This window comes from Phyllostomus hastatus, unplaced genomic scaffold (genome assembly GCF_019186645.2).
Source record: "Phyllostomus hastatus isolate PE091 unplaced genomic scaffold, TTU_PhHast_1.1 phas_contig_1, whole genome shotgun sequence".
NCBI classification, from domain to species: Eukaryota; Metazoa; Chordata; class Mammalia; order Chiroptera; family Phyllostomidae; genus Phyllostomus; species Phyllostomus hastatus.
In genome coordinates, this window is record NW_025333498.1 from 11354206 (window position 1) to 11498384 (window position 144179).

The following is a 144179-nucleotide window of genomic DNA, read 5'->3' on the forward strand; positions in this document are numbered from 1 at the left end:
ACATGTAGCTATGAAATTAAAGGCCCACCTAGATGGACAATTCACTGATTCATTTATTCTCTCGACAATAAATGACTGACTACCCTACTGGGCACAGAGGAATCACAGACACCTGAGCTCTGGTGCCTCATCCTCACTTTCAGGCAACAAACAGTTTCTTTTCATGGAAAAGAAGCAACAAAGACAGCTTCCTGAAGTGACATCTACCCTCCAGCCTGGACCTACCTCCTTGTCCTGTGCCTGTTCTGTTACCTATGGATGGGATGAGATGTCTTAGTTCCTAGCAAAGGCCAACTACTTTATGTGTTAGAGCCTATCCCCTCCCGCCTACCTAGTAGAATTCAAGAATCTGGCAAAGGCCAACACTGCTGTGGGTACTATGCTTCCCAGAGTTCCTACTCTAGACAGGAAGAGAGACAAATGTCCAAAGAAAGTGCAGAGAACTTTGGAAACACCCTGAACAAATGGTGCAGCAGATGACTTTCTCCAGGGTACTTCCTCTCTGCCCTACATCATTCATTGCCCTTTTTCACATCAACATACAAATACACTGAAAAGTTTCCATCTTAAAAAAGCAAAAAAAACTTGTTACTCATTTTCTACTTTACTGCAAAGTTGTCAGGAGTCTCCAATCTCTTCCCTTTCTTTTATCATTGGCATCTACTCCACTCAAGATTCTGACCTCACTGCTCCAACAAAACTGCATGTAAAATTTGCCAATGACCCCCACCCAAAGCTGCTAAGTAAGATGGACATTTCAGTGCTCTTCTTACTTATCAGTAGCATATGGTGCAGATCATTCCTGACTCCTTGAAACATCCCTTCCTTTCCCAGTCCCCACATTCTCCTGGGGTTTTCCTTTTACTCCTCTGCTCCTCCCTAGGTTCCTTTCTTGAACCAGACTCTAATCAGTTTTTACTACCTACACTAATGCCATCAAGCTTGAAGTCACCAGTATGCCTCACCAAGTCTTTTCCCTAAGAGTAATCAGAGATTCTGAAAGACACTATGTGACCTGGCCTCCTATCATCTTCCTGACCCTGCGTCCTCCTCCCCTCCTTCTTGCTCACTCTGTTCCACCTTTCCTGGGGCATTTCCTGTTTTTTTACATGTGTCAGCCATGCTCTTGCAGTGTGGTCTTTTCCATATGCTATTCCCTCTGCCTGAAAAACCCTTTCCCTGTGTGGCTAATCCCTCAACATCTTCAGCGCTTGACTCATCTTTTGGTGAGGTCTTCTACCACTACCTCCCTCTCTCCCTCTCAGCACACACTTCTATTTCTCTTCACTGCTTTAGTTTTCTCTATAGCACTTACCACTGTATATGTATTTACTATTTTTTTTTTTCAACTTGGTCTCCTTGAACTAAAAAGTAAATGCCATACAGGGATTTTTGTGTCCTTTGTTCACTGTTAATCGTAAACACCTAAAACAATATTTGCCAGAGTATACAACTAATAGCTTGATTGGGTGAATTAAATCCCTGATTTCTAAGGGCTGGTGATCAAGTTGAGGGAGATAACAGAGCACAAATGTAATTAGGTATTAAAAAAAAACTATAGAAGAAAAAGCATTGTCTCATATGTACATTTGAAATGACCTTTTACTATCTGGGCATTGTGTGGCCAGGGAAAGACTTTAGCAAAGAGCTAAAGTGCTCCTAAAAAACAATGAAGGCATCAGGTAAAGGGTGCCAGTGACACCCCTATATATATACAGGGTCCAGCAGAAGTAATGCCTGCTTGAGTGTGGTTGGTAGGGTAATAATATGGGTATAATAATTTAATTTGAACATTTCACCTGAAATGTCATATGATGTGCTTGAGTGTGATAGTTATGTTACAGAATTACATGCTTATGATTTTGTCATATAAGATTTTGTAATTTTTAAAAAAGGCGTTATTTGTGCCAGGCCCTGCATATAAATTCCCTCACTCCTGTGTGTTCCTTGTAATTCCTTTTTTCATCACTCTGGAGATAAAACTGTGACACGTAACAACTGTCATCATCACCCCTTATACACTTGGCCCCACAATTGTCAGTACTTCTCTAGGTGTTCAATGCCTCTCAGTTTTTCTCTACAGGTTTATCTTTTTTCCCCTCTTGGTCTGACATGGGCCCAGAGCAATAAGCAGCCAGCATACCTGAGTTCACTAAGCTGACTTATGAAATACGCAGGTTACAATGAGTGAGTAGTTGCTGGAATTACACTTCTAAGATGAGGAAGCCTTGACCCAGTAATCTTTCAGTGTTACCTATCGATGGAGGAAAACGTGAGACAACAAAAGAGACTCGGATACTACCTCAATAACCAACCTTCAACACCCAAGGACTGCCCCTTCCACGTTAGTGTATATGTAGTATAGTAGTTCCTCTAGTTCCTTTTCCCTAAGATATTTCTCTTGAACTTTTTCATAAGCCATCACTTTCCATGCGCTCCCATTAGACTCCCCTAAAAGAATATGGTAAGCAGATACACGTATTCCTTTGTGTCCTTTTCTCTTTTTAACAGAAATGAGAATAGGAAAAAACAAATCAATTAGGAAGACAGTAACGATAACGGAAATTATGTAAATTTTGTAGGGCAAAAAGCATTTTGGTATATTTAAGGACTTTTTAGAATCACTAAATTAAATCATTCTCCATTTTAAATAAGTAGACATTAAAAATGGGAATAACCCACTTCTATTTCTCATATATTTAGTTAACAGGAATATATCCAGCACCTACCACATATAAAGCACTGAATCAGTATAATGGGAAATTAAAGAAGGCACGACTGATATGCTTCACATGGTTTCTGAATAACCTTTTGCAGACGACATCCCCAAGTTATAACATTCATTCATTCATTCAGCAAACATACATCATGTTAGATACTGGGCTGACACAGACACAAGAAGTATAGAGATTATCTTCCAAGAGCTCACTGTCCAGAAATATGCATAAGGTGTTAAACTAAACATAATAAAATGCCAAAATGCATGCTAGAGATGGTGGGAATTAAGAGTTGTTTGAAAAACAGAGAGTAGTTATTTTAAAAGCATTAAATAGTATTAAATATGTTTAATGTCATATTGATTGGGTAAAATTTAGCACTAAATTATACTAATATTTTCAGCAGGAACATCTGTTCAATTGCAACAGAAAATGGATACACATTAGCAAAGATGTGTTCTCTACTAAGAAGAGGGAAAAATCTTTCTGAACAAGAAATTATAAATTAGGAATGTGACAATGTATTCTCTGTATACATCTAGTGTCTGAAAGGACCTTCAATTAGTAAACACTTAAAATTTGTAGAATAAACTCACCATGGAGGTCAATAAAGAAGTTAAATAGCACAGCCACCCTCCACATACTCCCTTCAATAGCAAAAAGAAAAATAAGGAAGAAAGAATTCCTGCAAAGAAAGTATAACCTGGCTTGTTGTTTATACTTGGAAATATGCACATGCCTGAATTTATTATTTCTGAGTTTGTGCAGACAGCTTCTCAGAGAAACAGACAGACTGACAGACTCAAGGCACATGACAGTAAAATGGAAAGGTTTCATCAAAGGAATAGAACTTGAGATAAACTTTAGGAACTGAAAGATTTGGGGGAAAATCCAAAATTCAGTTTTTAATGTTCTGAATCAACAGAACTTTAGTCTCACTGGATTTCAACATGATAACCTAGAGATAGGGAAGATTTAAACACACCCAGAGCTCTGCTGCCTAATCACAGTGAAATCTCTCTTTCTCATATAATTAAATTAATGACAAAAGCAAATATTGCTAAGAAAGTTTGCACTGTACTGTCCCTGTGCCTGAATCTGGGTAATCTGTCACCTATTTTTTTTTAATTTTCAAACTTAGCTTCTTATGTTTGGTCTAATATATAGAACATTATCATTTAAATATCACTTTGGACTTCTGTCACATGAGCTACTGGAAACCCAAGAAGCTGAGAGCACAGGAGGTAGCAAAGTAAAACAAGAGAGATACTGCTACGAATCCAAGATACTCCCTTCAGAGAAGTGCTTATGAGTTTAACAGTCAGGGAAAAAAGGGGGAAATGAGACTAGGTATGATACTATACATCCACCATAGAGGATCATTTGTCATTTTTAATTAACAAGGCTGATTCTAAAAAAGCGTTAACACTACCTAACACTACTGGCAATGCAGTTTATAAACCAGTCCCAGAAATTCACTTCATAACCATTTTGAAAGTACTATCAGTCCACTGTAGAAACACTGTATTAAACATCCTAGTACACAAGTAAATCAATGAAGAATTTTACCCCTCCAAAAGTTGACAAACTAGTTATTAAAAAAATGATGTTTCAAATAATGCCTGCTTACTCAAATGTAATTATAAATTATTTTTTCTGGGCATAACCTGAAAAGCTTTATTTAGACATGAAACAAATGGATTTATTTATATGTCCTATTTAGCAAAAATAAGGAACACTATGTGAAAAGATTGTAAGTAGAATATAATTATTAGAAAATCATCTCAACTTTTAAAAATAATTTGTAATGGATTCATAAAAATAATTAGTTTCATTATCATACCATAATCTTTCCAGAGAACACAATATAAATGTCAACTGAAAATGTGTTAATGTTCACATTAACATGATTATAATGCAAGCTAACATATGAAGTCACATGACTGAAACTGACTTAAATTTTACAATGCAGTCATTCTTACATTGGACAAGAATACCCTTGGACAAGTTAATGGGCTCACTTCAAGTACACAACACCTCAAAGTTCTTATTAGAAAGAGTAGCATATAGATGGGTCAGTTCTCACAATGTATTTCTACAGAATTTTATCCCTGTGATTATTTAAGATTTCCTGGCTTTAAGGGGACAAAAGAGGCAATGTTTAGATAACTAATACATGTTGTTATTTTGAAAAGAGTAGTCAACAAATACTTATAAATTTCCTAATGTTATGTGATATATAGTTAAATAAATCTAAAATAACACCATTTTTCTTCAAAATTAAAAAAAAGGACATCAGTGAAATTAAAAGTATTTTATGACAAACGCCTAAGGCAGAAGCTAAATAAACATACTTTAATATTCATTGAAAACTATCAATAAAGCCTTATTTTGTAAGATTCCATTTGAGACTTTTAAAATAAGGCTATTAAAATAAAGATTTACTAAAATACAAAAATGTACTTTACCTTACTGAATAATTTTCAGAAGTTATTAAGCTATGTAAATCTGCTTTTACATATATACATATTCAATATTAACTATGACGTTATACCAAAAACTGTTAACATAGCTGTAAATAATGGGTGCAGTACCTGCACATCATACTGGCTGTGAAATCTGGGATAAGCTATTTAACCCATCTCTGCATCTGTTTCACTGTCAACTGAGGATCACCAGTCTTTCTCCTAGAGCTCTTCAGGGAGGCAGCGAGATGTGGCTCTTCAGTAACATACCTGGCATGCAGCAGTGCACTGCCCACCTCCTCTGAGGGCACGTGATCATAATTAGAACACTCCAGGCTCAATGGGATGCATGGTGCCAGGACCACTCCTGAATATTTAAAGTTACATTTGGACTCTAACTTGTAAAATTTGCTCTTAATAGATGAGAAAAAGTCTCAGTTTTGAAATATTACAATTTATATCTACAGCACAGTTTCAAGGGGAAAAATATGCTCTGATTTATAATATACCTTATTTTAGTATAGTATAGTATAGTACAGATGAATACCTATGTAACTGGGAAGCGGATCTATATTTTTTCACTAGAGAAGATTTTGAAAATTTTGGATTTTTAAGAGAACCTAGTTGTTAAAAAAACCATGACGACTGGTTTTTATTTCAGTCCATTTGAAATTGTAGCCTGTTCCCTGAAAGAGAAAGCAGACAAGCCTAACAAATTTTACAAGGTTAGAATCACCTGTTTGAGGGCTAAAAGAGAATAAGGAAATAATCAAATTCAACTCTTTTGTTTCATATATGAATAAACTGAAACTCAAAAATGTTAGTATTTACTCAAGGCTAACAAAGGTAGTTTGTATAAGAATCACAAATACTTTCTTTCAAGTAACCAATTCCCTCCACTGTCCTGGGTGAGTAGAAGACACAGGCCCCACAATACACAAAAGAACGGTTTGGTGGTAGGAATGAGGCTGATATAGTGAAAGAAGGAAGAACAATGACAGCACCGCCAAACATCCTACCATTCAGTAGGATGCAAGTTTCTAGCACAAAGAGAGAAATTTGTTACTCTAGGGCAGTGATTTTCCACCTCTTTCATGTGATGGCACACGTAAACTACTAAAATTCTGTGGCACACCAAAAAATGTATTTTGTTTGCCAATTTGACAAAAAATAGGTTTAATTTTGATTCATTCACACTGGATGGCTATTGTTGTGTTGGTTGTTGTCAATTTTTATTTGACAATCTAAGGGAAAAGAGGTCAGTACCCCTAACTAGTCAAGTACTGCATGTTCTAAAACTTCTTGTGGCACACCTGTTGAAAATCACAGCTTTAGAATACAGAATGTAGAATACTGGAAGTGGAGAAAAACCACTTTTTGCAGCCAACCTACACAGAAAGCCTTGTAGCTTACATAAAAGGTCCTCACTCTCATCACACTGACTTGAACTCCATTATAGATTATTAGGCACCACTTAAAATAGTCAAAGCTCAGAGGTTTTATGGGCCTAGGCCTGAATTTTCAAAATGCTACCTTTTGTTTGCTGCTCCTTTGTAGTATGGGAAGATTTCTTAAGGAGGGAGTTTAAATAAAAAGTAGATATAAATAATTTTATTTTTACTCTTACTTAAGACTTCTATTGACACTCAAGTCAAAAGAAGACCACTATTCTTAGCAAGGATATATGCAACCATAAAGGTTTTACTTTGTTTTTGAAGCAGTGTATTTTTATGCTAATAATTCCACTCTACAAATTTTAAGATGGTATTCTATCTCCATATTTAGGACTAGAGAAAACACCTGCCTCGTATTTCACAACCTTGGTTACATGACCAAAGAAATACCTCTATAATTACCCCAGTCACGGGGGGAAAAAGAGCATTTTATTGTTTACCATACATGAATAATGCAAAGTAATTCTAACTCCTTTAAGAAATCTAATATTTAATAATTATAACTAGAAAGAAGGAATTTATATAACCTGTGGAACTCTTAAAATGTGGGATTTTTTTTCAACTGAGAAATAATACCACATCTGCACACCAATGCAGAGTTCTATTCTGCTTTCAGGGCAGAAAAGAGTTTCTGCGGTCAACTCTGTCTCTGGCTCCTGGCCAAGTGCCACAACAGGAATGGTAATACATACCACACACCACAGAAATTCAAGACCAAGATTAGAAGTAAAGTGAAAAAATGCACCAAGACATAGAAAAGCTACCAGATTAGTGTTTTTGACAATATTGTCCAGTGGTGGACAGAAATCACCAATTTGGAAACAAAATGTTCCATAAGACAATACACGATAAGACTCCTGAGTGAACCAGGATTTCATATATTTTTATCTTATATATCATATTACCAAAGTAGAGCTTTATGTTTTTGAGCCCAATGGTTTAAAATCCAGTTCTGCATTTTTAACCTCATTATATTCTCTCATTTAACCTTAAAAGAAAAAAAACTCTACACATTTAGTAACACTTAAATGTTTTCTATTTAATAATTCATTTATTTGTACTAGTCTTTAGTAGTCAATATCTTCATATCTGCAATTTTATTTCATCAACAATCATCTCAGACACACCTTCTAACAAGATAAACTTAAAATATTACGACAGGAAACTATGCCTTCAGGAGCATGTTTATTGTGTTTGAGATGATACATCAGGTGCTCTCTGAGCTACAAAGGGTAAAAGGAAATCCTCTCATTACAAACTGACAAAGGTAAAAGGTAAAACATTTTTCACAACAGCATTAACCACATACTCAGAAATAGATCTGGGTTTAATACAAATGACATAATTCCTAGTCATCTACGGCTACTTTTATAACTTCATACAGATAATGAATTAGGCTAAAATGCACTATAATATTTGGTAGACTTCAGGACCAGTATCCTTAGTACATCACAAAATACATTTTGATATCCCAAAGAAGCAAGACTTGCAAGTAGGCATTTTAAACATAACTAATCTACAGCTACAAAGTTCTACTCTTGATAGCATTTACCTTTTTGGGGAGTCTCCCAGTCTCCAAAGGATAAAAGCAGAGAGTAGAATCAGTATAACATATACACAGAAGTCCGTATTGTAAAGGCTATAAAGATTTGCAGCGCAGTGAGAAGATGCCTCTGCTCCTTCACACTGCATACAAATTACGTGAATTATGTTGCGTATCTCTTGGTCCACTGTCTGGCTATCCTGTCATGTTCTGCTCTGTTGGTCAAATACTGAGTGGCTATGCTTCCAACCAGAGGATCCGCTGGAAAAGTGAAAAGAATAATAGAAGATATTATAAGTCTTAAAGGTACAGTTTTAACAGTTTATTCAACTGAAACATGAATTTTTTAGCAGCATCTTAATCTTCAATTTTGTTAAAGGACTTTTTAACTAAAAAGTGAATGTAGAGTTAATAAATCATTTTTATACAAGATATCTACCTTTAATATACAAATATTTTTACTCTTGACATTTTATTCAATAATGAAAGAGTACTAGATATTTCTGCCTTCATATGAACAAACACCAAAAATGTAATTTTAAAATAAAAACTCAGATCTAACAATGCAATGCTATTCAGAATAAAATGTTTCCTTCATTCTATGCAAAAATGACTCAAATAACTATCCTTATCTTCATTTGAAAACTTACTATTTTTTAAAAATAGAATTCTGAACTGGAAATTCAATCTGAGATACAGACTTTTATTACTCAGGAATTCTTTCCCCTAGCAAAAGACTGTCAGCTATTTGCCACATTTCCATCCAGAGATACATACATGTACATGCATTTAGAATATATTGTTACACATATATATTTTTTCAGTGCCTTGCTTTTTTAACTTAATATATCTTAGAGAGCTTTTCCTATCAGTTCACAGAATGCTGTCTCATTATTTTTAACAGGTAGGTCCTCTATTAATGGACATTGAAGTTATTTCCAATCTTGCTGTAATACTGGGTTGGCTAAAAAGCCCGTTTAATTTTTTCCTAAAACAGAAGAGACTTTTCATTTCCACCAATATCTTGATTGATTTGGGTATTTTGAGTGTATAGGCTATCTCTCACATGGTATAATGTTGATCATTCTCAATTAATGTCTCAATTCCATCACTATCAACTTCAACTGCTTTATAACTGACAGTGGAGCATCATCTAGTGAGAAACTTCCAGCATGAAACTTTGCAAACCCCTTTAATAACAAGTCTGATCAGTCACAGCACCTTCTCTATACATGGCACAAATCTTTTTTGTGTGTTTTAGTTGCATTTTTACATTTCTTTTTTTTTTTAAGATTTTATTTATTTATTTTTAGAGAGGGAAGGGAGGGAGATAGATAGAGAGAGAGAGAAACATCAATGTGCGGTTGCTGGGGGTTATGGCCTGCAACCCAGGCATGTACTCTGGCTGGGAATCGAACCTGGGACACTTTGGTTCCCAGGCCGTGCTCAATCCACTAAGCTACGCCAGCCAGGGAGGCATTTTTACATTTCTTGAAATAATAAAGCATAATATGCCAAAAAAGTTGCGTATTTTCTTCCCTCTTCAATATTAAAATGGCTACACACAAATTCACCAATTTTAGTAAGTTTTTTTAAAAATGTGCACTGATATGACAGCTGTCACAATAAAATCTAGCAAAATTGTTTCAAGTGAAATTAAATACAACTAAGCACTACCAGAGCCATCCTACTGGCAGGGGGGGAATGAATTTTTTTGGCCAACCTAATAAATGATGTTACAATATCTATCTATCCAACCATCCATACATCCATCTTTGGTATATGTACAACTGCCAGGCTGAAGATAACAGTAACAGCCTCCAGTGATTAATCAAAGCTTTAGGAAAAAAAAGTCAACTTCTTTTAAAAAGTGACCTCCTAGTAAGGTAACATGTAAAATCCTGTCTTAAACATCACTTTTTCAACTCAGCTACACATGTTAAAGATCATGCGTGGAAGTTATGTATTTCTTTAAATTGTTATAAATTCTGCACTAATGACTTTACCTCTAAGTATAGATAATCATAATCTTGTCCAACTATCTCATTAGCTACCATTTTTTAATATCTTCCACTATTAACTACATCCAATACAACTAACTATAATCCAAAAGAGTAAGAAACAACAAGTTCTTCATCACTAAGTGGCTGCTGTAGAGCACAATACAGCACAGAAGAAGAAATGGAGGCACTGGTGTCAGAGACATTGCTTTACTACTGTCAAAGTAGTTTATACAGTACAGAATTCAGAAAACAGCACATCAATGACAGGGAGAAAATAAGTATAGGGTAACGTTCCATTAACAAACTAAAGAGAAATTTACTGTGAAACTTTTGGTCTATTCTAATTGAAACAGCATTGATAATTTCCTTGAAAAATATTTTACCCGATCTTTTCACCAGTAGCACTTCTCAAATGCACATTTCAGCTAACCAAGAAAATCCACTGATTTCTACAGCTTCACTGTATGTTAATAAATATTTTCTTACCAGGGTTGCAGTCTGTTAAAAGAGAACAAATTGACAGCAAAACCTTTGAAATAGTCAAAGCAGGACTCCAGTTGTCTTTTAGGATGTCCAGACAGATGACTCCCTGACTGTTGATGTTGCAGTGATAGATTCTGGTGCGGAAAGTAACCTAAGGGCAGTCACATTAAAAACAGGAAAAAATGAAATGCTTTCTTGGCAACTAAAACCCTCACAAGCAAAAATGAAGGGTAAAACATCACAGATGACACTAAACAGCAAATAATTTAAAGAGCTAATCAAATACTAGGTTTAAGTAATAACAAAATCAAATGGTTTTATTTAATTTGGTTAAAAGAAATTTTCTGGTTTTTACCAGTATAGGAAGAACTACAATGATTTTAAATCAAAGTAGTAGCTGATTTGATTAGCTTAATCAAAATTAATGATACAGTACTTCTAGGTTACGTACGCACCATATAAGCATGCATGTTGTGCATACAACACCCATTCTAAAGACGGAAAGTGAGGAAGGACAAAAATGTTTTGATGTCAAAGATAAGAAGAATTGGTAAAGAATTTTTTAAAGATAAAATAAAAGTTACAATAGTTTGTTGTAGAAAAGATCAACGTCACCTCAGCTAATTCCTGGCTACAAGTCAGAAAATACTGGAGAACAATTTAGAGGAAGGTTGGTAAAATCACCAGCCTATTTTGTAGTCTTTTATTTCCACAACTGCCTCGTTGTCTTATTAAACAAGAAAGTAAAACAAAACAAACCAGGTCCTAAGCTACTGAATGAAGGAAAAGAAACTAGTATGTCTGAGATGGGTGAAAAAAGATGATAAATCATAGGAACAAATACTGTTAAATTCAAAACAATCACCAACATTGAGTGGTTAGTTTTTAATTTGGAGTTGCAGAGGGGAAAAAAAAAAGATAGTTTCTGAGCTCTTGGAAATAGCAGCTTACTGTGATCTCCCAAGTGGAGTGCAGGAAGAAAATATTACAAGCCCTCAAAAGTATCTTTCTGATAAGAATGCAAAATTAAAAACAAAAAAGGAGCCACTAATCTAACAGGACAGAAACCACTGGTCTTACAGGGGTGAGGGGAGAGCTGACCCTGAACGTCTAGAACTGCTCTAAATACCATGCACACTACGTAGTTACACAGAGCTCTTAAACTATGGCTGCTTGAATTAAAAAGGGCTAAAAGTGTAAAATACACATCAGATTTCAAATACTTAATACCAAAAAGGGAATGTAAAATATAGCATTAATCTCTTATAGTGGTTACTGAAATGACAATATTTTCAATATACTGGGTTAATAAAATATTATTAAAATTAATGGTTTCTACTCCTTTAACGTAGCTACTAAAAAATTCAAAATTACATGTGTAGCTTGCACTATATTTCTACTACATAGTTCTGCTCTAGAATATGGGAATAATACATGCTCAGGTTTTGGCAGCTGACTGTATGCATGGCTTACAAGCACAGTATAATTAATACTTTGAAGTTCAACCACTTTATCTGAACTTCAAAAATATGCAGCACTGTAGAGAAATAACTGTACCTAACACTAAGATAAAAGCAGAAGGCTTATTTCTTTTTCACTTGGCCAGCTATAGATCTAAATAATGCTTTACAATACTGTATAAGATAACCTTGGGCAAGAGGAATTAACATTAAAGGGTTAAAAAACTAAAATACTGAGACCAGCAAAAAATTAACATGCTAAATTATTTTTAAAAGTCATTACATTAACCAAAACAACTATGATAAATCATATACAGAAATATAATTTGAAACCCTATGTTAGTCAATTTGTTTTCCAGTAAGAGATCCTAAGAAATCTTTTTTTAACAGATTTTCCCTCATGTACAAAGACAATCTGGTAAAAAGTAAATCTTGTAAAAAATTTTTCCTGCTAATTTTGCTATCATGTTAAAACCACTTTTCCAACATGAAAAACAAGGCATGTGAAAGTATAAAGTATCACTATTTATAGAGTCATGAGTTCTTTTGCTTATGTTTTTATTTGTTTTCTATCATACAGAAAACTACTGAATGCAAACTGAGTGGTCAGTGATATACTGCCATTTAACATGTCATTTTGAATGTGAATACAATTTGTGTTATTATTAACATGAGGGTTTTATGCTTTCATTTGATTGATCTAGCAAGACATAATCTATATACTTGGGAGCACTAAGACAATCATTTAAAGATCTTAAATTCTGATGGGACCAGAGTAAAGCACTCAAAAAACTAATAGCTATATTTGAGAGCAAATACCTCTAGTTGCTAGGGAGCCTTGGTAGGTGCAATTTGAGGTAAATACCACTAGGTGGAAATGTTGTTACCTTTTTGAATAATATACTGTCTAGGTTTTTTTTTACCTTTTTTGCAGGAATTAAATTGTTTCATATATTTTTACATAGTATTGGGAACAGAAGGAACTACACTGAAAAAGAAAACACTTCATCACAGTTAAGGGCTTGGTAACCAACTTTTCCCTAACATGTCATAAATCTTTGTAACTAAAGAATAATTATGCTCTTTGCCTCTAGGCCTTTTGGCTAAGATCAAGTGAAGAATAATTATGCTCAGGCTTAGTATCTGGGGTTTTTACCAGCTAGCCTGACCATTTTATAATGAGAAGTCGGGAGGAAGAATCTATTTAAGTAACTTACATTTAAGACTTGAAAAAGAATTGCCATTCATTACAAGGCACAACTCAATCCTTCTCTGTTATCATCTAATTCCTATTCAGAGACAACAAGGAGGCATAAAGTCACCTAGCAATCCTGATTCCCATTACTACCTTCTACCTACAGAGAGCACAAAATAAGTTCATTAAATAGTTTATTAGTCTCTCTCTTCTTTGCCTTGTTTTTCTACATTTTGCTCATTTATAAAGGTACGATACTTAGCACAAAATTTAAGTTATTTAACCCTTATTTCTAGAAGCTGTCATACAGGTTTACTGTTTATGTTTCTAAGGAAGGTTCATAGGATATTTTCCTTCATATCTAAAATAAAAAATTCATCTGCTTTAATGATGTATAGAGTGGTGTACAACAGGGAGGGGGACGCTAAAAACTCCAGAATTATCTTCTGGAGGGCAGGCCCCTTGTAGTATAGGATTCCCTCACTAGGTGAGTGTTCTAGGAACCCACCTGTATCAGTGTACCAGCTGGCATTGTTGTGACAGGCTGTGTTTGGCTTCAGTGAATTTTTTTTTGAAGGCTCTTTCAACGTGTTTGCCCATTTCATGATGGGTGATTTATGAGTGCACCTGCCCATACTACACTGTGTGTTCAGCAATTTTTAACCAAAAATGGCATGCCCCTGTGCCTCACCCTCCCTATTCATCATTCATCCGATCTCACTGAGTGACTTTCTTTTGCTTCCCCAGATGAAAAAAGCCCTCAAAAGGGGAAACATTTTGACAATGTGGAATAGGTGAAACACACACACAAAAAAAACAACAGAAGTACTAAAAAGCATCAAAACTGACAAGTTCAAAAACTATTCTGAGCAGTGGAAAAAAATGTCTTGATTGGTGTATTGCATCAAATGGAGAGTACCTTGAAGGTGACTAAGTTTAAAATGTAAGAATAAATACATGTTTTTTTCAATTCCAGTTTTTTGGGGCCCCACCTCGTACTTTTATTTACAATCAACGAACCCTCTTTTGCTGATTACAGAGTTATTTGTAAAAAACAGAAATCAATTACTTTCATAGTTTTAAACTTCTTGGTGCATGAGAGTTTCCATATCAATCCATGAAAAACAATGAATTAAAATTATTACATCAATATGCACTTAAGTGCTAGAATAAACTGATTTTAGAGAAGGATAAATATTAAAGAATGTCCTTCTACGGTTCTTACCTTTGGTGGCTTAAATGGATAATCTGATGAAAATGTGATATCCAGAAAAAACACACCACCTTCATATACAGAACCTGGTGGACCAAGTATAGTCGATCTCCATTCATAAATGTTATCTCCTTTAGGCCCAGCACTATATAAGAGAAATTAAAAATCAATGTGTCTATCTGTAAGCAATGAATTTTAACATCTTAAACTAATTATATATTAAAGTTAAATTAGCAACCTAGAGCAGTAAGAAATGGGTTACAATGAGTACATGTGTGTATATAAACTTATTTGGAAATATTTAGAACTTAGAGAAAAATCATAACCAAGAACATCCATGTAACTTTACCCAGATCTGTTACCATTCTGCCCCATTTGCTTTATCACCCCTCCCTCTCTATGCATAAGTACATGTATATAAATACCCACACACCCACATATGCACAAAGTACTTTTCCTGAGCCTTTGAGAGTTAAGTTGAATACATCATAACCCCTTCCCATAATACTTTAGTGTGCATTTCCTAAACAACCTTCAATAAAATTGCAATACAGCCACAATTCAGTAAATATAATATCAATATAATACTTAAAACCTATGATCTATAAAAAATTGTCAACTGATCCAGTAATGCCTTAAAAAAACTTATAATTTTTCTCCAGATATAGCACTTACTCTTGGGATCATCTATGTCCTCTACCTTTATAGGCTTAATATAAAAAAGCCTTTCAGCCTTTCTTTGACTTTTAGAACATTAACATTTTTAATACAGTTTTTTTTTTTTAAAGAATGCTTATCATTTTGAAATTGTCTGATGTTTCCTCAGGATTAGTTACAGGTGGTGCCTCAGTGGCCAGAATAGTACATAAGTGGTGATGAGTTCTTCTCAGGATATCACACCCTGAGGCACAGGGTATTCACCTGTCCCTAAATGGTGACGCTATTTTTCACTGCCCAACCAATTGCTGTCCAATATTCCTATTGCTTACTTAATACCTTTCCACTACAACTAAGAGGCAACCTTTGGACAAACAAACACTTCAAGACCATGCAAATATCCATGCAAATATTCTCATTTCTCCCCTATATTTAAAATCCACTTGTAAGTCTTGGCAGAACTGAACTACTAAAATCACACTCACCAGCTGGCTCTTTAGCCCCATTTATATGAATGTGTATACTACCAGTGAGGTCTCATGGATTCCCATTGCTTTCCTAATGTTGCTTTATAGTTCATTACAGCCTTTAATTATTTTGATGCTCAAATTACCCAGGTTTGGCCAGTGAGAGCCTCTTCAAAATGGCCCCTACATCATCTGGTGACAGCCCACCATCAGTTTCTTTGAACACTTCCTTACACTCTAGGCTCCCTGCCTTGGAATTAACCATTTCTTCAAGGATCCCTGGTTCCTTTTAGTGGAAAGGTTTTAGAAACCAAGGGCTAAGTGCTAGGTGCTACTAACTCCCAGGTACATTGCACTGTGTGAAACTCATTTTCATTTACAAAAGACAAACAAGATAATTCAACTAAAATTTAAATTCATGATTATTTGTCAGTTAAGGCCCATCTAATACTCCTTAAAATTCTTCAAATTTACCTTACAGACTTCCATTTTTCTCTAACCTTTACATCATTAATTACCTTGACTTTCTAAGCTAATGTATTATATAAAGGTTTTCTTCTTTTAAAGTGACCAGTTTAGAAATGATCTGCATGTTTGATATAAAATTAGTGCCAGCTGGCACTGATAAATCAACCACAATAATTACAATACAACATTCAGTATAACTGAAAAGGATTTCAAATGTATCTTATTAATTCTGTAAAACAAACTATGAACTGGAAACACCAGGTAAGTGATGCTATCAATCATCAAATATGTGCTCTGAAAAAGTTTATATAGAAAGGGTGTAGAAAGCTCAATGGTAAAATCAAAACACAGGATGCTTCAAAAATCTATCTTGAAGGAAGTCATACATGTCAAAGAAAGTGTTATTCCTTCAGGTTATTTAGGGATAATATATTTTTGAACACAATACTACTTCGTAAGTTTTAAGTATCACAACAATTGAAACTAATCACAGTAATGGCTCATTCTGTTGTCATTTGAGAATCAGTACGCTACCTAACTGAACTTTCATTGTAATTAAAGATATACAAAACAGAGTACCAATTTTGAGGAGGAAAAAAAGTTAAACCTGATTCACTGGAATTTCCTCTTCTCAATTTTTCCCTTAGTGACTAAAGATAACTATTATAAAATTAAATTACAGTGTCAGAGACGTTTTTAATCTTTTTTAAAAATTTAGTCATTGTTCAAGTACAGTTTTCAGCCTTTTATTCCCATTCCAGCCCACCCACCCATCTATCCCACCTCCCTCCCATTTCCATTCCCCTTAGTTTTTGTCCATGTGTCCTTTATATTTGTTCCTATAAACCCTTCCCATTCTCCCCTGAAATTCCCTCTTCTTTCCCCTCTGGTCACTGTCAGCCTCTCCTCTATTTCAGTGTGTTTGACTATATTTTGCTTGTTTCTTTGCTTTGTTGTTTAGGTTCCTTGTTAAAGGTGACATCATATGGTATTTGTTTTTCACTGCCTGGCTTATTTCGCTTAGCATAATGCTTTCCAGTTCCATCCATGCTGTTGCAAAGGGTAGGAGCTCCTTCTTTCTTTCTGCAGCATAGAATTCCATTGTGTAAAGGTACCATTGGTTTACTGATGGGCACCTAGGTTGCTTCCAGCACTTAGGTATTGTAGATTGTGCTGCTATGAACACTGGGGTGCAAAGGTTCTTTCGGATTGGTGTTTCAGGGTTCTTAGGATATAGTCCCAGCAGTGGAATTGCTGGGTCAAAAGGCAGATCCACTTTTAGTTTTCTGAGGAAGTTCTATACTGTTTTCCACAGTGGTTGTACGAGTCTGCAGTCACACGAACAGTGCACGAGGGTCCCATTTTCTCCACAGCCTCTCCAACACTTACTGTTTGTTGCTTTGTTTACGACGGCCATTCTGACCGATGTAAAGTGGTATCCCATTGTGGTTTTAATTTGCATCTCTCTGATAGCTAGCAATATTGAACATCTTCTCATGTGTCTCTGTATCCTCTGTATGTCCTCCTTTGAGAAGTGTCTGTTCAAGTCTTTTGCCCATTTTTTACTTGGGTTGCTTGTCTTCTTAGAGTGGAGTCGTGTAAGTTCTTTATATATTTTGGAGGTTAAACCCTTGTCTGAGGTATCCTCGGCAAATATGTTTTCCCATACAGTTGGTTCTCTTTTTATTACTGTTTTCTTCAGCCGTGAAGAAGCTTTTTATTTTGATGAGATCCCATTTGCTTATTCTTTGCTTTATGTCCCTTGCTCTAGGAAACATGTCAGTAAAAATGTTTCTGTGTAAAATATCTGAAATTTTCCTATCTATGTTCTCCTCTAGGACTTTAATCGTGTCACGGTTTATATTTAAGTCTTTCATTCACCTTGAACTTATTTTTGTATAAGGTGTAAGTTGGTGCTTGAGTTTCATTTTTTTGCACGTAGCTGTCCAGTTCTCCCAACACCATTTGTTGAAGAGGCTATTTTTACTCCATTTTATGTTGCTGACCCCTTTGTCAAATATTAATTGACCATAGAGACTTAGGTTTATTTCTGGGCTCTCTGTTCTGTTCCATTGGTCCATGTACCTGTTTTTATGCCAGTACCAGGCTGTTTTGATTACAATGGCCTTGTAATACAGTTTAATATCTGGTATTATGATCCCTCCTACTTTACTCTTCTTTCTCAAAATTACAGCAGCTATTTGGGGTCATTTATGGTTCCATATAAATTTTTGAAATGTTTGTTCTATGTCTGTGAAATATGCCATTGGTACTTTAATAGGTATTGCACTGAATGTGTAAATTGCTTTGAGTAGTATGGACATTTTGATGGTGTTAATTCTTCCAATCCATGAACATGGTATATGTTTCCATTTGTTTGTGTCTTCCTTGATTTCTTTCCTCAGTGTTATGTAGTTTTCTGAATACAGATCTTTACCTCTTTGGTTAGGTTTATTCCTAGGTATTTTATTTTTCTTTTTGCTATATCAAATGGGATTTTTTTTCTTGATTTCTGCTTCTGCCGTTTCATTGATGGCATACAAAAATGCCTTTGATTTCTGGATAATGACTTTGTATCCTGCTGTTTTGCCTAATTAATTTATTAGGTCAAGCAGTTTTTTGGCTGAGTCTATAGGATTTTCTACGTACACTATCATGTCATCTGCAAACAGTGATGGTTTTGTTTCCTCCTTTCCCATTTGGATGCCTTTTATTTCTTTTTCTTCTCTGATCGCTGTGGCTAAAACTTCCAGTACTATACTGAATAGAAGTGGTGAAAGTCGACAGCCTTGTCTTGTTCCTGATCTTAGTGGAAAAGATTTTAATTTTTGCCCATTGAGTATGATGTTGGCTGTAGGTGTCTCAGATATGGCCTTTATTATGTTGAGGAATGCTCCCTCTATTCCCACTTTGCTGAGTGTTTTTATCATAAATAGGTGTTGTACCTTATCAAATGCTTTTTCTTCATCTGTTGATATGATCATGTGGTTTTTGTCTTTGCTTTTGTTTATGTGATGTATTACATTTACTGATTTGCAAGTATTGTACCATCCTTACATCCTTGGAATGAATCCCACTTGGTCATTGTGTATGATCTTTTTAATGTACTGTTGGATGCGGTTTGCCAGTATTTTGTTGAGGATTTTAGTGTCAATGTTCATCAGTGATATTGGCCTGAAGTTTTCTTTCTTTGTTGTGTCTTTATCTGGTTTTGGAATTAGGATAATGTTGGCCTCATAAATAAAGAGTTTGGGAGTCTCCCATCTTTTTGGATTTTTTGGAATAGTCTGTGAAGGATAGGGGTTAGCTCTTCCTTAAATGCTTTGTAGAATTCTCCTGTGAAACCATCTGGCCCAGGGCTTTTGTGTGTTGGAAGTTTTTTTATTACTGCTTCAATTTCTTTTGCTGTTATTGTTCTGTTCAGGCTTTCTGCTTCCTTTTCATTGAGTTTTGGAAGATTATATTTTTCTAGAAATTTGTCCATTTCACCTAGGTTTTCAAATTTCTTGGCATACAGTTCTTCGTAGTAATTTCTTACAATCCTTTGTATTTCTGTGGTATCTGTTGTAATCTTTCCTCTTTCATTTCTGATTGTGTTTATTTGGGTCTTCTCTCTTTTTTTCTTGATGAGTCTGCTTAAAGGCTTCTCGATTTTGTTTATCTTTTCAAAGAACCAGCTCTTGGATTCACTGATCCTTAGAATTGTGCTTTTAGTCTCTTTGTCATTTAATTCTGCTCTGACCTTGGTTATTTCCTTCCTTCTATTTGCTCTGGGCTGTCTTTGTTGTTGTTCCTTGAGTTCTTGTAGACGTAGAGTTAGGTTGTTTGCTTGAAATGTTTCTATCTTTTTAAGGTAGGCCTGTATTGCTATGAACTTCCCTCTCAGAACTGCTTTTGCTGTGTCCCAGAGGTTTTGGGTTGTTGTGAGCTCATTTTGTTTCCAGAAACCTTTTTATTTCTTCCCTAATTTCATTCTTGACCCATTCATTGTTTAATAGCATGCTATTAATCTCCATGATTTTGAGTGTTTTGGGTTTTTTCCCTTGGGGTTGGTTTCCAGTTTCAGTCCCTTGTGATCTGAAAAATGCTTGGTAAGATTTCAATTTTCTTGAATTTGTTGAGGCTTGTATCATGTGGTCTATTTTTTGAAAATGTTCCATGTACACTTGAAAAGAATGTGTATTTAGCTTCTTTGGGATGGAGGGTTCTGTATATATCAGTTAAGTCCATTTCATCTAGGGCATTGTTCAATGCCACAATATCTTTGTTGATATTTTGTTTGGAAGATGTCCATTTTTGACAGTGGGATGTTAAAATCCTCCACAATAATTGTGTTGCTGTCAATATCTTTCTTGAAGTCCTCTAAGATTTTTTTTTATGTATTTGGGTGCTCCTATGTTGGGTGCATATATATTTACAATGTTTACATCTTCTTGGTGGATTCTTCCCTTGAGTATTATGAAGTGACCTTCTGGGTCTCTCCTTATGGCCCTTTTTTGGAAGTCTATTTTGTCTGATACGAGTATTGCTACCCCAGCTTTTTTTTTCCTGTCCGTCTGCTTGGAAAATTTGTTTCCAGCCCTTCACTTTCAGCCTGTGTAGGTCTTTTATCCTGAGGTGGGTCTCTTGTAGGCAGCATATGTGTAGGTCATGTTTCCTTATCCATTCAGCTATTCTATGTCTTTTGATTGGAGCATTTAATCCATTTACGTTTAAGGTTGTTATTGATAGGTACTTGTTCATTGCCATTTACGTATCTGTGTTCCTCTCCCTCTCTCTGCCTCCCTCTCTCTCTCTTCCTTCCTTTCCTTAAAGCAGTCCCTTTAGCACCTCTTGCAGAGCTGGTTTGGTGGAGGTGTATTCTTTTAGACTTCTTTTGTCTGGGAAGCTTCCTATTTGGCCTTCCATCTTGATTGAGAGCCTTGCTGGGTAAAGTAGCCTTGGTTGCAGACCTCTGGTTCACATTACTTGGAATATTTCTTGCCATTCTCTTCTGGTTTGGAGTGTTTCCATTGAGAAGTCACCTGCTAGCATTATTGGGGCTCCCTTGTATTTAACTTCCTGTTTCTCCTTTGCTGCCTTTAAGATTCTCTCTTGGTCTCAAAATTTTGCCATTTTAATTATTATGTGTCTTGAGGTAGGCCTCTTTGGGTTCCTCCTGATTGGGACTCCGTGTTTCCTGGATTTGTGTGACTTTTTCTCTCATCAAATTGGGAAAGTTTTCCATCATTACTTTTTCAAATATGTTTTCTATCCCTTGCTCTTCTTCTTCCCCTTCTGGTATCCCTATTATATGGATATTATTACATTTCATATTGTCTTGCATTTCTCTTAATCCCTCTTCATTCTTTCTGAGCCTCTTTTCCTTTTCTTGCTCTTTCTGGGTGTTTTTTTCAACTTTGTGCTCCAATTTGCTGATCCGATCTTCTGCTTCATCAATCTTGCTTTTCATTCCTTCTACTGTGTTCTTCAGTTCAGGAATTGTATTTTTCATTTCTTTTTGGCCCTTGTTGATAGTTTCTATTTCCTTTTTCATGTTGATATAGTTTGCAGTGAGTTCACTGTAGCTTCCCTGTAGTTTCTGGTAGCTCATTGTGAGCTCATTGAGCTTCTTGATAATCATTGCTTTGAACTCAATATCTAATAGTTGAGTTGCCTCTAGTTCATTTAGCATTCTTTCTGAGGCTTGCTCCTTTCCCTTCATTTGGGGACTGTTTCTTTGTCTTCTCATTGTTTGTAAGACTCTTCTTGTTAGCCTCTGTTTCTTAAATTGATCTGTTCTGGTTCCCTGGGTTTATGGTGTGAACTTCTGTGGTAGAATACCTGTGAGATTCAGTGGTGCAGTCTCCTTGGGGTATCCTGGTGTTCACAGCTTCCCCCTACTCGTCTAGTTTCTCGATGTCTCCTATAATTTTTCATGTCCTGTTTTCATAAATGTTGCAATATTATTGGCCCCTTGCTCTGTTCCTCCGCAGATCAGCCAGTTTCTCTTCCCTGCATAGGGGGTAGGGGAATCGGCTCGCTCCTACCATGCCGCCATCTTTCTCCCCTAGAGACTTTTATAGGATAGCTACTTTGCTAAAATGTGTTTCTAAACTCTACGTGTCATGTAGTAGTAATAACAGTAGTAGTAGTAATGTTAGCTAAGGTTTACTTTATTCTTATTCTAAGCCAGGCATTGTTCATAGCATCACAGTGTACAACTTGTTTAACCCTCCTTACAAATCTATTAAGTAGATACTGTTATTCCTATTTTTAGATGAGGAAACTAAGGTTTGGAGAATTAAATAACTTTCCATGTCCCACAGCTACAAAATAAGACAGAAAGAATTTGGACAAAGTCTATGAACTAGTCTATATTTTGGTTTTCCTTTATGTCCTCTTAAAATGTCAGTGCTGCTACATCAAATTTAATCTCCAGTCAAATTTTGCAAATAATAATTTATGTGAGAACTCAAGAAACCAAATTTCCTAAGTGATATTTTTTGGTTCTTAGCAGAACTATGTTATGCTTCACATGGCTGAATAGAAATTAAGTTGTAAATTACTATATTTTAATGAATCACAGAATTTCAGACAGGAAAGGATTTGGCTGAGGGTAAACCCAACCCTTTATGCCTGAAGAAATAAAGGCACAAAAACTAAATGATCCATTTTAAATACCTTTTGCCAGTTGGTAGAAGAGCTGGGATTCCCATACTAAACTCTTGGTTTCTGCATTTCCTTTCTTTTCACTTATGCTATTTTGCCACAGGATAAGGGAAATGTTTATTACAATAGAATCTTAAATATGACTTTCCCTTTGCCATGGAATAGACTAAAGAGGGCTGCAGCTTACCAGTAGTGACTCCTTCACTGTTCAAAGGACATCTAGCTTAAGGTAAGTAAGGGCTAAAACCCAGCCCTTGTGTTAGTTGCCTTACTTGGAACAAGTGGCTCTTTTTCCTTCTCACAAAGGTGTCATTTGCTAGTCAGACTTTTTTTTTTTTTAAAGGAGGGATAGGGAAAGGATGGAGAGAAGGCATTAGGTATAGGAGTGATTTCATCCTAACTCAAACAAAGCATTTTATAGGCTAACAGCTGACCTGCCAATGAGGATTCACAGCTAGGTAGAAAATAGGTGATAAATGCTGACAATCTCAAGATACGTGCTATTTACACCAGTTTTCAGTCTTTTCCTTTTTTTTTTTTTAAATAAGCACAAAACTCCAGCCATTTTAAACTCCACCCTGGATCAACTATTTTTACCTTTCTTGTGAACCATGCCCACAAGAACACTGAAGTGCCACTTCAACCTTAGTAAAAACAAATTTCTATTCCTCTACCCCTTCCAGCTCCCACCTCAATGTCTCAACAAGCTTTTACTCCTCCTATCACTCCATTGAACAGTTGTCATCCGAAGTCACAAATGACATCATCACTAGACCCAATGCTCATTTCTCAAATCATTATTTTATTTGCCTGGTCCAGCAACATTGAACACAGTTGATCACTTCTTCCTCCTTGATATACTTTCTCTTATTTTGTTGCTAGAATATCCTGTTTTTCCACTTAACCTTCCTACTCTCCTTCTCAATCACTATTGCTCTTCCTTTTCTCCTTAACTTCTAAATATTGCCAGTTCTCAAGAGCTCAGCTCGTGGACATCTTTCTTTTCTACCTCTGTTTTCTCTTTTGGTGAGCTCATGTAGTTTTATGGCTTCTAATAGTGCCAATAAGCTCTTAATTCCCAAATCTGTTATCTCTAGCCTAGATTTCCTATCCTGAATTCCAAACTACACATCAAAATTCTTACTCAACAGTCTTTATATTTAATAACTATGAAAAGTGCCTCAAGTTTAACAGGTCCCACATTGAGTCCCTCCTACAATCTTCCCTATTTCATCTAATATCTACTCCCGTCTTCCTTCCAGTTTGTTGGGATAAAAGCCTTAGGACCTAATCCTCGACAACACTCTTTCTACCCCACAACCAGTTCATCAGCAAATTTTATTGGGTTTGTCTTCAAAACATACCCAAAATTCTAACACTCCCTACTCCTACCAGTCAATCTTGTTTCAAAAACACCAGCATCCTCTGCATGGTTAATTACAATAGCCTACCTATTTCCACTTTTGACCACCATAGTAGTCTTTTCTTAATATGACAACCAGACAGAATGATAAAAAGTAAATCAGCTCATATAATTCTAGTCAAAACCCTCCAAAGGCTTGCCTTCTTATTCTGTGTTAAAGTCCAAGTCTACACAATTTGCCACTACAACCCCCACCATCTTTCTCATCTGTTCCTCTCTTACTGGTTCAACTAGTTGAGTAACCTGTTTCTCCAACACACAATGTACACTTTCACCTCAAGGCCTTTGTACCAGTTGTGTGTCTGCCTGAATGATGTTCCTTTTTGAGATATCTACACAGTTTCCTCCATCACGCATAATCCCCACATTTCATATCTTCCTTTCTACTTTTTCTCCATAGCATCTATCACTCTCTAACATATTATATATCTTATCTACTTCTTATCTATTTAATCATTATGTTACTTATTGTCTGTTCCACTAGAATATAAGCTCTGTAAGGTTACAAGAAATGAACTGGGCTTTTTACATCCTAAAAGTTGTAAGTACTTTAATAACTCAAAGTAACTGAAGAGTTGTGGGATTTGACTAAAAGAAAAAAGGGAGACTTTATAATGCAAGTTTAATGGGGAAGGGGAGAAGAAGAGAGAAGGGAAGGAAGAATAGAAAAGGGGAGAGGGAGGGAGACACACAGGAGAAAAGGATGGAGGAAAAGGAGAGAAAATGGAGCTTTTTCTTATATTCTCTTTATAAAAAACCATTCATTTATATAGCAATTTACTTCATTCATACAGCAAAGGTAAAATTCATTCCAGCTGCGATATGGAAAAGCAGAGACAAAAATATTAGGAGCTTTGCTGACTGAAACCTCAAGGTGCAGTAATGCAAAAAAAAAAAAAGATGAATTGTTAAATTCCATAATTGAGCACTCAATTTTATTGTCTAAAATAATAAGAGAAAATGAGTACTTGTTTATTCTGTTTTTTCCTCTGCAAACATTAATTTCCTCATTTTAAATACTATATTTCCCATAAGCCATTTCATCTTCTCCACAAAACAACATAGGAAGTTTAGACAGTGACACACTTGCACCTGGTAATTTTCTGTTACTAGCTGCTCTTAATGCTAACAAGTGACACTATTATTATTGACATTTAGCAGCATAAGGACTGATAGCTTTAAAAACCCAATTTCTCAGCACTTTCATATTTTTTTAGCTATTACTGTTACTGCAAAAACCACGAATGCTCTATTTTTTCAGTACTGGAATGATTCCCTATAAGAACTTTCAAATGCTTAATTTAATAATGGATTCAACTGACAAATATATGCTTTTAACACATACAAGTTTTAATCCCATACTAAGACAAATATGCAAAAATTTATACTAAATTCTTCATGCTTTTTAACCTTATGGCAATATCTTATCTTAAAATGAGCTGAACTAAATTCATGTAAAAAATACTATAACAAAGACTTAAGTTGGATTTGACATAACTATTAAAAGTGGTATGTGTTGAGAGTCCTATTTTAAATTGTTAAAATAAAAATTCCTATGCATATAGTATGAATTTAAAATTTTAAAAACCTTACTCTACAAAGTTCTTATTTAAGAATGGGCTTAATTTTATGGCTACAAAAATAAAAGAGCCATATTTTGCTAAGATGTATCGGTATAACATCAAAAGACTTTACTTTGAGTAAATTTTAAAGTGCTATATAGTAACACAAAAATCTATTAAAAGTGCAAATAAGATCAAAGAACTAAATAAATAAATAGATACTCTATGTTCATGGGTAAGAAGAATATTGTCAACTTGACCTATAAATTCAATGCAATCCCCATCAAAATCCCAGCAAGTTATTTTGTGTATATCAACAAATTGATTCTGGACTTTATATGGAGAGGAAAAAGTACCAGGATAGCCAGCACAGTACTGATGGAGAACAAAGTCAGAGGACTGACACTACCCAACTTCAGGACTTACTATAAAGCAGCAGTAATCAAGAGAGCATGGTCTTGACAAAAGAATATACAACTATATCAACTGAACAGAAAAGAGAACAGAAATAGACCCCACATGAATGAAGTCAAAAGTGACCTTTGACAAGGAAAAAAGGCAATACAATGGAGAAAATACAGTCTTTTCAAAAACATGTGCTGGAACGACTGGATATCCACATGTAAAAAATTTAGACACAAAATTTACACACTTCACAAATGTTAACTCAAAATGGATCAAAGACCTAAAATAAAATGTGAAGTTATAAAATTCCTACAAGAAAACATAGAAGAAAACCTAGATGACCTTGGTTATGGCAACAACATTTTAGCTACAACACCATGATTTGTGAAAGCAGTAATTGATAAGCTGGGCTTCATTCAAGTTAAGATAGGCTCTGCAAAAGACAGTGTCAGCGAGTGAGAAGACAAGTCACAGTCTGGCAGAAAATATTTCCAAAAAAAACAACAACAACAACAAAAAAAAACCCATCTAATAAAGGACTGTTATCCAAGATATATAGAATTTTTTTAAAAATTAAATTTATTGGGGTGGCACTGGTTAATATGATCATATAGGTATCAACTGCACATTTCTATGACACAAGATCTGTATATTGCACTGTGTTGCCCATCACCTGAATCAAACCATATCCTGTTGGCATATATTAGCTGATTCACTTCCACTACACCCCCACCACCTTCCCTCTGGTAACCATCACAATACTCTGTGTCCACAAGTGTCAGTTTTATATCTCACCTATGAGTGAAACCACATGGTTCTTAGCTTTTTCTGATTTATTTCACTTAGCATACTATTCTCAAGGTCCATTCATGTTGTTGCAAATGGCAGTATTTCGTCTATATAGTATTTCTGTATATACTATACAGAATATACTATAGAATAGTATACAATATTCTATTGTATATATGTACCATATCTTCTTTATCAATCCTCTATCAATGGACACTTTGACTCCATATGTTGTTGGCTACTGTGAATAATGCTGCAATGAACATAAGGGTGGCATATATCTTTGTAAATACATGTTTTTTAGTTTTTCAAGTATATACTTAGGAGAGAGATTGCTGGGCCATATGGTAACTCTATTCTCCATTGGTTGAGGCACTGCCAGACTATTTTCCATAGACTGTTTAACAGTGTACTTTCCTGCCACCAATGAATGAGGGTTCCCTTTCCTCTCCAACACTTGTTATTACTTGTCTTGTTGATAAATAACCATTCTAAGAGGTGTGAGGTGGTATCTCATTATAGTTTTGAGTTGCATTTTCCCCATAGCTAGTGAAGTTGAGCATCTTTTCGTATATTTGTTGGCCATTTGTACATGTTCTTGGAGAGATGTCTGTTCAGGACCTCTGCCCATTTCTTAATTGGATTGTTTGGTGTTGAGTTTTATGAGTTCTTTATATATTTTGAATATTAACCCTTTGTTGGAGTTGTTTGCAAAAATCATCTCCTATTCGGTCACTGTTATTTCTGTTTGGTTGTCAGTTTCTTTTGCTGTGCAGCTTTTTCATTTGATACAGTTCTATTTGTTTATTTTTGCCTTTACTTCCCTTGCCTTTCATAAAATGTTCCCTACAACCAAGTAAAATAAGTGTAATAAGTTTAGTACCTATGTTTTCTTCCTTGTAATTTATTGTTTCAGATCTTGTATTTAGGTCTTTGATCTATTTTGAATTATATTTTTGTACATGGGGACAAACTAATCTAGTTTCATTCTTATGTATGTGGCCTTCCATTTTTCTCAGCATCATTTATGGAAGAGGCTACCTTTTCTCCACCGTGTGTTTTTGCCTCCTTTGTCAAAAATTATTTGCCCATATACACGTGTTTTTATTTCTGGGCTCTCTGTTCTCAGAGTTCCGATAATCTTTGTGTGTGTTTTTCTGCTGTTTTGGTTATCATAGCTCAATAGTATAATTTGAGGTCAGGTAGTGTGGTATCTCGGGTTTCATTCTTTTTTCTCAGGATTGCTTTGGCTATTTGTGGTCTCTTATGATTGCAAACAAATTTGATGACTTTTTGTTACATTTCTTTTTAAAAAATGACATTGGGATTTTGATGGGGACTGCATTAGATCTGTACATTTCTTTGGGTAATATGACCATTTTAACTATGTTGACTCTTCCAATCTGTGAACACGGAACATCTTTCCATTTTGTTGTGTCTTTTTCAATCTCTTTGAATAATGCTCTGTAATTTTCAGTACATATGTCTTTCATATCCTTTGTTAAGTTTATTCCTAGGTGGTATTTGAGTCTTTTGGTTGCAAATGCAAATGGAATTATTTTTTACTTTTGTCTGAAGTTTCATGTTAATATATAAGAAACCTGTGAATTTGTGTACTTTGATTTTGTATTCACAACTTTATTTATTATTTCTGACACTTTTTTAGTGGAGTATTTACAGTGTTCTATGTACAAAATCATGTCATCTGCAAAAACTGACACGTACTTCTCAATTTGTATGCCTTTTATTTCTTTCTCTTGCCTGATTGCTCTGGCTAGGACTTCCAGCATCATGTTGAATAAGAGAGGCAAGAGTGGACATCCTTGTCTTGTTCTTATTTTAGAAGAAAAGCTTTCAGTTTTTCACTTTTGAGTATGACATGATATCATATTGCAATATGATATTGTATGATATTGGTTTGTCATATATGGCCTTTACTATGTTGAAGTACTTTTCTTTTATTCCTACTTTGATTGTGTTAATCACAAATGGATGTTGTATCTTATCAAATCCTTTTTCTGCATCTATATTTTAAAGATTTTATTTATTTATTCTAGAAAGAGGGGAAGGGAGGGAGAAAGAGGAGGAAAGAAACATCAATGTATGAGAGAAAAACATCAATCAAATGTCTCTTGCACATGCCCCTACCTGGGAGCAGGCCCACAACCCAGACATGTGCCCTCACCATGAATCAAACCAGGGACTTTTCACTCTACAGAATAACATCCAACTGATGGAGCTATACCAGTTAGGGTAACTTTTTCTGAGTCTATTGATAAGATCATGTGATTTTTTATCCTTTCTTTTGTTAATGTAGTGTATTATATTGATCAATTTGCATATGTTGAACTATCCTTGTATCCCTGGAATGTCACTTGATCATGATGTATTATTTTTTAGTGCATTGTATTCAATTTGCTAGTATTTTGTTTAGAATTTCTACATCTGTATTCATCAGACATACTGGTCTGTAAGTTTTCTTTTTGGGAGGGTTATCCTTCCCAGGTTTTGTTATCAGGGTTATGTTGGCTTCATAAAATGTGTTAGGAAATATTGCCTCTTCTATTTTTTGGAAGTGTTTGAGAAAGATAGGTTTCAAATCTCTGAATGTTTGGTAGAATTCACTAGTGAGCCCATCTGGTCCTGTATTTTATTTTTTAAGTGGTTTTTGATGGTTGTTTCCATTTCCTCACTGCTGATTAGTCCTATTTAGATTTTCCAATTCTTCATGATTTAATCTAGGCAGGTTATATTTCTAGGAATTTATCCATTTCTCCTAGGTTATTGAATTGCTGGTATATAGTACTCTAGTATGATCCTTTGTACATCTGATAAAGGAACTGTTATCCAAGATATACAAAAAGCTCTTAAAACCCAATAAGCAAATGAATAACCCAATTTAAAAATGGACAAAAGACCTGAACAAATACCTCACTAAAGAAGATATAAGACGGCAAATAAGCACATGAAAAGATGTTCAACATTCTATGTTAGTATGGACTTAATTTTCACATGCCTCCAAAATTGATGTGGAAATTCTAACACCCAATGTGATGCTATTAGGAGGGGAAACTTTGGGCAGTGATTAGGTCATGAGATACAGCCCCCATTAATTGAATTAGTACCCTTATAAAAGAAACCCCCAGAGCTCCCTTGCCCCTTCTGTTATGGAAGGACACAGTGAGAAGATAGCTGTCTATGAAAGCAGGTTTTAACCAGACACCAAATCTTGGCTGAACTTCTCAGCCTCCAGAACTGTGAGAAAAAAAAACTCTGTTGTTTATAAGCGACTGAGTCTATTAAGGTACTCTGTTAGAGCAGTCCAAACAAACTAAGACATGTCATTAAAAAACTAAAAATTAAAGCAAGAATGAGATACTACTGCATACCTATTAGAATGGCCAAAATTCAAAACAATGACAACAACACATGCTAGAGAATGTGGTAATAACAGGAACTCTCATTCATTGCTACTGGGAATGCAAAATGGTACTTCCACTTTGGAAGACAGTTTGACAGTTTCTTACAAAACTAAATATACTCTTACCATACTATCCAACAATTGTTCTCCTTGATATTTAATGAACTAACAACTTATGTCCATACAAAAACCTGCACATGTTTATTGCAGCTTCACAATGGCCAGAAGTTGGAAGCAACCAACATGTCTTTTAGTAGGCAAATGGGTAAATAAACTGCTGACAGAACATTATTCAGCACTCCAAACAAATGAGCTATCACATCATGAAAAAAAGTAGGAATCTTAATTCATCACTAAGAGAAGAAGCCAATCTAAAAAGGCTACATTTTGTCTGAGTCCAACCATACAACATGGTAAAAAGGCAAAACTATGGAGTCAGTAGAAAATAAAAATAAAAACCAGTAGATGCTAGGGTTTTGTGGGAGGGAGGGGTTAACAGGTAACACACAGAGGATCTTTAGGACAGTGTAAAGACTGCATAAGAGTGAATGTATGTCATTATACATTTGTCAAAACCCAAAGAATACAGAACATCAAGAGCCAACCCTAATGTAAACTACAGACTTCAAGTGACAGTAATGTGTCAAATGTAGGTTCATCCACTGTAACAAACATAGCAGTGGTGTGGGATATTGGCAGTGGGAGGTGGTACACGCAGGGACAGAAGATATGCAGGAACTCTTTACACTTTCTGCTCAATTATGCTATGAATCTAAAAATACTCTAAGAAATAAAGTGTACTAATTAGACAAAATACATATAAAGTTTAGAACAAGTAAATGTTTCTATGTTAAAGCAAAAAGTATTAAATGTTTCTTTAAGCGCTGGTTTATAAAAATAGCTTCTAACTTACAAAGGGATATGTCCAAACATCTGTTTTAAAGTCAGATACTTTGGAACTTGGTACACATTTTAACCATTAACATAAATGCTGGTTTCAATGCTGGGTCACAAAGAGTCATTTTAAACCTTTTCCATCATAACTTTAAATGAGGTACTATGTAATTGGCAGGTCCCTGACTTGTCCCTTACTAACCAAGACCATCAAGAATACCTACCACTCTCCACTCCAAATTGCTAATTCAAACACCCATCACCCTTTCTCCTCCTAGTGCCCACTATGCTCTTTCAGCTGAACCTACTGAGTTATATCTTTCTTAGAAAACAGGAAGGAGAGAAAGGTAATCTTAGTTATCATTAGTTGTTCACTTTAACAGGGTTGTCATTGGTGGTAGAGGCTTTGGAATATTCCTGGCATACAAGGACAAATTTTATTACATTAAGTATGCCACAGTCTAAATGAACATGTGTGAACTAGACTGAATACCTGAGCAACCTTTGTATTGAGAAGGTTGTATTGTATGTGTTCTGACAAGAATGGCAGCTGCAGAAACAACAGCAACCATCTGCGTTGATTAGGCACTTATATGTTACCAGGAGTCACCATGTTAAGTGCCATATATCTATCTATTTAATCCTCACAGTAATACTGTAAGATGGGTAACTATCTCAGCTTCACAGATGAGAAAATCAAGGCTCACAGAAGTTAAAGCAGCTTCCCCTAGAGTCTTATGGCTAGCACATGGGCAGACAGTGTGTCTATCCAGACAGAACACAATCTGAAGCATAGCTCTGTATTTCTTTCCAAACTTCAAACAACTGTTTTATAAGTGAACAGGTAGTATTCCTGAGTGCTTTGAAAAAAGTCATTATTTCTCTAGGTTGAAGGCATAATTAGGAATTTACAACTTATTAGAAAGAAAAGATAATAAGGGAAAGAAAATGGCTTAGGAAACAATTCAGGAAAATAATTCTACTAGAAAGATAGGTCTAGCTATCTACAAGCAGTTCACCGTTATCATATCTTCTTACTCTCCTCCCCCCAGACTAACCTCTTTTTGGTAAATTTAAGACCTCGTGAAGTCTGGTGGAAATTGGTAATGTTTATTAATCCATATTGTGCCTTTTTGAGCACATAAATTCACTGAAGTTTTGAGCATATAAATGAATCTGAAAAATATATTTGAGTTTTTATAATATACAAAATATAATATTTACATACTTTCCACATTAGATTCAATGGCAAAAATAGAAATAAATTCATTCTTTCATTCAAGATTTGAGTGTCTACTTTTTGTGTTGAGCATCTGTGCTGGGAACTAAAGTGACCATTGTTCTCACTGGTGCCATGACTATCTGAAACCATGGTGTAACACCCTTGGCTGCCAAGTAGATCACCTGGGAGCTTTAAAAATTATTGATTTCCAGATCCTAGACATCTCACTCTCCAACAAAGAGACGGTGGTTTAATCAGCGTGGGGTGTGCTCTGAGCTTCGAGATGTTTAAATGCTTCCCAGGTGATACAACGTGCAGCTACAATTCGAAGTGACTGCAGGGAGGGAGAGATCTGATATGCAGGAAGAACGGGAAATGACAGAATGAAAACAAAAATAACTTTAATCTTGAGATATGACATAATCACGGGATCTGTACTCTTACTCTCATTGTATAGAAGATGCTGTAGGCTGTAAGTTTTCACTAAAACTCACTATCACCTTTGGGTTATAGTGATTTTACCAAGGTAATGGTTGCTTTGTTGGGCTTAACTAGGGGCATACCAGCCTCCCTGGACAATTTCCCTATCACCACCTCCCAAAGCAGCAATGATAACCATCAGAGTATAACAATTAAAGAAAAAAGGTCAAATGAGAAAATGTCTCAATAATATTTTCACTTATATAATGCACAAGTAATTTTGCCTATACATTTGTCTTTGAATAGTAATGTTATGACAGTTTCAGATCCTTGCTCTTCCTGATTATTAGTTCTTGCCATTTCCCTCTTTCTGCTTATAAAGCAGAGCAGACTTAAAAGCCTAGATCCAAGGTAGAGCTATTAAACACAGGTAAAATCTTATTTTAAAATCCTAAACATGGACTTCCAGCCAAGATGGAGGCATAGGTAGGTACACTGTGCCTCCTCGCACAACCAAAAGAACGACAGCAACAAATTTAAAAGCAAACAACAATCAGAACCGACAGAAAATCAAACTGTATGGAGGTCCAACCACCAAGGAGTTAAAGAAGAAACATCCATCCAGACCAGTAGGAGGGGCAGACATGAGTAGCTGGGCAAGAGGACAGGAGGCAAGGTGGTGGCTGGAGGACAGGAGGCAAGGCAGTGACCGGCAGACTGGGTGGTCCCTGCATTTGTGTGCAGATAAACCGGGAGGAAGAACTGGGGAGAAAGACAGACCACACAACCTAGAGTTCCCATGCAGGGAAATAAAGCCTCAAAACCTCTGACTGAAAACACCTGTGGGGGTTGTAGTGGCGGGAGAAACTCCCAGACTCACAGGAGAGTTAGCTGGACAGATCCCCACGGGGTCCTAGAATGTACACAAACCCACCCACATGGGAATCAGTACCAGAAGGGCCCAATTTGCTTGTGGGTAGCAGGAGAAGTGAATAAAAGCAGGCAGAGAGTTAAACAAGGGGCATTGTTCCCTCTCGGACCCTTGCCCCACAGCATGACAACATAGGGAAGTGGGCTGACCCGACCTGGCAAATACCTAAGGCTCTACCCCTTACTATGTAACAGGTGCATTGAGAAAAAAAAAATGACCCAAATGAAAGAAAAGATCAAAACTCCAGTAAAAATATAATTAAGCAATGAAGAGATAGCCAACCTATCAGATGCACAGTTCAAAACACTGATAATCAGGATGCTCACAGAACTGGTTGAGTATGGTCACAAAATAGAGGAAAAAGTGAAGGCTATGCAAAGTGAAATAAAGGAAAATGCACAAGGAACTGACAGTGAAGGGAAGGAAACCTGGACTCAAATCAACGGCTTGGACCAGAAAGAAGAAATAAACATTCAACCAGAACAGAATGAAGAAACAAGAATTCAAAAAAAATGAGGAGAGGCTTAGGAACCTCCAGGACAACTTTTAATGTTCCAACATCCAAATCATAGGGGTGCCAGAAGGAAAAGAGGAAGAGCAAGAAATTGAAAACTTATTTGGAAAAAAGATGAAGGAGAATTTCCCCAATCTGGCAAAGGAAACAGACTTCTAGGAAGTCCAGGAAGCTCAGAGAGTCCCAAAGAAGTTGGACCCAAGGAAGCACACACCAAGATACAGCATAATTACATTACCCAAGATTAAAGAGAAACAGACAATGTTAAAAGCAGGAAGAGAAAAGAAGACAGTTACCTACAAAGGAGTTCCCATAAGACTATCAGCTGATTTCCTAAAAGAAACCTTACAGGTCAGAAGGGGCTGGAAAGAAGTATTCCAAGTCATGAAAGGCAAGGACCTACATCCAAGATTACTCTATCCAGCAAAGCTATAATTTAGAATAGAAGGGCAGATAAAGTGCTTCTCAGAGAAGGTTAAGTTAAAGGAGTTCATCTTTACCAAGCCCTTATTGTATGAAATGTTAAAGAGAATTATCTAAGAAAAAGATGATGATCAAAAACATGAATAGTAAAATGACAACAAACTCACAACTTTCAAAAACCGAACCTAAGAAAACCAAAAACAAACTAAGCAAATGACTAGAACAGGAACACAATCACAGAAATGGAGATCATATGGAGGATTATCAGCAGGGAAGGGGGGAAGGAGAATGGGGGTAAGCATACATGGAATATGTAGCATAAATGGTTGGTAGAAAACAGACGGGGGAAAGTTAAGAATAGTGTAGGAAATATAGAAGCCAAAGAAATTATATGTATGACCCATGGACATGAACTAAGGGAAGGGTTGTGCAGGGCAAAAGGGAATACAGGGGGAGAAATGGTACAACTGTAATAGCATAATCAATAAAATATATTTTTAAAAATGAAAAATTAAAATCCTAGTTCAACATTAAGTTCTTTCATTTGACATTCTAACATTCAGAAAATTCTACATAATGGGAAATATATTAATAATTATGTATAATATATAACTATTTAAGTCTAGAACATTAACCAGTAACATCACTAGATATTATATGACAACCATCATGCTATAAAATACTTTTAAAAGAGAAATGAAACAGATTGAGACCTGTAACTACCATTCAGGGACTTTAGTAATAATTTATATCATCTAAAAGAGTATAAAACAGCAAAAGGTTATCTAAAAAGATAAAGAATGCAATAATCTATGAGACATAAAAGAGTTCTATTGGGATTATTGGAGTATCAATTATGTCAAAAACCTGAAGTTACAAAAGCAGTTGCTACACAATAAGCTAAAACTGAGTACTCCTTAGAACAAGGTCTTACAGAAAACACATGCTATTAATGTAAACCTACTTCTTCTATCACACCTCAAAAGATTCTGTCTCTACTTCATCCCTTATTATCTGTTTGCCCTAAAGTTCAGTCTTTAGCACTCTTTTTCCTATATGTAATGCCACAGATACATACGTACCAGTACATATAGTATATAGCTTAGAGATCTTGTTTCATATAAACTTCTTATAGTTTCCAAATCTTTAGTTGCAGTTTGCATTTATCACACTGCTTCAAGTGTTACTTACTGAACATTATACATGTCTATACAATTGTCACCTCACACTCAACCAAGTCAAAATAATCTTCATAATAAACTCGAGCTGTTCTGAAGACCAAAGACTGTAGTATATGGCTGCAAAGGTATAAAAAGACAGTCATGCTCACACACTAAGAGAAGAAACAAGTAAAACTCTTGAAAGGTTCCTTAACCACATATCAAAAACCATTTGATGAAGTGATCCTACTTCCAAAAAGCAGTCCTATAAAGAGATATGGATAAATATGGATAAAGAGAATATAAAGAGATATGGATAAATACTTTTGTACAAGGAAGCTCAAAGCAAAGTAACAATAATGAGACTTGAAATTAGTTAAAATTCCAACAAAATGGAAAGTTACATCACTTTTAGTTTTCCATGAACTATGAGGCAGCCATTAAAAATCAAGATTTTGAGGATTATTTAATGATATGGGGAAATGCTGATGATAGAGTAAGGTAAAGTGGTCAGAAAACCGTATACAGTATTCAAAAGTAGGTAAAAATACATAGATGTACCATATTTTAAAGATGAATGGTTATGTCTACAATAAAATCAGTTGATTTTTACATTTTTTTTGCCTTTGTGTCTTATCAAATATTCTACAATTGCACACTTATAGTAAGGAAATGTTATTTTTAAAAATGACACTTTCATGTACTGTCCCTATGTTGCAGGCATAAAACTTAAATTTTAAGCCTCTTTCCTCACCAGGCCCCATATCCAATCTTTCAGCAAGCTTTTAAAAATAATCTAACAGAAGAATGGAAGTAGCAAACTGTATTGGAAAACCATGGGAATCCTTTGAAATCATTGGAAAATTCCTCAGGTCTCTGCTCCAGCCATCTTCCCCACCTCCCCCATCACTCCCGACTTTCTGAATGTTCTTTATCTGAATTCATTAATAAACAGAAGGTCCTCCCTAATGGGGAAAGTAACTTCCTCCTCTTTTTTCAACATATCTAGTACACAGCGCTGTTTGGCTTTCTGGTTATTTCACACTAATGAAAGGCCAACTAGAAGAGAACAGCAGCTTGAGGTCAAGGCAGAAAACATAAAATAGGTAATTCCTGAAGGCACAGAATGTTAACATCTTTCAGGACAACTGCCTAGAGTTAACAAGAAAAGACTGAGTGATTTCAGTACATACATACTATTTCATTAAGACAGGCAACCATTGATTTTCAAATACATGGAAAACTTAAAATAGGTTTCAGAAAAAGAATACTAGTGGAAGAAATGGTAAATCTGAATAAAGCCTACAGCTTAACAGTAATTGACCGATATTATGTTCTTAGTTTTGGCAAATGTACCAGGAGGCTTCCGTCTCTTATTTATGGTTGCCTTCCATTGCCCAAAAGATAAGCATCACTATAATACTAAGTCAACCGTACAAAGATCTGCCCAGATGACCCTCCACTTTGTGATGGTGGAGATGAGGTCTTGTGCCTCACACTCCATTGCTCTTCCAGACCACAGTGCTTCATGTCCAAGGCTTGGTTATCATTTAAGTCACCATATGAAAGCATCAGTCATGAATATCATTCTGTTTGACAAAGGCTTTTCATAATTTATAGTATTAAGAATCAATATTTCATAGCACTCACAGAAAACCTTGACAACCATTTAAAAATTGTACTGAATTATACTGATCATCTATGTAAAAGATATTTCATACCATGCTTCTATTTACTGCTCAGTGCTCCTATATGGAGAGGTTAAGGGCTCTGTCTCAAGTGCTATCTGATAACTCTACATGAGGACTAAAATCTACTTTGAGAAGAAAAAAAGTGCCAGTGAATCTTTGAAGCATAACTGTTCATTGTATTTCTTTAGCGAAAAGGAAATGTGCTGAAGCCTCAGAAGGAACCTTTAAGAGAATACTAATGAAAATTCAAGTCTTCCACTCTTCTAAGATAATTTCACACACTGCACAGTACAACTCTTCTGATCAACCTACAATATGACAATTAAGCATAAGCTTATTAAAAAGTCCCAGAAACTGTTTTGTTAAATGACATTTAGATTATGATCATTCTGAATATTATAGATGCTAAAAAGTGCTTTCCTTTGTCATCAGACTCAAGTTTTTCCAGTACTTTTAACCTATGATCCACCTGAAAGCTCCTTTATATCACACCTTACACGACACAGATTATATTTTATTCTAACCTGTTTAGATGTTACAGCATTTCGTAATGCCCCAAAGCAGCTAATAAAACGCTTTCCATAAAATACTTAATAAATGCTTGTTGAATAAATGTTAAGCATGATAAAACACATCATGGCACAAAGACTGTTCTTAAGCCCTGGCTGCTGTGGTTCAGTGGATTGAGTGCTGGCCTGCAAACCAAAGGGTCACTACTTTGATTCCCAGTTAGGGCACATGCCTGGATTGCAGGCCAGGTCCCCAGTTGCGGGGCGCATGGGAGGCAACCACACACTGATGATTCTTTCCTTCCCTTTCTCCCTCTCTTCCCCCCTCTCTAAAAATAAATAAATAAAACCTTAATTAAAAAAAGACTGATTATTTATTTAAAAATGTTTTGACCTATCCATTAATTTCTTATTTTATGTACATCAGAAGTCTGGCACTATAGACTATGGTAAAAGGAATAAACAAGATGCTACCTAACTGAATTTAGACATGAAAATAGTTAAATGCAATACAGGACTAGAGACCGTTCTTCTTAACAGGGTAGAACAGAAAGCTCTATGCATTGCCTGAATAGGCAATCCTCCATTCCCCCCCCCCCCCAAAAAAAGAAAAACAGTTTTTCCCAGGCCAAATTAAATATACCAAATTTTAGCAGTGTTAAACAGATGAAAGTTAGTTTATATTTTTCGATGACAGTAAAAGCCTTGACTGTGTGCATCATGATACACTCTGGGTTGCTCTGAAAGAAATGGGTGTACCTCAGCCCTTGATTGTCCTAATGCACAACCTGTACTGTGGAGAAGAAACCACTGCCAGGACAGAATATGAAAGGACAGAATCGTTTCCCATAGGCAAATGAGTCAGACAAGTGTGCATTTTATTTCCCTATTTGGTTAATCGGTACACAGAACGCACATGAAAAACTGTGCTGGACTCAGAGGAAGGAGGAATAAAAACTGGTGGAAAAAATATCAACTAACACAGATGATACCATCTTACCAGCAGAAAGTAGCAATAATTTGAAATGTCTTTCAATGAAATCAAAAGAAGAAAAGTACCAAAGTAGGACTACATTTGAACATCAAGACCAAAATCATGAACACAGAAGTACTCAACTTTGACACAGACAATTGAGATACCCAAATTGTTCAAGATTTTTCTCATTTTGGTTCAGTCATCAATTCAAACAGAGACTTCAGGCAAGAAATCAAGAGTAGATTAAAACTTGGAAAGGCAACAATGGAAGAATAAGTAAGGTCATCAAGAAGAGCAAAGATGTGTCATTACAGACCAAGGTTAAGATCATTCACACCCTCACATGCCCAATTACTGTGTACCAATATGAAAGTTGGACAATAAAGGCTGATAGGAAAACAAAAAGAAAAGTAGTGTTGGAAGCAAGCCCTAAGAATATCGTGGACCACCACAAAGACCAACAAGTGGGTCTAGAGCAAATTAAGCCTTGAAACATCACTGGAAGTAAGAAATGACAAAACCGAAGCTGTCCTACTTCATGAGAAGGCAAAGTTCTTTGGAAAAGACAATAATGCTGGGAAAAAGAGAAGGCAGCAAAAAAAAAGGAAGACCAAACATGAGATGGAGTGACCCCATAAAGGAAGCTATAGGCTTGGGTCTTACAGAGCTGACTGAGCAGGGCTGCTGAGGACAGGACATTGTGGACATCGCTTATTCAAAGTCATTAGAAGTCAGAGCTGACTCAACAGTATGTAACACACACACACAATCAAATGACCATTTAAAATATTTACTATTTTAGCTACAGGTATTTAAAATCACACAATAAAATAAATTAGCTTTCAAATGATTCCTTTATCTACTCTCATGTTTCATTAAAATTTGTTTCAATTCCTTGGTATCAGTCTTATCATCTTTTCCTAGGGTACATTACCTTCACTTTAAGTTACTGAAGAGGCAGCACTTTTTGACTATGCAATCGACAGCTATCAGAAATGTTATCATAGCCAAAAGTACCATCTGTACAATCTTAAAAGCTAATGTTTTCGTTCCTGAAAGTGTATTCATTATCTGATCAATGTAACCATTTAGTATATTCCTTTTTATATGTTTCAATCAGCTTTATTGAGGTATAATTTATTTAAAATAAAATTCACCATTTTGACATGAACAATTTGATAAATTTTAACTAATGTACAGTCCTATAACACCACCACAATCACGATACAGAACATTTTCTACTATTCCAAAAGGGTTTTCTTGTGTTTCTTTGCAGTTAATCTCCTCTCCCCAACCCTAATTTATCTACTGTCTGTCAGTATAGTTCTGCCTTCCCTAGAATGTCACATCAATAGAGGCATACAGTATGCAGTATGTAGAATTTTGTGACTGGGTTTGTTCATGGTCCCTTAGACTCATCCATGTTGTGGTGTGTACCAGTAGTTCATTCTTCTTTTTTTTTACTAGTTCATTATTTTATATAAATATGTCACAGTTCATTTATCTCTTCACCCAGTTGGTGGACACTGGTCTTCAGCTTTTGGCTATTAGGACAACTACTAGAAATATTCAAGTGTATCTTTGTAAAAATGTTTTCATTTTTCTTAAGTAAATGACTGTAAGTGATATTGCTGGGTGTTATTAGTTTCCTAATAACAAACTTTGCCATGACAAAGTATCACAAACTGGGTGTCTTAAAACAACAAAAATTTTTCTTTTACAGATCAGAAAGCAGCAAGTGTGAAATCAAGGTGCTGACAGGAACACACTCTATTGAAGGCTCCAGAAAAAAAATATGTTCCATGTCTCTTCCTTACTGTGAGCAATCCTTAGAGTACTTGGTTTCTAGCTGCACAACTAAAATCTCTGCTTCCACTACCATATCATGTTCTCCCATTACATCTGTCTTCACATGGCCATCTCTCTACCTGTGTCCTCTGTGTCTCCTTCCCCTGCTTGTTAAGAACACAAGTCATGTTGCATTAAGAAGTCCTTATTCCAGTATAACCTTATCTTAAACTGTAAAACCCTATTTCCAAATAAGGTCTCATTCTGAGGTACTGAGGATTAGGACTTAAATATACCTTTTGGAGGGCCACAATTCAACCCATAACACTGGATTGTACGGTTTAAGTGTACGTTTATAGTAACAAACTACCAAATTTTTAATTCTAAGGGGCTTTGCCATTTTGCCTTCTCAACAGCAAGGTATGACAGCTCCAACTACTCCACATCCTCCCCAACACATAGCAAAATCAATTTTATTGTTTTTTAATTTTAACCATTCTAGTCTTTGTATAGTTGTATCTTGTGGTTTTAATTTGCATTTCTTTCATAACTAACTACATTAAGCTTCATTAGAATTTATATAGTTTTGTAGGTGACGTGGATATTAAATGTGATGCCCATTTTGAACTGGTTTCTTTTTTCACAATTAAGATGTAAGGGGTTTTTGTACATTCTGGATATAAGTCTGTTATAAAATAGGTTTTGCAAATATTTTTTCCATGTGTAGCTTGACTTCATTTTCTCAATTGTCTTTTATTTTGATGAAGTCCAATTTATCTATTTTTCCCTTTTATTTCATGCTTTTTGCATCCTAAAAAGTCTTTGCTTAATCTGAGGTCATACAATCTTTTTCATGTTTTATTCTTAGAGTTTTTATTGCTTTCACTTACACATTTATTTCTATGACCCATTTTGAGTTACTTCTTATATAAAATGTGAAGCAAAGGCTGAGGCTCATTACTTTGCATATGGATGGATATTCAATTATTCTAGCACTATCTGTTGAAATTATTTCCTTACTGAATTACCTTGACACATCTGCCAAAGATCAATTGAACATTTATGTGTGGATGGATCTACTTGGGGGCTCTCTATTCTGTTCCACAGATCCATATGTCTATCCTTATGCCAATACCACACTACCTTGATTACTGTGGCTTTATGCAGTATGTCTTAAAATCAGGTAGTGCCAGTTGTCCAGCTTGTTCTTCATTTTCAAAAGTTATAATGTCCAAGATGATGCCAGGTATAATACAACCCCTCCATTCTCTCCATTTCAATTAAAAATTTGGTATTTCAGAAATACCACCTAAGAAAATGAAATTTTTGTCCCTCCTGTTTAAAAAATGCACTATAAGCCCTGGCTGGCATAGCTCAGTGGATTGAGTGCTGGCTGTGAACCAAAGCATCGCAGGTTCGATTCCTAGTCAGGGCACATGCCTGGGTTGCAGGCTACAGCCCCCAGCAACTGCACACTGATGTTTTTCTCTCTCTCTTTCTCCCTCCCTTCCCTATCTAAAAATAAATAAATAAAATCTTTTAAAAAAATAAAAAATGCACTATATATTTTACACAATGAACAAATGCACATTGAAAGCTTAGTTTTTTTGTAATCTTCATATGAGGATATTTTATTATTGATTCTAGAAAAGGGGAGAGAACGAGAGGTAGAGGGAGGGAGTGGGGAGAGAAAAAGACAGAAACATCAATTGGTTGCATCCCATACACACTCCAACTGGAGATCAAACCTGCAACCCAGGTGTGGCCTGACCAGGAATGGAACCCACAACCTTTTGATGTACTAGGTGACATTCGAACCAACTGAGCAACCTGGCCAGGGCTGTAAGCTTACTTTGAATAGACTTACAGAGTTCAATATCACAAAGAATACATACCGAACCCTAGGACAGCTAAATACTAAGACCACAAGAATTCATTTTAAGTTTATATTGCCCTAATATTATATGATCTTCCTCCTGCTCCCATGCCCCATTGTAAGAACCCTGAGAACAGAATTAAGGTTTATTTAACAATAATAATTACTTAAAAATCAATTACTTAACTAATACTTTTTAGGAACATATTTTTAAAAATCAATAAAATAATGATGATTCTTACATGTAAAAAAAAAATAGTAGTTGTATAAGATCTACTGCAGCAACCAAAAGAATTCCTCAGAAAAAGGAATAATATGTACATGTTAATATCATATCTAAGAATTTTATATATATCTCCATCCTTATGTACTCTTACATATCTACATCTATCTCCACACATATACCTCAATATATATCCTGTTATCATACAAATCACAAGACAACAGGTATCTAAACATTTTACTTGTAGATTTCTCTTTCCACTATTAAAACTGGTATTGTCCCTTAAAGAGAATCAATAGAATTCACTGAACAAATCTTTTTTTTTGCTATAATATATACAAGTTCAAAATTATGGATACTAACTCTATAATACTTATATTATTTGAATAATTTGTTTATCTTAATAATAATTTATATATAATGTAGATTTTCCAAAGGAGATTCTGCCACTTATCTAACTTGAATTTATCTACCTAGAATAATCTAAAATACTAATGTCTTACCTTTCCCCTTTCTCTACTTTCATAGATTACAAGTCCTGAATCAATTCTTCCCTGAAGATATTATATATCCTTCAAATACAGTAACTTTAGAAAATTTTCATGACACTGACAGTGTTGTGTTTAAGTTCAAATTCTCACTTTCTTCTTTTTTAAAAAAGATTTTATTTATTTTTCAGAGATAGGGAAAGGGAAGGAGAAAGAGGAAGAGGAACATCAATGTGTGGTTGCCTCATTCACCACCCCCCACCCGGGGACATGGCCCACAAAACAGGCATGTGCCCTGATTGGGAATCAAACTGGCAACCCTTTGGTTTGCAGGCCAGCACTCAATCCACTGAACCACACCAGCCAGGGCCAAATTCTCATTTTTTTCTATTACTCAGACCTTTTCACCTGTTGAAATGCACATTTGTCCTTCTCAATACCTCTTTTGAGACTTCAATTAAAGTAGAAATAAAATATAATTCAAAGTACATACTGAAATTTGAGTAGGGCATAAAATAGTATTACAATACAATACCCTAGCTCCATGTTTTGTTGGAGAGTGCTTGAGAATTCTAAAATTACATCAAACATTTGCCCACAAATTTCAATAATTCTGAACCAAAGTAGGAAATAAAAAAGGTCATTTAAAATGAGACCTGGCTATCTAAGGCCAAACCATGCTAAAATGATACCTGGATGGTGTGGCTCAGTGGATTGAGTGCCAACTTGCAAAAGAAAGAAAGGGTCACTAGTTCCATTCTCAGTCAGGGCACATGCCTGAGTTGCAGGCCAGGGCCCCAGCTCGGGGCATACATCAGGCAACCACACATTGATTATTTTTCTTCCTCTATTTCTCCCTTCCTTCCCCACTCTCTAAAAATAAATAAATAAATAAATAAATAAATAAATAAATAAATAAATAAATAAATGGAATCTTTTAAAAAATAAAATGGTGTTTTTTAAATCTCATTTTCTTTGCATGTTATAGTGCTATAGTTATAAGCTGCTTTTATTTTTCAGAGACCATAGATTTTTCTTATCTATAAAGAAAAAATCCTAAGTTAAAAATATTTAGAGCATTAACAATAAAGAAATGTAGAGTGGGAAAGATACAAAGAACATATTAAAAAACACAATGATTCATTCTAATATTTTGGAAACTTCATTATCTTATTCATACTATCTATAATTTGGAGGCTCCCTTTGATAGGGGCTATTTGAATAAGTTATCCGAATGATTTTCTGCAGTCTCCACGTGTGAAAGAATAATATGCATTTTTATTAGATTGCAAAAGCTGACGCTCCAGAATGTCACCAATTAAAAATTAATATTGAATATGTATTATTTCATACAATTGCTACCAGATTTGAATAAGGTCATGTTCCATTTCTCTTCTCCTTGGAAATAATTATGTTCATTTCAGCTTTCATACGATATTACTTCAACATAAAAGTTCATTTTGTCAGAGATGTTCCTAGGGCATAGAATCTGCTCCAAGTAGCACTAGAAGCTCCTGCTTCTTCAGAAAATAAAACCCTCAGAAGGGTGAATATCAAGTTTTTAGTTTTCAGGTTTTGTTAATGGAATATCTCTCTGACACAGGTTTCCCACTGCAGAAAAAAACTTTTGGATACTAAAAGCAGGTTATATGGTATTTTGACAACAGTGCCGTCAGAGTGGTAAACTCTGAGTTTAGACAGAAACAATCACACTTAAAATCATTAGTCTGGAACCATATAAATTGGGAAAGGAGTTGATTGGCATTAAACTGTTCTATAGTCCTTGTGTTATATGAGAAGTTGTTAAGATATTAACTTAAGATTTCTTTATGTAGGCATGGTAAAATGTCAAGGGAACCATAAGAAAATGGGAATAATGTATATAACAAGCACAGAGCTAATAGCATCATACTCAATGGAGATAAGTGCAAAGCTTTTCTTCTAAGATCAGAGAAAAGATGTCAATACTAGTCAATGTAGTTAGAAGTCCTAGGAAACAACAATTAGGCAAAATGAGGAAATAAAAGACATCCAAATAAAAAAAAGAAGTAAAACTGTCTTGTCTCTATTTGCAGATGACATTATATTACATACAGACAACCCTGAGTACTCGACTCCAAAAAAACTGTTAGAACTAATAAATTCAGTTGCAGGATACAAAATCAATACACAAAAATCAATTCAGTTTCTAAAACTATCAGAAAAAGAAATTAAGAAAATAATTTCATTTACAGTTGCATCAAAAGAATAAAATAATTAGGAATAAATATAACCAAGGATGTGAAAAATCTGTATAGTGAAAACCATCAGATATTGATGAAAGAAACTGAAGACATGCATAAATGGAAAGAATCAATATTGTAAAATGTTCATACTACCCAAAATAATATAAAGATTCAATAAAACCCCTATCAAAATTCCAATGACACTTTTTCACAGAGAAAAAATAATCAATCCTAAAATTCATACAGAACCATAATAGACCCCCTAATAATACAAAGAAATTCTAAGAAGGAAAAGGCCAGATATCACACTCCCTGATTTTTAACTTTATTACAAAGCTATAGTAATTAAAACAGTATGGTACTGGCATGAAAACTGATATAAAATGAATGGAACAGAACAGAGAACCCAGAAATAAACCCACACATATACAGTCAATTAATTTTGGCAAAGGAGTCAAGAATTACGCAGAAAGAACAGTCAATTCAAAAAATGATATTGGAAAAACTAGATAGCCATATGCAAAGAATGAAGCTGATACAAAAAAAATCCATACAAGAAAATGAACCCAAAATGTATTAAAGATTGGAACATAAGACCTGAAACCATGAAACTCGTAGAAGAAAACATCAGTGGTAAGCTCCTTGATATCAATCACCTAAAGCAAAGGCAAAAAAGCAAAATTGAACAAGTGAGAGTACATCACACTAAAAATCGTCAGCACAGAAAAAGAAACCATTAACAAAATGAAAAGACAAAATATAGAGAAAATATTTCCAAATCATGTATCTGATGAGAATATCCAAAATACTAAAAAGAACTCATATAACTCAACAGCCAAAAAGAGAGAGAGAGAGAGAAAGAAAAAGAAATCTGATTAAAAAACAGGCAAAAGTTGGAAATTTTTTCCTAAGACATATACATGGCCAAAAAGGTTCATGAAAAAGTGCTCAACATCACTAACCACCAGGGAAATGTAGATCAAAACCATGATGAAATATCACCTTACACTGGTTAGAATTGCCATTACCAAAAGACAAGTGTTGGTAAGGACGTGGAGAAGAGAGAACGCTAGCGCACCATGGTGGAAATGTAAGTTGGTACAGTCACTATGGAAAACAGTAGGTAGGTTCCTCCAAAAATTAAAAATAGTACTAACATATGGACCCAGCTATTCCACTTCTGGGTATTTATCCAAAGGAAACCCCTATGAACCCCTATGTTCACTGCAGCACTATTTACAATAGCCAAGACATGGAAGCAAACTGTGTCCACTGATGGATGAATAAACAGATAGATACACATAACACACACACACACAAATTATTCAGCAGTTAAAAGAAATTGTTCTATCTGTAATATGAATAAATCTTGAGGGCATTCTGAAGTCAGGCAGAGAGAAACTAATACTGTATGACTGCACATTTATGTGGGGTCTTCAAACAAACAAAAAAACCTCAGATACAGAGAACAACAAAAGGGGTGAGTGGTGGATGGGCTAAATGGGTGAAGGCGGTCAATAGGTACAGACTTTCAGTTATGAAAGAAATAATTCTTGGGGATGTAATATACAGCATGGTGACAATAGTTAACAATACTGTATTTTGTATTTGAAAGTTGCTAGAACAGTAAATCTTTTTTTTTTAAAACCTCACCTGAGATATGTTTGTTGATTTTGACAGAGAGGAAGGGAGACAGAGAGAGAGAAACACTGATCAGCTGCCTCCTGGCATGTGCTGCAATAGGAGATCAAGCCTGAAACCCTTTGTTGCATGAAACAACACGAAACTCCAACCAACCAAGCCACCCAGCTAGGGCTAGAAGAGTAAATTTTAACTATGTGTGGATGTTAGCTAAACTTATTGTAGTGATTATTTCACACATACACAGAATCGCTGTTATACACCTGCAACAAATCAAATGATGTGCATCAATTATACATTAAAAACAACAGACAAAAAGAAGGCTGTAGAAGTCTAATTAGGTTATGATACCAATTATGTAATGCTCAAAAATAAACAAAAGATACTCTAGCTGGGTAAGCTCAATTGCTTGGAGAATCATCATGATACACGAAGCCTGCAGGTTTGATCCCCGGTCAGGGCACATGTAAGAATGAATAAATGAATGTTTAAATAACTAGAACAAATCCATGTGTATGTATCTCACTCTGTCCCCCCCACCCCTCTTCCTCTCTTGCTCTAAAAATTAATTAAAAAATCAAAATAAGCAAAAGTTATATACTGTTTTAGGAATATACACATAACCTGTATTTTTAAAGTAGTAGTAGAATAATTTTTAAAAATCTCATCTGGGTAAGGGGAAGTAGTGGACTGGACAGAAACAGCCTCTGTAATGCCCAAATGACAAAACACTTCATAAATCTACCCATAAATGAATTCTTACTTTTTTCAAAGTTAAATCTTAGAATCAAATGGCTTTCCATGTAGGAATTCCTAGTAAGATCTTTTCATTTAATGGTCCAGATAGTTCTATCTCAAATTTATTGGGCATTTTTAATTATGGTAAACCATGCCCCTCAATTCAAACTAGTGGTCTGGTTGGCCACGATGCAGTTACTAATATCTTATCCAGAAAAGCAAAAAGCTGGATACTGTGGCTATTAAATTTGCCTACACTTTGTTAGCCTTTTTTTATTCTAAGATTAAATTTATATGCATATGTGCACACATAAATATCACCTAAGTTATAAATTCACGTAAGTTCACATTAAGTTACAAAATATATGACCTTTAATTTTAAAAGTTGCTGATAACATTAAAGGAGCATAGATTATCTTAAAAATCTGAATAAACTTTTAATAAGTCTAAAATCATTCCTAAATGTAGTATAGATTAGGTGAAATAGATAAAATTAAAAGTTTGAATATACTGCACAATTCTTACTCAGAATCTTTTTACTAACGAACAAGTAGCTTCATGGAGAGAGCTATTTCTTGCTTATTAGTAAAATCCCAATCAAATCTTTAAAATAGAAATTGCCTAGGTAATTCATTATCAGCTTTATCAATAACCAAAGAAACTATACAAAATGTTGTATGGTCAACAGACTCAAGCTGGACAAGAATTTCAATCAATATCAAACTAATGTAAGTTTCCTGACAATGTATGTACAATAGACTCACTATGGCCATTGCCATGGGTTTAATTAAACATAATCACATTGACTGACACAAGAGATGTGTATAGGATGTTCAGCCAAGGTAGTGTAATCTACTTGAAGCGATGGTAAAACAATATCACGCATGAATGGGCCAGAGTCAAACATTTAATTTAATGGCAGTATTACAACTTGAAGGACACTAATTAATCCCATCTAATCTCCACTATATGCAGCACCCCCCTTTCTTTTTTCTCAAATTTTGGAGGGCATTTCCCCAGGATTATCAAAAAAATGGCTCTAATAATGTTTGACGGAAAATACACAATGAAGTAATCTCTTCCCTATCTTCACACCAATAAGTTACAGAGACCAGCAGATATCAAAACATTCTATGAAAGACTGCAACTGTCTTTTCAAGGAATTTATTTTTATTCTTTTCACGGAATATGACTGAGGACGTAAGTTACCTAGGGTTTATTCAGTGTCTTCTTAAATTAAAAAAAAATTCACATTACAAGAAAATGCCAAAACAATCTATAGAACATGCAATCTATATCTGTTGTGCTCAAAAACCTCTTTCTTGGTTTTTATCAATTAGCCTGAAATCATTTTTTCCAAATGTTTTGACTAAATCTTCCAAAGGTTTTGAGTTTGTTTATTTTTCAGTTCTCCCTACTGTTTTAATTAAAACGATGTAAGTATTCATTATGTCAACACACTTGATACTATAAGCAAAAGTCTCTTTGGTTCTAGTATTATTTTATTTACTACTTTGTTGACCATACAAAGGAAATATAATTGTTTCTTGGCATTATTCTAATTGTAACATATTTTTGAACATTAAAAATAATTTTTATACATTTTAGATAAAATGTTTTGAGTTTAAGTAAATTTCTATAAATCCATTTTCTGCTCTTTTAAATATAAAGTTGAACTACCTTAAAGAGTTTTAAAAACAAAAAAAGGACTACATATTGATACTACACTTGTTCTTACAGAAGAAAAGTTATGAATTCAAATTTTTCTCTTTATTCAGTCTGTTTGTCACTAAAATGATTCTTTACTGCTAATATATGTAGGTATGACTGTGGAAGATTAATGGCCAATAATATGATTCAAATTCAGAATTAATATAATGATCCCATATTTCCATAATTTCTAATATAAGTTCAATAGTTACTTAAATCCAGAAAAATGACATGGTTTTTAACAACTATGAGTAAGGATACCTGTTCAGTAACTATTCTAAAAGAATACCCTTAAATATACATTCCAGGCAATTATATCTGTTTTCATAATAAATGCTAAAGGAAAATACCAAAGTTGTAACAAGGCCAGATACATTTTCACATCAACTATGAGGAGAAAAAACAGGTAACTACTTCAATGACAAAGTTAACATTATGACACTGTGAAAATTGTATTTATTTGTAAATAAAATACTGGTGGTAAAAACATTTACAGAAAGCAAACTCACTTCACTGTCTTTTATGTTATTAATAGCAGGGTTTCTGTTTATTAGGAGAGGGTCCACACTAGCGAGTATGTTTAGGAATTCAAGTATACTGGACAAAGTGGTCTGGTTTCTGAACAAATGCCCCGACTCACCCCTAAAGTCTAAACTGTACCTCAAAACACTGTTGTCCCTAAAAATTATCTGATATTTTTAACTCTGATAACACTTCCAGTTTTAGTCCCAGAACCCACTGACATGTGACTAACTAAAGCTACAAGAAATGGTTATGCTGGATTCTAAAAATCTGTAATAATTTTTAATTGGCTGTCCTGCCAATGGGATCATGAGATTTTGCTATTCTTTTTTTTTATTAATGATGACTTTAATAATGAAGAAACAGTATGATGATATACATCAGGAAAAACCTACTTTTGAAATTACATTTTAATTACTACAGTTCAAGCAAAGGACCTATGTAAAAAGACACCCTTATTTCATTTCTATTAAAGACTCTGGAGATCACTTAATTGGTTTTTAGCATGTACAGTTTTTCATTTATAAACCTGCTACATTATACTGCCTTTATAAAAATAAATTATTCAATAATAGAATCTAGTTGGTGGGCATAGAGCAGGGGGGTCAAACTCATTTTCACCGGGGGGCCACATCAGCCTCGTGATTGCCTTCAAAGAGCTGAAATAATTTTAGGACTGTATAAATGCAACTACTCCTTAACTGTTAAGGAGCTGAAATTACATTCAGCCCTTTAAAGGCAATGGCCAGGCTGATGTGGCTCCTGGTGAAAATGAGTTTGACACTCCTGGCATAAAGGGAGTCACCATAAATTTTTTATCTTTGTTTTATGTTTAAACATTTTCATAATAAAATGTGGAGAGAAAAATAGATTGCTGTAACAATGACTATAGCAGCACATTACAATTACACTTATACAGTATACTTTTATGTATAATGTAAACTTTGAAAACAAATTGAGAAAAATTCAAAGTATAATTTATACTTCTGTAGAATTCTATTTTAATGGAAATTTGTCTAATCTGGTTATTGATTGTTCACTGCATGATAACTGAAACTCAGTTTCCAAAATACTTTATTAAATGTTCCTTCCTTTTTTGGAAACTACTCTAAATTATTTTTTATACAAGGTGAAGTGAATGACAGGATGGAAAAAGATGGAAGAACTTTTTCTTAATCAAGTCTTAACATACTCCATAATTCATTTTAACAGTCAACTGTATATACATCAACTATTTTCTGTAAACAAGCCAGTCAAAAGACTACTCTTGGAAGAAGATAAATGAAGATATTAATGGATATTTTTAAAAATAGTCCTTTAGCCCTGGCTGGCAGGCTTATTTGCTTGGAGCACTGTCCCATATGCCAAAAGGCTGCAGGTTCCAGTCAAAGCACATACCTAGATTGCAGATTTGATCCCCGGTAGGGACATAGATTTTCCTTCAGACCTTCCGAACTTCCTTCTTCCCTCCCTCCCTCTGTCTTTTTCTGATGCCACGTAGCAATTCACCAAACAAAAGGGCAAGGCATTAAACTATTTGTACAAATATCACTGAAAATGAAGATTTTATAGCTATACTGTTTGAGTAATGAGAAAATAAAAATAGAGGATGTACTATTTACTGTAAACATTAAGATAAAAAGTATCTGAATCCAACTTTAACAACTTAATAACTTAACTCAATTTATTCTTTCACTGTTTAGTAGATATGTGATTCTCATTTATTCATTTTATATTTGTGTATTTGTGAATTCATCTACTCCTCAAAATGCATTTGTAAACTTTAAATCAATAGTAGCAATGACCCTTTTGCAGTCATTCAGGACATATGCAAAACAGCAAAAAATGAGTCCCAGCTGAGGAAGAACAATGCAATTCTGCCTTCTAGTTTCAGCCCTCATATTATAAACGAAGTTCTCTTTCCAAGATCTATTTAGTACCATGTTTTTTCGCACTTTTGTGCTTTTTGTTGATTTACTGCTTGAAATGGCCCCCAGGCATAGTGCTGAAGCACTGTCTATTGTCCCTAAGTGCAAAAAGGCTCTGATGTGCCTTATGAGAAAATACACGTTAGGTAAACTTTGTTGAAGCATGAGCTATAGTGCTGTTGGCCATGGGTTCAATGTTAATGAATTAACAATGTACATTAAAGGTGTCTTTTAAACAGTAATATAAACAAGGTTATGTACTAATCAGTTGAGGAAACTATAACCAAAGGCTCACAGAAACCTAACCTTGAATTTCCCTTAGGAGTAATGCTTCGGTAATCACTAATTCAGTATCTGTGGCAACATTATAGAACATAAGGCATTGCAAATAACAAGAACTGACTGACCTTTTTTTTCCAACCACCTTGGTAAGTCTTCCCGAAATGGACAGAGATAGCAAAATTAACCTAATTTTCAAGACAGTCTTACTGAAAAGGTTGATTTCCTATCAGATAATTATTGAACATTCATTAAAAAAAGGTGGTCCATGATTCCCAGATTTATACTATACTGACCATAACAAGCATTAATCAGATGACATTAATATGCATTCACACTTAAGTTCAAATATTATTGTTAATAACATCTCACTACAGCTGATCTGCATTTTACAATTCCAAAATAATACAAATTTATCTTCACAAAAGTTGTGACACAGGGCAGCTTTTACTCTTAACAAAACAACTGATCAAAAGAGAAAAATTAGTGGTTTCACATAAGGAAAACAAAGTCATGGATTCTTAGGACTCTTGCTCTGAACTTGCAGGTGAAGTTAGAAACTAAGTTAAGACAACAAAGTCCAAAAACATTTCCCAACCTAATTATGGTATTTGAAAAGATGAAGTATAAACTAATAAAATAATTACTCTACAAGAATATTAAGAAGTCCGTCAGTTCAAACGCTACTAGATTACTTGGTTTAATGAACACAGGTTTTGATTCAGCTCATCTAAAGACAAACTGTAACTTTGAGGAAGGAGGGGTTTACAACTATTTGAATACTGATTTTTAAAACTTATGTAAGGACAGAAAACATAATTTAAAAATATTTTTTATTTAAAAACTCTTTTTACTTAAACATTTAAATTAGTTTTCATTCAATACGTTGTATAAGTTTCAGTTATACAGAAAAAATATAATTTAAATGAATGCATAATTTCAAGAGGGAAAACAACACTCCATTGGGATTAATATCTTGTTTGCCAGTAAAAACACCACAATCTTAACTAATCTCATGTATTTTTAGTTGCAACTATGTTGTTATATATGCAAGTTCACAAAAACAAGTATTTTGCTATAGCAATTATCTACACCATATTTCTGTACCTGTTAAACCACTTTTCCTAAAATAATTATTGCTTTTCATGAACAGCAGTCTATAAATATTGTTGACAAAGTATGCAATAACCCTTTCATTAGTTTCAAATGCATATGCATTACAAATTCCAAGTAAAATATTATGAAACAAGAAGCATAAAATTCCCTTTCTTCTTCATCTTCCATTATAAGTTTAATCTAAAAATGTAATACAAATTTTAATTTAGCCAGTCAGCTACAACCATATTTTGTATTGGAAAAATCTAGATTTTACACTGACATCAAGGAATTCCTAGATGTTAAGATTAACTTATTTTCTACTTCCAATATCCATCTAATTCTTTTTTCTTATGCATCCCACATGAAAGCCACTTTTAATTGTTTAACAGTCTTTCTCTAAACTTTACATGAAAACTAGCTTGGACATTTCCTCTGAATCTGTACTAAAGCCCTTTATTTGATCTTAGATACTAGAAACAAAGAAGAGTTTAGTAATATTTGCTCAGCACATAGAAATATGGAAGAGAAGACAGTGTTGAAAGAATTATAAAATAATGATTAACAGGACAATAATCTGGTTTTACTACATTTATATACATATCAAAATCTTCTTATCAACTGTTACTGGTTGAATTTTGTCAAGCCCCAAAATATATGTTGAAGCCCTAACCTACAATATGTTAAAACATGACCATATTTGGAAAGAGTCACTGCAGAAGTAATTTAAGATGAGCTACATAGGAGTAAGGTGGGTCTTAATAGGGCTCCTATCTTTATAAGAGACACACAGACACTCAGGAAGAAGATGGCCATGAGATAATAGAGGCAGAGAATGGAATGCTGCATCTACAAGACAACAAATGCCAAAGACTGGCTGCAAACTCCAGAAGCTAGAAGGGGCAAGGAAAGATTCTTCCCTACAGATTCAAAAAGAGTATGACCCTACCCACACCTTGCTTTTGAGAACTTCTAGCCTCCAGGATTGTGAGACAATAAATCTATAATCAAAGCCACATAGTTTGTTACAGCAACCAAAAGAAACTAATTCATGAACCTTTCAAAGAAAAAAAAAACCTAACGAGTAAATAGACTTAAAAAAATCAATGGTACAGCACACCCTCCAATGAAAATAAATTTTAATATAATTACAAATGAAGCTCCCAACTCTTGAGAATTCTGTAGTTGCTATTATTCCTTCAAAATGAAAAATGAAAAAAAAATTCTGACCTTTCCAAGGTAACAACCTAAAATAAGTTAAAAATGCTCCCTGCACACCATATTTTGAAAGCTTATTCTTTAAAAGCAAAAAGAAAATTAATGCAAAATTAATATTCTGAGTGATGTTTATGGGCAGTAAGTTTTGAGTACTGGCTGAACACACTCCAATGATTTAATGTCAACTAAGAGTTTTGTTTCAACTTCCTCATTCTACAATGAAAATCTGAGACCAGAAAACTTAGATCTCTCCTGCTCCTAGCCCACATAATTGTTTATTGGGGAAATAATTCTTCCCTAAAAAAAGGCATGAACTTTTCTAGATACCCCAGATATTGAAAAAACAAATTATGTATGTCGTACTACTGCACTATGGCCATTCATTGAGGTATTACCACTGTATCAGATAAAAAAAAAACAAAGAATACGGGCAGAATGGAAAACCAGAATAAAAAAGTCCCAATCCCTGCAATTAAAATGACTTCCTTCTTCAAGCTCTTCAGAACCTGCTCATTAAAAGGTCTAGTAAAAGAACAAACATTAGAAATTGAAATAAAATGCAGAGGTTTCAGCAAATGAAGGTCCAAAAGTTTTAGGCACAAAAACTAATAATGAATGCATGGATCATCTGCACTGCAATGTGTGTGTCTGAGTGTGGTTATATGTTTATAGGCATTTTTACATATATACACACACACAAGCACACACACATACACATATGCACACCACACCTATAGATACAGTACACACACAATGTCTTGCTATAGGTCAAGAGTATATAGGGTCATATAGAAGTAATGCCATTGAGTGTGGTTGGTAGGGTATGTGAATGTCTTGCACGAGATGGACAGCAATTTGAACATTTCACCTAAAGTGTCAGATGGTGTGCTTGAGTGTGATGTTGTTATATTACAGAATTACATGCTTATGATTTTGTAATAAAAGATTTGATATAAATTATACTTGATCTTAGCCAGAAGGCCAAGAAGCGATAAGATTTGATATAGATTAAATAGGGGAGTTATTTGTGCCAGACCCTGTGTATGTATATAGATTAAAATATTAACCACATGTGTGAATATGGGCATTTATATGTGTGTACTTTTGTGTATTTATGCATGTATGTACACCACCATTCTTCCAAGAGGGACAGAATCTTTAGATATAGTATTCTTTAGATTTTATTGGCATCAAGTACTAATATGATGTATTTCAAGAATATTCATTTTAGAAGAGATGGCTAATAAAGTACCAAGAGTTAAAGCAAATTAAAGTCCAACAGGCATGAATGAAAACAGAGCACAGTCACCTGGCAGTCTCATTATGTGGAGCTCGGTAAAAAGTAAAACAACAAAAATAACCAGGAGGACCTTCTAGGTAGAAAGGGACAAGCAGGAAATAAGGATGGTGTTGAAAGCAAATGGAGAAAAAAGTAAACTAAGCTCAGAAGGACTTGGCAGAAGATGGTTGACAGTATGAGCAAGGGGATTCTGTAACCAAAAAATACCTGTAGTACTAGGGCCTCAATCCCTTAGGTCAATAGCTCTGTCTCTTGCCTATCAAATTCCCCTTTTTAGTTGGTATCTGAAAGACAACAGACACTAAAGGAGTATTCTAAGCATTATTTAAATTTAAAAGATTTAAAACCTTTTATTTAACAATTTTTTAATAGGCAACATATAACACAAGAGGGTAAGTACTCGTACACAAACAGATCAAGGGAGAACCCAGACCTAGAAGGGATAGAGGAATCAAATGTAGAAGCAGCCAAATTTACTGAATGGGTGGTGTGCTTACTGCTGGTGTGTACAAGAGGAGATTTTAGACTGTAAACATAAAAACTGTCTTGCCTTGGAGAAAATGCCCAGAACTGTTGCACTAATGGTCCAGTGTGAGGAGAAAAACTACTGGCTTAGAACAGGAGAGAATCATACTTGGTTCCCCCTCCTAGCTTCCACCTCAGCCTCTAGAGTCACATTCAGATGTACCCACCTCTAAGCTTTCATTTCTGAGCCCTTCTCACTGGTCCCTGCCCTTTCTTGTGCCAACAGCCCCTCTTGGGCCTCAGCCTTCAGCTGCACACTGCCTTAATTTCTGGAGAGACTGGCCACTGTTCTACTTTAATCTGAGCTCCCAGTCCTATTTTTCTTCCAGATTTCCCAAACCCTATGCCCATCCTTCAGGCTCTACCTTCTCCCCTCTCTGAGGGAGAGCTCCATCCTCCATTTCAGACCCTCCTGCACGCCAGGTTCCACTCTGGCTCAACTCTGGTTCCTACCCTCAGCATTCTCTTTTAAATCAGATCCAGAAACTCCTTACTCTACCCCATCTTCTTGTCTGTGATACATTTCTCAGATAGGATCCAAACTACAGTCCCAAACCCACTTCTCTGAACTGTTTTGGCCATTCCAGGCCTCTAACTCAAATAGATTTCTTTTTCTTTGGGGCCTTGGTTCTGTCTACATTTCATGTATCTTTTTTCTTTTTCTTTTTTTCAGGCATAAAGATAGAGTTCCTTTTTTCCTCCAGTTTTTCAAAACAATTTGTTTAGTTTTGTTTTTTATTTATTAAGCAGTTTCCTTCTTAAATATATTTAAGTAAAACATGAATATAGATTTAAAGAAAAATATCAAATTAAGTAACAGTAGTGACACATTGATAGGGAAACAGTTGTTAAAATGGTACAAAAACAAATGAAGTTTGTGGTCTAGTGATGCTAAGTAAGAAGCATCAGTTTTGGAGTCAACAGGCCTAAATTGGAATTCTACCTTCACCACTTACTAGCCAGGTAATCTTGTCAAGTTACCTAGACTCAACTGTAAAAAGAGGTTAGTAGGGGCAGGCTTGAAGGGTGTTGTAAGGATTAAAAAAGAAAGTTTTAAGAAAATGACACTATCCCTCCCACACAGTTGGTGCTCAACAAATGAATTTTTAATAGCGCTGACTCCAACTCTGTCATTTTATTGATAAACACAAAAAGGTATAAAGATGGTAAAGGTCGTATGTATTGTCCAGGTTTGTGAAGCTAAACTGTCAGCAGATTTAGGATTAAAGCTCAATTAACCAACACCGAACTCATTACATTGTTCACTACCATTTATTCTACAGTCTTTTTTTAAGTTTATTTTTTATTGTATTTTTTCCATTACCATTTATCCCCCTTACACCCACTTTTACCTCCACCCACAATCCCCACATTGTTGTCCATAGCCATAAGTCCTTTTGCTTTTCTGCTTTATCCTCCCCTAAATGTTCACTAGTAATTACTCCCGTCTCATTTTGATAGCTCTAACATGCTCTATGGTACTGAACAGGGTGAGAAGAGGAACCAATTTCTAGTTTGGGCTATTCCAGTTCAGTCAGCCATGAATTACTGAGCTAGTAACTTAACCTTTCTGAGTCTCATCTCCAGTAGATGGGACAAAGACCAAAAGATCCTTTACTGATTATACTTATTCCACACGTCTTTGAAAATTTTTTAGTACCTTCAGATTTTTTGTTACCATTCAGTTTTGATGGTATCTGTAACATCTATTTATTAAATGCCTATTATTTGGGGGAACTTCCTAAGCCTATTAGCTTGTTTTTAACCTATTCTTATCTACTGAAATGATAAATTCAAAGTAAAAGACAGTCTTGCCTTTATCACTTAATGAAACTTATTCATTTTTCCAAGGACACTGACACTGTCTTTTAACAATGTCATTAATTTGTTTCATCAAGATTATACTTTAACAGTTGATTCTTCAGTTGATTCTTTCAACTGAAAGAATCAGTTTCTTCAGTTGATTCTTTTTAAAAATCCTTTATCTTTGTTCACCTTTATTGTAAAAACCCATTGAGTACTATCTATCTCTTCTTTGTCTCAATAAATAAATCAGTTTTTGACAAATGTTATAGTTTATTAAAACCAAAAAAGTGCAGGTGACCAATATAGTTTGGGAAGAACACATATAAGCTACATCAGAAAGTAAAGCTAAGTAAAATTCTGCATTTTTAAAATGGCCAAATGGCCTACATCTATATGCAGGAGTGGCTGATTATATTAGGCCATAAACACCTTATTTTAATTTTTAAATATCCTTTTGCATGCCCTGACTTTTAAACAAAATTGTCTGTCTCTATCTCTCTCTACACACACACACACACACACACACACACACACCCTGCCCTTATTTCTCCCTATCTAGATTCTTAAATGAACAGTTAGAGCTGTAAAGCCCCTTTCATTTTAAAAAGGAGAGAATTTTTAATTTAAAAACAATCTTTTTACTTCATTTTCCTCTGCAGCTACAGGCCTCAGTCCCTCTCCTCTCCAACTTGATCAAACTTCTTAAAAGAGTTGCTTGACAGGACATCTCCATTCCTTTCCTCCCCACTCACTTTTCACAGCATTCCAACTTGTTTTCACCTACACTCTTCTTCAAAAACAATTTTGTTAAAGTCACCTCCAAGAGACCAAATCCACCAACCATTATTCAATCCTCAACTTGCATGACTTTGTTACATGCATGAAACATCACCTTCTTAGGTTTCCTTGACATATATCCTTTTTGTTTTCTTCCCACCTCTCAGGCCAGTTCTTCCAGTCTCATTTGATGGTATAACCTTCTCTAATCAACCATTAAAAAAATAACATTCAGAGCTTTTATTTCTAAGTTCTTAGTCTACATTCACCTACATAAACTTTAACCATACCTACTGCCATCTACATACATCTAAAATTCTCAAATAATTATTTCCAACCCAGCTGCTTCTCTGAGCTAGACTAGCAACATTCGTTTACACTGAATGTCCCTCATGTAACTCAAACTCAATTCACTCAGAAATGAACTCAGAATCTTTCCCCTGACTCACCCCACCACAATCACAACCACTGAAAGAAAAAATAAAGCCTCCATCTCCGCTTTGATCTTAATCAGAGATCTTCTATCCCAGAATATGGTACCACATCCACTTGATTGCTCATGTCATGAACATAGGGGTCATCCCTAACACCCCATCTTCTCCACACCCACATCTTTCCAATCACTAGATTCTGTCCACTTTTCTGGAATATCTCTCACGTGTATCTACTTCTATCCATCCCTACTGCCACATAATCTCCCTCCTGGACTACTAGACGCATGCTAACTGATCTGCCAGTATCCCCTTTTGTTTACCCTTCTACAACAGGTTGTATTTTCCAAATATGACCACATCAGTACTTGCAGCCCAAATGCTTTTCAAGAACCCTGCCATTCCCCATTAAGTGGCATAATCTCTTTCTCCTCTCTTGAATTTGTATGGGACTCCTAAACTACCCTGATGAACAGAATGTAGCAGAAGTGATGTTGTATGACTTCCATGGCCAGGTCAGAAAAGGCAATGCACCTTTCATCTAGCTCCCTCTCTCTCTTTCTCTCTGTCACAAAGTTTGCCCTTGAAATCCAACTACCATGTTTTAAGGAAGCCCAGGTCAGATGGAGAAACCATGTTCCCCCTCTCCCTTCTCTCTTTCTCACTGCTTACTCTGGAGGCAGCTGCTATGTTATGAAGATATTTAAGCAGCCTATTGAGAGGTCTATGTGGTAAGGAACTGAGGCCTTCTGCCAACAGCCAGTGAGGAACTGAACCCTCTTGCCAACAGCTGTGTGAGTGAGCCATTCTGAAAATGGATCCTCTGATCTAATCAAGTCTGCAGATAACTACAGCCTGCTGGTACCCTGACTGCAACTTCATGGATGATCTTGAACCGAAAACACTCAGCTGAGGCACTGCCAAATTCTTAACTTACAGAAATTATAAGATAATGTTTGCTATTTTAGTCACTAACTTGTGGGGTGGTTTATTACATATACCAATACACAATTTAACACAACCCCTACGGTACACTATCATTAACACTTAGTGTCTTTCCTCTTTTAATATATTTGTAATTTAAAAAACTAATGTCTGTTTTCCTGACTGAAAAGGAAGGAGTATATGGGCAAAGACAAAATCTGATTTAGTTACTGTAACATTATCGATACCAAGTAATGTAAACATATAGAAGGGATTCTTGAAATATTTAATATGAGAAATGTCAATATTTCTCAATGTCTCTAAATCCACTGATGACATGTGTTACAATAAAACTTCAATGTGTGAAAAGCAGATGTTAATTACAAATATATACATAATAAATACATATAAAAATAACAGATAGATATAAGGGTGTATATGTATGACTATGTATCAAACCATTAGTATATAAAAAAATTTACTGCACATACTTTACTAGTCAGATCTCCCAAACTGGCTTTAGGTACAACAGAGATTACTTTCTGCCATTAAACGTTAAACCTCCGTGTATTTCTCTGACAACATGTAGTTTTCAGATAAATGAGTTAAAATCAATTAGAAACACACAAACATGAATCCATGAAAGTGTCTGTAGACACACACACACACACACACACACACACACACACACTTCTTTTTGAATAGCTGGTCCAGTACCTAAAATATATAGCAAACTACCTGGAAAATAATGTAAATCCTAAGACAATTCTGATTCAAATGACAATTTAAAGTGACAACACCTTGACCCTCTATCAACTAAATAAGGCAAAATAAAATACTTGCCTGAGTTATGTTAGAAAATTTACAATATACACCATCGTACACTCAGCACTCTTGAACTAGAAAGGAATATATGTATTATTAAAAGTTGTCATTGCTGTCAGGGAGCAAAACAAATCTGTACTTAGTGAACAGCCACATTGCTTTCTATTAAAAAAAGAAAATAATTAATTCCCCCCCTTCCATTTAGTAACCTACTTACTCTTCAGCCTTGCAGTGGAGAAAACAGCACTACCTTTCCACAAAAAATGACAGTTTAGTTCAGAAAACACTAAAGAGGAAAAAATAATGCATTCTGGAGTCCACTTTACCTAATAAACCTCGCTCAGAGAATTTTAAAGCAAATAAAATCAGTTTGTCCAATGATTTTATTTATTCCAATTAAGTAATTGGAAAAAAGTTACAGCCAATCTTTATCATTTTCTCTTCTTAAATGCAGTTAAAAGACAACCTATGGTTCCTTCATTTCAAGAACTAAAAAGTAAACAATAAATATTGGTATGATCCAATATTTGTAACACTAGTTGCCACAGGATCTCAGTGATTAAACTGTTACAGTTCACACAATGCTGGCATCAAGATGAAAGCTGAAGAATGGAAGAACATTACCTGGCAACTGATACAGTTAAAAATTATGCTTCTATATCATGGTCTCTTTGCAGCCACCGGGTTATCTTTCAAAAAGAAAATTTTGTTTGAGGAGCACTAAAAAATACTGGTATTTTTGTCTTAGCTTTGATCAAAATTCTGTCAAGATCCTGTGGTCCTCACTAAATCCATCCCTGATTTTACTAATAAAGTGAGGGGCTTATAAGAGGTAAGTCCATAAGGAATCTGCCTATTGTATAATGTGCTGTTGAAGCTGGTAAACCTGCAGTAGGAAGTTTTAACTCAAGGCACTCACTAAGAAAGAAACCAGTAGGTTCATTTTTGCAGAGTAATCAAAGCACAAATAAAAGTCTGAAACAAATTTGAATATTGTCAATTGGCACATATATGTAAGTAAAACACACAAAAAGAAGAAGATATAACAAAAACTACCAGCAGTAACTATATATCTTCAATATTCTAGAACATCATACTTCTTTTTTTCAAAAAGGATTTTTTTCCCTAAATTGGTTTTATCAGTCAAAGGCTGTTTCAGTTATTCTAAAGTCCTACTAGAAAACACTGTTTATCCAAACACAGAAAAAAAAAGTATAACTGATAAAGAAAAATTCTACTAGCTACTGTTTTTCCCTTTATGTCTAACTGTGAAATAAAGTTCACATGTAACTACTCAATCCACTTTTGGCAGCCATAAAACAATTACTAACTAAAACTGTACCGATCCTGCTAGAATTTTTATATTTACTAAGGAGAATTTGCAATATGACAGTATTAAAAACCTGCATAGTTTCTGCAAATAATCTCCCTTAGAGCATACAACTTTTGGGCAGAAAAGCAAACCTAGAAACACAAATACCCCTTTGACTTCCTCTACAGTTAAAAATACCAACCACTCCTCTTGTTTTGGAAAGAAATCAAGTTAAAGCAACCACCTCAAAAATAACTACTAATTATAAAGGATATAGGAAAACCAAGAAATAGTAGTACACTAACATGTAAGCGTCAGCTCTAACACACCTGAAACTGATCCTTCCACTGATTTCACTGAATAAAAATGAGACCTATATAGACAAGCACAATTAAAATACAAAAGAACATGGCTTACCACAAATATGTATTTTCTAGTTACTATAACAGTACTATACCAGAAGCAATACTTTGGCAGACTTTCACCATACTGTTTCTAACTGGTTAAACAGTACCACAATCCAGAAAGGATAAAAAGCAATGCATGCGACTGCAATCTTATAACCATGTATCTGGCTAGAATAGAACAGAAAACAGAAATAGTATTTACAATATCAAGATACAAATATATTACAGGACAATTAATGAGGTATAAAATATGTATCAAAAACTGGAAAAGGCCCTGGCTGGTGTGGCTCAGTTGGTTGGGCACTGTCCCACAAAGCAAAAGGCTGATGGTTCAGTTCCTGGTTGATTCCCCAGCTGGAGCACATGCCTGGGCTGTGGGTTTAGGTCCCAGTCCAGGCACCTGTGGGAGGCAACCGACTGATGTTTCCTTCTCACATTGATATGCTTCTCTCCCTCTCTTTCTACCTCCCTTTCCCTCTAAAAATATAAATAAAATCCTTTTTAAAAAAAACTGGAGTTTATCAAGAAAAATAATTTAAAAAAAAGAAAAGTAAGACTAGATTGTACTTTTATGATAAAAAGCATTTATTATAAGGTAGCTAAGAACCAGTATGCTTTATTAATACCACCTTATAATTCTTGATATCAATAAATCCTTAAAATGGTGTTGCTTATATTTCCTAGTGGAATTAGTGTTAGAGTATACAGGATTTAGAAGAAAATTTCACAATCAATACATTAGTAAAAGAAAAATAAATACTGTAGAGAAGTACTTAATTGTTCACTGACTATAGGCAGGTGTATACACTATAATAAACAAAAATAATATGATGATTTAACAATTTATACAGGGCTTTACAGATAGTGAAAAAGATCATTTACTTTTCAGTTACTTGTTTTGTAAAGTGCCCAATCACCAAAAATAATACATGCCTAGGAAAAATATCACTGTAGCATTATATTAACCACTGAGGAAAATCAGGGATTAGATAGGACATAGGTGGCAAACACAAGGCCTGTGGGCCAAATGCAGCCCTCCACCTTGTTTCTACCTGGCGGCAGCACCGAGCTCCTTGCCCCTAGTGAAGGAGTGGTTACATTTATACAGTCTTAAAATTACATTCGCCCTTTGAAGGCACTGTGAGGCTGACGTGGCACCCAGTGAAAATGAGTTTGACACCCCTGATAGGACCTTCTTTGTGATTTGCAACAATTTGAAAAAAACCTCACATATAAACTGGGTAGCCTGGGGTTTTCAAAAAAATTAAGAAAAAGTCAGGTATATCATGAATGCATAAACTACACATCGATACTAGTCTATTTTATCATTCACTACCATAAGATATATACAACTCTATTACAAAAGGTTAAAATTTATCAAAAATACATAACACAGGCCACACATGGTGCCATTTGCAGTAGAGAGAAATGTAAACAAATGTAAAGATGCAGTGTTGAATCATAACTGCATAAAATTAACTATAGTGCATACTCTATTACTATAATAATTTTGTTGCCACCTCCTGTTGCTACTGTGGTGAGCCCAAGTGTTCCAGTTTCTGCTTAAAATACCATGGGATGCTAATCATCTTTAAACGAGCAGTTTGTCTCCCCAGTGAATTACCTATCTCAGTAAAACATATAAAGTGATCTTTTGTGGCTCTTGCATATTTTTCATCATGTTTCGTGCAGTACCGTAAACTCCGAGTAACACCATGGGATCCATACAAAGTGCCACTACTGATGCTGGAAGTGCTCCCAAGAAACAGAGGAAAGTCATGACTTTACAAGAAAAAGGTGGATTGCTTGATATGTACAGTAGATTGAGGTCTGCTGCTGTGGTTACCCGCTATTTCAAGATAAATGAATCCAGCCAAAAACCGTTGTTTAAAAAAAAAAAAAAGGAGAGGAAATTTCTGAAGTCATTGCTGCAGCTATAGCAGCAGGAATAAAAATCTTGCACTTTCTGAGAAATACCTTTTTATCTCATAACGAAAATGCAGCTTTTATGTGTGTGCAGGATAGCTATAAGAAAGGCATAACTATAGATTCTAATGACTAGAGAAAAAGCAAAGTCGTTGTATTAAAAATTAAAGCAAAAGGAAGGTGAAGGATCTAAAGCTGGAGAATTTAAAGCCAGCAAAGGATGGTTTGATAATTTTAGAAGAGGTTTAGCTTAAAAAAAAAATCAAGATAACAGAAGCAGCAGCTTCTGCCAACCAAGAGGCAGCAGATGAGTTCCCAGATGCCATTAAGAAAATTACTGAGGAGAAAGGATATCTACCTGAACAGGTTTTTAATGCAGATGGAAGTGCCCTATTCTGGAACAGAGAGCAGGGGGATGCCACAAAGAACATTCATTAGTAAGGAAGAGATGGGAGCCCCAGGACTAGAGGCAGGAAGAAGAGGCTAATTCTACTGTTTTGTGCAAATGCAGGAGGGTTTATGATCAAGGCTGCCCTTATCCACAAAGCGGCTAATTCCAGAACCTTGAAGGGAAAAGAAAAACACCAGCTGCTAGTCTTTTGACTGTATTACAACAAGAAGGCCTGGGCAGAAAACCTTTTTCTGGATTGGTTCCATCCAAGCTTTGTCCCTAAAGTCAGAAAGCACCTTACCAGCAAAAGACTTTTAAACTTCTTTAGATACTGGACCATGCCCCTGGCCACCCAGAACTCCATGAGTTCAACACTGAAAGTGTGGAAGTGGTTACTTGCCCTTAAATATAACATCTCTAATTCAGCCTCTACATCAGAGGGTCATTAGGCCCTTTAAAGCTTATTACACAGGGTAACCTATGGAAAGGACTGCCAAGGCTATGGAAGAGAACCTGGATAGAAAGAACATCATGAAAGTCTGGAAAGATTACACCACTGAAGGTGCCATTGTTGTTATTTAAAAAGCTATGAAAGCTGTCAAGCCCAAAACAATAAACTGCTCTTGGAGAAAACTGTGTCCACATGTGGTGAATGACTTCACAGGGTTTATGACAGAGCAAATCTAGGAAATCATGAAATTGTGCATATTGAATAAAAGATGGGGGGGTAAAGAATCTCAAAATATGGATCTTGGAGAAATTCAAGAGCAATAGACACCACAGCAGAGGAATTAAAAGAAGATGTAGATGAGTGCTTCCAAATCAGTGCCAGGTCATAAGAAAGAAGATTTAGAAGCAGTGCCAGGAAACAGACAGACACTAGATAATCTGGAAGAAGGGTTCCAATTATTTAAGACTGCTTTTGATGTCTTTTACCACATGGACCTTTCTATGATACAAGCACTGAAACTAAAGCTAATGGCAGAAGGAGGCCTTGTAAAGCACAGAAACATTTTTAGAAAAATAAAAAAGAAAAAAAGTCAGACAGAAATTATGTATTTCCATAAAGTAATATCAAGGGTGCCTGTCTCTCCTAACTCCCCTTCCGCCTCCTCCACCTCTACCTCCTCTGAGATAAGAATACCAAACCTTCCTCTTCCTTCTCAGCTTACTCAACACAAAGACATCAAGGATGAAGACCTTTATGATGATCCACTTCCACTTAATGAGTAGTGGACAGTCATCATACCGTATAGTTAATGAGCTTCCTGCTGTGTATGTCTTCACGTGCAAAGCTAATAACTATACAGCAAAAAATGTAAACATCTTTGTGTCATCAGCACCATCACTGCTTAAGAATTCATGTGTAAGACTTACATGAAAGCGGATAGTTTATCCTTACATAGGCATAAGGTGCGTGATATTTAATATAAAATTATTGTGTTAGGTTTCTTACTGTTTTATAACTCTGCTTTCAAAGAATCACATTACCATACTGTACGTGCCTCTCCTCCCTCCCATCCCACCTCTCTCATTTGGAGAAAATGTGTAGCAGCCAATTGTCACAGGTGTGTGCGTGTGTGCTTTTTAAAAAATAAAACAGTGTTTCTAATACTGTATTATGAATATGACTACAATACTATTTGCCATAAACATTTTACAATACATTCACAAGTGTATAGACTAGGCTACCATGAAGCAATCATGTTGCTGTTTCTTCATTACTGATGCATGAATCATTACACCTGTAAATAAGTATGAATTTATTTTTCAAATATTTTCACTTTTGATATCTAGTGTCAGTAATACGTAACATTTAGTGTTTTTTATTATATAAAATACTGATGCAGATACTAACATACTATTCATCTTGTTAAAGAGACAATATAAATTTGTTATTTAGTATGTAGTACTAAAATGTTTTCTCTTGCTTATAATTTTATTAACATTATCTTTTCTCCAGCTTACATTACTGTAGAATATAGCATATAATACATATTAACATATAAAGTGTTTTAATTGATTGTTTATGTAATCAGTAAGGGTTCACATCAACAGTAAGCTATTAATTAAGTTTTCGGGGAGTCAGAAGTTATGTGCAGATTTCCAACCGTGTGTGTGGGAAGTGGGGACAGGTAGCACCTCTAACTTCCACTTGTTCACAAGTGTGACACAAGAATGAATGACTTTTTCAAAGACTACAAGGAAAAGTATGGTCATAATCTATCAAATCATTATTTCAAACTTAGCTCTCAAGAAATTAAACCACTCTCTCTAACTACTTAATGTTTGCTTGTAAGAGCTGACCAGCCTTAACCATGCCCAGGGTTCTTTGACCCACTTTAATTATGCGCTTTTCCCAACCCAAAGCCATCAAGGAATTCCCTCCCCTTCCACTATCCTCCTCACCACTAAACACTGCCAGAGCCAGGTCCAATCTCTTGCTCTGCCAAAAACCCTGAGCTGTCCCCAGCACTGCCCCAAATGGCTTGGAACTGAGAAACCTTTCCACCAGCAGTCTGCTTCTATGCATGCGAAGTGCAATGGCCACTTGAACAACTTACAAGACCAGGGCAGTGTAGCAGCTAAGAGCATAAACTCTAGAGCCAGTCTGCCTAAGCTCAAATTTTCGTTCCACGTTTTTACCAGCTGTGTGACCTAGGCAATTACTTTCTCTGTGCCTCACTTTTCTCATCCTAAAATGAGAATAACATTCATGAGACTGCTATGAAACTTGGAATAATGCCTGGTACATAACAGTTATTCAATAAATTAGCAGAATTATTTGCAAAGTGTCTAGCCAAACATCATGTAGGGGGAAAAAATCTTATGCAAAATAGCTGCCTAACTGGCATAGCCATCATACTCATCTGTACTGTAGAAACCCCATGACGTAACAAGCAGTAATTTATCACTAAGGCAAAGTTTAAACTAACTGAATCTTGACATCCATCTAGTCCTACTGTAAAAAGTCAGACTAAAGACTATTACTAGAATATAAAATACTACATCTGTTTGGTTTTATTTTCAGTGTATGCTTAGGAAACAAGCACAAACTGACTTTTCTGTTTGTGTAGAAGCTTGGATAAAGGTTCAAGAATCCATTCAATATGCCAGCCACTAGCTAACATGTGGTTATTAAAATATTAAATAATAAAATTAAATTATAAATTCAGTTCCTCATTCATACTAGCCACATTTGAAGGGCTCAGTTCCCGCATACGAGTGGCAGATTATCAGACCTTTCTGGTACTGCAGAAAGTTCTTTTGGACACACTGGAGCCCTTCAGCAACACCATCTGCTCTTCTGGTCTCCATTCATCATCCTGCCTGTTGGTGAGTAACAGCAGAAGAGCATGTGGATGCTGTGCTTCTCCAAGGAGGTAAAGCTGGAGACCAAAGCTGAACCAATGGGAGGACCAACGGACTACTGAATTTCAGACCCAATTTCCATCTCCTCATTAGAAGAGAACAATGTTCTAAAGCTGTTTGCCCATGTATTTCTAAGCATAAAGGAAAAAACCAGAGATGATCAATTTTTACTCAGCTCATTTCCTTCCCTTTTCCCCACATTAATCTAACTCTGTTCATAAAACAAGTGCTAATAAGGCCTGTTAGCAATGGACAGTAACAAGTGGGATGACTTAGTAGTTATGTAAGAAACACATTGGCCATGTTTCTCCCTATGCCATTCCTCCGTACGGTACAGATGAGGGAACAGAATAGGCAAGCAAGCTATTCCAATTTGGCTGAAAAACTGAAAACCTAAAGGGTCACTTCTTTTTTTCATCTTATTCAAAGGGGCGGTGGGCATATGAGGCTTAATTAATCCAAATTATAATTCCATAGTTATGAAATCACCACAAACTGCTAGAAAAGATAGCATTATATAACCCTCTTGCCAAATCTGGGTCAAGGGAGTTCAGACGACTTTGAAGGACGGGGTGATAAAAAAGACCTGAGACTACCTGGCTCCAAATATTACCTGCTCAGATATGCCTCAAGCTAAATTAGTTCATTGTGTCTTAACAGTTCCAGCGCAGTGCCTTGTTAGAAAGGATATTAATTTATTAAATATTCTAAATTCTGCATGGCTTTTTAAGTAATTTTATTCTGAAATTTTAAAAGTGTTGACATACTAATAATAGTACCTTACCCTGAAAGATTATTTTTTTTCAAAAATCACTCTTACCTGCAATAATTAAGGCCCCCAAAGGATTTTTAACTAATATTTGCAGAAAACAAATGTTTTGAGGTTGGGTTGACTTATGATAAAAAGTCCCAGAGAGGGTTGCCAGATTTAGCAAATAAAAATACAAGATGATCTTTAAGAATGATGTCTTACAACTGCATGTAAATCTACAATTATCTCAAAAAAATTAAGTATAGAAAAAACACAGGACACCCAGTTAAATTTGAATTTCAGATAAACAAGAAATATTTAGTATAAGTATGTGCCATGTATATTTGGGACATATAAACAAGTTCAAATTTAACAAGGTGTCCTATATTTTACTGAGCTATTCTATACTCCCAAATTTTAGGCTTCATGCAAATCTGAAAAGGCAGAGAGTGGAATTGACAAAATCTGCAATCACAATCAACATGGAGAGTGTAAAACAGACACTGGAGAGGTGATCCTTTAAAACAAGCTAAGACGTGTCTATGAGAGCAAACCTTAAGCCTTTAAATTCAATGCCATTCTTGTTGGAGCAATGTTCTATATTAGTTGTGCTAAATTCCAGCTTCACACCATTAATTTTATTCTGTTGACACAAATCCCAAATAGTGCCATGAACTTGTGCCTCTCCATTCTGTCCCACCGTGGCTTGCTTTCAGAGTAGGGGACTTTAGAAAAGCCTCCTGATTCTGTTCCTACAGAAGGACTAGGGTTGGACCTTCTCCCTTTCAGCTATTGCAGCCACCTAACAACCCTCAACCCAACCACTGATAGTTACATCTGTACCTTGGTTGAGTTGTCACCATACACACAGGCCAAAATCCTGGCTACAGGCTCTTCAAAAACAAACAAACAAACAAACAAACAAAAAAACTAACAAGCAATTCAATACATCTGAGGTTTCCAAAAATGTACAGGCATACATTGGAGATCCTGTGAGTTCTATTCTAGAGCACCACAAATAAAGCAAATATCCCAATAAGGCTAGTCACACAATTGTTTTGGTTTCCCAATGCATATAAAAGTTAAGTTTACACTATAATCTATTAAGAGTGCTATAACAGCATCTATGTATAAAAAATGTGTATACCTTAATTTAAAAACACTTTATTGCTAAAAATTACTAATTATCATCTGAGCCTCTGTGAGTTATAATCTTTTTGCTGGTTGAGGGTTTTGCCTCAGTGATGATGAAAACACACTGTTGAAGCACAATAAAACAAGGTATGCCTGCAAACCTGTTTTGGTAAATAAAGTCATGCAAAAATCTAATTAACCCAACCCTTTGTAAACATCCTTGCCATTCCACAACTCAAATAAATGTGATTTCATATTCGTAAAGAGAGTCAAGACACAGATACCCAAAAGATTACAGCTATAAAAATAGGCCTGTTAAAAATGGAATAAAGAAAAATATACATTTATACAACCACAACAAATTCGTCAATAGTTCTGTAACAAAAAGCTCTAATCCAGGGGAGTCAAACCTAAATACTCTCTCAAGTATCAAGCAGGTAAGTAAATTAGTTAAGTAAGCCAGCACACAGGGAACAATGAGGACTGTGGAGAACACCTGCCACCCTAAAGAGATGCATATTGATTTTGGAGCTGAGTTCCCTGACTTGTGGTAACTCATTTCACATTTGCAGTCCTTCTCACCGCCTCATGCTTCCAATGGAGTTAATGCTACCCAAGTCTCAGGAATAGAGTAATCACCTAGGTTTGAACCATATGTACACAAAATTTCACTCTGTCCCCCCGCTGTGATGGATTCAAGGATGAACTCAATAGAGTGAATGGAATACCATCAGAATGCTAATGAAGATACTGGGGCCAAAATTCTCACACTATTTCACGCTGTATCTGAGCCTCAAGACTGTAGCTGGGAAGACACTAACAATTAATTATGTGATGAACACAATGAGAATGCCTGTCTAGTAATAGAGTTGACTAAAAGGAAAGCAGGGTTAGCAGAAGTCAGTCAGATGTACATGACACGTTTAAGGCCAACTCCACTTTGAACTCTTTAGTTATGTGAAGCAACTTATTCAGTTGTACCAGTATTTAGCTATGCCAAGAATTTCATGTTTTTCTTAGGCCAGTTTGGTTTGAATTTTTTACCACTGCATTCAAAGGCAATTTTTTAAAAATAACTCATAAATACACAGTGCAGAGTTTGGCTGACAGGCCCCATCAGTATGCAAGTATATGCAAATATAAACCCTTGGGTTTTGTTTAAAATTTCTTCAAAACATTCTCCTTATAAGATATAGTCTACCCTAATATTTAAAAAAAAAAAAACCAAACCACTAGCTTTCAGAACTACATTTAGCAAAAGGCCAAGAAGCAACAGCAACCTTAGTTGTCACTTGTAAGGCACATTACTTTTTTTCACAGTGCAGAAAACTATAATGCCTCGGCCTCTTTAAAAGGAAGTAAGCCCTAAGCATATACATACAACACAAATTAAAACATATTCCTTGTCACAGATCATCCTTATTGCTTCACCCTCACAGCACATACACATTCTCACCCCCTGCCATCAGAACATCTACGGCAGTAATGATGCACAGCATGATCCTTGGCACCAGACTGACCCGACTTTGAATCTTGTTTTCATCATTAATTAGTATGTTTTTAGACTAGTTACACAATCTCTCAAAAATTTATTCTTCTCTTTTCTAAAAACATAATTATCTGCCTGAGAAAACTGAGAAATAAGTAACACATGAAAATTACCTAGCAAAGAACCTTGCATAGTTGATACATAATAGCGGTTGTTTCAAATGGGCAAGATAGCTGAAATTTAGCAACACACAATTCAATACACAAGAAGGTCAATGGCAATCAAAATATACAAGACTAGGAGTCTTAGAAAACAGAATCTGGTTTTACCATGTACCATGTGTGAACAAATAAGTTTTGTTGCATAAAGCATTTTAATAATCAAATTTAATGTTCAAAAATAGTAAACTTGACTTATGGAATTACAGTGGTGAATAAAAATCACAATCCAAAAAACAGAGAACTAACCATAGCTTACTGAAAGTTTACATCAAATAAAATCCAACCACAATTAGATTAAACTAATCTTACATGTTGAGACAGTATTATTCCTCCTGGAAATAAGTTCTTAAAGACATAACTAATATGAATTAAAGTCTTTTACAAAATACTTTGATAAAGTCCAGAGACAGAACACCACATCTGCTCATTAGAGGTTGTCTGAAACACAACTATTGCTAATGACAAGATTATCTAACAAGATAAAAGTTACAAATACATTAGCTCACATTTGCTTAAAAGGTGTTAATATAAAAAATGAAACATAACAAATGATATTCTAGCTTTGAAAACATATTTAATATAAGTTCCTCACTAAATAAACTCCTCCATTTAGGAATCCCACTTACCGCTGAATACCACACTTCCCACTTTCCTGTTGCAAAAATGATTTTCAAGATATACTGTCCACTCATCCCCACCGTTTCTGAAAATAGAGACTCCTCTTTCAAACAAAAAGTATGCATGTGCTACCATAAAATACCAAATAATGAATAATTATGGGCAGAGAGATATGTGTTTTAAAACAAAATCCTTTGGAAAACGCCTGCATTCCTGTACTGGGCATTGAAGCCCTCTTTTAGACCTTTTACATCTAATCACCACTATCCAAAAAGGATTATTAATTTTTCTTTTACAAACTGGGGTGTGCCCCAGTTCTTGTACACACAGTAAAAAGAGGTAAGAGGGTATAAAAGACAAGTTAATCCATGAGAGGTAAAAGGACACAGGGCAAATATTCAAAATCTGTGCTTCTCCAATCCAGTATTTGATAGCTACTTGTGGCTATTAAGTATCTAGTGCCACTTTGTAAGTATATATACACTTAATATGTTAAAATATGTTAAGTGTGTATATACACCAGATTTCAAAGATACTTACCAAAAAAAAATCGCTCAGTATAATTTTATGTTGTTTACATGTTAAAATAATAAACTTAGATAACTGAGTTAATAAAATCTATTAAAATTAATTTCACATTTCTTTTTAACTTTCAATATGGCTACTAAATAAACATTAATATGAAACAGATCATACTGTATTCTGGACTATAAGACGCACCCCCCTTCCCTCCCCAAATTTGGGGGGAGTGCATCTTATAGTCCGAATGTAGTTTACCTGGCTCACTGTGCGGGGGCGGGAAGGGTGACAGTGGCCTATGTTATTAAATATTTGACCACATTCTTTGCTTCAAAATTTTCCCCCCTATTTTCCTCCTCTAAAACCTAGGTGTGTTTTATGGTTCAGTGTCTTATAGTCCTAAAAATACAGTAATTAAAAGTAGATTAGAAGACATGTACTAGTGCTATTATCATGCGGCCAACATCTGATACACATTTTTATTAAAACAGCAACCATTAAAAAACATCCATTCCAAGAGGTGGTTAGTAGGCCAACCACAAAGCCAACCTAATTCCTAGAATTTCACTGGCCAGCTTGGTATAAAAGGCTCCATATACTTTCAGCTAACACCAACTTGGCTTCTAGGATACTGTGCTGCCTGTTGCTTGTGATAATCAAGCCCTCAAATGCCCATGTGCAACAACTAGAAAAGTACAACCTTCTTGTAAACTTCTATTACTAAAACACAAAAACATGGACAAACATCACATTTTTATTACCAAATATTTAATAGTGACAAAAGTAGTACCTTATTAAAGGATTAAAAACTAAAATTGTAAAATCTCATCCATATTTGAAAATAATATATTATCAGATTTCAAAGGTGAACGAACTGCATCCAGACCCTTTTCCCCAGGCCCATCCATTTGTCAACTACTTCTTCAAGTTTCTAACCAACACAACTCAAGTTACAGACTAATTTGTTACTTCTAAATCCCAACTCCTCTTTCAATAACCTACAGAGATCTCCTAGTCCCTCTACATGTCAGGGCCCTGACCTTGAGTTTTGAGAGGTCTGATGCCACTTCAGGCCTAATCTCTAGTTTTTTTTCTACCCATTCCTTCCATTGTGCTTTAGCAAGCCTACTTATCCAGTGCTCCATTAACCTACCCCTTCTCCAAGTCATCTCTTTTGTTGTATTTCCACTTTTGTTCCCCTACACATTCATAATGGAGAAGAGGACTTCCAGGACTCAAGGCAAAACAATTTTATTTTCCCCAGCTATTTAAGAAGCTCTTTAAATCCTACTTTCAACACACAAGCTCTCAACTTTCTAGATGGAAACTATAGTTACGCCCCTCCCACCTATCATTCCTGAGTAAGTGATGTATTTTATCTTGTTTCTTCAAACTATAATTTACATTAAATGTAACAATTCATTTATAAAACCCTAGAGCTTGGAAGTAACTTTTCAGTTCCCTAAACCTCCTGAAATATTATGATGAAGTATTTTTCTTAAGAGTCAGTTCAAGCTTTCATATGTTTTTAAAACAGTCCAAGTAGTGCAACTCCTCTAATGTCATTTCTAATTTCTGCCTTTAAAAGTTTGTGTGAATTCATATCCTTCATCCAATCATTATGAATCTTGACAGATCACTGATATGAGTTAACTCTTTATGAATAATATATACCCTTTATAATGCTCATGCAAACATTTTTTGTGCTTAAAAATTTTGTTCCTTTTCATAGCACTTACTTTACATATTGGAATTTCAATCATCTTTATGATTTTGCTTATGGATTTAAAATTCATCTTCAGGGTCCAATCATGGACACCACACTCTACAACTCCAAAGGGTGCCATTCAAAGGGTATCCTGTGTTTAATGCATCATATTGTGCAGCGTGACACCCCATGGAGTTGCACGGTGTTGATGTTCTGCACTACCAACAATACATATGCCCAGTTTTCAAAGTTTTCCAACAGTTTGACTTTTTACAATACATATTTAAGATTTTCATTCATCTGAAGCTATAAAAATTGTGATCAATTTTTAAAATCACTATTCATTTATCCCAATACCACTTAACAAATAATCTTAATTCCAGTTTTAGAAAGTTGCTTTACCTGCTTATTTTTTTAAGGTTTAATATATCGAGTCTCAAGCTGAGCCTCTATTCAATAAAACTTTTTTAAAAACTGGGCTAAATTACTGATAATGAAAAAGGCAAAACATGGTTGCTAAATATAAAAATCTTAGTCTTTACCAGAGAAATAATCAATCACATATTGTATAATTTTTTAAATTCTGTCCTACTCATCATTGCTATTGGGCTGGACAAAAACTCCATAAAGTTTTTTCCATAAAAGACACATTTCTCATTTTCACCAACAACTTTATTGACTTGGAAATTCTGAGTGTGTCAGCTATTTCCCACTATGGGCTTCTAGTGAACAGAGGCCAGGGGTGCTGTTAAACATCTTTCAATGCATAGGACAGCCTCACAGCAAAGAACTATTTGGACAAAATGTCAATAGTACCAAGAAACTTCACAAACCACTTTTGACATGTTCAATCAGCCACAGAACATTGTCCATACACTGCACAAATCTTTTTTTTTTGCGTTTTTACCTTTCTTGAAATAATAAAGAATATACCAAAAATGTCACATATTTTCTTCCATTTTCAATATTGAAATGGCTGCACAAAAGTTCACCAGTTTTGGTTGTTGTTGTTTTTTAACACACGCTGATATGACAGCTGTCACAATACAATCTAAGAAAACTGTTTCAGCCCTGGCTGGTGTGGCTCAAGTGCTGGTCTGCAAACTGAATGGTTCCCAGATCAATTCCCAGCCAGGGCACATACCTGGGTTGCAGGCCAGGTCCCCAGTTGGGGGCATGCAAGAGGCAATTGATTGATAAATCTCTCACACATTGATGTTTCTTTCTCTCTCTCTCTAAAAATAAATAAATAAAAATCTTTTTAAAAAGTTTCAAATGATGTTAAAGACAGCTAGGCACTACTAGAGCCATCGTACGGGAAAAAAGTTAATGGACTTTTTGGTCAACCCAGTATTTGTGGACTAAAACTATTCTTTTAATATTTGTATTAGAATTAATGCTAATACCTTGTTTTTCAAGGTGTTCTTTCAAAAGCCTATTTACTTTTCCACATAACAAGAGCTTTTACCATTACGTGTGACATACACCATGTTTGTAGTATCTAATCCACTAAAAATAGATTAAACAGGATTACTGTCTGCATTTCTGAGAGAAGAGAGTTAAATAACTTGCTCAAAATTTGTCCATTTGTGGAACTGGGACTTGAATTTGTATTTGTCTAATTCCAAAGCCCTTTATCTGAGTGAGCTGGCCTTCCTGGATGTACAGAAAAAACAATTTTTTGGTGAAGAATTGCTCTGTCTCTGCCTTCACAATATGTATACCTTTTCTTTTTCAAATTTACATTATAGTCACAATTATTACATAACTACAATGGGGGCATCCTTGACTTTTCTTTCTCCCCTCTGTTCACAAGTATTTTCAATGATCACAATGTTGACTTTTGTTAAAGGAAAGCCCATTTTATTATGTTAAAGAAGAAATCTTCTCTACTTCAATGTTTAAAATGAGAGTCAGTTTAAATATACCAAATGAGCCCTGACTGGTGTGGCACAGTGGACTGAGTGCCAGCCTGTGAACCAAAGGGTCTCCAGTTCTATTCCCAGTCAGGGCACATGCCTGGGTTGCAGACAAAATCCCAAGCGGGGTACACTAGAGAGGCAACCACACATTGGTGTTTCTCTCCCTATTGTTCTCCCTCCCTTCCCCTCTCTCTAAAAACAAATAAATAAAATCTTTAAATACACACACACACACACACACACACACACACACACACACACAATGCAAATCCAAACCACAATGAGATTTCACTTCACACCCACTAGGATGGCTATAATTTTTTTTTTAAGGTAGAAACTAAGTATGGCAAGCATGTGGAGAAACTGAAACTGTCATATACTGTTCATGGCAGAGTAAAATGGACAGTTGGGGGGTTTTTCAAAAACTTAAACAGAGAACTACCATATGAAACAGCAGTTCCACTCCTAGGGATATACATGTATCTCAAAGACCTAAAAAAAGGTATGTAAACAAATGTTAGTACACAAATGTTCAGAGTGTCACTATTCATGGTGGCCAAAAGGTAAAAACAACCAAAAAGTCAGTAACTAATGAATGAATAAAATACATTAAGTGCTTTTATTTCACATTGTATATTTCTTGAAAGACTCAATACTTTTTCTGCTTTAGCCTATTACTGTAGTCAGAGGACTAGGACTGAAACTCTTCACAAGCCTGTGAATAACTCCCTTTGTTGAGAGATATTATTCTCTTTTACTAAATTAATTCTACTTGTTTTTACAATTTTAATACTCCAGTTCATCGATGAGATTAGACAATTGTCATTTTGGTAGTAATGGTTATCACGCTTGGGGATTTAGATGGCATGTGCCTCAAAACATGTTTAAGGCAGAATAAAAAATAACATGGGAAATACCTGCCCCTTAAAAACAACTTATCTATAAATCTACAAATAGAAGTATTTAGCAAAAGTATAACTTTCTAAAGTTATTTTATAAACTAATTTATATGTTCAAATGAATAATCCTCTGTTGATTATCTGAAGAGAGAGCTGTTAGGCTTTTTTTTTTTTATTTTCTTGTTTTTATCAATAAAAACAGTGAGATTTAGGAATATCTCTGGTGTTTTTAGCTCCTGCCATCACCCTCCAAAGTTGTAACTTAAGTTCTGACTTACTTCTAGTTTCAGCTATTTGCACTACAATTTCAAACCCTGATTAACTCAGCTGTGCACACATGCATACACATGGCCTTAATGTTTAGTCAACTCCTCCCACACACTTTCACCAACACTTTTCCATTGTGACAGGCAATCAAAGTAGGGAATGCTTAAGAAATAGTGGACCATTACATCAAGGAAGAAACATGATCTTAACTGTTGTTCTTTAGCTTTATAGAGAAAAACGGTATTTCATTACCTTCCCTGTCCCTTCCCCACTCTCCACAGCCCAAAGCCTCAGAGTATTATTTCTCAAAAAAATGACTGAAAGACTGCTAGTACCTGAATCCTAAGAGACATGCTTCATAAAATGGAGTCTCAGGCCACCCTTGGACTAAACTGGAATCTCTGCTTTGGAAAATTGTTGATCACAAGAATTTCTTGATTCACCAAGCCCAATCAATCTGCTCACATATAGCATCACATAAGGTGACCCTATAATTTATCATAAAAACCAGGGCATCTCTGAAAGTGAAAGAAAATGCTATTAATAATTAGACCAAGACAACAGATACAGACTAGGATGTACCGTCAAAACAGGGTTCCTGCAGTACTCCACACTTTGAGAATTTGGTTAACTTTAGAATTACTTTCAATTAATAAATTCATTAAGATTACTCTAAAATTTGGTGCAAAAGCATTATACTAAGAGCTGAAAATATAAAGAAATATAAAATCTGTATCCAGTCCTGGTGCCTAGGCCAACTGGAAGAAGCACATGACAAGAGGTGATAAGTAGCAGAAATACGCAATACGTTAAGTCTCTCAAAAGAGAGATCCAAATTTTGAAATGGGCCTTAAAGGAGCCACTACTATTGGAGGATGACAGCTATTTTAGGTAATAAGAGAAGGTAAACAAACAGAGCCTAGGAAACCCATGTTATGCCCAGGGCAGTGGGAAACAAATCACTTTTGCTAGAGCACAGGACTTTTATACATAATGGAAGATAAAAATAAGGATAAGTTAGAAGCCAGATGCAGAAAATTTTGATGGACAACCACTGAGATTTCTGAGGGAATGCCATAATAAAAAACCAGAGTTTGCAAATCAGCGTGAGTGCCCAGGGGAGATAAAAAGGGATACAAAATACAAGAGTGAAAAAAGAATAGATATCACAAGGAGGAGGAAACAATAAATACTAAAGAACAGCAAAGAGGAGACAGTACAGATTTCAGAAATGGCAAAAAAGAAGTTGAAAATAGAGAGACATAAGGTGGGCACCTAAAACAAAAAAGAAATTAAAATAAGTCATGAAGAAAATACTGATGGCTAGAATATCAAATGGCATTATTGAAATAAAATAAAAGAGAAAACGCCACGTTAAAAAGAAAAGAAAAAATACAAGACAGAAAAGTAGAAAAGTGGCTAGCTACATACTAGGTTGGCCATAAAGTTAGTTTGGGTTTTCCCCCTAAGATGGTTCTAATAGCCCTTAGTCTTCTTTAACTTCATTAGAAACAACTTTGTCAAATTGTATTGTGACACCTGTCATGTCAACATTCATTATTTAAAAAACATCAAAATTATTGAATTTTGTATAGCCATTTTAATACTGAAGATGGAAGACATTAAGTGAGATGTTTGGCATATTATGCTTTGTTATCTTAAGAAGGGTAAAAATGCAACTGAAATGCGAAAAAAGATTTGTGCAGTGTATAGAGAAGGTGCTGTGACTGACTGAAGGTGTCAAAAGTGGTTTGTGAAGTTTCCTGCTGGAGATTTCTCGCTAGACGGATGTTCCACATTGTTAGATCAGTTGAAGTTGACAGCAATCAAATCAAGACATTAACTGAGAACAAAGAACATTATACCATAAACAGGAGATAGCTGACATACTCAAAATATCCAAATCAATAAAGTTATTGGTGAAAATGAAAAAAAAAATGTATCTTTTACAGAAAAACTAAATGGACTTTTTGGCCAACCCAATATATGAGTCAATAAACTAAAGAAAAACAGGAAGCCAGATAGGGGATAAGAAGAGAAAAGAGGGTAGAATTAAATGGGCTTTAATAATAAATCTCTCAGATACAGGCAGAGGTTAACAATTAGAGACTAGGGGCAAAAAAAAAGAAAAAGTTCAGTTTGAGGCAATGGGCTAGCAGAAAATTCCTGTTAGGAACACAGGTTTTCCTGTAAATAAAATTAAATTCACTAATAATGAAATGATCAAAGGAATATACAAAGATACAGTTCATATTTAGTATGAGATTTCAGAGTTTGAAAGAGATGTAAAGAGTTTAACTGATAAAATACCACTTTTTGCATAGAAGACAACTGCATATGCAGTAAAATCACACATATTTGGTCATGATAGACTTTACCTAAGAAATCTATGACAATTATACATTACTTGAAGCAACAATACACAAAACATTTTAATTACAACATTATGACTTGCTCTCATAACAAATGGAATCTAGACCAGTAATTTGCAACTTAAGGGGATAACCCTTCCTCCCTCAAGACATTTGGAACTGAGAGAAAGAGGGTGATTTCTGGCAACCACTTATACTGGGAGTGGCCCTATTAGCACTTAGTCAGCAAAGTCCAAGGATGCTTAATGTTTTCAAGGCAAAGCACAACCCATCCCAAAACACCAAGAAAAGCCCTGATGAGAAACAGTGTAAGGAGTCAAAAAGGTGACTTTGCCGTGTGTGTGTGTGTGTGTGTGTGTGTGTGTGTGTGTGTGTTTTGCCTTGTATATTTAGATAACAATAAGGTTAATTTTTAAACTCAATTCTTGTGCTAAATTAATTTGACTATAATAAAGTTCTTTGCATTACACATTGATCTATTTCAATTCAGAACTTAAAAACAGAACTATAGTTCTAATAAAGATATTTCAGTTATTCTAATGCTAAGACATTAATTAGCCCTAGACAAATGATGAAGAGGTGGCCAGGAAAATGTCATTTTTAAAAAAACAGTAGCTTCAATAACTATTCAATTTTCAAAATAATACCTAGGGCCCTGGCTGGTGTAGCTCAGTAGATTGAGTGCGGGCTGCGAACCAGGCATTGCAGGTTTGATTCCCAGTCAGGGCACATGTCTGGGTTGCAGGCCACGGCCCCCAGCAACTGCACATTGATGTTTCTCTCTCTCTCCCTCCCTCCCTCCCTCCTTTTCCTCTCTAAAAATAAATAAATAAAATCTTTAAAAAAATAATAATACCTAGGGCAAACATTAAGTTGAATACATGCATTTGCATTAGTTCACCACCAAATCTGACCATGCAATGTTTATACATCTAAACTTTCCTAAGTAAGGCAAAAGTAATTTAAGTTTTCTTAAAATTAAAGTCTGTGAGGATTATAATGGCAATACACTAAATTACTGCAGTAGATTGAAACATAGCAAATATGAGTTCACTATGATTCTGAAAAGGATACTACGAAACCAATTTATAATTCTGAAAAATAATTAAAAATAAAATTGGTAAACAAGGGAAAAAATTAAGCACTTATGCTGCCTTCACTATGTAACTTACCCAACTGAGTAACCAAATATGTTAAGTTTCTCTTTAGAGCTATATTCTAATGGCTGCCAAAATCACAAAGACAGTAAGATCTTATATGTCCCCTGATAGAAAAACACACTATCACCTTTAAAACAGTTTTGTCAAAAATAATAGCACTGGCCAGTGTGGCTCAGGTGGTTGGGCGTCGTGGCAGAAAGCAAAGGGTTGCTGGTTCAATATCCAGTCAGGGCACATGCCTAGGGTGCACAGGTTCAGCCCCAGGTTGGGGCGTGTAAAAGAGGAAACCAATCAATGATTCTCTCTCACATCGATGTTCCTCTCCCTCTTTCTCCTTCCCTTCCCCTCTCTCTAAAAATAAACAAGTAAAATCTTTAAAAATAATATCACACCTAAATTTGACCAAGCCTCCTGATATAACTGCCAAATTTATAGGAAACACTGAACATAAAGGAAGATATTAAACTATGCTATACGAATGCAATAAGCAAAATCCAGGCTGAGAAACTCAGCCCTATTTCATCATTAAATAAATTGCAAAATTGGAAATAAAAATAAACAGGGAACTTACAGATTAGAAGAGATATAAAAGAAATATCAACCAATCACAGTGCATCTACTTTATTTGGAAACTGATTCAAGTTAAGTTGAGGTAGGGAGGAATTGTCTAGGACATTCATGAAACACTTGTAAATATGAACAATGACCGAGGAATTTCGATAAAATTTTTAGATGTGTTAATGACATCATGGTTAAAAGGAGTACTCATCTTTTCAAAACGCACGCTGAAATACCTGTTTTTAAAAATGCAGATGAAATGATGTCTGAGATCTGCTTCTTTATAATATGGAGGGTGAAATGGAGGGGGTAACTGACAAACAGGATGAATGGTTGAGGGTTGGTAACTTTCAAATTGGGTGAAGGCTACATGGTGATTCATCATACATGTCTGTTTACTTTTGTATGTGTTTCAATTTCTCCATTAATAAAAAGTTAGTTTTCAAAAATTAAGAAACCTCAGCAGGAGGGAAAGTGATCATTGGCAACATATTTACTTTAGGGTTAAAAAAGAAGAAAATGAATACTTGGCACAGCCCTCTAATGGATATGGGGATATTAAGCATCTGAGAGTCTGTAACAGAAACGTCTTTTAAATTTTTAAACAAACCTTGGTGTAAAGGAAATCTGAAGGTATACTAGTTAAAACTGTCACTGAATTCTACTTAGATCACATGCATATAAATTTGTGTTTGAACCCTTGGAAATGCCAGATTTTGCCTCATTAATACAGCAGGTAAATTTACTACAAGCATATATATCACAAATCCAACAAACACTCTTAGAAACAAGTGTGAAACAAAAACAAAACCATGAAGGCAAGGCCTTATGGTGCCCTCTATATTTTGTTGTTGCTTCTGTTTAAATTGAGAAGACTACAGAAAGCAATAGGAAGCTATAAAAAACATGTAGTCACAATCTTCTATGATCGATTCTCTAAGGGGACTCAGAATAAATGGATTCTTGACCTACTAAAATTTAATGTGAAAAAATGATCCATTTGTAAAGGACCTATAAGCTTGTAAATGGCAAAACGAACTACAAATAACCACCCTCAGAAAGGGAATGAATGGTGTTTATAAAAAGTGAGACGCATGGATGTAACGGGAGGATCATCATGATGATTTATAAGTAAAGGAAAATAAAAAGGTAACAAAATTCATGTTTCCCTAGGCCTTTCATTCACACCAAAACATGTGGAGCTATACTCCCAAAAGTAATTTCAGACTAGAGATGTCTTTATTTCTCCCCAGACAAGCTGTAAGTTAAACAGAATGACAAAGTGTATTTGCTCTGGGACAGTGAAGCAGCAAAGAAACTTTGGAATGGCATAAATGATTCAAATCCCTCCAAAACAGGCAAACTAAACCTTAGACAATGAATGAACACAGCACTATTGCATTCCTTTCAAAGTCTTGCCTGTTGCAAATAACCAAAGAATTAAAACAATTATTATGTACACCAAGGACCAAATTGAGGTAACTGAGATTTTTTTTTTTTTTTTGATCCTCACCAGAGCATATACTTACTGATTTTAGGGAGAGTGAGAGGGAGACAGGAGGAGGGGGAGGGACAGAGAGAGAAACATTGATCAGTTGCTTCCCATATGCACCTGACCAGCAATCGAACTTACACCCTACATAGGTGCCCTGACCAGAGATCAAATAGGCAACCTTTTGGTGTACTGGACGACGCTCCATCAATTAAGCCACCCAGTTAGGGCAGAACTGGGATATTAATTATATAGAGAAATGAATGGAGGAAGAGAAGTATCAGTGTGGGTTTGCCTCTGCATGCCCCTAACTGTGGACCTGGCCCACAACTCAGGCATGTGCCCTGACCAGGAATCAAACTGGTGACCTTTCAGTTTGCCAAACACATGCTCAACCCACTGAGCACCACCACCAGTCAGAGCAAGACTGGGATTTTTAAAAATTTAAGTGATCCTAGAAATTTGACCCTATGGCCATTATCCTTAAAGTTAATCACTTTCCACTGGTCATCCAAAACAGGCACTAAAACCAAGCTCATGCTGTTTACCTATACATCCTTACAAAACCAATGAAATGTTAATGGAGAAAAATCTCCAAGTTTTAGAATTTAACTTTCTATTGCATTTAAACAAGATACAAGGCACAGAGTGATTTGTAAAACTCATTTCATCAATCTAAAATAAACCATACGAACCTATCAGTTCACCTAGAAAAACATCTGATAAGTGAACCAGCACCTCTTTCCAAGGGACTCTCAAGAAAAAAAGCAAATCCCCATATTAATAACTATGAATAATCTTTGTACAAATTCACAGTATAGGAAAAACACTATTTAAGTAAACTATGAACCTATATAAAACAAGACAAAATTAGGAGGAATCTAATATAAAGCCAAATTTCTGTAAAAAATCACATCTGGTACTAGTATTAAAAAATAAGTAAGTGTACACGTTGCTAAGATATCAGCATTAAAATTCTCACAAAATCCTATGTGAGTGGCAGGCTTTTCTCCATGAAGCTAAAAATTCTTATCTGCAGAGATTTTTTTCCCACTTCAAAGCAATTCATAAACATAGACTGCTTCAAAATACCCCACTGAGGAAAGTAGAGGTAAATTTAAAGTTACTCCTTGGCCCACAGGAAAGCCATATGCAAAGAACTACAGACAGAGAACAAAGATTTGCCTTTTCCATTATGATCATACTCAATCCCTTATCCTCTTCCTTACAAGGTAAGAGAATAGGGCAAGAAAGCTGGCAAGTTGGGGAATGAGGCCTGAAAAGCAAATGCTTCTAAATACTTTTTTTTTTTAAAGAAGAGAGCCTAGTACCCCCAAGCCAAAGAAGAAAACTCACTTTTCTCCAAGTCACCATACTTACCATGTTCTAAAAACCCTACCAAAACAGTATTCTGGATCCTTCAAGAGACTAAAGCAAACAAATGAGGTGTTTATTTACACTAAGCATGCACTGCTGGACCCATAATCAACTCTGAATCCTTTTACCAAATTTCTCAAGCAGCATTGTACAGAAGCCAGAAGTGCTTACATTCATGTCAAAGACTAGAGTTTTGCCTGGGTCTGTTGTGTATATGAATTGTGTACATGACAACTGGCAATTTTCTCAACTCTCAGATTCAGTTCTCAAATCTTAACAAGAACAATACTTATTTCACAGGGTTGTTTGGGAAATTAAGATAGCTTATTAATAGGTACTATACTGTGGAATCCAGTAGTATCAGGCTGAGTACTCAATTACGTCCTCCTTCCACTTTTGCAGTGACAGTGAAAGTCGTCTGTTCATGGAAGTATATGTTTTTGTGCCAGAGAAACTTATTTCTCACTGAATCCCCATATGTTTCTCCTTGCTTTTCGGCCACCCTGCAGTTGGTCGAGGCCATGTGATTAATTCACGTCTTACTTCTAGACCAGAGCACTTAAAAGCTAGCACAAGACCCTCCAGCTCTCTTGCCTGGACATATGTTCCAAATGACTGAGCTGTACGCAAGCAGCAAAGATCTGAGTCAACACATGCAAGAACTACCCATAAGAGTTCCTGGACCTACAGTGGAATTCCTATGAGCAAGAGAAATAAAGCTCTATGTTTATATGTCATAAGCCTTCTAAGGTTGTTAATGCATCACAGTTAGCAAAACTTAGCATACCCTTTACAGACAAATTGCCTCAAATGCTGCAAGATAAAATGCATACATAAAAATGGCAAATAGTATGTCCAAGTATTAAAGGATATCTTTTCTGTATATCTAAAAAATGAAATGATCAAAAGACAATATTTGATAGTGAAGTAGAAAAGTAATTCAATATACACAGAATAACTTCAAAAGAAAATGATACTTACAGTTTCACCTTGCAGAGGAAAAAATCTAAAATCAAGAGTCTCAATATTTTTTCTAGTTAAGCATACAAATTATACAACAACAAAATGCAATGACCCAAAAACAACTAAGAAACTGAAAATAGCTATTAGAAAACAAGTAAAAGGAAAGCAGAGCAAGACTTTAAAATACCCTCACTATGATTAACACAACTGTAGTCATTTATCATTGTAATAGAAGTACTATAGGACCACAACTGCTTATGCATAATTCTGGAATCCCAAAATCTCTGGGGGGCGGGGGGGGAGGAAATCAAAGGTTTTTTAAAAAGTAAGTTTGGAGCAAAATAATTTGTCAGTAATAACAAACACGAACCAACTTAAAATATTCGTAGCCTCTATTTATCCCACTTAGTATGAATGCTCATACATTTTTCGTTTAGAAATGTGAATATGTTTGATTATGGAGTGCTGCCCCAGATCTCACTGAAGGCATTACATAAAATACAAAAAGCACAGCATATTCCCTTTCTAAAATCTGAAGATTTCTGCATTCTGAAATACATCTGACCCCAAAGGTTCAAAATAAAAAACTGTGAACTTATATATAACTATAATAGAAGCAAATAATTTTGTATTGTTTTAATGATGAAAATAAAACCCAAATAAAATGTAAAACTGAATTCTGATGATTTTCTAATGGTGCTTCTCCTTGATGATACTTCAACATCCCTAGGAGAATACAGACTCTACCAGCCTAAAGTTAGATCATGTGGGGTATAATTAACTATTAGAAGACATAAGAAATAAAAATACTGCTCTAAGTATTTCTGGCCTCAACAGACCAAAATTGTGCAGGTACTCCACAGAGCCACTTCTGTGAGTTCACATCAATAATATCACATACACATATCAGATAATACAATATAAACTATAGCACCGGAGCAGTGGAAGGTGAGGACGCCAGCTCCAAGGAAAGTGTAGAATATATTAAGCAAGCATCACTAGTAAGATAAGCTGTTCAAAAGCAAACTACACAAAAATCCAAGAAGCAATGTTAACAGGATAAATATCTACAGCAGGATTTCTCAACCTCAGCACAACCAATATTTCAATCCAAATAATTCTTTGAGGGTTTTGGGCGGGGGGTGGGGGGGGTGGGGGGGGTGGGTGGTGGGCAGTCCTAGGCACTCTAAGGTAATTTAGCAGCATCCCTGATTTCTACTTACTGAAGGGTCAGTAGCAGCCCCTTTTCTTTCCAAGTTATGAAAAGCAAAAAAGCAAAAAGAGGTCTCCCAATTGTGGAGGGGTTAGGGGTGGGGCAAATAGGGAGGCAAAAGTGGACCCCAGTTGAGAACCACTCATGCAGGGGCAAATCAAATAGTAAAAGTTTACAGATGTTTCTTCTAGATTGTACCAAAATGTTAATATACCTGTCAAAAACAGTGTAAGAAGAGGGAAAAAAAAATTTTCTATTTCTCTAGATCTACAAGTAGTTTTATGTTTTTAATCTCACTTTTGTAGGGAAGACCAGAATGGCAGATCAAGTTCTCCATTCTTATTCTTGCATTATAAGCAAGAATGACCTGTTGATTTTTTTCATAAGTAAACATATCCATTGGTTGTTCCATCAACTCATTCAAGGAGGGAATGAGGCACCCATTGCTTATCTACTGAAAGGAACAAAACAATATGAGAGTCTTGGATGTAGCTGCAAAGCAACGATATAATTTTTGAGAATGCGCACTGTTTCCACTCACTTTCTAATAATTATTTTCATTAAACTTAACAGATCCCTAATAAAAATGTGCTCTTTGGGGGTAGAAGAATAGTTTTAATCACATCATTCTTTTGGAAAAAGTTTTTAGTCACAACAGTATTGAGTCCTTCTGCAACACTGGCATGCATGTGCACATGAGGGAAATAATTAGGCTTACTGTAATTACTGTATCAATTTTCTGTTATTGAAAAAGGTAGCTAAGTATACATTTGAATATTAAAAATTACAATTATGAAAAAAAGTAAAAATATATGACAAATGTAACAGATTTTCTCCACTCCGAAGTCATTATTTCACCTGAAATTTCTATTCCTGTCAATCTGACAGATTTCAATTTATTAACAAATCATCACATGCAGAAAGCACTGTGTGAAGTCAAGAAATACAAAAATGTCCCAAGAGTCCTCCTTTCAAAGGAACATGATCTCTCTCTTGCAGAAAGTAGACCAACAAGTAAATAATTACAGTATGTAGCACTAATATAGTACATTCTGTATTCACAACTATGCTGAAGCAACTATTAGCTTCCTGAAAATATTTAAAACTATTAATAATGTCCAAGTGCCGAGAAAAATCCTCATGATTTCTGAGGTCTACACTGATGCCAAAATTTAATTAATTAATAATAAAATAATAGTAACTATCCATTGGTAGATGCCTACTATAGGGTGGGATGGAAAATAACTTCACTGAGAGTAATTCTGTATTTATCTGTTTTACAAATCAAGCTTCCAATTATAAGTTAATTTTCTGGAGTTGAAAATGGAAAGACTAAATGACTCATGAGACATAACTTGTTTTATAAAATACAGTGCATTTACATAGCACACACTAAAATAAGAATACCACCAATAATTAAATGTGTAAGTAAAAAGAAAAAGCAATCTGTATCTGTGGGAGGGTTTACAATCCGGTGGTACTGTACAAGCAAGCAACGAAGCTATATAGATATCACAATTTATTTTGATGAAGACCTGTCTTCATACACCAATTAGGAAAAGCTTCCAAATCTGTCCTTAGATCACAGACAAGGAAAGGATATTATGCTTAGGTAACTGGTAAACTAAATCAATTCAGAATCTATATTTTATATATACTGACATCATCTCATTCTTAGTAAAACTTCAAATTCTTATAGTGAAATATTTAAAAGGACAATCATCAACCTTATTTAAAAATTTTCCATTATAATTTCCTGGACAGTCAAAGCATTCTCTGAGCTAAGTATCATTACCCTTATGCATATTCCTTTAACGGGGACATACTATTTCTTCATCTTTGCCCAATATTCTTACATTTTCTTTTTTACTCAAGTTCCAAGCAACTGCTTTTACTAACATCAAATATATGTTCTCAATAAATGAGTGCCAAACTGATTAAAATGAAATTATCCCTAAGGTAGAAGGGATGTACAGGAGGAAAATACAAGCAAGAGAGGAGAAAAGCTGCAAAACTGTCTCCTACTATTTTTAATCATAAAAACCCGATTTACACTGCTACAAAACTAAAACCCGGTACTCACAAAGAAACTATACAGAGAGTATCATTTTATTCTACATTTTACAGCTAAGGAAACTGAAAGAGAACTATTCCATAACTTATCTAAGGTAACATAGCAGGCTAGTAAGTGCCAGACAGGGATATGAACCCAGACAGTCCAGCTGCCAGCACCAGTGCTTTTCAAGCCTTAATGTACATACAATCACCCGGGAATCCTGTTGAAATTCAAATTTGGATTCAGTACATCTGCAGTGAGAGCAGGCAAAATTCTACATTTCTAACAGTCTCACCTCTGATGCAGATGCTGCTTGTGTAAAGATTACTCTTTGAGGAACAGAGTTCTAGTCCATCCTAGAAAATGTTGAAAAGTGGTAACAATCCTCAAAAGGAGGTAGAGTTCATTCACAGACAGAGCTTATGACTAAATCAAGGCCAGCTTCTGATTTTGAACTTACTTGCCCCTTTTATTAATTATTTTTAAAATCAAGAAAATTAGCAAAATGTGCAAGTATTATAGTACCTGCTTTCAGGTTTTGCACTGTAAACACATTAATAGTATAACTTGATACTGTAACACCTCCTTCCAGTAAAACTTTCCCACATCCAAAAACAATTTACTAATGTCCCTGAATATCTCCTTAACACAGATTTAATCTGAATATATTTTAAAAACATCTTAAGAATGTGTATTTGTACTTTCTCATGTATGGAAAAGAATTAGAGGTTGAGTTAAAAATCCAGCATCTTTCTGTATTTTTGCTGCTTATACAAGTGGTAACTGAGAGGACAAGAACATACTTTGGGAAACAGGTAGAACATAAATGTCTGAACAGCACTTCATTCAAAAATTCTAGTCATTAACTTTCCCTAAAAACAGATAAGAAAATGCCCATAATACAATTTCTCTTCATTCTCATCAACTATTTATACCCTAATCTAGATTATAGTATATAAGAGAGTATAAATTGAAGCCACAAAATATCATGCCTACATTGAGGATGCTTTGGCCTAAGGCACTCCCATACCTAAAAACTGAAAATACCATATAAGATATAACATTTTATCAAACTTTTATACTATCAGCAAAAGAAATATCAATAGTATCAAAATATATTCAAACAAGCTCAAAAACACACACATAATTCAACAATTAAGTTCTAGGATCACCCTGGGTGAATACAGTATTAGACACGGCTATATAATAACTAAAAAAATATTTCATTAATTAGACATAGAAAGGAACTTAAATCTTAATCTAGTCTGAATAATTTTGGTTTTGCAGAGTTACCTTGTATTTCATTCAACTTTTTCCTAAATGTACACAGATAAACTTTCATTGCTTCCCTGAGGAACAATTAAACCTGTCACACACTTTGACAAGCTTAAAAAATCATATTCAAAACTTTAATGGAATTCTGATTAACTACACATGAAAGTCAAAAGAAATAGGTTTCATCAGTTTCAAGCAATATGAATTCATATATTCTAAAATTTATTAATATAGCACCCCATTTTTAATAACATAAGACAAATGAACTATATAATCACCATAAAGCTAAAATCTTCACTGATGCACCTGTGAATTACGAGAACACCAGAATCTGCAACATACCTGACATGAGTACAGGTACAATACAAACTTGGACTTCACTATCAAAAATCCTAAAATGCCTCTCCTAAACACTCAATATTCCAAATTCCTGCTCAAGGACAAGGACTAGGTATTCCACCCAAAAGAAAATGAAGACACTTACAATAAAACACACAAAAGTATCTGGATATTTTACACGTCAGGTATATGGAAGACGACTGTACTCAAACTAATTAAGAAACAATTTTCCCCCAGTTCCCTACTAAGACTCTTATTTTCTGTTTTTTTCCTTTAATCACTCAGTTACAAATAAATGCATAAATTAAAGAATTTAAGAACTGAAAGATGTCAACTGTTGCAGTTGACAGAAAACTTATGTTGTGACAAGGGAAAGCAAAGACAATATACTCCATGTTACTGTTCACAAGCCAGCCAGAGGTTTGCTATTTCACTAGTCTAATCATTAAGTTTGAAGCATTATTTCACAGACTGAAATTAAATCTGGTATACAAAGAGAAAAATAAAAACGAGCTAACTTTCTATCTTCTAGAAAGATTCTACTTCCTCTAAAATAATCCTCAGTGACCTTGTGGAACCATTCCCATGTTAAAATGAACAGCGTACTTCTTCAACTGCAAAGCTATGCTATTACTCTAAAGGCATTCAACACGTGTTTCCTGAACTCTAGCTTTATGCATGTGCAACAGTTTGGGCCATTTGCAGAAAATCAACAGAAACCTTTAATAATGTTTGACCTTACATGAAATTTTAAAACATTTAAGAGTTTTGAATTGATAGTTCTTTATACCTTTTGTAATAGGAAATATCAAAATACACTGTGCAAATGAGGATTCTTCAGAGAGCAAATTTAACTTAACCCCCCCCAACAAATGGCTACTGACTGACGTAACATTTAGAAGCCTGAAAATACTTCGATTTATTCTCCAGAGCAGTGCTGCTCAATACAAGTATAATCACAAGCCATATATGTAATTTTAAATTTTCTAATAACCACATTAAAATGGTAAAAAATAAAAGTGAAATTTATTTTAAACCATATTTTATATACCCAATATATCCAAAATATTTTCATTTCAACATGTTATTAAAAATATACACCAGTAAGATTATTCTACAGTCTTCATACTAAGTTTTCAAAATTTAATGTGTATTTCACATTTAGAACATACCTCATTTTGGACTAAGCTGAAGTAGATTAATAGCCCCCAGTCACTAGTGGCTACATCACTGGACAGCACAGCTTGTTAAGTAATACTTTCAGATATGACATTCCGCTATCTGTTTAGGATTAGTTTACATTCATGTTTCCTTTTGGAACTGAAACTGCTGATTATAAATATGAGCAAAACTGTTAATTCATTAGATAAATCGGAATCAGATCACCTTATCTGAGGATCGGTTAAGACGAAAAGAAAGAAGTAACTGGATTATACCCTGTCATATCTCAAACAGACTTCAGAGATAGGTCTCATCACATCAGGAGTGTACAGAACTTTGTAGCAAAAATACAGGTAAGACAAGAAAACATTTTCATATCGAACCACAGCACTGCCTTATTTCTAGCAACCACTCTCATTCTTGAGCACATATCTCTGTGCAAGTTATTTACAAGACTTTTTCTAAGTTTGACGAATTTTGGAAACCATAAAGACATTGTTGAGAAAGAGCACTACGTAAGATGAATTGAAAAGATGTTTCAAAGAAAAAATTATCAACCAGTTATTTTAATGCACCTTATACTAACCAACAACCTTAAATTATTCTACATGAATTCCACTGAAATGAATTCTTTCCACAAATTCCAATTCATTTTGTTTCTCATACATATATTTCAAGCACCTAAATTACTAAGAATGTCCCAAGTAATTAGGGCGTTTGATTAAAATGTAAATAATTCCAACATTGCATTCTCTAGAAAAGAACTAAAACCATTAGCTTAACACATAAAATTTGTCCTTAAGGCAAGTTACTGAATAAATCACACAGAAACAACGACAATACTCTTGGTGTACTGCATTTACATTTATAACACATTCAGTGACTTCTAAATTTGGAAGGTCAGTTCAGGTAGCACATAAGCAGTAACTTTAAAACTTAGAAAAATTTTACAAGTTTCTGCAATATACTTCTGAATAAACACACTCTACAGAAATATTACAACAGAACAAAAATTAGCACCATTCACACTAACCTCAGTAAAAAGCACAAAATCAGAACCTAAGTCCAAAATGTATAACACATGCTAAAAAGTATTCTTTCCTCCCAAATTTATTTAATTCACCATAGACACTGTTTGTTTAATCCATGTGCAAAGCTGAAAAGAAGCAAATGTAGCCTCTTCAGCAGCACACACATCCATGGACAATACATTGATCTGGATATTTTTCCCACAATTTGAATCTAAATTAACAAAATTTGTTTATTACCTGCAGTTAGGAGGAGGATCAAGGGTTATTTCAGCTAGCTCCTTCTGAATTCTGTTAGTGAAATGAGAACAGACAAAAAGGATTTGAGATAGTCTACAGAATAACCGGGGAATTACACTGCCCTCTACCACCATGCAGTTAAATGCAAGGCTGGCTTTGCCTTCAGTAATGCTAACATGGCTGCTTCCTCTTTGTTCTCAGAGGCATAACCCAAATCCCTTAACAGAAACTTTGCAGCTTTTTTTCTCACTTGCTACTGTAAATAAGTAAGACATTTACACCTGTTTTGAGAAATAGTCCTCCACTAGCACTCAGTAAAGGATGTAAAATCTATTTTAAAACACTTTTTACCAAAGAAATTCTCTTTTCAAGCTTATATGCAAATGAGACAAAAAGGGAGGAGGGAAAGCACTAGATTATTTGACAATGACTTCAAGTCACTTTTACCAAGGTAAGAATTAACAAGCTACTGTTCTGACACATTAATAGTTTTGATATTTTACCTGCAAAAAACAAGTTTAAAATGTACAAATGTCTTTACCAGTGGAAAAACTTCCAAAGGACTCTGGCATTATTTAACCATATCTGTTTTCCCTAATCTTAAGTACAACACTTAAATTTAATAAATTTGGGGAGAAAAAAGATAAGGAGACACATTATATAACTCTGAGTAAAGAGGGGGAAGCAGTTATTGATTTTATTCAAATTTAAAATGCTTCCAAAACTTAACATTTTAAAAATGTTCCTCAATAACATTACAACAAATTGACAAAGATTATAAATTATTGCAAAGACTACTGTTATTTAATAAAATATTCTCGTTATTAACACTTAATTACTGATACAAGATTAAAAATCCATAGAGAAATAAGAGTACTTCTGCATCACTACAAAATGCCAGTATTTGACCAGTTTTATATTTTCTTTTCCCTATGGCAGTGATCAATGATAATCAACAAAATGTCAACACTGACTAATACTGTAGGTACATCTGATGTATAATTACTACAATTCATGGATATTCCACTACTACCACTGATGGAGTCCCACTTGACAGCACATTATTTTCACCATCACAGATAATAAAAATCAACAGGAAACAAATGATCTTTCGAGTGTACCCAACAAAATACGTTTGTCCTGCTGTTGAGCATTAAAGTGTCAAGCATATTCACAAGTTTAAAAGGGAAAAAGCACAAGGACAAATTAAAGTTTCCAATCACCAAGAGCCACCTAAAATTATAAATGGCTACTTATCAGCTGTATTTGCTCTTACAGGAATTTGGAAGCGTAACCATAATTCAACTACAAAAAGTAATTATCTGGGATGCATGACTTAAAATACATGTTTAAAAAACTGAAAGCATATATGAATCAGTTTTTAAATCTGCTTTCAAATATAGCCAAGGCAGTGAATTTACAAATATCTAGCAAACATGATTGTTTCTGATCATTAGGTTTCATGAAGAGAGGCACTGCTGATATGTACAAGTGTCAATTTCAATGAATAGGAGTATGACTCATTAAAAGGAACACCCTCAATGTACCAACTAATTTAGGTTCACCAAATTTTCCTTGCACAACTCCTTAAACAATCTGTGAGAATATAAATCCAATCTTGACTCAAGGACACTCTTACTGAAGTTACCAAAGTACAGAATAAGTTTGCTTAAAAGTATAATTCTAGGAAGATGGCTTATATACATACCACCTGAAGAATGACAACTCATTCCAGTACAAACAAAACTGACCACGAAGTAAATTTTTTTGAACTACTGCTACAAAAGTGTCCAACCATTTGGAAGACAACCTGACAGTGTGCTTAATCCTTTTTTTACACATTACCTTTTAGCACTAGTGGATAATTTAGCAGTGGTTTTGCTAGAGAGTTTGGTGTTTTTCTTCTGCTGGGTGGCAGAAGGTTTTCTTTCTTCTTGTTCTTCAGGCTCTGGAGCGGCTGGGTCTCGCTGGTCTGCATCTGAACTACCACTGCTGGTGCTGGGGCTCTCATCATCGGACCTTTGCCTATCACTGGACATCTTGATGAAGTTATTACTTGGAAAACTTTTAAGAAAAGGGAAGAAGAAAGGAAATGTTAAGTCTAAGAAATAAGCCAATAGCACATTCTTCTCTTAACATTCACCTAAAATCGTATTTTAATGAAAACGCTTCAAAAGTGTTCACACTTATCACATGGTCCAGCAAGGTTAAAGAAGAGGTGGTGTGTCTCACAACGCCAGCGTTCAGGGATTGACCGAACTCAAGTTAGAAAACCCACTCACATTTTTTTCCAACCCTTGGACAATCTATCAATTGTCTACTTTCTCAGAAGGCATGAAACAGATTTGCCAGGGAACTTAGGCAACGAGCATTAATAACATATGACACACTGTAAATAACAAATCTCGCTGAAAAATGTTCAAAAGTCACTAATAACGTCTAAATATTTACACACTGACATTGGTCAAAGCTACCAAATTCCCCTTCCGAGAGGAAAACATACCCTGTTAATCGCCCATATGCTTATTTAAGGTGGCGATTCCTCCTCGATGCACGTAATCCTTTAAATACAACACTCAGAAATTTAAAAATCAACTAACAAGCTCCTCTAGCCGTTTCCACGGCCAGCAGCAAAGATTCATCCGGCCAAGACCGAGCTGCCACCCTGGGAAAAGCAGAATCCAAACTGCACCTTCTGCAAAGCTCCCAATGCCATCAAGGTTCCTCGCTCAATTTTTACATCACGGACCGACATTTTGTCAAAATAACGAAAAAAAAATATCAGAGGAAAAACAAACAAACAAACAAAGCCCCAAGTGCAACAAATTTCCGCACCCGCGGAGGCGAGCCACGGCCGGCGGCGGCGGCGGCCACTCAGCTCCGCGGCCCTTTGTGGGGAGGGCCGCGCGGGGGCCGCGGGCAGCGCTCGCCGCGCCGGGCGCCAAGTGATGCGAGCAGCCCAGCCGGCCCCGCCGCGGCTCGCGGACACCGGCGGCGCGGGCGCCCGGCGCGAACAAAGCTGCCCGCCCCCACCCCCTCCCCCACCCCCTCCCCCACCGCCGCCGCCCCGGCCGCCCCCCACGCGGCCCCCGGCCCCTCCGCCTTACCTCGGCCGCCCGCCCGGCCCGCTCACGCGCCGCTACGGTGTGGGGGAGGGAGAGAGAAAAAAACCCTTCCTTAAGGAAATGGAGGCAGCTGGGGGGGGGGAAAGGGGGGGGAGGGAAAAAAAGAAGCCGAGGAGGCTCTGGCCGGGGAGTGTGGAACATTGAAAGTCGGAGGGGGTTGTGCAGTGCCGGGCTCCGGCCGGAGGGTGGCGCCGCCCAGCGCCTTCGGAAAAAAATGGGGGGAGTGGGAGCTCGGCTGGGCGAAGGCGCGAGCTCCCGACGAGGCGGAAGGGACGCGGGAGACCCCCGCGCGCTGTGGCCTCCCGCCGCCGCCGCCGCCGCCGCCGCCGCCTGGCTCGGCTCCTCCCGGCCGCGCAGTCAGCAAGTTCCGAGGCGATGAGGGGGGAGGGGCGGGCGCGGCGGCGGTGCGCGTTCTCGCTGCTTGCCTGGCGGAGGGGCGCGCGCCGCCGGTTCTCGGCGGGCACGAGCTGTTCCCGCGCGCTCCCGCGCGCTCTCTCCGCGCCTCCCTTCACCCGGGGGGCGCACGCGTCCGCCCGCGCGCGGCCCGGACAAAGAGCGCGGCGGGGACCCGGCGGGCTGGCCCCTGCCACCCTTGGCCTCGGAGCCAGTGCCTGAGAGGGCGGGGGCGCGGGCGCCGTCTCGCGGGGCTGCTGTGCCGCGGGGTGGCTTCCGGCCTGAGCCCGCCTCCTCAGCGAGGCTGCCCATTGGACTACCTGCCCCGCAGGCTGGGGCCGCGTGCCTTTGGGGCGGGCTGACCGAGGTCATGCTTAGGACTGGCCATATCCCCTCAGTCTGTGCAGGGCTGGAGTGGACCCCAGAGCCCCACGACTGGACAAGGGCCCTGGGCACATGGTCGGGAGTCCCCAGCTGCCCTGCAAGACTGGAGACTAATAGATGTCTTTGAGGAGGCCAGGCACGCAGGTGGAGGAAAGCTGCCTTTTGCCCCTCATATGAGCTGAAGGAGCGAGATAGGGTCTTGGGCATTGAGGGAAGAAAAAGGGATTCTAGATTTTGGGATCTGTCAGTTTCTCTTTGGCCCTCAGCCTGCCAAAGAGGACAGTCCTTCCGATCCTTTGAAAACTTAAAATTCCAAAACCGTTTTTTAAATGTCCCGTGCAAGAATGTTTAAAGTGAAGGGAAGGAGTTAGGAGCTTCAAACATGACAATTTGCTGCGGGGCTATTCTGATGGGCATGCTGGATGACAGTTCTGGAAAGTAGCCCCGACTGACAGGGTCAGAATGTCCACACAGATGAGGATAGTGAAGATTAGTGTCGCTCTATCATTCTGTCTTGCAGTCTCCAGGTGGACTGTGCAGTTTTTGCCCCTAGGCACATACTAGACAAAAGTACAAAAACTTCCTGTTTGCAGCGCAGACTTCTCCAACTACTGAGAACTTGTTCCAGTGATGGAGCCCCAAAGGAATTTGTGGATTCCTCTCCCACAATTGTCCAGGGGCAGAGGTGCTGGGAGAATGTGGAGTTCACAGAGGGAGTGAGAATAGTAGTCATAACAGATGAGTTAAAGAAAAAAAGACAGTGAGCCAACATACTCACTTATTTTTCCTCCAAACAAAATTTTTGGTAGGGGGTTGGTCACAAACTCTGAAGAGTAAGTTACATTTCTATACTTTCCCAAAGATGCAGTTATTCAGTGAACTTTTTTGAGGGCTATACTGCTAGATGCTAGACACACAAAATCACTCATTCAATTACTGTGTGACTAAAGCCAGGACTCCATTCTGCGCTAGAAGCTCACAGTCCAGAAGGGGAGCAGTTCATTAAAGTTCACCAGTTTGATAAGGACAAGGATACTCCAGTGAGAATGAACAGCAGATCTCAAGAAATGGTGAAGAAAGAGTATGGTGTGTCGACAAGCATTTAATTTGGCTGAATCAAAGTGAGCTTGTGGAAACAGCTTGTTAGTGAAAATATAGACAGAATGCTCCCCGCCCCCCCCCCGCCACCTTTTACACTATGGTGCTACAGCAAAACTGGGGCAATTTTGAGTTTGGACTTTGGGATGGGGAACTGTGAAAGAAAGGCTACACATAAAAGTGGATTCTTTTAGGAAATTTCATATCACAGAAATAGTCTGAAGACCCAAAGACTAAGGGCTGATAGGATTTGGGTGGGGCCAGGAGATTGGGAAATAAAGCTACTTAGCTGTGTTGTGGTAGCATCTTCTGGAAAAGAAAGTATGGAGCTGGAAAGCTATAGAACAATTCTGATCTCATTCTATCAAATTTATGTGACCTCAAGGAGTTACCTGTTCCAACTAAAGTCTTCATATATGTAAAAGAAAATTGTAGCGAAGGTTCTAAATCCTCACTTGTTCAAAAGTTCCATGATTCTTCAATGAGTCTGAAGTTACGGAGTTCCACTCAACATTTACTCAACCGAATACTTAGGAACTAACAAATGCTGGGAAATTACAGTGAGATGTGGGTGCTGTTCTTACTGAGCTCAAAGGGTAGTGGGACAGCCAGAAATGTAGGCTGCAGAATGAGAAGTGCTGTATTAAAAAAGTGAACAGAATGGGTGGAGCATTATTAATTATCAATTAATAATTAGTAATGGAATTCATAATACAGGTTAGAGTCATGGGGTGTGGGTCCAAAGAACTAACAATGAGCTGGGTCAGAGGGATCAATAGGTGATAATATAGATAATGTTCTTGGCAACGTACCTGGGACATAATAGGTGTTCAACTGTGCTTACCATATAGTTGAAGTCATCACAAAGAGAATAAATGGCTCCATGAGTTTAGGGGGAGTCGTGGCCTACCCCACAGTATTAGATGCCCAGCTACCTTTATTCAGCTGACTAAAGGGGTCTTTCAAGTGATCTTTCCAGCTCACAGCTTGCCTCAAGGAACATGGCAGTACCACCTTGACTCTCAGAAGCAACTGGTAAGTTATGAATTGTTTCTCTCGTGTTCTTCCTCAAAGCACACTCTGTTTTTTGTTTTGTAATTATTTTCTTTATCTCTTGTTTTTGCCATGTCTACCCTTGAAATTAGGGATCATGTTTTTATAATCACTCCTGAGGGTATACAAATTTTACATAATGCAAATTATTCCATAAAGTATGTAATAGAAAATTTCCACGTGACCCCTCAGAAGAGTACCACAAAGCAGTTCTTACATCTGCTACCACAAAAAAAGATTGTTCCCTCTATCCTATTATCTTAGTGGTATGGGTCCTGCCAGCTTTTCACTCACAACTCTGCGAGAGTCACAGGTAAGGGCAAAGATACGAAATCCAATTGCAAGAGAGAGTGCCTCAATTATCTTCTCTCCTCCCCGCCACCAGTGTTGTTGTGACCAAAAGGGACCTGTCATAAGGGGAGACAAGGAAGGCCCCAGAATCCTTTAGACCTCCCTGGTTTGGGAGGTGCTTTCTCCTGAGCCTTCAGTGGGTCTCACTGGTGTATGTGTATATAAGTATACATGTGCATAACCAAGAATTGCACTGGAATACATCATTTGAGTTACCTAAAAAGTTTCCGAATTGAATAATTATGTCATACAGTGAGGCTACACATCTTTTTAATCATCCACCATGGCCAGCAACATAATTCACGCATAAGGGATGTAGAATAAACACTTAATTTGTTTTATCCATTTCAGAGCACTTTTGTTTGTTTCCTTTACTCAGTAACTTTTCTGGATGTCTCTTCATTTTACCTCTTCTTTTTTTTCAGGTTGTTTCAGATGCTACCAGTTTTTTGTGTTCTTTAGTACTCTGCCTATGAAATTTTCTCTTTCTACCCATGAAAACAGGATTGGTTTACTAGGAAGTCATTTCTTGGTCCAGGCTTAATTTAACAAGTCATGTTTACCATTGTTAGTCTCAGTGTCTCTGGACCCCCAGAGTCCAGTGCACTGCTTGACATGACTGTGTTCCTCCACAGTGTCATGTATGGTACACTTGCTACGTGCCAGACCCTGGACTGGGAACAGAACGGTATGTAAGCTTTCATTTGACTTCAAGGACTTCAGGGCATAAAACTCTGATCACTTCCTGCTTTTCTCCTTTGAGATAACTATAAGGGAGGGTTAATATCAAACGGTTCACATCTTTGTTCCATGAAGAGCTCATGCACATTCAGTGAATATATAAGCACCTTTAATAAGGCAAAAGGCATATACAGAATATTAAAACAAATAAATTTATTTAACCTTAGTTAAAAAACTCAACCTTATTAGTTATAAAAAAAGGAAAATTAAAATGAGATACCTATCAATACAATAAAAACATTTTAGTGATTTTAATTATTGCTGGCCAATAGGTGAAAAAAAACAACTCCCGTTGTCCTTTTCCAGTGGCAGTGAAAATTGGTATAACCCTTTGGAAATGAATTTGGAAGCTTGTGTCAAGAGCCTTAAGGGGTGTTCATACCCTTTAACTAAATTTCTCGATTTCAAAAAAATGTATCTTAAGGAAACATTCTAAACGTGGGGGGAAATTGAAAATGTCCAACTAAAAGAAAATGATTAAGTTGATTAACCCATACAAATAAATTTGCAATTATTAAAAATACATATGAGGCCCTAGCTGGTGTGGCTCAGTGGATTGAGTGCCAGCCTGCAAATCAAAGGGTCACTGGTTCGATTCTTAGTCAGGGCACATGCCTGGGTTGTGGGCCAGGTCCCCAGGATGTGTTATATGAAGGGCAACCACACATTGATGTTCCTCTTTCTCTCTTTCTCCCTCCCTTCCCTTGTCTAAAATAAATAAAATCTAAAAAATATATATATATATGAGGAATATACAAAAATAGACAAGTAAGTTACAATAAAATGTTAATGAGGGCAAGGTTTTTCTATTTTGTGAAGTCAAAGCCTGACTCAATGCTTTGCAAGGTATCTTACACAAAGTAATGTTCAACAAATATTTGTTGAATGATTATGCATCATATCTTTGCAGCTAGGGATATAAAAATATATGAATGGAACATACTTTAAAAGGTTAACTATACCTATATTTTAGGGCAACTATGAATAAGCTTTTAAATTCTTTCTATTTATATTCAGTTCTTATCTAATTTATTTAATAAGCAAACACTGCTTTTATAATGAAGAAAAATGTGAATAAACAAATGCAAATGTGTACATTTGGTGAAAATAAACACTCTTTAACAGTTTTTAAATTAAGTTATTTAACATCTGGCTAGGTAGCTAAGTTGGTTAAAGCATGGTCTTGATATGCCAAGGCTGCAAGTTCACTTGCCAGACAGGGACATACAAGAATCTTCCAATGACTGCATAAATAAGTGGAACAACAAAAATCAATGGTTCTCTCTCTTCCTTTCTTTCTAAAAATATATGTTATTTAATAAATTAAAAGCAATGATAGAAATTCAAGCAGACTTTTAGAATTTTTAAAAATTGTAAGGTTATATAGGAAGAGTCATTGAAAATAAGAACAATCTAACAATGGCCAGAGGGGAGTGGGGAGGGGATAATGGGGGAAGGGTTTTCAGGAACTACTATAAAGGACACATGGACAAAACCAAGGGGGAGGGTGGAAGCAAGGGAGGGAGGTGGGTTTAGAGGGGGTGCAGGCGTGGGGAGAAAATATAGACAACTGTACTTGAACAACAATAAAATAATTTAAAAAAAGAAAAAGTAGGAAAAACCACTTTTAAAAAGTCACGTGAGGGGACATTACATGAAATAAAACAATAAGCTTGGGCTTAAGGACAGGTAGATCACTGAAACAGAAGTAATCGAGAATTAGATGATTTCATATATAACCAGTGAGAATTTTCTTTTTTTACCTAAAACACAGAAAAACAAAGGATTGTTTTATTAATGATATTAAAGTAACTAGTTACAAACACAGAAAATGTTCCCATATAACCATGTCTTATATCATACCTCAATATAAATTACATATGAATTCAAAACTTAAGTTTTTTAAAAAATCACTCCTTAGAAAAATTAGAATAATCTGAGTATTTAATGTAGACAGAGAGGAGTTTTGATATGCTATGCTAAAAACCAACAGAAAAAAAAAATCAACTATTTGACCAGGTATAAAAATCGAATCCTCAATATGATCCCCAAAGCACATAAATCTACATATGCCAAGTTGAAACAACAAAATAGACAATACAGTTTGCACTATGAAAAAGGATTAAGACATTTGCATATAATTCTGTATAGATTTACAAAAATATCAAATCATGACAGAGAGTTAAAGGATGATAGAAATTTAACATTTTTTAACTATATATTGCCTTTAAAAATCTAAAAAATCTATATTAAAATGATGTACTACATTATTTTTTGTGTCTGAGTAGGATTTTATTTTTATTGTTGTTCAATTACAGTTGTCCCCATATCCCCCCATTACTCTCCCCTGCCCCACCCACCCCCCATCTCTCACATTCAATCCCCCCTACCCCATTGTCTTTGTCCATGGGTCCTCTATACATGTTCCTTGATTTGACCCTTCCCCTTCCTTCCCTGTTATCCCCCTCCCCACTCCCCTCTGGTCCCTGTCAGTTTGTTCTTTATTTCCATGTCTCTGGTTCTATTTTGCTTGCTTGTTTGTTTTGTTGATTATGTTCCACTGATAGGTGAGATCATATGGTACTGAAGTACTACATTCTTATACATAAAATTTGCAAATCTAAAAGCTGTGTGTTGCCAAATACCTGTGAGAATATCATGAGAAGGGCACTTGCGTATATTGCTGGAGGCATTGTAAATTGCTATAAGCTTTTTTCTGGAAAGCAATTTGGCAATGTGTTTCAAGAGTCATAAAAATGTTCATACCCTTTAACCTAGTAATTCTACTTCTGGGAATCTTTCCTAAGGAAATAATCCAAAATATTAAAAAATACCATATGCCTGACAATGTTTATCCCAGTGTAATTTATACTATATATAAAATGGAAACCACTCAAACTGTTCAATACAAAGGCTATGCTTCAGTAAATTATGGTCCATTCGCTCAATGGAATATACATGAATATAAAATGGTGAGTATTATAACTATCATTTTTACCATCAGTTTCACCTCAGGGTTGAAATCCTTTTCTATGAGATCAGCTGATGTTTTCCTTAGTTACTAAAACCAACAAAAGATGTTGTGCATCATCTTGGTTGCTGATATTTTTATTTAATATTATGTTACCTAAAGTTTTCTGAGATACTTTAGATCATCTCGTGTGTGCAATCAGGTTAAGTGTACTTCTGCTTCAGAAAACAAAATTATATGCACAATGTGAATAGAAAATGTATGAAAGAAATTTGGAAGAAATATGCAATCATTTTGGGTTAAGGGCCTGCTTACTTGTGAGTCTGGCCACCTTTTCTATAATACACAAGTGGTTACTTAATTGGAAAAGATTCAATAAGAAACAATATGCTTTAATTTGGGGCAAGAAAGAAAGTAGTCTAATTTTACATGATGAAGTTTACATTTTAGTTGAATGTCTTTATAACTAAAGAAGTAAAACAATATTTTTTAGCCTCACCTGAGGACATGCTTATTGATTTTAAGGAAAGGGAAAGGAAGGGAGAGAGAGGGAGAGAAACATAGATGTGAGAGAGAAATGTTGATCAGCTGCCTGTTGTACACACCCCAACCAGGAACTTAATCTGCAACCTACATATGTGCCCTGATCAAGAATTGAACCTGTGACCTTTCAGTTTATGGGATGATGCTCCAACCAACTGAACCACACCAGCAGGGATAAAACAGTATTTTTAAAATGGGAATATTAATTAATTTTTTGAGATTATACTTTAATTTATTCAGGGCCAAATTCTAGAGGTTTATCATAATTTATAAAACCTTTCAAAGGTATGCCTAGTAAAATGTCAAAGTGCATATGATTTTAACTTTTCTGGATTGTAATATCCCAAAATATCTCAGATTAAAGAAACATTACAGAGATTCAAGTGGGTTAAAATGATAAATAATGTTGAATAAGAATGTACACTCGGTGTGGTGGGGAGGGATAAGTAGCATATCCAACTCCAACTCATAAAATAGTGGCTGCTTAGTACCAGTACTTGTGTTCCAATAAAAGGATATTGAGCCCTGGCTGGTATGGCTCAGTGGATTGACTGCCAGCCTGTGAACCAAAGGGTCACTGGTTCGATTCCCCGTCAGGGCACTTGCCTGTGTTGGAGGCCAGGTCCCCAGTGGGGGGTGTGTGAGGGGCAACCACACATTGGTGTTTCTCTCCCTCTCTTTCTTCTTCCCTTTCCCTCTCTCTAAAAATAAATTAATAAAACCTTTTTAAACAAAGGGAAGGATATTGAAATACTAGACATTTTTGACAAAGGAAGTTGAGTCTTAGACACTAAATGACTTCCCTAAAGTCTTAAAGATAGCTCTTCACTGAATTGGAAACAGAGTTTTGAAATTCGGTTCCCATTCTACTGTACTGTCATATCCACCAGGGCATATAGTCGTTTCCCAAGTTACCAGCTTCTGTAGAGATGGCATCAGAAAGTTCTTTTGTCATGAGTGTAACAATCTTCTTTTCTCACCCTTGTTAATCAGCATGCGAAAGGTCTTTTCTGATACACTGATGTAAGTTTGACAATCCTGTTATAATCATAATACACTACATATTGTATAATATTTAACATAGTTTAAAGTAAATACTTGTGTAATTACTAAAATGAGGGTAGGGACCATATCTGTTTTTGGTGCCTAATACAATGACTGGCATAAAATATTTATTAAATATTTAGAAAATAATTTGCAAATGAATAAATGGATGGCCAGGTTACTTTCACACTCAAAGTCAATTAAAAGGAATGTTATAGAATAACAACAAGAAACATGATTTTTTACACTGCCTAATTCTTTTTGGATCTGCTTTTCATGAAAAGCAGCACAAGCCTATGTGCAGCACAAGCAGCACAGCACAAGCATATAGGAGTCTGACAGTATTTAGAGAAATTAAAGAACAGTAGGTTAATTAAAGGGTAATAGGTTAAAGGACAAATAAATTAACGGTGTTTGGAATGTGACCCTAACCTCTGAAATACATGTCAGGAAGACAATGACTGCATTTTCTCACCAAACTACTTATGAAACCTTGGTCAGAGAATGAATTTCGGCATATGTTCTTTTCTGAAATAATGATAGGGCAGCAAAATTTATCCTACTTGCTGTATAAAATGTCTACATAGCAGAGACCAAGGTATGTTTTCTATATAGCCAAATACTAGCAATTAAGATGAAAATCAATCACCCTCAATTTCAGATTCATTGACAGACATATTTAAAAGGACTGATGGGAAAATAACAATTACATGTTTGGTCCAGCTCTCTGTAGCTCTCTTTTAATCACGGCCATGGACTCAGAACCTGGCATCTTGGGTTCTAGTTCTGATTACGTTGCTTTAGCCTTCTAGATACCAATTTCCTCATCAGCAAAATGAAAGAATTTTGAGTTTTTTTCCAATTCTGGAATTTGTATGATTTATGCTATTGTGTAAGTAAGTGCTATTGAACAAACCGAATTAACTAACATGGCTGATAGTGGGTTTTAAACATCAACATTGCTTAATGGGAAGAGTTATGCAAACAATGATCGAAGGCCATTTTTATCCACATGAGCTGATTAATTGTTAAAATTCAATTTGTCTTTGAAATATTTGAATGTCTTTCTTAAATAAAGGCTACGGTAACCAGCCACCCCACTCCACCCCCACTCTACTCCACTCCACCATCAGTTACTTTGGCTACATGACCATATATGCATCCAAACCAGCTGTCAATTTAAGTGGAAAAAAGTATACCAAATAGTTCAAGTTGTCTAAAATTTTGTAAAGGAAAAAAAGTATAATGTTTATTTATTTATTTATTTAAAATTTTAATTATGTTGTTTAAATCAGGTTAGACTTCTATTCCCTCACCAGATTAAATTTAAACTTAATTTTTTTCTTATCCCTAGGAAAAAAGAAGTTGTAAGTCTACAACTTACCTATGGCCATTTTTGCTACACATGACACCCCCACCCTCTGTCCCCCACACTCTCACAAACTTAGGAAATACAACTATTTACATATCTGAAACTTTATTTAATCATGTCACAAATACCTTTTAAAAGACAAAGCACAGTACTGGAAGCTATGTGCCAAACAAGATAGGTAACTATCTCTGTTCTAAAGTGTTTATCACCTAGCAGGATGGTTTAAGAGGGAGGGCTTCAAGGTCCAAGAACAGGACTTTCATGCCTAAAAACCAATGGCAGATTTTCATTCACCTGTCTTTCATGAAATAGGCAGCCCCTTAAACTTGTGCTTTTACTGCCTTCAACTACATTACAGGAGAAGCCAGATGTGAAAGAATTATTTATGTACTTGTTCAACAAACAAACTTTGAGTACCTATTTAACAAATGAGAAAACTATATTTTTGAATGTAGATTGCCTGACCTTCAACACACACACACACACACACACACACACACACACACACACACACACACACACACGGAGCAGGCTCTATTCAAAGTTCAGGCTTCCAGCTAGAATACTTCAGGTACTGGTTTCTGTCACTCACTCTCTGCCTTCAAAGCTGTATCCCCAGTGCCTAGCGCTCTCTAGGAGCTCAAATTGTTTGCTCAATAACAGTTACTTCTTCTGTATCCCTTACTTTTGTATATGCTGACTCATTAAATACTCTCAATAGCCCCAAATGAGACAGGCACTGTTATATATTAATGTTACAGATAAGAAAGCTGAGGCACAGAAAGATTAAGCAACTTGCCCAAGGTCACATGACTAGTAAATGATGGACTCTGGCCTGAAACCCCATGCTCTTGATTACTATGCTCTGCCACTTCTAAATAAATAAGTGGCATCCCAAGTAACAGGATGGAAAGGAAAAGGAACTAATAGCATATTTGGCCCCATAGTCAGAAGGGAAGGAATTGGGACCTCTGAGACAGGTTGGAGATGTTAGTAGCCAAGAGGAATGAGGCAGTGCTGAGGTTTCAGACATCCCAAGGGGGTTGCTTTGGGACAATCTTTGGATGGTGACATTGACAGAGACTTTTCAGTCAGAAGGAGATATGTAAGAAAGCTCCTGTAAAAATCAGAAATGCTTTCTGGTCCTTTTGGGCAATTTTTGTTCTGCCAATCTTCCTTCTTCATGCTATTCTCTTTCTTTGTCCCCTTTCTTTATTATCCATTTTAGCCTGTTGTAATGTTGACCTACATTTTAAATTATTTATTTATTAAATCAAATGTATATATCTCTCACTCTGCACTCCCATGAAAAGAAAAAAAAACTGAAGTTATTTCAAACATGTTCCTTATTAGTGTGGTACATGCAAGTCAAAGACTCTTAATAGAAAACGTCTCCAAAATGAAGTCTACAAAAGTGGACTAACCCTTAAAAAGTAAGAAATTGTGAAAATAAATCTTGGTACTCCATCACTTCGATAATAGAAGAGATGGTCAAATCTTAAACACAAAGCATTTCATGTTTAAATTCAACATTTTCTTTTAAATAGTAAAAATTTCCCCAAATTTACATTTAAGACTACTTTAAGATTGATTAGACTTTTTGCTTTATAATAAGAGCAAGAATTCTTTTTTTTGCCAAATGTCAGCTAAGGAATAGTTTATAGAATGCTGAAGTTTCTGGGTTTCTAAAAAAAAACACTAAAACACTGATAAGTTATATTTATACACTTAACTATATGATTATATAAAAATAATAGTCATTTACAGAAGTTGTCTAGAGTAAATCTCAGTATCATGAGGCAGTTTGTGCCTTGACTGGTACAGTATATGGATTAGTAAATTAATCTGAGTACACTTAGTCTAATTAGTAAAACAATGCAAACAATCTTCCTATATGAACAAGCACTTGTTGTTAAAGACTGAAAATAAGGATCAACATTGCAGCATTTACAACCACATAAGTTGATAAACCACAATTTAGGTGCTGTAAATATGGAATAAGTAAAACCAGTATCAGGGACTGACATCAGGAGCATACCCATGGGCTCTGGATTGCCTAAGTTAAGTCACTACAATGTGTTTTAGTACGTGTGATGGACAGCCCAAACAAAAGAGAGCCCATTTTGAAGAGATTGATTTGGGGTGAGGAAGGTGATGTGATATTCATCTCTGTATAGCTTCTTAAAACTGATTTACTGCAGTGGCTTGTGGAAGTAACAGATGTTTATTTGAATGAATATTCATTGGCTGACATCAAGTCCCAGTAGATGACACTTTCCTCTTAAGAGGTCATATTTTCCTCTTAAGGAGTGTTTGTTATTGCAGTTGCCAATTGTCTATTTAGAAGACATAACACTAAGGAGCTATGTAAAGTGGAGTATTGATGTATAATGATGTAGAGTCTGAACTGGAGGTAATATGCTAATTAGAAGCAGCAATAATGACAAATATAAACATCATTGTGGCTTACCTTACCCTTCTCAACAGCATCATGATAGCTTCTCATCAACCAATCATGAATTTTCTTTTGAATTACCTTCGTACTACTTTGCTTGAGTTGTAAAAATATTTATTTAAGAAAGAACATTACCAAGAAGTGAGATGCCTTTAAATAACCATAGAAACCAAATAAAGAACTTTATTATGAAGCTTTAAAAATTTATGGCCCTGCCCTGATTGGTGTGGCTCAGTGGGTTGGATGTTGTTCCTCAAACCTAAAGGTTGCCGGTTAGATTTCCAGTCAGGGCACCTGCCTGGTTGCTGCCCAGGTGCCTGGTTGGGGGCCTTCGAGAGGCATAATAGATCAATGCTTTCTCTCTCTCTCTCTCTCTCTCTCCCCCTCCCTCTTTCCCCTCATTCCTTTCCCACTGCCTCTAAAAATAAATAAATGAAATCTTTAAAAAATTAAAAAATAAAAATTATGGCCCTGGTTGGGTGGTTCAGTTGGTTGGAGCATCCTCCCATGCACCAAAGGGCTGTGGGTTCCATTCTTGGCCAGGGCTCATACCTAGGTTTTGCATTCAGTCCCTCATTGGGGTGTGTATGGGTGGCAACAGGTGTTTCTTTTTCACATTGGTATTGCTCTCAAATCAATTAACTATATCCTCGAGTGAGGATAAAAAATTATAAAGTTTTGTATGAATAAAAGTTATTATTGTTTGGAGCCACACTGCATCTCTACCACTTGCTACACAAAATCTTGTTTTCTCCTGTGTGTGTTTTTAGAGAAAACAGCAATATCAGAAGTACAGATAACCTGTTACAATTGTTTGTTTCATGAATTCATGCACTGGGGCCAGTTTATCATACCTAAAGTTACTTTGGCTCTGCAAAAGATTATCTTGGAAGAAGTTTTATTAGTGCGTCAAATTGTCTTTTAAGGAACTTGGCCAGGATTACTGCCCAAGATGGTAAGTTATAAATTTTAAACCTTATTACTATACACTCCAACTCTCCTCCCCCAAGACAGTAGCACTGTGAATTTTCTGGTGCTATGATCCAAACACAAACTTGTTACAGAATTCCAGAAACAAATAAGATAATTTTAGAAGCGGAGTTACAATGAGATAATGATCTTGTCATATTTCTTGATTCATGAAATGCCTAGAGTATTTAGTAACATTAAATAGCTACGTCTCCATTATCTATGGTGTTAGGAACAGATATAACAGATACATTGAAATCTGCAGCTAATTCAAAAGTATCACTGTTAAGCCATTAGAACTAGCCTTACTTCTCAAACTCACAGACATGTTTGCTATTGTTTAACCCTTTATATTAGTGTTTCTCAACTTGAGCTGCACATTTGAATCATCTGATGGTTGAGGAACTGTTAAAAATCCAGACATAGAGGTCACACTCCCAATTAAGTATATCAAGGCTGTGGGACTGAGACCCAGATAGTAGTAGTTTTTTTAAATCTCCCCCCTGATGAGTCCAATATACAGTCAATGTCAAGAGCTTCTTAGTGGTAAGGATGCTGAATGTCAAAGATGACAAGAAACAATAAGAAAATAATGTCTGTTCACTAAATTAAAGAGTAAATGTCAGTGACTATTGAAATTGCTATAGACCAATGATATGTGGAAGGAGATATTTCTGCAAGTTTTCTCTGATTTCTTTGAAAATCATAACTCCAGTACCATCTATTATTTGAGAGGGAGAATTTCCCAATTGTAGATGTGTTTACCTACATAAGTATGAAATACATCAGTGACATAAGTTGGCCCTATATTTCAATATATAACAATTATTTTTTTAATTTGTTTTTTTTTCAGAGTAGTTTGTAATAGATACTTAGCAAAATGTTTATTCTAAAACTATATAATATGTATATACATTATAGCATAGTCATGATGCAAAATGATTAATTTTAAATGGTATTTGGAGGTAGCAGCAATGACCTTGAAAAGTACATTTAGCCATTCTCAGTTTAGGGAAAAATGATGCATCTCTATTTTCTGCTGTTACTCCTGGCAGTTTGTTTTCATAAAGTATGCTTTCCTGAGGTATCTTATAAGAATTATCTAGTTAGAAAGATTTATTTGCTTAGATATAATTAATATATTTAATATAGAAGGCATTATGGCATATACAGTGATCAGATTAAAACGAACCAGGGTTCAAAACCTAGTTATGCCCCTACTCGCCAGATTTCCTAGAACATACTCACCTAGCCTGGGATTCACTTTTTTCATCTTTAAAGGGAAAGATTTATATCTTCTGTGCAAAGTTGTTAATTGTGGGACATTAAATATGGAAATGTAGACTAAGCCTTTAGCGTAGTGCCTGGCATATAGTAACCTCTGAATAAATGGGAGTTATTTAAAAAATTTATCATTAATTTATTGTTGTTCAATTACAGTTGTCCCAATTTTTCCCCCATTTCTTTCCCCTGCCCCGCCCTCCCCCCCAACCCCTGCATAGTCAATCCCTGCCCTGTTGTCATGTCCATGGGTCATTCATACATGTTTCTTGGCTTGACCCTTCCCCTTCTTTTCTCCATTATCTCCCACCCCACTTCCCCCTGGTTACTGTCAGTTTGTTCTTTATTTCCTTGTCTCTGGTTATATTTTGCTTGCTTGTTCCTTTTGTTGATTAGGTTCCACTTATAGGTAAGATCATATGGTATTTGTCTTTCACTGCCTGGCTTATTTTACTTAGCATAATGCTCTCCAGTTCCATCCATGCTGCTGTGAAGGGTATGAATTCCTTCTTTGTTTCTTCTGTGTAGTATTCCATTGCGTAGATATACCACAGTTTTTTTGTCCACTCATTTACTGATGGGCCCTAAGGCTATTTCCAGCACTTGGCTGTTGTAAATGATGCTGCTATGAACACTGGGGTGCATAGATTCTTTTGAATCGGTGTTTCAGGATTCTTAGGGTATAATCCCAGCAGTGGAATCACTGGATCAAAAGGCAGTTCCATTTTTAGTTTTGTGAGGAAATTCACCAGTGTGGCTCAGTGGATTGAGTGCCAACCTATGAACTGAAAGGTTGCCAGTTTCAGTTCCCAGTCAGGGCACATGCTTGGGTTTTGGGCCATGTCCCTAGCTGGAGGCATGCAAGAGACAACTGACTGATGTATCTCTTGCACATTTCTGTTTCTCTCCCTCTCTTTGTCCCTTCCTCGCTCTCTAAAAGTAAATAAATAAAGTCTTTTTTAAAAAAGGAAGTTATTTTTAAATTATTCAAGCTGATTTTTTGAAAGCCTGTTTCCCCCATTGTGTAATATATGCTGCTTTTTTTTTTTCCTGTAATAGCCCACCACAGACTTAATATTCAAGAGGGCTACAGGAAATCTATATATTCTTAAATTCGGGCAAAGAGCAGTGAAGAGAGTGTCAGTAGCTGCACAGGCGCACTCGTGGCCATGTGAGTTCAGTGCAGAAGCTACCTCACTCACTCACTGACCAAGGCGCTCGCCCTGTGACCAGATGGGAGATGTGCAGTGTGTGCCTCAGCAAAGCTGGGCGCCCCCATCACAGGCATGCTCAGTTGCTACTGAAGAGTGGGACTCAAGAATGTTAAATCATCATGTTCTGAGGGTCTCCCATTCTCTATATATTGCATTTCATTGATACTGATGTGCACATTTTAACATCTCTGAAATTCAAATGTGCCATCTGATCGATAGTATTTTAAATCACCCTCAACCAAGCAGTACTTTCTGAAGTGGCTGGTATTGTCTGTGACTCTACACACTTGGCCATAGCTCTTTATATTGTTGTGATGTGTGATAAAAACACAAGGCCAAGTAAGTTTTAAAAAATCATTTAAATAACTATAAAATAAAAATTCTAAGTGTTGAGAAATGGTGTCATAGTTTAACTGGCAGTGAATTTTCTTTCTTAATGGCACATCAAATTGTAATGCATCTTAGACTCTAATCTTTAATTTGATGTAATAGTTTTTGGAAAGCAACTTGACAGTATGTCTCAAAAACTTTTATAATTTAGGGTCTTTCCAGTAATTTCATTGTTCCTAATTCCTCTCAAGGAAATAATCAAAATTAAGCCACCTGAATTCTTCTGTCTCAGTTGTTTAGTTTGAGTTTATTTTTTATTCATTTATTTATATTTTTAGAGAGAGGGGAAGGGAGGGAGAAAGAAAGGGAGAGAAACATTAATGTGAGAGAAATACATCAATAGGTTGGTTGCCTCTCAGACGTACCCCAACCAGAGACTGAATCCACAGCTCTGTCATGTTCCCTGACCAGAAGTCAAACTGGTGACATTTCACTTTGCAGGACAGCACCCAACCAAGTGAGCCACACAAGCCAGGGCTCATCTGAGTTTATTAACGTGGTAGGCAGAATAATGCCCACTCCCAACAAGAAAATAATTGTGCATGTCCCAATTCCTTGAACCTATGAATATGTAAGTTGATCTGGCAAAAGGAAATTAAAGTTGCAGATGAATGAATGCAGTTTATAAGATGATCTCAAAATGATTATCCTGGATTGTTTAGATGGGTGGCAAGGATCACTAAAAGTGAAAAATTGAAGGAAAAAGGATTCAGAAAAGGAGATAAAAGGAAGGAGGAGTTGCAGTAGTATAACAATGTGTGAGAAGCACTCAAGCTGCTGTTGGTGATGTTGAATATGGAGGAAAGAGATACAAACCTAGAAATGCGGGGGGCCTGTGGAAGCAAAGCAAGGAGACGTTTTCTGCCCCAGGCTCTCCAGAAAGGACTAAAACTGCCCCAACACCATAAGGAGAGTGAGTGCTAAGTCAGATTTCTAACCTAATGAACAGCAAGGTAATACATTCTTGTTGCAAGCTACTAAGTTTGTGGGAATCTGCTGTACCAGCAAAAAGTAACTAATATAGTTGATAAGGTAGAAAAATTTTATGATTGATTGTGTGCATTAGGTAAATCATCACTAGATTTGTGAATTTAATAGACCAGTAAAAGTTTCAAAAATGTTACAACCAACTGCCAGCTTTTAATTTTGCTGCTTTATTTTAAAGTTACTGATTAAAATTATAACATAGCAGCATATTATAGTTTTACAAAAGGATCATATATAAAGCAAATGTTTAAATACACTTGATTTAGAAAAATTCATTATTTTCCTCACTCATCTAAAGACCGGTAAAAATATCCCATACAGCACTACTTATGACCAAGCATTTGGAACCTCTGTATTACCAGCATTTTGTTGATTTTAGAATTCCCTAAAAAGAGGAGCATTGGGATCAAAACAACCACAACAAAAATCCTTAGATTATAAATTCTTAATTCAGAATTATCAGAGGTTTGGAGTTAGACATCTTATAATTGCTTTAGCTGTGATTTCTTTTTGATTCCTTCCCCATCTTCCCTGGTGATATATCCAGAACATTTTGTATTCAATTCCTATGGCTGCTGAAACAAATTGAAACAGAACCCCGCTGAGTTCTGTTGCTCTGGGTTCTACTGCCCACCACTGATAATAACCATGATTTCCAATGTCAGAGCCTTATGTAAAGGAAAAGAAATATTTATTCAAAAGTTATACAGGTTTAGCACAATGGTGGAATTCTGCTGTGAAATCTCACTCCCTTTAGAAACACAAACAAAAAAACACACAGTCCTGCCCACCACTGCCTCCCCCCCCCCCCCCCACTGACAAACCAGGCCAGCCAGAGATACCATCTTTCAGGAAAAGAAATAGAGGTCTGTAGCTTAGCTGGGCAGATTCCCGCCTGTATCCTGGCTCCCGCCAGTCGTCCATGCTTGGCTAGCTAGGCTCCTGCTTTTAATCCCAAACTGCATCCTCATGGTGGGCCCGGGAATCCTTCTGCATCCTTCCAAACCATGTGTCCAAGACCCCTCACTGCTGCTATGTGGTCAAGAGGCTTCTTCTTCCCCAGCTACATGGTCAAGGGCCCCATGTGGCTGCTACATCCTGCTTTTCTGCTTCTTTCTACACTGTGTGGATCAAGAGAGCCCCCTCTCTGTTCCCAAGCTGCATGGTTAAGCCCCAGCATGGCTGCCATGCCTGAGTTTAAATCCTGTTGGGGATCTTCCCCCACAACCCTATTTCCAACTCCTCCCATACTGTGGTTTCTTCTGCCTTTTCCAGTTGCCAATGTTAGTCTGGGCAAGCTTGGCCCTGTGACTAGGAGCAGCCTCTAAGCCCCTTAGGCTACATCGAATCACAGGTTAGTCACGCCCATCTCCCTGGCATAGCTTTTAGCTTTACTAAAACACTGGCCAAGTTCTTCAGATATGCAGAGTAACTCTCAGTGGCCCTGCTCAACTTCCCTCATCCCCAAGCGATAGCTATGGGGGTTTTCTCTATTTTGGGGGACCTCTACCTCAGCACCGCATTATAAAATTACCACAAACCTGGTATCTTAAAACCACAAGCATGTATTCTTTCACAGTTCTGGAGGTCAGAAGTCGGAAATCAGTTTCACTGGACTAAATACAATGTGTTGACAGGGCCACACTCCCCCCAGGGACTCGAGGACAGGGGACAATCTGTTTCCTTGCCTTTCCCAGCTTCTAAAGCTACACGCCTTGGCTCATGGCCTCTTTCTCCTTCTTCAAAGCCAACAGTACTGCATCTCCAAATCAATCTCAATCTCTCTCTCTCTCTCTGCTGAAGTGGTCACCTGGCCTTTCTTCTCTGTCAAATATCCCTCTACCCACCTCTTATAAAAGGACATTTGTGATTACATTTTAGTGCCCACCCAGAGATCCAGGATAATCCTCTCATTGTAAGATCCTTAACTTAATCACATCTCCGAAGTCTCATTTGCCATGTTAATAACATTTACGGGTTCTACGGATTAGAAATTGGATACACTTGGGGGCCATCATTCAGCCAAACACATATGCTTAGTTTATACACATATTGCATAGCCATTATACTTTGTTAAGTAGGAAATTTTTTTGTAAGAATCCATTAAGTTACCTATTAAAGTTGTGACATAGTCTAGGATGTCAAAATCCTAGAAAGGCATGACTACCAAAGAGGGTCATAACACAACTTAGCAGTTGTGATTAATAGCCTATTCCTTATATATAATATCCTTTTCAGAAAGCCCTCTCCTACATAGAAAAGTATAAACTACTTTGACTATTTCACGTTAATTTTGTAACATTCTCTGAAACTCGTGGTGCAAAAATGACAGTCAGAGTGCTGGTGCAGAACAGCATACCGAGTGTTTCTCCACAGATGCTCAGGTACCTCCCATTTCAGCAGTGCATTCCTGAGACTGACGGGGGCCTCAGGCACATAGAAATGTAATTTAAGAGCACTCTGAGGGCCTCTTCTCCCCATGCACTGAATCGCTATCAGACAACTGGAGGATCAGTTGTGCTGTCGGAAAAAATAACACTAGGAACAAGCTGGCAAAACCAATCCTGTTTCAGCCATTTGCCGCTGAGGTTCAGTAAACAGTATCTGAGTGACTCTGACCCACTTAATGCCCAGCTAAGCACCGGGGAAGAACATGGGTATAGGGAGGATTTGTCTCTGTGTCTGTTCCTAATAAATAAAACAAGTATCTTATATACCTGGAAAAGAAGAGAGACTGCAACCCAGTGGTTTCAGATGCAGCTCTAAGTTCCATAGGATTTCACAGGTACCTCGAAGGGGGCAGCCGTGGTAGATGGAATAGACAGATCAGGGCCAGCTCCGGGTCACTCACCCGAGGTTTATCCAGAGCAATCTCACTTTTATCTGTTTTACTTACTAGGGTTCTGGGTGTTTTGGTCTTTAAGAATAACTCAATTAGGCACCATACCATCTTTCTTTCCATTTATTTGGCCTCACCTTTTCCCAAGATTATTTAATGTAGCTTATAAAAGTTGCATAAATATGATATTAACAATAATTATATAGTGCTTCAAAAGAGAGAAGGCTCCCGTGGATAGGTTTTAGAAGAACTGCTGTAGATAAGCAGAGAAAAGTGGAGAACATTTGAATCAGGAGATAAGGAAAACAAGAAGGGTGATGGTACTGTAATGTGTCTGGGGACAACAGTTGAATTTATCTCAAATGAAAAATTAAGGTTAAAAGACTTTATTAGTTTGCTATGGCCACTGTTACAAAGTATAACAAACTGAGTGGCTTAAACAGCAGACCCTTATTGCCTCACATGGAGTCCTAAAGCCTGAGATCAAGGTGTTGGCAGAGCCATGCTCCCACTGAAGGTGCTAGCGGAAGGGCCTGTTCTAGGATCTCTCCCAGCTTCTGGTAGTTCCGTGGCTTGTGGCAGCGTAACTCTGCTTTTCACATCACACTCTCCCTGTGTGCATATATCTGTGTCCTTTTTTCTAAGGACCCCAGTCATATGGATTTAGCAGCCCACCCTATTCCAGAATGTTCTCCTCTTAACTATTACATCTGCAATGGCCCTATTTCCAAATAAGGTCACGTTCTGAGATACTAGTGGTAGAAACATCCATATATGTATTTTTTGGGGGGTGGGGGGAGCAGGGGAGGCACAATTTAACTCATACCATAGCCCAGTGAGTCTACTTGAGTCTGTAGGCAATGGTGAGCTACTAAGTGATGATTTTTTCCCTTGCTTTTCTGGTGTCAGGAGACTGATGTGTTCCAGTAGATCTTTAGGAAAGACTGTCTAGTTGTTGTGGGCAATAATAATTGAAGGAGCTCTAACCTGGAGGCAGAAAGGCTAATTTTAGGCTGTGTAAGGGCTACAATCTAGGACATTGCCCACAGGGGCTGCATAATCTATACACCCTACCCTGAGGGCCTCAGGGCAAATCATTCTCCTCCCTTCTTTGTCTTCTATCCAAACAGGCTCTGCTTCCGCCTAAGAGGGCGCCTGTATTGTGAACGCCCCAGGTCCTTTCCTCCTGGGGGGAGGGGTGTTTGACACATTGTTCTTTATACTTAGATTGCTCTCTCCCTACTTCACTTAATGCCACCACTTCAGAGATCAAGGCAAGTGGCACTTCCTCAAGAAATCTTCACTGGAGCTCTCCAGCTAGATCTGTCTGCCCAGTTACTTACACTTACAATCTTAGTCCTTCTGTGAAGCATTACTCTGATTGTAGCTTTATTGATTAATTATAGAATTTGTCCTTTGCTGTCTGTCTGCCCTGCCAGACTATAAATTCCATGAGGGTAAAAAGAGCGACTGTCTTAACATCATTGCTATAGTATAAATGCCTTACGCAGGGTAGGTGCTCAATGAGTATTTGTTGCATAAATGAGGTAAAAAAAAAACAAAACGTGCTAGGGTAGGAGCTTTGGGAATGGAAAATAAGACACAGAGAACAAGTTCAGAACAGTTCATGATTTGCTAACTGGATGTAATAGGCAAAGAAATAGTCAAAGTTAGCTCAAAGGATCTGAGTGTGAGAGAAGGAAGGTGCCACCGTTAGAAATGAGACAAGTGGCAGCTAGGTTTCGAGTCCCATTTTTGCACTTTTAATGTAAGTTTGATGATGAGGCACTTAAATAGAAACATCTACCACTTAGTCAAAGAAAGGAAGGTAGGCAGATATTTGAGGTTGCTGTAGGGGGATCCTAAGAAACATTGCTGGGGGACAGGAAGCTCTATCTTATTTGGTCTGCATTTCTAATACTATAGCTTCACAGATATTTTTTGTATGTATTTTTTATTATTAAAATACTCATGTTTAATGTAGATAACTTGGACAATAAGGAAAGGAAAGCTAAAGGGAGGTCACCACTACACATCAGTCACTAGTGACATAAGTTTTAGGGGTAAATTGACGTAAACCAATGTATTAAGTATTTTGGTCTATTTACACTGAGTTAATTTGAATTGCATGTAAGTATGGTTTAAATATAGAACAGCTATCTCAGAAATTGTTATCCTTCACTTTTATTTTTCGGAGAACCAATTAGATTTTAATTGTGGCATTAAAGCACTACATTTGCTATATGCGAGATATCATCATCTTGCCAAAATTGTTGGTCTCTACCTGATTCCCCTCTACTCTCTGCTGCACTTAGAGGAGAGGACTCAGCAGTTACCAAAGGAAACTATGCTGAGAGCATTTTTCTTCGAAACCTGGCATTCAAGATTAAAGAAACCAATGCTCAAATGCTACATTCAGGGCTATTCTCCAATGTACTTATATATTATTTTATCTTAGATGTTTTTAAACTGGGAGCATAACTTATTCCATTGCATTTGCTGCACTAGAAACTATGGAAAGCCTTTTTGCAGAGACAGATGAGGATCTCATTTTCTAGAAAAGAGATAGATAATGTTAGGCAATTTGGAGAAAACCTTTTTACTGCTCTTGTAAAATTTCTGTTCTGAAATGGAGAATAAAAATTATAAGTCAAACAAAAATAGAGAAAGAAAGAAAGCTAAAGATCACCTTAGAAAAGAAGCAGACCCAGAAGGAACAAAATGTAACTACCCCAAAGTGGCAGGCAACTCTGAAATTAAAACGTGTTTTAAGTTGAAAATTCCCCATACATTCGATTGCCTCAACTAAGATACTTTTATAATTTTTAATTATGCCCTTTCTCTCCCCTCAAATGCTACAACAATTAATCTTGCATTCACTAAAAACTTTTATATGAGCATCAGTGAGGAGTCATTTTTTCCGCGTGGATGAAGAAATTTGGCTTAGAAATTGGATTAGTTATACATGTTTGGAAACAGCTTATATGTAGTACAACAATTTCCACTCAAACATGAGGTTGTGATTATATGCATCTTTGCAGATGTGAAATTTAAATATAACATTTACTGAGTGACACAATACATTATTAAAAAACCCCTAGCAAAGTGAACTGTAATTTGCTATTTTAAGACTTTTTTGTAAATGTTAAGAATTTATTGGAAGAGTCAATTCTACCCAATTGTTGATGGAGTTCTTAGATGAGCATAGAATACATTACCTTTTACCCAACCAATCTTTACTAACAAAGTCTCATTTTGGTAAACAAAGAACATCACTAGATGCCCTTAAGTAAGGCACAGAGAAGAACCCGAATATTTGAACTGGAATAAACCATGAGTCATCTGTAATTAATACACTCCTCATCACAAAGTAGGTATTTCTTACTCTCTTTGCAAATATGCAGTTGTATAAGGTCTCAGCTCTTTCTATAATTACTTCAAGCCAAAGATGATGTATTTGACTTCCTTCATTTCTTTTCACAGATGTCACAGGATAGAGGTTCTAAAGTCTGCATTTATGTTCCTTATTTATTTATTTATTTATTTATTTACTTTTAGAGAGAGGGGATGGGAGGGAGAAAGAGAGGGAGAGGAACATCCATGTGAGAGAGAAACATCCCAACCTGGGACCAAACCTGCAACCCAGGTGTACCCTGAACGGAAATCAAACCAGTGACCTTTTGCTTTGTGGGACAGTGCTCAACCAACTGTGCCACACCAGTCAGGGCTCTTCATCTCCTTTTTAAACTTTATATCCCTTTATGGGTGTGTGTGGGGGGTGGACAATGCTTTTTACCTCTCCAACTTTATTTTATCTCCAATTTCTACTTTCCTCTCCCAAACCTTACTTTTCCTAGTTAGATGCAATGGAAGGGGCTCACCATTGTCTCATACATATTAGAACTGAAATTCTCACAGTCAACTGAAAATACATACAGAAGGGAATTTCATGGTTGGACAGGGTTAGGAACAGATTACAAAACTCAGTAGATGTTTTGTTAGAAAAATTACTTGAAAAATTTTTCAACATTATACTATATGTATTAAAAGATATGTTTATAAAGGATAATATCATGACTCGTATACAAATATAAAATGAGCACATCAAAAATTTTATTTAACTAATTTATAAGGGAACCAGTAGATGTTATAACCAGTTCAAGATACAACTTACCATATTTTTCAGACCATAAGATGCACCTAAGTTTTAGAGGAGGAAAATAGGGAAAAAAATTTTGAAGCAAAAAATGTGGTAAAATGTTGGGAACTGCCCTGCCTGGTATCAGAAACTGTAACCCCTGCCAAGGCTAAGGCTGAGGGAGTGGCCTTGGACCTTAAGCCAGCAAGGAGACAAAAGCTTATCTTCCTGGCAGGAATGCTGCTTCTGCTGCTTCATTCATAACTGAACCCCAATGCTTGGTTGGTTAGCCAATGATGGGTAAGATTCCCCAAGGGGGGAATGATCTAAGACAGGCATGATCACGTGGAGGCCCCCAAGAAAGGACTTTGGGGGCTACAGCAAAAGGTGGTGATGGACCCTCACTCCTTGGCTTTGATATAGCCTGAGTCCTCAGTGTCTGGAAGAAAATCTCCTTATCTCTTGGTTGCCTTAGTTCCCTTGCTCCACCTAAGCTTGAAACAATGACAGGGTGGTGCAGCTCTGTGCTGAAAAGGGTGGGTTCCCCGGGTGATCAGGCCTAAGAAAGAATATGTAAAATCCTGTGAAACCTGCTTTGTTTAGAATGCTCTCAGTTGAATGATAAGGGTCCAAGGAGGAAGTTAGTTTGTTCCTCAAAGTTTTACAGCTCTTTGACCCTGGCCACAAAATAGGTCCTCAGACCTCCTTGTTATCTATTGTTTGATCCTTACTTCCTAGCAATGAATAATGAGCTTTTACCTGAATTCTTATTCAAACAAAACCAATATAAAGCCTCTCCGGAGGGGGAGGGGGAACAAGGTGCTTTCCCACCAGAGAGAGGGTGGCCAAGGCGCTCCCCACGTGAGGAGTGGCCCTGCTGTTCCTATTCTTCCACAGGACCTGATTGTCTCTGTGTATGTTTTTAGCACGTTTTGATGAGCATCCGCACCTGAGATGGATACTGCTGGCCGGTATCCTTTACAGTAAAATATTTAATAACATAAATAATATAATATTTCACCAATGTAAATGTAAACAGAACTCAACAGCAGCATTAACAACAATTATTCCTCCCAAATTGGGGGGGAGGGTGTGTCTTATAGTCCAAAAATATGGTACATTCAGACTGAGAATTCTGAAATGAATATACAAATAGATGGAACACTGGCCAAAAATGTCACTGTTCACAGGGCAATAATCAATAGCATTCCACCAGACACAATCTGCATTTCTATGGACAGGAGCTATTTTCATTGCAATCTGTTTTCTACAAGTTAATTTTTATCTCTACAAAGTTGTAAAATAGCCCAGTCAAAGACAAGCAAAGGTGACCACCAGATGTATGAAGTAGCAAGAACACCTCATAAATTTCAAAATTTGTCACAATTTTTCCTTATTAGTGGTACCTGGTGATGTCTAACCAAAAAGTGGTGCTCTTTCTTGACAGCCATCTTGAGAGCTGGCTTAATGGCCTTCCTTGGATTCAATAAAAATGAGGCAAAAGAGTGGGGAGGAAGGACAGTTTTAATGAACAAGACTAGCAAACTGAGTGAGAGTGAGGCCCACTGTCCTTTCCCAGCAGGCTTGGGGTAGTGTTAAGAGCTTGGGCCTAAAACCACAACACAGTGTTCAAATCCCATTTTTGCCACTTGCCACATCTGTAGCCTGTTGAACAAGTTACTTACAATATCAAATTAAATTTTAAACAATTTTTAAGACATAATTGGTATACACTGAACTGGATATATTGACTAGTCAAAAAACATGCATGAATGACCCATGGACATGGACAATGGTGTAGGGATGGACTGTTGGAGTGGCGGGGGGTGGGATGGGTGGAGGAGGGCAAAGCGGGGAAGAGTTGAGACAAGAGTAATGGAATAACAATAATAAATTGAAAAGAAAATATGCAGTTTAAGTGTGACATATATGTGTCATGAAACCATTACCATACTGAACATATCCATCACCCTCAAAAGTTCCCTTGTGACTCTACGGTTTCTCCCCCCACCTTTCCCTGTTCCCAATCCCTATCCACAGACAACTATGGATCTTCTTGTTACTATAAATCTTACATTTTTTAGAAGATTTATAAATGCAACCATATAGTATGTTTATTTTGTTTGGTCTGTCCTCTTTCATTCAACTTAATTATTTTGAAATTCATTTATGCTGTAGTCTGTGTTAATAGTTATTTTTTAATTGCTGAATAGCATTCCATTATATAGATGAGGAGGACCTCCTACAAAGGGAATTTATTTGTAAAACTGGTATATTTATTCTTACATGTTTAAACCTCAGTCACCTTCAAAGTACTCTCTATTTGATGCAATACACTTATCAAGATGTTTTTTCCTCTGCTCAAAACAGATTTTGAACTCATTGACTTTGATACCTTTTAGTGCTTCTGCAGTTTTTGGTTTTACTTCCTCTACACTGGCAAAATGTTTTATTTTTGAGGACTTTTTTTAATGCGGAGAAACAAAAAAAAAGTTGCTCAAGGTGAGATGGGGTGAATAGGGAGGGTGAGGCACGGGGTCATGCCATTTTTGGTCAAAAACTTCTACACTTAACATGATGTGGACAAGTGTGCTCATAAATCACCCCTCATGAAATGGGCAAACTCCAGCTGGTACACTGATACAGATGGGTCGCTAGAACACTCACCTAGTGAGGGAATCCTGTACTACAAGGGGCCCACCTTACAAAATATAATTTTTTTATTTACCCATTGATCTCTTGACAAAATTTGGATTGTTTTTCAGTTTTTTAAAGAATTGATTAGAGAGAGAGAGAGAGAGAGAGAGAAACATCTATTTGTTGTTCCACTTATTTATGCATTTCTTGGTTGATTCTTGTATATGCCCTGACAGGGTATTGAACCTTCAAATGTGGCACAACAAGACAATGCTCTAACCAACTCACCTACCTGGCCAGGGCTGTTTCTTGTTTTTAATTGTTACAAGTAAAGCTGTCATAAATATTCATGTACAAGTGTTTACATGGATGGGTGCATTAATTGGGTTAATTATTAGGTGCATGAATTGCACCTAAGAGTGCAATGGCTGAATCACATGGTAGATATGTGTTTAACTTTTGAAGAAAGTGCCAATTTTTGCATACTTCTTAGTCTTACTAGAATATATGAGCACTCTTATTCCTCACTAACTCTCTAGCATATTTGACATTGTGTCAACATTTTTAAGTTTTAACTTTTAAAAAAGATTTTTAAAAAAGATTTTTAAAAGTTATTAAAAATTATGCAATTTTTGCATAATTTTGCATAATTTTTCATTCCCACTAAGAGCACTCCTGTTGCTCTACATCCTTGTCAACACTTGGTATGATTAGTCTTTATTCTAATGACTAGTGCTATTGAGCATTTTTGTGTGGGCTTATTGTCACGTATGTCTGAGTTATAAGATGCTTTGCTAAAACTATTGTGGGACTTGGGCAGTAAATTCATGGGTAATATACTTCACCTAGTCTAAACACGTAGCCATAACAAATAAAATTTAAAAGCCATAGACAAAGTCCCAAACACATGAATATCTTCATGGCTCATAAACAGGCAGAAATGTGAACGACTAAGTGGGACTCAAGCTGAAGGCCTAGAAATGGGCGAAGAAACAGAAGTGGGTGATGGATGGCTCCTCCTGGTACGAAGATTAAAAATTCTCCACAGGACATGAGGAACCTGGCCTATCTCATAATTTCTACTCACTCCTATGAAAGGAAGCTGACAAAAGAAAGGCCCTATATTTTTTCTTTTTTAAAAAATAATCTATCAGATATGTTGTTTTGTTGTATTTTTCATTATCATTTGTCCTCCTTATAATCCCCCTGCAATACCCATACTGTTGTCCATGTCCATAGGTGCTTTTTCCTTTTTGCTCAATCGATCCCCACCCTAGAGCTTCAGCCTGCTCTCTATCTATAGGCCTGTCTCTATTTTGCTTATTAGTTCATTTTGTTCATAGATTCCACACATGAGTGAAATCACAGGGTACTTCTCTGACTGCCTTATTTCACTTACCATAATGTTCTCTAGGTCCATCCGTGCTGTTGCAAAGGGTAAAATTTTCTTCTTTTTTGTGGCCCTGTATTTTTGCCTTCCTCTTACCTGCTGTGTGGGGCTCACAGGAAGTTGTAGGCTATGGAAGCAAGAAGATTGTGACAGGGAACTAAGTCAAGCTGCCTGCTGGCCCCATGGTCTAAATCCATTATTAACCCATAGGCCATAATAGTGTAGGAATCCCAGAACACATTGTAAGACTCGGGTCTTGACCTGGGGTCTGAGAGAGTGGGAAACTAACTAAAGTAGACGAGCAGAGGAGAGAGACTGAGAATGAACCAAAACAACAAACAAGTCAAAACAATACCCCTTGAAAAGAACCTCATGAAAAAAGTAATGACAGAAAAGATATCAACAAAATTGACAATCATAACATAAATTCACCTCATACAAAGTCATTTGCATAGCAAAATATGACAAATACCTTAACATAAATTTGCTTTAAAAATGAAGAAACAGTATACATTACAAAGAACAAGACTTCATGAAACAAAATAGGCATAAAAAGGAATATGTAGATGTGAAAAAGAATTAGTTTGAAATATTGAATATTAAAAACTTGCAATACAAAGTATAGAAGATGAATAAACTCTAGCTAAGATATGGTAAATTGCAATGAATGGTTATATGTTCTTTGTGGCTCCTATTGTCAAAAAGTAGAGTCTATTTTCCACTCCTTGAATCTAAGCTACGCAGTGTGACTTGCTTTAGCTAATGGATCATTAGAAAAAGTGAGACAAGTAGAGGCTTTGAAAACACTCGAGTTTTGGGTCTTCTACAGTGCTGCCGGGAACACTGAGGCCACCATGATGGAAGCCTGGCTCACCTCCCGGGTGGAGAGAGCTCACATGGAGAAACTTCAGCCATCACAGCCATTGACAGCCCAGTGAAGCCCAGACCTCACTTAGCTGACCTGCCCAGTGAATATAATTACATGAGAAGTTCAGGCAAGACTAGCAGTAAAACCGCTTAGCCAACCCACAGAATCATGAGAAATAATAAATTGTTCTTGCTTCAAACCACTAAATTTTGAAGTGCTTTGTCCGCCAGCAATAGATAATTCATACACTGGCTCAGTAAAAAAGGAGAATTAAGAAATGAGAAGATAGTCTGAGGAATTCACCTAAAGCACAGCACAGAGGGACGAAAGAGATTAAAATATGCAAAGGCAATTAAGACATACAGAGGGTAGAAGTGAAGATTCTAATTGTCCTCCTAACAAGAGTTCTAGAAGAAGAGACAAGAGGGACTGGCAGAGAGGTCACATTCGAAGCAAGGATAACTTGGAACTTTCGAAAACTGAAGTAAGTCATGAGTCTCTAGCTTTAAAACTATTAAGGTATGTTATATGGGGTTAATATAATTTACATATAAATATAAAAGTTTGCCATCCTTGTAAGTCCTTTACATGTTGACTTGAAGAAAATATGAATTTTGTTCAAGTTAAACTGAAAACGGTCCATTTCTCATTTTGAAATCTAAGTTTCTTAAATTTGACAAATGGCCAGGATGATGGTGTAGAAGGCCTCCTTGTAGCAAATGTCAGCTTATTGAACAGGATTCGTTTTTGTCTGTCAAGCCAACCTTTCTTTTAGGAACTTAACCTCTCATAACTACCAGACTTTGACTGTCTCTGCATCGTACATTCTCAATCCCAGTGCCAGTACTGATTGCTAGGAGGACATGTGAACCAAGAGCTCCCGTATTTTCTCTCCCAAGCATTTCACACTTCAGATAAATTCATTATGAAAATGCTTGACATTCTTGTATTATACAAACACAGCATATTATTTCTTTCATATCTAAGAATTTGGGAAAGAAAGATGCACACAACATGCGCTCAGTCCACTGTTTTGATCTAATCTTTCTTATGTGTTCTTATTCTGCTTAAGTTGTTTGTTTTTCAAAATAGTGGCAGATAAAAAGCAGCAAACTTAACATCAGGAAAAAGGCTCCTACAGATAGACTTTTAACAGCATTGAAGAATGACAGACTGGAGTCTGATAGCAAGGAAGACTGAAACAGTTTAAAAAGGAGACACTGCTAGTCAAAACATACATCACTGGGATGCTAATGTAGGGCTATATGTATATTCACATGCTTCGGCAGACTCTGAGGGCAATGGTGTATGTGCAGTACACAGTGATAATTGTATGGATCATTAAGGCATTTAAAATTTTTTTTGTTAGTCTCTGTTTAATAAGGCAGGAAACTGGCAAATGGGCCTTTACAGTTGTGAAAAGATTTCTATCAAGACAAAACTTTTATTGTTTAAAGGAATAGACACTCATGTGTAAAATTTTTTCACACAAGGATCTGAGGTTTTAATCCATTAGCTAAAATCTGATGGTCTAGAAATTTATCATTTTTTTTGTTTATTTTCACTTTTTCATGGTCATATTTTCATAAAAATCACTCTCAGCTTCCTTGGTATGGTATGTAATGTTTTAAATTTTATCCAAGGAAAATTTCTGGGTAATTCAGAATAGTTCTATCAGGGAACTATGTGTACTGTTTGTTAGCTTGTGTGTATTTAATGCACTGACTACTGATTTTTCTGAGTCACCAAAAAATCAGAACCTAATTATTTTTGCCACTAGAAAATTTTAAGTAGAGCTCTCCCCAAATATTCTTTTTCAGATTTTTTTGAATTATTTAAAATGTGTGCTATGAAAGGACTAATTTTTCATACTAGGAAATAAAAAGATGAAAAAAAAAAGTCCAGAGTTTCCAAGTTAGTTACCTACTCAAGTTAATCAATATAGATGTCATTCGGAACTGTTCTTCTTTCCAAGTAGGAGTGAATCTCCTGTGCTTTGATGATTGTTATCTAGTCTCTGCCTGAATGCTTCTGGTCACAAGGGGCTCTTAACTTCACAAGGCATCCCATTTTACCTTTAGATAGCTTACACTGTTGAAACACTATTGTACTTTCATTGAAGCAAATATGCCTCCCTGTAACTTATATCATTTTATTCAAAATAATTATTTTTCTGTTTCTATATGTAGGTCCTTAACCTATTTGAAGACAATAGTCATGGTCCCCACTCACATTCCTATTTGTTTTCATTTGTCTAAAATAAATTTCCCTAATTTTTACACAGCCATTTTTAAAATTTAGATATTTAGAGTTTTTAGGTATTCATTTATTTGACAAATACTTATTAAACCCTTACTGTGTGCCATGCTGTGGGGGCCAGTATAAATATAATAAAGCAAGATCTCTGTTCTCAGGAGCATTAAAAATAGTCAAATTTAAAATAAAAAAATACCACATAGTATATCATATATTATATAACAACATAGAATACATAACAAATTATTTAACAATACACAATACATAACAATACATTATTATTATTATTATTATTATTATTGGTTCAATGAAGGAAAATTAGGGTGGTGAGTTAACAAGTAGATGGAGAACATAGTTTTCAACAGCAGAGTCAGAAAAACATTCTTGGCAAGGTGGCATTACAGACAAAAAGAGCAATAACTGCAAAGGCCAGTTATGGAAAAGGCTTGACTTGTTTGAGGAAAAAAATGGAGATCAGTTTGGTTAAAGTATAAGGAGTGAGATAGAAAAGGTTACATAATATAGGAGGTGGAAGAAATCCAAGAATTCAAACCAAAAATGCTCTGTGGATCATGGGAAGGAATTAGGATTTTATTTAAGTGATGGGAAATCATTGAAAAGTTTTAATCAAGAAGGTGATATAATTTGATTTTAGTTCTAAAAAAGTCATTCTGGCTGATGTGTGGATAATGGACCATTTGGTGGCAAGAGTTAAGATTGGCAGACCAAGTAGGAGGCTGTCACAGTCATTCAGGCAAGATGGGGGTCAGTGTCTAGAAGAGAAACACGGTGAAGATGAAAAGCAATGGGTAAGTTCAAGATGTATTTTGAGAGTAGTATAGACAGGAGTTGGTGATGAATTTGGATGTTGGTTGAAGGAAATTGTTTTCAATTACAGTGTATACTTAATATTATTTTATGTTAGTTTCAGGTATATGACATAGTGGTTAGACAATCCATATACTTTACAAAGTGTTCTCCCTGATATTTCTAGTACCCACCTGGCCCCACACACAGTTATTACAATATTGCTGACTATGTTCCCTATGCTGTACTTCACATCCATGACTGTTTTGTAACTATCATTCTGTACTTCTCAATTTCCTCATCTTTTTAACCCAGTCCTCCAATCCCCTCTCCTCTGTTCTGTGTTATCTGTCTGTTTCTGTTTTGTTCATTTATTTATATTGTTCTTTAGATTCCACATATAAGTGAAATCATATGGAATTTGTCTTTCTCTGAATGACTTATTTGACTTTGCATAACACCCTCTAGATCCATCCACACTGTCACAAATGATAAGATTTTTGTTCTTTTTTTCTGGCCAAGTAATATTCCATTCGATCTTACATAGCTAACTTTAAAAATACATGTTGACCATGCACATTGCTAGTCACACCTCAGGCCTATAACTTCCCAGGTTATCTCTTCCTTAAGCAACTCTTGTCCATTGTTTTTGTGCATCTAGGTTAACTCACCTTTGAAATGCCTCTTTTTTAGACCTCTCAAAAGCATCACTGGCTTAAAGAGATCATATAATCTTGTTAACCATCCTGTAATCCAATCTCTGCCTTGCTTTCTCTGACCTTCATGTAATCTTCCTTAGTTCCCTCCTACATTCCAAATGTATAAAAGCAACTGTGGAACTGTCACTCTTCCCAGAACATGTGATCTTGCTTTTGGGCATTGTCTTCAGTCTGGCTCCATAAAAATCTTATAAAAATTCTTTACATATTTGGATGTTTTATATAGACAGATCTTTTAAACTGTCAAGTTTTAGGGATAATTTGTACAGAAATGAAAAGCCAATAGATCCTGTACTGTTAAAGAATTTGAAGTTTTTGCTAGGGGGAGAGGATGAGGGGACTAAATAGAAATAAAAAAAATAATAATAAACATTAAATTAAAAAAAAATGAACAGTTTGAACTTTGAATAAAAATTTTTCCACAAAGAAAACTCCTGGCCCAGATGGCTTCACTGGTGAGTTCTAGCAAACATTAAATTACGAATAATATTCAACTTATATAAACTCTTTCAGAAAAGAGTAGAAAATGATAATTCTCAGTTCACTTTATAAGGACAGCATGATGCTATTACCAAAACCAAATAAGAATACTACAAAAATATGAACTAATATTTCTCATACCCATAGATGCAGGAAACATTAATAAAATATTAGTACATCAAGTCAAGTAATTTATATTAACACTTTAATATATCATGGCCATGTGGGGTTTAGACATAAAGGTAAGATTCTTTAAATATTAAAAAATGAACATTATTTGGATTACATTGTAATAGTTTAGAGTAGGAAAAATACACAATTATTGCAAGAAATGCAGGAATAGTATTTGGCAAACTTAGCACATTCATAATAAAAATTTACAATAAACTAGAGATAGATGGAAACTTCACCCATCTGATAGAATGCAGTTGTGAAAAGCTTATTGTTCAGTGCTGAAACATTAAAACTTACCCCACTACTGTTCAACATTTACTTGATAGACATTCTGGCCAATGCAGTGAGTAAAAAAAGACTTAAGATTTGAAGATAACAAAATTATTTCAGATAATATGATTCTATACAGGAAATCCTAAAAAGTCTCCAAATACTTATTAAATGTAAGTATATTTAACATGTTGAGAATCCAAAATCAGTACACAGAACAATTATTTCTCTCTATCAATGAAGAGGAAAATGTTTTTTCAGCATGTGCAGTAGCATCCAAAGATATTTCACATTTGTTAAAAAGTGTATACATTGTCTCCACCGAGAACTGCAAAACAATGTTGAGAACAACTAAAGCAGACCTAAATAAATAAAAAAGATGTCAATGTTCTTGCATGGGAAGACTCAATATTTTAAAGATGTAAATTCTTCCCAATTTGGTCCATATATTCAATGAAATTTTAATAAAAATAACTGCAAGACTTTTTGAGAAATTGACCAACTGATTCTAAAATGTATAGGGAATATTCAAAGAATCTAGAATTGCCTAAATAATCTTAAAAGTTGAAGAGCTTAGTCTGCAACAACATAGGTAAACCTAGAGGATATTGTGCTGAGTGAAATAAGTCAAGTAGAGAAAGACAGATTCTATATGATTTCACTTATGTGGAATCCACAAAACAGAATAAACTAACATGCAGAATAGAAACAGACTCATAGATACAAGGACATTTTGACAGTTTCCAGATGGGAGGGGCATTGGGAGGGTAAGAGAAAAAGATGAGATTAAGAAGTACAAATTTGTAGTTACAGAATAGTCCTGGGGATGTGAAGTACAGCATATAGAATGTAGTCAATAACATGGTAATAACAATGTATGGTGTCAGATAGGTACTAGACTTATTGGGATGATCACTTCCTAAGTCATATAAATATATAATAACTGGGTTGTACACCTAAAACTAACATGTTGTACACCTAAAACTAACATACTATTATATGTTGACTATAACTGAAAAATTATTAAACAACAGTTAGAGCTTACACTACTTGATTTCAAGACTTTATACAAAGTGTAGTAATCAAAACAATGTAGTATTGGTCAAAATATAGGCAAATAGATCCATTATACAGGATAATGAACCCCCAAATAGACCTATGTCTATATAGTCAAAATATTTGATATGAAAGTATCAAAATATTATAGTTCATGGTGAAAGAAAGTTTTTTTTTCAAACAAAAGTATAGAAACATTTGGATATCCATATGGGGAAAAAATGAACATACCTACTCCATATTATACACCAAAATTAATTCAAGAGAGCTCATAGACTTAAACATAAAGGCTAAGTTATAAAGTTTCTAGAAAATTTATTACAAAATAGCTTTGCAACTTGAGTAAAATGAAAATTTCTTAGCAATGATACATAAAGCACAAATCACAAAAGAAAAAAAGCTGTTAATTGAAATTCATCAAAATCTAAAACTTATGTTCTTCCAGACAACATGAAGAAGTCAAGTCAGTTACAGACTGGAAGAACATATTCTCATCATATATATCTGACAAAGAACTTATTGCTTAACATCATTGGGCACAGGAAAGCAAATTGAAACTTCATTGAGAAACCCCCTACTGGAAGGGTTAAAAATAATTCACAACACCAGCTTTCTAGTCAAGATGGAAGCGTAGGTAAACATTCTTTGCCTCCCTGTGCAACCACAGAAAGAATTACAACCATACCTCAGAACAAATAACAACCAGAGCCATCAGAAAATCAAGCTGTATGGAAGTCCAATAACCAAGGATTTAAAGAAGCCACATTCATCTAGACAGGTGCCTTTTCTACAATAGGCCATGCTACTAAGACAATGAGTAATGGCAGCTCTACCTAATGCAGAAACAAACACAGGGAGGCTGCCAAATTGAGGACACAAAGAAATATGGCCCAAATGAAAGAACAGAAGAAAACCCCAGAAAAAGAACTGAATGAAACAGAGAACCAACCTATCAGATGCAGAGTTCAAAACACTGGTGATCAGGATGCTCAAAGAACTCATTGAGTATGGCAACAACATAAAAAAAAACACCAAGGAAGAAATGAAGGTTACACTAAGTGAAATAAAGAAAAATCAATAGGGAACCCACAGTGGAGGTGGTGAAGCTGGGACTCAAATCAACAATTTGGAACATAAGGAAGCATTCAACCAGAAAAGTAAGAAGAAAAGAAGATTATGAAAAAAAATAAGGATAATATAAGGAGCCTCTAGGACATCTCCAAACATACCAACATCCGAATCATATGGATGCCAGAAGGAGAAGAGGAAGAGCAAGAAATTGAAAATGTATTTGAAAAAACAATGACAGAAAACTTTCCTAATTTGGTGAAGGAAATAGACATACAAGTCTGGGAAGCACAAAGAATGCCAGACAAGTTGGACCCAAAGAGGACCACACCAAGACACATTATAATTAAAATGCCAAAAGTTAATGATAAAGAACCTTAAAAGCAGCAGAAAAGAATTTTCTGATTCCCATAAGGAATTCCCACAAAGGAATTCCCATAAGACCATCAGCTGATTTCTTAAAAGAGATTTTGGAGGAAAGAAGGGACTGGCAAGAAGTATTTAAAGTGATGAAAAGCAAGGACCTGTAGCCTAGATTATTCTATCCAGCAAAGCTATGATTTAGAATGGAAAGGCAGATAAAGTGCTTCCCACACAAGGTAAAGCTAAAGGTGTTCATCATCACCAAACCATTATTAGATGAAATGTTAAAGGGACTTACTTAATAAAAAGAAGATCAAAACTATGAACATTAAAATGGCAACAAATTCACAACTATCAAAACTGAATTAAAAAAACAAACTAAGCAAACAACTAGTATAGGAATAGATTCATGAAAAGAGAGATCACATGGAGGGCTTTCAGTGGGGAGGGGGAGGGGAAGAATAGAGGGGAAATGGTACAGAGAATAAGAAGCATAAACAGTAAGTACAAAATAGACAGGGTGATATTAAGAATAGTGTAGGAAACAGAGAAGCCAAAGAACTTACAGGCACAACCCATGGATATGAACTGAGGAGGTATGGAGGGGATTGCTGAATGGAAATGAGGGTACTGGGCAGAGGGGTCAAAAGGGGAAAATTGGGACAACTGTAATAACATAATCAATAAAATATATTTTTAAAAAATTCATAACACCAAATGCTGTGAAAGATGTAGAATGACTAGAAAATTATCATAATACTAGTGGGAATAAAAATGGTAAACCACTTCAGGAATTAGGGTATCGGTTTCTTATAAACACATATATTCACACAGCATTCTATTTCCTGATGTTTATCCAAGAGAAATGATAATGTGTATCAACAGAAAGCCTAGTACAAGAATGCTTATAGCAACTCTATTCATAATAGTAAAAACTGGAAACTGCCTAGATGTATGTCCATCTGTAGGAGAATGAAAAAGCAAACTGGTATATTCATGCAATGGAATGCTATTCAGCAAAAAAAGGATTAAATTAGTGACACACTCTGCAATATGGATGCATCTCAAAAACTATTATGCTGAGTGAAACAAGCCAGAGTCTGAAAAGTACATATTGCATGAGTTCACTTGTATAAAGTTCTAGACCAGGCAAAATAAAATTTTTTGATAGGAATCAGAACAGTGTTGCCTTCTATGTGGTAGGGACTGGCCAGGAAAAGGGACACAGAACTTCCTTATGAGAGTAATGCACTTTATCTTGAGAAAGGCGTGGCTGACATTAGTGCCCACATTTGTTAAAATTGAAAGGCACCCTTAAAATCTATGCATTTCTTTGTGTCTTAATAATACATCAGTAAATTTTAAAATAGCATACAAATTTCAATTGTTGCTTTCCATTAGAGCTTCCTCTCATCAACCTATTAATTAGTACACATTGGCCAGGGCAATTCAATTGCCAATGAGTGAATCTATCTAGCAGTCAATGTTTGTCCATTGTCTTTAAGGATATCAGCATTACTGATCATGTTTTGTATAAAATCACTGTAAGGTTCACATTAAATAAAGCTATGCTATGCTTGTGACACTCCTCAATATATTAATAGGTGCAGTAATTCAAATTATTGATGATATTAGAAACAGAAGTCAATTTTTAGTTTCATAATTTGTTAAGTGTTCATTTTTTATCCTTATTTCTTGCTTCTTATATCTCGTGCTCTATCAAATGTAGTAAGATACTTAACTCTTTTAATAAACCATATAGCACCTATTTCCTGGTAGCCTGGATTTTGATAGAAAATGTGAAATATACAGTATATAAAAAAGAAGATGAATAGAATAAGAATAAATATAAAATTTTAAAAATTGAATGGTAGTGGGGGGTTGGAACAGGAATGTTGAAGGATGTTGAACAAGAGGGAATGTGACAGGAGTTAGAGAGTGAGTCATTGGATGAGAAACTTAGGAGTTGTGCTTGGAGCTGTCCGAGGTCTGAATCAAAGAGATGTCATGTGGCTATACCTTCCAGAATGGTAAAGAAAGAAAGAGAGAAAGAGAGAAAGAAAGAGAGAGAAGAAGACAGTGACAGAAAGAATGGGAAAAGAAGCCTTCAATTTTTTACAGCATTGATTACAAACTTCTTAAGTTACAGAGACAATTATGGTAAAACATTGTTATCCAAAAGTTAAAAATATTTTTTTAGAGTTCTGACTCAACTAAACTATATTATTAAAAGTATTCTACTCTGTAACAGCTGCTGATAGATTTCTTTGTTTTAATAGTTCATGAGTTAATAAGAAGATTTGATTCCATTAATATCTGTCAATGTGTAGTGCAAGGGTATTTTTGTATTATAGATAATGCTTTAAGGATTAAATATGTTATTTTTAAATCTAATTATTTTAGAAAGTTATTAGTGCAGTATATAAGGTGATGAGACAGCTAATGTTTCTTGAGTTCCTAATATGTACCAAGTAGTATTCAAATATTTTCCATGGATTTATCCAAATAAATCTTCACAACAACACTAGGATACAGTACTGTTATCATTTCTATTTTACAGATAAGGCAAGTGAGACACAAGAATGTATAACATACATTCAATGTTATTTAGCTAGCGATGGCTAAGTCCAAAGCTTTCCTCTTAACCAACATGCTGTGATTCTAAGATGTCAATTTGCATGTAATGAATGCTTATATAGCTGCTATTTTCTTTTGAAAATATTCTATTCATAACATTTCATTACTTTTAAAGTCCTTTTTTCTTAGAGTTGTTTATTGTTTATTTCTGACAGCATCTTCAAAGAATAGGGACGACAATCTTATTTCTATGTTCTTCAGTATAAAAATGAAGCTATTACCCAGCATGAAAGTATTAATACAATCTTTTCCCAGAGAGATGGATTATCAGGGAAAGTAAACGACAACATTCTCTGGCAATAAAAATAACGAGACAGACAGGACAAAAGCAATGACATCCTGTAGCATAATCTTGGTAAAAAATAACTAAACCACCTTGAAGGAGATAAATTGTTACAAAATACCATTGTTGTCTAATATGGATTGACAGGCAATGACAGGATCCTTCAAGAGGATGGCAGCCCACAGGCCCATGTTCTTTCAAGGGATCAAAGGGACTGACACTGCCTGCCAGCCCCGTCTAAGTAGAAAACAACACGCTTCTCTTCAGGCGGATATTTACTCTAAGATATTATTTCTGGGAAAAGATAGCTTATTTGGGAAGGATGACAGCATTGCTCCCACACATCCTGTCATCCGTTAGAGCTGGACTTGGATGGGGCAAGAATCTACCAAACCTGTCCTTGGGATACAAACTAGTCATAAATCTTTAGCAAGCTCAGAAATTGAACTATTCTGTGACACAATTGTTTTAAACAAAGAATATGTGAAGTGTTTGGTTTATAGATTATTATTAATTTTCCTTCTATCAATAAAAAACTTTTAAAAAGTTGTGTATAGATACAATTTATCATCCACAGAAAGAAAAAGTAGCTTTGAGGGACTTAAATGCTAAATAATAAAACAATAAAAGTTGCAAAAAATATATACATATTTTTATATTATTGGGATTAGAGAAGATTTTATAAACATGACATGAATTGAACCCCTATAGAAAGGTTGATTTGACTATATAAAATTATAAAACTATTAAAAGGTTGAAGACAGAATAACCTAGTGGAATCAATATCTACAATTAATATTACATTGGTTACACTCTGGCCAGGTGGTTGGAGTGTTACCCCAAACACCAAAATGTTGCTGGTTCAAACCCTGGTCAGGGCACATCCTGGGTTGTGGGTTCGATTCCTAGTCAGCACACATATGGGAGGCAACCAACTGATGTCTCTTTTTCTCTCTCTTCCTTTCTCTTTTAAATCAATAAACATATCCCTGGGTGAGGATTAAAAAATGTTACATTGCTTACTATTCTTAACATATTAATAACTCCTATAAATGCTTAAGAAAAATATGACACCTGAAATGGCAAAGTGTATGAATAGCTACTTTAAAGAAAATGAAATTCAAATGGTTATTGAATATATGAAGAGATGTTCAACCTCTCTACTAATCAAAGGAATGCAAACCTGAACAGCAAGATCTTATTTCTTATTAATTGGACTTTCATTCAAAAGAGGAACAGTGTTAATTAATATTGAGGTGTCAGATAATGCACTATTTTCTGTGTTATTCCTGGATTGTCAAAAGGTACACAGGAGTAAAATAGAAGAATTTTGTCAAAAGGTACACAGGAGTAAAATAGAAGAATTTTGTCAATTTCTTTGAAAATCTAAAATGTATATTTTTTGACTTATCAATTCCACTTAGATTATCCTACAACCTTAGGATGATACAAATATTATATATATATATATATATATATATATATATATATATATATATACACACACATACACACACACACACACACACACGCACACACTGATGGTCACTAAACTGCTGTTTACAAAATTTACTACTAGCATAATCTGCAATTTAGAGAAAAATGGCAAAAACAACCAAAGAATATAACTTTTACTCAAATTTCCAAATATTAACATTTTATTACACTTTTCTTCTCTTTCTTTTTTCTACATACACACTTTTTTCCTGTACTGAGGGAAAGTTTCAGAGTATGCTTTTCCCCTAAATACTTTATTGAGTGTTTCCTAAAAATCCATGACATTTTTATATAATCTCACTATATGTATCAAAGAATTAATATTAATCTAATACTATTTTCTTATCTAGAAAACGTATTCAGATTCCTCAGTTGTCCCAGTAATGGTTTTTATAGGAAGAAAATCCATGGGTTGTATTCATTGTCTCTTTAGTTTCATTAATCTGGGGCAGATCATTTTTTGCATGTCATGACATTGACCCTTTTAAAGGAGCACAGGCCAGGTTGTTTGTAGAATTTTGTCACTTTGATTTAGTCTGTTTTCTCATGATTAGGTTCACGTCATGCACTTTGGGTGGGAATACCACAGAGGCGAGGCTGTGTTTTCCTCAGCACATCACACCGCGGGGCACGTGCTGCAGTGTCATCCTCTCACTGGTGGACTTAACTGTGATCACTTGGTTAAGGGGTTTGCCATGTTACTCTTCATAATTAATATGTATCTGTGAGTATTTACTTTGAGATTAAAGAAATATTCAGTTACTCCTCAAACTTCCACCCACTAATCTAGGTATCCAATGTGTGATTCATACCTGAATCAATTATTAATATGATGGTTACCAAATGGTGACTTCCTAATTTCATAATTTTATTTATTATTATGTGAGTATGTGTGTTTTAGATTATTTATTTACAAGGAGACTTTGAGTAAGGGGCCTTTTAACAATAGAGCTATTGCTGTTTGTAATGATAGGAAATCTCACATCTTAAATGAAGACACCAAGTTTCCACATTAAATTGTCTTGTGAATAAATCAAGAATACAAGTAGAAAAGATTGCTTCTGCCTGATTATCATTCAGTCATAAAAAGACAAGTAAATTTGGAGACTATGCTACAGACAATACTCACACTCCAAAGAAGATATAAAGTGTAAGATGAGTAGGAAGGGAGAAAGAATCACACTCTGGAGGAAGAATCACATGCTATTTTTTATTGCCAAAATTACTTAAATGATTTCTTGTGAAAAGTGGAGACCTTGGAGGCTCTCTGACATTTCACATGGAAAAATAAATGACACAGATCTAACTTCAGGAAAAATGTATAGCAGGTGAAGTGTATCTTCAGTACCACATACTCCCAGTTAGGTCCTGCTTCTCTGCTCTCCCTATAGGGTAAACTTTTTCAAGTGCTCTCATTCTGCTCCCTGACTCTCCAAAGTCTTTCCCTGTATCAGATTTTCATTCATTCAATGAATAGTTCATGGCACTAGAAGCACAAGAGTGAGCAAAACGGTCAAAGTCCCCGCCTCTAGGAAATAATATTTAGGTAGTAGTAGAATGACACAAATGAACATGTAATTAGTTAGGGGTGGTCAGTGCTATGAAGGAAAAATGTAGGAAAGGGTGGGTGATAGACTGTTAGATGCTATTTTGCATAGTGTGCTCATAGTGTGCTCGGTTTTTAAAAAATAATTTTAAAATCCTCACCCAAGGATATATATATTACTTTCAGAGAGAGAGGAAGTGTGTGTGTGTGGGAGAGAGAGAGAGAGGGAGAGAGAGAGAGACATCAATGTGAGAGAGAAACATTGATTGGCTGCCTAACATATCTTGCAAGTGTGCAGATAGTTGAGGGATAATCTTTGCCAGGAACAAAGCAAAAGCAAATGCAAATGTCCTGAGGTGGCAGCGGGAAGGAGGCCACTGTGGAGAACAATGATTGACAGCTAGAGGGTGAGAGAGGAGACCTGAGAAAAAGAAATAAACTGTGGGGGGTGGCAGGAGGCTGGAAGAAGGGGAAGATAATGCAAATAGATCTTATTTTGAGGAATCAGATGAGTGAGACATTTTGACTTCCATTTTTAAATAATCCTAGTGGAGAATATATTGCTGGAAGGCCAGGTGGAGAGGATTTCAGTAGGAGCCTTTTGCAAGAACCCAGATGAGAGATGGCCATGGATTAGGATATAGGGAGAAAAGCATGGTGAAGTAGTCAGATGCTGGGTATAATATGAATATAGAGTAGACAGGATTTGCCAATGGGATATGGCCCAATAGAATTTAAGGAGACATAGTTGATCTCAAGGTTTTACCTTGAACATTGAAAGAAAGAGAGTTGCCATTTACTGTTATAGAAAAGACAGAGGAAGAGAAGGCCTGGGAAAAGTTCAGATGGTGAGTTTTGTCATATTAGATTTGAGATCTCTACTCAACACCAAAGAGGAGATGTCAGATATACAAGCCTGGGGTTCAGAGGAGAGATTGGGACTAGAGATAAAAATTTAGGAGTTGTTTATTTGTAGATAGTACTTAAAACCATGGGACTGGATGTGAGCACCTAGAGTGTGACTGTAGCTAGGGTAATAAGAGAGGAGCCCTGGGACTGACCTTAGGGTACTCTTACAGTAGACTGGGGAGAAGATTCGGTAATGCATGTTTCCCTTAGGCTTCAGAAGTGTGTGTGTGTGTGTGTGTAGGGGGAAAGCGGGGAGAGAGAGAGAGAGAGAGGGAGGGAGAGAGGGGGGGGAGGAATGAGCTAGTAATTGGGTATGTTCATACTTCAGGCTCTTTTTTCCACCTTTATCAAAATATGCCCTCAGAATACACTTTATTGATGTGGTAAATGATTTCACTCTGGTATTAATAGTATCAGCTCCTGACTAAACTGTTAGTATTGTAACATGAATGCTTATGTGCCCAAAATATGAAGTTGAGATTATAGGGAGTGCTCTGAATCACCACTGGAGAGAGATGCTGTGAGGCGTTGTTGATGTGGAGATGCAGTGCATGACATGTGGTCAAGTAGCGGACAGACTTGTGAGCTTCAAATCAACGCTGAAAGAAACACACCTGAAGTAAAATAATCCCATCATCTTAAGTAAAGAAATGTTTTTTTTATTTTAATAGTGAGATAAAAATACCAACAGCTATTTTTTAAATAGAGAACACACAAATGAAACACAAGTAAATGACCACTAGCAAAACTATTAGACATACAAATACTTTTTATAAAAAAAACCCCTAAAGATAAAATAGTAACTAATTTCCTGTGATATACAGTTTTGATATATCATATTTAAGTAAAATAGGCTCCTTTGGTTTTCAGAAAGCTCACAGTTTTAGAATTACTGGGGAACTCTCCCCCAGTAATAATAAAGTTTAATAAGAATATTGGAAAAGACTCTTAGAACTAGGGGAATTTCTGGGAAAATTTTTAACTCTACTTTAAAAACATCTATATTTGTTGCTCTGTTCAATGGGACACTTGGCTTTTGAAGAACCTTGCCACTGCTTCATCTGTCATTACTAAGCACCAATGATGTGCAAACTTCATGACTTTTCACTGTATCCTTACTTACTTTGGATATATTTAGATATTTCTCATACATTTGATAATGTATCACTTCAGTTTCCCAGTTTCTAATTACTGGCATCATATTCTTCAGAAATATTTAAATCCCATGTCATTTTCTTCTGTTATTTTTTAAAAGAAATAATTGAACAGGACAATCATTATTATAAGGCTGAATTAGTGTGCATTTCACTCATTATCATGTTCTTTTAGGACAAACACTTAGGAGGAATGTATCTGTCACGATAGTATAGGTAATGCTGCAGTAACAAACAACCCAGACATTTTAGTGGTCCCAACCACAAATGTTTCTCACTCATGGTATATGCTTACTGCAGGTAGCTGTGGCTCTTTATATTTTCTCATTTCTGGGAAGCAGACCGAAGGTGTTACCTTTCTCTGGATGTTGCTGTTCTTAGGACAGAGAAAAGATACATGGCAAAGTATGTGCTGGCTCTTAAGCTTCTACTCAGAAGGCAGACATGCAATTCTAAGTTCAACATTTCTAAGTGCAATAGGAAAGCAATGTGTAAGCTTCCCACAGGGAACAGTGCAGGGAAGGAACTCAGAATATTTGGCAAACAAAAAATATAGTTTACTACAAAGGATAAAAAGTTCAAGTAGAAAAGTTTGTCTCCCCATTTCTCCAATGTAACAACTGTAAACTACCATATCTTTTCTCTTTTTTTCACCTTCTAGTTCTCTTTTTAATTTACTCATAATACTGAATGAAATATTTCTCAGCAATCAAAGATCCTAATCAGACTTTTACATTAATTTTGGAATTCATACCAATTATTGAGAATAAGAACAAATTCTAGAACCTGGGCAATTGGCATTCCTATTATTGGATAGGTCTGCCCTCATCTAACATCACTGTCCCAGACCTACACTGCAATTACCTGTGCCTCTATCTCTTCTTTGAATTCTTCGACCAGAATTTTTAAAGAAACAATAAATTTCCTCACAGTTGTAATGTAGTGAAAAGCATACTCTCTCTGAAATGGAAGCAATTCGAGCTATTCTGGTACTGTCCCTATCCAGCTTTTTCTCTCGAGGCAAGTAAACGACACTGTGAGAACATTGGTGTTCTTATCTGTGCCATTGGAACAGTCACACCTCCCTCACAGAGCTGTTGTTACGGATCAAGTCAGACAGCGTATGTAAACGTACTTTATGAAGGAAAAGTCCTGATTAATGCTTCAGCCGTTGCTATCACTCCAGGTGAGTTAAGAATATATAGTTCTGGCATGTTATTAATTCTGGAATGGGGGGAATAACAAAGAGATTTTTATGAGGTCTTAACATGTCGGTTTTCTTCACATTTTTCTACTTGTTTCTCTTCATATTTTCAAAATACCTTATTTTGGAAAGAACCTGAATGATGAACGAAATGGGAAGAGGATATTCTAAACAGAGGTCTGGTATCACTACACTGTGTACACAAAAGCTATGACTAAACGAAACGAATTTTTTACTTGGCAAGGTCACGGTATTTTTTGGTCACCATCTGTCAAGGTTCCCAAGTGACATTGGTGGAAGCAGGCCTTTATGTTAGCAAACTGGTGTCTGGTTAGCATCACTACTGATTAGCTCCGCCAGTAGCTAATCCACAATAATAGGGCTTATTTCTATGGGTCAGGGTTTCCCATAAAATAAGTGAGTTAGGCCTTAATAAATATAAGATACAAATGCCTGAAAATATCAAATCTGCATACACTGGGAATTTGATAATTTTCATATACATCTTGAATTTTCTACCATATGGAATAACAAATAATTCGAAGGTACTGACATGCCAGGGACAGTAGTAATTGAACTTCACTGAATAATGGCTTACTTCTACAAAGACCTTTCCCATCTCATTTGGTGCTGCCAAAGCTTTATCCATAGGAAGTCTGTGTGGATCGGGAAGAGTATTTCCCCAGACTCTTTCTGCTTAAACCAAAGAGGAAAACATGTGGTCAAACTCATTTATCACAACGGTTTGTCTGTAGCATGAAGGTTTCCTTGGCAATATTTCTGGCTAATTTGTACTTGCCAGTAACTAAAAGACCATAAAAGTAATGAAGTAGAAAAACAGACTTCAAAAATTTCAGTGAAAAGACAGGTGTGCTTCTTACATAAGGACTTTACAATAATACATGGCATACAGTAGGCAAAGGATTTCTTTTTCCTGTTTTTAAAAATATTTTTTGAGGGCTGGAGATCTGTGAATGGCACTGAAAATGAAATATCTCAAATAAAAAGGAAACAAGGAGGCATTAGTAAAATACCAGTATGTATAAGGAGCTTCCTTTGTAATATTTGTTGAATGTATTGGGGTGACACTGGTTAATACAATTATATAGGTTTCAGGTGTACAATTCTTTTTAAAAATATATTTTATTGATTATGCTATTACAGTTGTCGCATTTCCTCCCCTTCACTCCCTTCCACCCTGCATACCCCTCCCATCCACATTCCCCCCTTTAATTCATGTCCATGTGTCATACTAAGTTCTTTAGCTTCTACATTTCCCATACTATTCTTACCCTCCCCCTATTTTCTGCCTACCATCTATGCTACTTATTCTCTGTACCTTTTCCTCCTCTCTTCTCCCACTCCCCTGTTGCTAACCCTCCATGTGATCTCCATTTTTGTGTTTCTGTCCCTGTTCTAGTTGCTTGCTTAGTTTGTTTTTGTTTTTGTTTCAGGTGTGGTTGTTAATAATTGTGAGTTTGCTGTCATTTTACTGTACATGTTTTTTATAATATTTTCCTTAGATAAGTCCCTTTAACATTTCATATAATAAGGGCTTGGTGATGATGAACTTCAGGTGCACAGTTCTGTAATGCATCACCTGTATATTATATTGTGTGTTCAAGACCCTAAGCCAAGTCTCCTTCCATCACCATTTATCCCCTTTACCCTCTTCTACCTTCCCAACCGCTTTTCCTCTGGTAGTCACCATACTGTTGTCTGTGTCCATAAGTTGTTTGTCTATTTGTTTTTTTGCTTAATCCCTTCATCTTTTTTACCCAGCCTTCACCCAGCCCAGCAACCACCCTCCCCTCTGACAGCTGTCTGTCTGTTCTCTGTATCTATGAGTCTGTTTCTATTTTGTTTGTTAGTTTATTTTGATGGTGAGATTCTCTTATTAGTGAAATC

The 144179-nt window shown here is 36.0% G+C and overlaps 1 protein-coding gene across 5 annotated transcripts; it reads right to left on the bottom strand.

The window, feature by feature from the left end:
• Positions 1-7802: 7802 nt before the first annotated feature.
• UBE2E3 (ubiquitin conjugating enzyme E2 E3) lies at positions 7803-97366 on the bottom strand. Of its 5 annotated transcripts, none has more exons than XM_045852488.1 (6): positions 97156-97366; positions 95451-95669; positions 93606-93656; positions 14546-14678; positions 10669-10816; positions 7803-8440 (listed from the first exon to the last, which is right to left on the bottom strand). In XM_045852488.1, exons 2-6 carry the CDS (start codon positions 95642-95644, stop codon positions 8343-8345), a joined length of 624 nt encoding a protein of 207 aa, XP_045708444.1. In that variant the 5' UTR covers positions 95645-95669; positions 97156-97366; the 3' UTR covers positions 7803-8342. The 5 variants fall into 5 exon arrangements, with proteins under 5 accessions (XP_045708444.1, XP_045708308.1, XP_045708533.1 ...); XM_045852352.1 differs by having other exon boundaries at positions 96713-97366; XM_045852577.1 differs by lacking the exon at positions 97156-97366 and adding an exon at positions 96298-96590.
• Positions 97367-144179: the final 46813 nt, after the last annotated feature.

What these genes read in the sequence shown, in the direction of transcription:
- UBE2E3 (XM_045852488.1), bottom strand. Translation starts at nt 95,644, where the DNA reads ATGTCCAGTGATAGGCAAAGGTCCGATGATGAGAGCCCCAGCACCAGC. An exon ending in ATCCATTTAAGCCACCAAAG is followed by an intron (nt 10,817 to 14,545) that starts GTAAGAACCGTA and finishes GACTGCCCTTAG; the next exon opens with GTTACTTTCCGCACCAGAAT. An exon ending in TTTAACAGACTGCAACCCTG is followed by an intron (nt 8,441 to 10,668) that starts GTAAGAAAATAT and finishes TCACTTTTCCAG; the next exon opens with CGGATCCTCTGGTTGGAAGC.